General features: G+C 38.2%; 6 protein-coding genes across 9 annotated transcripts; 3 read left to right on the top strand and 3 right to left on the bottom strand.

The window, feature by feature from the left end:
- Positions 1-31000: 31000 nt before the first annotated feature.
- trim25 (tripartite motif containing 25) lies at positions 31001-57029 on the top strand. 3 transcript variants are annotated; one of them, XM_067374615.1, is made up of 11 exons: positions 31003-31727; positions 51961-52056; positions 52251-52484; positions 52742-52910; positions 53028-53054; positions 53210-53272; positions 53380-53445; positions 53602-53661; positions 53875-53973; positions 54947-55006; positions 55095-57029. In XM_067374615.1, exons 1-11 carry the CDS (start codon positions 31134-31136, stop codon positions 55625-55627), a joined length of 2001 nt encoding a protein of 666 aa, XP_067230716.1. In that variant the 5' UTR covers positions 31003-31133; the 3' UTR covers positions 55628-57029. The 3 variants fall into 3 exon arrangements, with proteins under 3 accessions (XP_067230718.1, XP_067230716.1, XP_067230717.1); XM_067374617.1 differs by lacking the exon at positions 53875-53973 and having other exon boundaries at positions 31001-31727; XM_067374616.1 differs by lacking the exon at positions 53028-53054.
- Positions 57030-57208: 179 nt separating this feature from the next.
- dgke (diacylglycerol kinase, epsilon) lies at positions 57209-71471 on the bottom strand. Of its 2 annotated transcripts, XM_067374620.1 has the most exons (11): positions 70618-71471; positions 69342-69498; positions 68241-68360; positions 66254-66397; positions 65853-66010; positions 65710-65758; positions 65346-65459; positions 62232-62303; positions 61213-61340; positions 60950-61061; positions 57213-59418 (listed from the first exon to the last, which is right to left on the bottom strand). In XM_067374620.1, exons 1-11 carry the CDS (start codon positions 71049-71051, stop codon positions 59203-59205), a joined length of 1704 nt encoding a protein of 567 aa, XP_067230721.1. In that variant the 5' UTR covers positions 71052-71471; the 3' UTR covers positions 57213-59202. The 2 variants fall into 2 exon arrangements, with proteins under 2 accessions (XP_067230722.1, XP_067230721.1); XM_067374621.1 differs by lacking the exon at positions 68241-68360 and having other exon boundaries at positions 57209-59418.
- A 1084-nt stretch (positions 71472-72555) lies between these two features.
- Positions 72556-74775, top strand: c21h17orf67 (chromosome 21 C17orf67 homolog). Its single transcript, XM_067372609.1, has 4 exons — positions 72556-72611; positions 72732-72778; positions 74124-74212; positions 74432-74775. The coding sequence occupies exons 1-4, from the start codon at positions 72556-72558 to the stop codon at positions 74546-74548; spliced, it is 309 nt and encodes a 102-aa protein (XP_067228710.1). The 3' UTR covers positions 74549-74775.
- A 173-nt stretch (positions 74776-74948) lies between these two features.
- LOC137010536 (uncharacterized) lies at positions 74949-84386 on the top strand. The gene is made up of 2 exons (XM_067372607.1): positions 74949-75828; positions 83756-84386. The coding sequence occupies exon 1, from the start codon at positions 74949-74951 to the stop codon at positions 75723-75725; it is 777 nt and encodes a 258-aa protein (XP_067228708.1). The 3' UTR covers positions 75726-75828; positions 83756-84386.
- A 301-nt stretch (positions 84387-84687) lies between these two features.
- cbx8b (chromobox homolog 8b) lies at positions 84688-87033 on the bottom strand. The gene is made up of 5 exons (XM_067374039.1): positions 86888-87033; positions 86738-86781; positions 86420-86485; positions 86254-86320; positions 84688-86031 (listed from the first exon to the last, which is right to left on the bottom strand). The coding sequence occupies exons 1-5, from the start codon at positions 86954-86956 to the stop codon at positions 85189-85191; spliced, it is 1089 nt and encodes a 362-aa protein (XP_067230140.1). The 5' UTR covers positions 86957-87033; the 3' UTR covers positions 84688-85188.
- A 4560-nt stretch (positions 87034-91593) lies between these two features.
- Positions 91594-95809, bottom strand: LOC137011297 (E3 SUMO-protein ligase CBX4-like). The gene is made up of 5 exons (XM_067374038.1): positions 95674-95809; positions 95427-95470; positions 94915-94980; positions 93715-93781; positions 91594-93613 (listed from the first exon to the last, which is right to left on the bottom strand). Exons 1-5 carry the CDS (start codon positions 95740-95742, stop codon positions 92246-92248), a joined length of 1614 nt encoding a protein of 537 aa, XP_067230139.1. The 5' UTR covers positions 95743-95809; the 3' UTR covers positions 91594-92245.
- Positions 95810-144179: the final 48370 nt, after the last annotated feature.

The following is a 144179-nucleotide window of genomic DNA, read 5'->3' as shown; positions in this document are numbered from 1 at the left end:
ATGCAATTAAAATGCCAAATTGTAGTATGTAGTGCATGCACACTGGAAATCATGCCGAAACAAAGTGCCCTGAAAGTACCTGAATGGTTCAGTCCAAAAGTTGGAACATTGGACATTTCTCGCAGTTTGCGGATCCTATCTTGGCTACGTTGTCATTTTCTTTGGTACCCTGTTACATACTTCCTATACACGCTAAGAAATATGAAATGATTATTGAGACTCACCTGTCCTTCCTCCAGGAGCTTTTCTTTTATAAAGAAAAAAAAGGAAGCAAAGAGGGATAATCCTTATGACATCCGTGTGGCATTCTGTTACATTGAGACTTAGCTCATTTCAGTTACTATCATGAAAATGTAAGCAAAATGTTTGCATTTCTTTTCTTCTCAGCAACAACATCCCAAAAGAATGCCGATCTTGACGCGGTGACCAGTAGAATGGAGGTGCTGGTGGCCAGCATTAAAAGAAGGTCCCAGCGCCTTTACAAAGACCCCGATGGCAGCAAAGGTCGGGCCCGGATTCGGCGCAAAATCAGAGAGGAGAAGGCCATTCTTAGCTCTGTTGTTGAAAAATACAACAGTATGGTTCCAGATACAGAAAGAATCGCCTTTGACATCATTCTCTCTGACGAGACAGTTTGGCCATGGCAACTTACACATTGTGGTATGTACACAAATCTGTTGACAATTTTGTTTTATTCACATAGTAGCACAAAACCAATTATGCCTTATCACAGATTATTTCAGAAATTCTTTGAAAAATACTTACAATTTACTTATTTTCCACAACTGTATCCCAAACGCTGTAGATTTGAAAACCAAGAGGAAGGCGTTTGATGTTGTGATGGCAATAAGGAGACTTGAGGAGGAGAAGAAGATTGTTCTTTCTGAGATGGCAAAGCATTAGAAATCTCTCCACTCGTGCAGACACACTCAAGAAGATGTCATGCCAGCTTTCCAGTGAGGCATTGAAAAGTACGTATTTAAGTAATGTGTTGTAATACTATACTGTACATTGTAATTTTTTTTTTTCTGATAATTTTTTGTTTTACTCCCATAAGGTGAGCTGTGGGCTCTAAACGAAGAAGGGATCAAGGGTTTCCTCAGCTTAACTTTGAGAAAAAAGCAAGAAGTCTCCAGAATGATGAAGCATGCAAGATACTGTTATGCTCAAGTTTTGACTGGAACAAGTATGGACTTCCAGAATGATTGGGATGGATACGACAGTGATTCTGAATTGTCAGACGACGTATGAGGATCTCTCAAAGTGAGAAATGAGCATTAACTCACTTTTGTTTTGATTCCTTATATTTGTCAGTGTTTCCTTTTTTAGTTTTTTAGGTTTTTTAACTTAATTTAAATTTGCAAGACCAGGCTTAAATGAACTGACAACATAAGTTATACGACTTACGGTTCTCAAGAACGTACACACACAATCTCAACTGGCTTATCACCCGTACAGCATCTTTTTCCTTTCTCCCTTTTTCTGCTGAGTGACGCGCATGCCCGCTTTCATACATTCATATATTTCTGATATACAAATCTTTGTAATGTAAACAGTTTAAAAATGTCATTACAAAGTGACAATTATATTTTGGATATAAATATAAATTTTCTTCAGTGTTCTGCTTTACTCCACCCCATTCTGTCAGGGAAATCTGTAGGGGGGGGCACGTTTGTAAAATGGAGCTTGCCCTCAATATGTTTTCTATGTGTAAATGAAGTTTACTGCTACACACTATATAAGTTTGTAACAAATAAAAAGGAACATTTAAGTGTATTGACTACAAAACGGCTTTCCCATGAGTTATAGCCATGTTTTCAACCATTGTCAGCATACCTGTCAATAAAAAAAGTAATAGTACTTAATAAATTATTAATACAATGATTTTACTGTCATAATCAGCCAGACAGTGTGTCACATACAGTAGGTTCTGACATTAGGCGTTTTTGGCTTGAAATGCTCCAGATCCAGGCCTATGTAACGTTAGATGAGCAACTTTTCTCGTAGTTTTCTCTTCCTTTTCCAATTGGCTGCTTTGTAGTGAGAAATGTGCATTTTATTTTTACAATACTAAAGATATAGATAATATACATTCATTGAACGAAGATTATCTTTCGTTGCTATGGCGGTTGCTATTGACGCAGCTGAAACCACGTAGCTTGCATTACGTACTTCCGCCCGGAAGTATTTTCTTCACTTTAATTATATTTATAACATTTCTCCACAGAAAAAAACAATATGATAAGTCAACAATACGATATGTTCATGTTAATGCTATCACATTTAATAATTTCTCCTTCGATTCTGAGAATTTTTTATTTATTTTTTTTTTTGTAGCTGAAGGTTATGTAAGTGCCTCGTGTTGTGGGCGGAGTTTGCGCGTTCTACTGTTTGGCTAAAATATCTGAAATAAACCAACATTTTAAATTTTTGTTAACACAGATTATCTAAATGCAGTGTAATTACTAGTTTGACTGCACTAGATATTTGATATATTCAGTAGATATATCTTTTTACAACCCTAGTTTACAACCCTAATTTGCAAACCGAAAGAACTACAACTGTAGTGCTCTTTGTATCAAGCTGCATGGTGTGGCTATTGGGAATTGTAGTTTTTATCAAATTTGTATTTTCCTTAGAATTTGAGGTTGTAAATAGTTAGTTAAAAGTATAGTGAGGGGTTTAGGAGTATGGTAAACACATCTATGTAATCAGATTTTAAATATGTAATTGTTAAGTGGGTTTAAATACATTTTAACCATATTTGACAGCGCCCCTAGTTGTTGCCTATACTGTATATACCTCAGAATGATAGCTGAGGTCAAGAGCTCTCTATACCAGTTTATCCCATATATGTAGCCCCTTTTGTTGCTGAATTATAAGCCTTCAAACATGCACCATGGTGAAGTTTCAAAGATCAGTATTTCAAAGTAGGAGCTATATAGAATTTTTATATTAACATATGTTACTCTCCAGGTCAAGACCTTTCCAAAAATGTATTTGGTTTAGCTGTACAACAAAATTTTAATTTTCTCATTTCATGGACATAAGGCTATCTCAGGTCTAGTTTCAGAGAGCACTTTGAGGTGTCAATATATAAAGTGAACATGTTTGTTTGTTTGTTTGTTTCTGAATGTGTAAACAGATTAATTAATGACCCCACAACATGAGGAATACCTTGTCCACACACACACACCCCACCAGGCTAGAAAAACATGTACACACACACACACACACACACACACACACACACACACACACACACACGTTTCTGTGAATTGTGGGGACTTTCCATAGGCATAATGCATTTTATACTGTACAAACCGTATTTTGTATCCCCCTACACTACCCCTAACCCTAAACCTAACCATCACAGGAAACTGTGCACACTTTTACTTTCTCACAAAAACATCATTTAGTATGTTTATTAATCCATTTACATTGTGGGGTCCACTGGCTGGTCCCCACAATGTAATATAAACAAGTACACACACACACACACACACACACACACACACACACACACACACACACACACACACACACACACACACACACACACACACACACACACACACACACATGTTTGTTTTTGTGAATTGTGGGGACTTTCCATAGACTTCAATGCATTTTACACTGAACAAACTGTACATTCTATCCCCCTACCCTGCCCCTACCCCTAAACCTAACCCTCACAGGAAACTGTGCAAACTTTTACTTTTTCACAAAAACTCATTCTATATGATTTATAAACCCATTTACATTGTGGGGACCGCTGGCTGGTCCCCACGATGTAGGTGAACTCAGGTTTATATTACATCATGGGGACATTTGGTCCCCACAATGTAATATAAACAAAAGCACACACACACACACGTGTATTTCTGTTTGGGACACACACATGGCTGATAAGCATAACTATTTATGTTAATGCTGCTATGATGGTACACATACTGTAGGCCCTGTTGCATCCTCTTTATTTATATCTCTGTTTAAAGATTTAGTTTGTATCTGTACAAAAAAGGGCAAATAGTTTTTCCATTAACATTTTCCTCCTTCCAACACCTGTCACTGTGAGAAACTACAAACCCCATTTCCAGAAAAGTTGGGATATTTGTGCACCAGTACCCCTGGCATGGGTGAGCTGCATGTGTGTGAAGGTGTTGACACAGAGGCATATATTAGGATTTTAGAGAGACATATATTGCCATCAAGGCAACGTCTCTTCTCAGGACATCCATGCTTATTTCAGCAGGACAATTCCAGGCCTTATTCTGCACAGGCTACAACAGCGTGGCTTCCCAAACGATTAGAAAGTGTTATAAAAAGGAAAGGTGATGTAACACAATGGTAAACATGCCTCTGTCCCAATTTTTGTTGAGCATGAAATTATAACTTTGTTTATATTTGCAAAATACAATTGTGCTGGTCATTAACTAATTGTTGAGTCATATGTCTTTGTGATTATGGCTTTTTAATTAATTTTAAATTAGTTAATAGTCATGTGCCTCAACAAGTAAAGTCATAACATGATGCTTTTGTAAATCGTTAGCTAATGATTAATTAAATCAGACAACTGGAAGTTGAAATGCATGGCTTTGATCTCTTTTGATCTCTTTAGCCAAGCATTCACATAACGCATCTCATACCAGATCAACTGCACATGACTATCTTTGATTAAAGTTAAGAACAGCAGCTACACTAATTGTTCTCCTTTTGCTTTTCTGTTTTACCTCGGGACACCCGCCCTGAGGTGACTAGAGAGTACATCCGCTTCAGTTTGTATCCAGCCTCTTAAGAAGACCTCAGATGACCATCACCTGTGAAGAGACGTTGCCAGCTCCTGCAAGGACTTCAGGAGACGCAATCATCTAGATCAACATTCACATTGCACAATATCTATATCCTGATTTATTGTTAATGTAATTCATTTTCCAGGAGCTCATTACTTCTACCTTCAGTTAAACTGCTAACAGTGATTGTAATTACCTAAAGTATATTATTTGCTAACTACATTCTTTAAATTGTAATGTTGACATCCATTTTCTGTAAAGCTGCTTTGAAATGATATGTATCGTGAAAAGCGCTATACAAATAAATTTGAATTGAATTGAATTGAATGGCTTTGACCCATTGTGATAATTAACACATTAATTTACATTATTAGTTAATATAATGTTATTTGGGAATTAACACAATGTCATATTTAATTAACAGCAATTCATATATTATTTAATCTATGAATCATATAGAATGTCCGTTAGTTGCTGATGCAGTGATCATTAATAAATGGTTTAGTTCTTGAGTCATACATTAACTCATGATTATCTGTGCATTAGGTATGCATGAATTAATGCATATTAGTGCACCCGTATTGTATTTGTAAGTGTTACCAGTTCATCTTTCCACTTGTCCAGATGGATATGGTCATTACCTTTACTTTGCATGGGCTTGGGTTGTTGCTAAAATGTATATTGCATAACTGATTACTAATATTGTCATGTTGTTTGTATTCAGTGCATTTCAAAGTAATCTGTATGTATGTATGTAATCTGTACAGTAATAAATGATTACTGTATGTAATCAGTATGTAAGTTTCGTACATCTTAATATGGGACCTGCTGTGACCTCTAATGTTCCAAAATGTTGGTAGTTCAGGTTGAATCTGAAAGTTCCCAGTTCTCTCTTATCCTAAGGGTTGATGAGCCAAAGTCAACTCAACAGTCAGATGACAAATCACATTTGTATTTCTGTTTACATATATACAGTTATCAGCAAGTATTTACAGTGACATTATCAGTTGCATACATAACCATGACTATCACAATTCCAGTAACATAAAAGAGAGTAGAATATGAGAGCATATGTAGCAATCGAACTAATTTACAAAATCAGTCAAGACTTTTGTCAAGACTTTAGAAACCTTTTCAAATCATCAAAGTACAAGTCAAAGCAAAAGTGATTACAACTGTGACCTGAGTCTGATTCGAGTCCCCAACTCTGCATCATCATCATCATCATCATCATAATCATCATAATCATCATAGCTGATGTCACGTAGCCAATCCAATTCTTCATCCATTTCCCCTTCCTCCTCTTCCACCAGCCTAGGAGTTGGTTCGAGAATGCCTCTGTATGTGCTACAGTCTGCTGTCTGAGTCTGAGGTCTTGCAGTCTTCTCTTATGTAGACTGATGAGGCCCTTGGACCCCTCCTCTGTTAATCCATTCGTATAGCCTATAAGTCCACACATGAAGAATAATGGAATTACCGTCACATTAAACATTTAATCAGAGAGAGCTTATTTATGTTAAGACGAATCTTCAATACAAAATCAAATTATCAAATCAAAATAATCTTTGAAGGCTATTTATTCTTAGTTTTTGAGCCAATACTGGCATGATTGCTTTTCACTTGAAAATAGTTTGACCTATGAATGTTAAAATGCATAAAGCAAGATAGTTTGACTTACTTGCTGTTTGTGTGCACACTGAAACGGTGGCCATCAGTGACTGAACCTTTTCTGCTGAGTCCTTAAGGTACTGACAGTGCTGCATCATCTCCTTCACAAGGATCTGTTTTTCTTCTGTCAGTCGTGAGACAAGCATTAGTTGGTCAAAGAGCTTCTTCTTGGTGATAATGTCGACACCATCTGAAGGAATGAAAACATTATACATTAATTAGCAAATTTGATGATGATAAATTTTAAATAAATACTAAAAGTTAAATCTTCATACAACACCTGTGTTCTGTTCCTGCCAAGGCCAGATCATGCTCTCTGCAGCTTTGTTGGAGAGTTTCTGCACAACTGAGATTTTGTCCACAAGACCACCATCAGGTTGTTGGTTGTATCTCTGGATCTCTTCTAGCAAGCGTTTCTTTTCTTGGGCAATCTTCTGACTAATCTTCTGACACCTTTTGTTGCGGTCTGTAATAAGAGCAAAAACAATGCTATTACAAAAGAGCTGCCATGGCATTTAATGAACAGAACCAATATATCTTCAATTTGCATTACTTACATTTACTAATACATACCATTCTGTCTGTAAAGGTAGTGTTTCTTCTGACAAATGCTCACAAAGAGTGCTTCGATGGAGATCTGCAAACCATTAGCATCAATCGGACTGGATGCTGCATTTCCTAGATTAAAGATAAGAAGAAAGAAAAATGTTTCAAACACACTCTCTACGAAAAGAGATGTCACAGGAGCATATAATTTGAGGAAAGGCTGTTGGCAGCAAACACTCTGCAAGAGCAAAAGACAATCAGGATGACATTAAAGAATGTTTGGATTGTGAGTAAGTACTTGGAAAACATAATGCATGATTTACTAATGTTGTCCGAAAAAATGCAAATCAATTGAAAAAGAGACACCAACCTTGTTCACAGACAATGTACTTGCCATCATGGAGTTTCACAAACTTGGTTGGAGGAATGTATTTATAAAAGCCATACATGCTGGTTTGCCTATACTGTGCAGAGTGTGGTCTTTATGTACCAACTGATCACACTCTGCACAAAACCACTCTGAGGGCAAACATTCCCCACAACGAATGATGGCTTCTCTCAGGTGACAGTGATTACATGTCATCTGGAAGATGTTCTCAGCTGACAGCAAGTTGTCTATGTTTTGTGGCCTCGCCTGTTGCCAACATTGTTGGACCTCTTTCTGTCTTTGACACCAACTGGACAATGGTGGCTGCTGAGCAAAATCCTGCCCATCAATGCTCTCTGAATCCCGAAGAAGATCCTCAAGCCTTTGCATATTACAATCTTCAAAGAGAGTAAGAGAAAAATACAAATATAACAGAAATCCAGAAATCCAACATTGCAATTCCACTACCACTGACTTCTTTTGTGGCATTTCCATTGCTTTTAATACAGGGACAGTCCAGGGATAGCAGAGAAGGCAGAGGGTGAAAGGATAGTTGGAAATGGGCAATCAAACCCATGACTCTTAAAGGAACATTCCACCGTTTTTAGAAATAGGGCTTATTCAACTTTTTCATACATTTAGATATGTGGGCAAATACATTTTTGTCTCAGTGCATGCATTGTTTTAGTTTGGCAGGGTCGGCGCTAGCTTAGCTTAGCATAATGAATGGAATCCTATGTTGCCAGCTAGCATGTCCCGAGTAAAAGTGATCCCAAAAAAAAAACAAAAAAAAAACAACACCTAATTACTTAATTACTGGCCTGCGTATTCACAATGAATACAAATAGCGATGCAGATTAAGACTAGGCGATTTCCTAGGCAGATATTAACTTGGAACTATATAATGAGGAAGCACTGAGGAAGCACAGGCGAAGCACTGCTACTTGGGCGCAGATATATCATGCAACAGATGAAATCCACAAATATCTCTGCGCCCAAGTAGCAGTGCTTCGCCTGTGCTTCCCCATAATATATATGGTTTAGCTGGTGGAATCAATTGTCTCTTAATGGTGTCAATTAATATAAATGAAAACATGTTCCACCTTCCTACATACTTTTGTGCATCATATTGCAATATATCATTTGTCGCGTTGAAGATTTCAGCTGATTTATTTGAACACACCTTTTTTTTTTACAAAAATCAATAATATAGAAAAAAACAGCATGACAGCATGTTAGGGTGGAAACCATTGAAAGTGTTTAACGTAACGTGGCTCCTCCTTCTCGTCTAAAATAGTCACATCCGCAACCAGGATGGCTGTGCCCGTAACGGGTAACTCGACAACTCATAGCAGGTATTCAACTCACCTGGTGGGAACTGGCAGGCTGGCTCCCATGTCTCCTCCCAGATTTTTCCACTGTATCAGTTAAAAAAAAAAAAAAAAAAAAAAAAAAAAAAATATATATATATATATATATATATATAGTTTCACAGCATAAATATTTTTTTAAAATTGTACGGTCTTGTATTTCATTGTTTTTATACAAACCTATACATATATAGTGCTTGATGCAATGTAACAGATAAACATCAGCCACTCTCATCGACAAAAGTCATAGAAAGTTAACTAGCCAATAGCCGATATCAGTCAACAAGGATGATCTTGGCCGATACTGATGTTCTGCCAATATATTGGTGAATGTCTGCTTCCTACATATAATCACATGGGCAATTATGCATGGTACTGAAAAGAGCAAGTGGCTAAATCCTGTAGGCAATATTTGACACTGCATTTAATCCATCCTATACCAACAGTGTAACCAACAGTGTAATTAATATACAGATGGGTCTCCAAAATTACAATATTGTGCAATATTTCAAGCAATTTTTGTTGTTTTAATCTTGATGATTACAGCTTACAGCTCATGAAAACCATAAATCATCAGCCCAAAATATTAGAATAAAGAGGAATACAGAAATGTTGACCTTTTGAAAATAAATTTACAAATCTGACTTATCAAAAATTGTTAATGCATACACTCTATACTTGGTCTGGTTACTTTTGCACAAATTACTGCATCAGTGTGGTGTGGTATGGAGGCCATCAGTGTATGGCATTGCTGAGGTGTTATGGAATCCCAGGCTGCTTTGATAGTGACCTTGAGGTTGTCTGTAATGTTGGGTTTGGTGTCTATCATTGTCCTCTCTATGGGGTTCAAGTGTGATGAGTTAAGCACAGCAATACCATGCTAAGCAAACCAGTTACTAGCAGTTTTGGCACTGTGGTAGGGGCAGAGGCCTGCTGGTAAAGGAAATCAGCATGTACATAAAGCTTGTCAGCAGATGGAACCATGCTCTAAAATCTCCACGTAGAAGGCTGCATTGACTCTGGACTTAAAACCTAGTGGACATCACAATTCTCTCACCTCTGTTTGTTGGTTGCAAAACTTTGAGACCCACCTGTACATTTAAATTTGTGTGTGCTACAATATACATTCCAACCTTACGTTCCAACCTTTATCCACCACCTATGAGATGGTTAAAAGTGGAAACAGAAAGGACATTTATGAAGGCAATATAAACCAATATAAAGCAGTACTTACCATGCAGAGCAAGGTAACCATTTCACCCTTACTTCTGCTTGCCCCTACAGAAAGACGCAAACATATAATCAGGTTTTGAATATCATCATTTTTGGGGCAAGGCCACTTGGCCTTCAGTTGAACTTAAATGGACTCAAATTACCACTTGCTTAAATGGTCAGTATTTTGTGATATGTGAAATGCCAGATGAGTCACAGACAATGGAGAGATGATCAGAGCCTAATGAAAAATATATTTCTTACCTCATTTATCCTTCTTCCTGTTATGGAGTCATATTTGAAAACTTTTTGCCTACTACATTTCCGGCAACCTTAAATGACAAAAAAAATAAATAAAATAAAATAAGGTAGAGAGAGACGGGGTATAAATCTAAAAGATAAAATGTCTCTTTTTCCTGGGCCTGAGGCTGGGACTCAGCCAGGGCCAAGAACTGATGTTGTGGCTCTGGCTGGGCCTGATGCTGTGGCTCTGGCTGGGCCTGATGCTGTGGCTCTGGCTGGGCCTGAGGCTGGGGCTCTGGCAATGTCGTCGTGGAGTTCCCTACAATATTGTATGTGTATGTTAATTTTCAATATTTCACCATCATAAAAAAAACCCAGTTTAAAACTGTCATGTCTTAAATTACACAAATCCTACCTTCTTTGATCAATACAAAATTGTAGGCCTTTCTCATGGTGGCCACAATTTTTAGGTTATCCTCAGTGGGTGGCAGATGAGTCACCACATCAGCCACCCACTTTCCAGAGGCCTTATCCTTCTTGCCAAAAAATAGAATTGGGACATAGCCCAATGCAATGTAATAAATAAACGCAGACAGCAAACATTAGTTATTCCCACTGCATTGTGTTCCATCCTATTGAAAAAAATTGCATTAAATATCCCAAGCTCGGAGCCCTCCCCCGGACAGCACACCAAATACGCATAATCTTTACTCTGTTTAATCAATGTGTTTAATCAAGTGTGTACTCTATACCAGTGGTTCTCAAAGTGGATTTGCTTTGAATGAGAAAGTTGTGCTTTATCGTTAAGAAATGCTTATCAATGACAATGTAATGATCTAGAATCTACATATAAAATCTTTATTATAAATGCACTAATAAATTAAAACATTAACATTTAACTTTTTTGTGATTATGACTAATCAAGTCAATCTGTTGTGAATCACTTGAATCACTTCACTCAGGTCATGATGAACCGTTCTCCCTGCTGCTTAGCTTGGCTTAAGATAGCTGATGAACGTGGATAAATGTTTGAGTCAGTCCAAATCATTAAGTGGTTCAAAATCCAAAGTTGACTAAAGACCAAGTTAGTACAAACCAGCTAGAAAACACGGAATAGTGAACCCGGACACAACTTCAGAGAATAGAAATGGCATCAAAGTATACAAATGGTAGCAAGCAAAAGCTTAATTGTTTTGATTATGAGGGGGTCCTTGGAAATTGTTCTACCACACAAAGGGTCCTTGGCACAAACAGTTTGAGAACCCCTGCTTTATACAACCAATATTCATGTAATGTTGTGCTGGATGCTGGTGGTCTAGTATTTAGCAATCTGGGTTTCTAAAGGGAACACTAAAAGTCCTGACACCCTTCAAAAATAATTATATTGATTGGACACACACAAAACAAAATATCATAACAAAAATACATTTTGACTGGACTCCCTCTTTATGGCCACCTATCCACCTGGTCCAAACACTCTCCTCCCCCCCTTGGTCGGTCTACCTGTCTCTGCCCACGGCAAATGTAGCTTGGGGGACAAACAGAAACACTAATTTGGGAATGCCACCAACGGACATAAAATAGCCAGCCGCTCTACAGAACCTGGTCTCGGTCTTATTCCAGTAGGTATGGTTGAATCCTTTCCACTTTTAACGCGACATTACTATCTCCCCTGTAGTAATTCAAATGCTTTTTTAAGTTGTTAGTTTGAAACAGGACACCTGGAATATGGCCTTGCTTTTAACAACATATATGTTGCACACAGCATGGCTTTCACGCATGTCCTGAGTTATTTTGCCACGTCGTCATGCACTTTCTCTAAAAATAATGCAGCGCAAGACACTATAAGTGTGAGATGCAAGTAGGAGCATGTTATCTACTTACATAATCATGCAAGACTGTCTTTAATAGTGACTATGGGTCTGAATTCTGTGATCTGCCTTTAGCAGAGACAGAGACTTCAGTAACACGCATACTGCAGTACCTGTGTGGTACTAAAGCAAGGTTATATTTACAATGTAGCCGGTTGTATATGTAAACAAATGTACATGAGCAACTGGTCAAAAAGAAAGTCAAGTCATCTTCATTTATATAGCGCTTTTAACAATGTAGATTGCTTCAAAGCGGCTTTACAGTGATTAACGGATAATTTAGGTAACAGAGATTGTTTTCGACTTCATAGCGGTTCTTGAATAAAGATATTTTGGCGGTTCTTGAATAAAGACCGATGGCGTTCACGTGTGCATTCTATTCCATGCATGTCAAGCAAATTACAAATTAATTAAAATAATATGTTACACCAATGCCATCTATGACTACCTCAAATTCATTCACTGACAGATTAAACTTATTTTTGTAAAATGATGCCCTTGCCCTATCACACAATATTAATGAAAGTGAAACAAATCATATTGCTTAATGAAATATGAGCATTTCTACTTACAGCAATATGGGCAGAGTCCACCACTCTTCCCGCATTTCTATTTTTTAGGACCCTTTCCCCCCACTTCCTGTCCAGGGTCATTTTTTTGGCAGCCACTTTGTTTTTTTGGGAGATGGGTGCGAAACAAGAACTGCAGGTTTTGCGGCTCACCTGTGTTGGTAAAAGTATACCAAAGTGAGACATCAGATCCACAGCCACAGATAAGAATTACAAATCAAGATACAGTTTAATTTGGCTGTATACAGGAAAGAGAGGAACACATGAAGCACAATGCAATTCAGAATATGCATCTCTAGACTGACACAGGATTATTATTATTATTATAATCATACAGTGAAAGTGGCAGATGTAGGAGACACCCAGGCTACTCTAATCAATGCTGCCTCTGGCGTTTGGTGCAAAACAAGCAATCAAAATTGGTTTTGTAACACAGTACAGATATCATACAGGGTCATTTAGTGTCCAATTGACCTAATAATGAGAAATGTAGAACATTAAAACCACATATTTGAATATTGGACATAATGCTCTATTCCACTTTCCCTCACCTGGTTAGGTGCTTGGCAGGAAGGGCAAGGCTTGAACTTCCTTTGAGACATTTTGAAATCTACACCACACACACACACACACATTTTCTACAGTGCACTTTAGACAGCGTCAACAAACACAACACAACTTATTGGCATAATCGATCATTTTTCATACATGTCAATGTTATATATTTTCTAATTTACCAATTTTGGAAGCTACTTATATATATGAATCAGTCAATATATGACAGCACTACTTATTACATTATACATATGAATTGTTTTATTTCATATTGAAAAATTGTGGTGCCACACTGTAGTAGTTATGAATTCATTTGTATTGTTAATTATGGATTTATTTTGGTTGTGTATTATATAATTTTGCGTGGATTTTTTACAATTGGGCTGTAAAACAAACCAATCTGGCAACACCGTTCTTCATTCTGAACATTTATAATGTTGGATAATAGTTGTGGGCTAATGTAATACTGAAAATCTTACATTCCCCAATAATTGTACCTTACATGATTATATGCGACAAAAATGAACTTGAATTCAATTAGCTAACTTTGCTAGCCCGCACATGTGGCGCAGAAAGCTATATTTTTATCAGAAATATCATCAGTCATCAGAAATGGCCACCTTACAAATCTAAAGTTTCTAAACACAACTTCTTGTCCTGATTCAACAGTTTTTGATGTGTAATCCATCTCTATTAATTAACGTTAACCCTTCCACTTACCGAGTGTAAAATCGCAACGGACCTTGGGATCGCCCATACGTTGACGTCAGCGTTATTAATTTAGAGGATTTAATAAAACAACAACAACAAAAAAAGATTAATTGAACTCAATCGTAGCATATTATATATATATTTATTAAAATCAACAAACCTCCGATAAAAACGTTATCCAGCATGCTATAATTAAAGCAGTGTCCTACCTATGACAAGAAAACTATTATGCTTACTTGCACGCGCCTTGAAGCTTTGTTAAACTCACCTTTTAATGCCATTTTACCTGCAGTTGAGCGTTGCTTTTGTCAAACTCACCTCTGAATGCCGTCTTACCTGCAGTTGATTGTTGTTAAACTCACCGCTGAATGCGGTTGTACACCGTGTGCGTTGTTAAACTCACCGCTGATTTACGCGCTAAACCTTTATGCAGAGGGCACTTTGATATCAGATTGCAAGGGTTTTTAAACATCAAAAACCAGTTGGAGGGCCAGATAAAAATGATCTGGGAGCCGCCATTTGTCTCGCCCTGGCATAAATCATTTTTTGTAGCCTATTCCTTTTTTATTTTTATTTATTGTAGTGTCGACCCATAAGGCAGACAACGGGTTGCGGTGTGCTGACCCAAGACGTCAAATTTCAACGCTGTTGAGTTCTATAGAAGTCTATCGGACAACCCTGCACGTCGAAAAATAACGCCAAAGGTATACCCAGTGCGTTAAAAAGTGACGCCAGGGTCTCTTGACCATGAGTCAGACATTTGAAAAGTGAAAAGAAAAAACACGAGTCAGATTTTCTTTTATGTACAGTTCCCTTTTCCATTCAGGTTGTTGTCGTTGAACGTTTCGAACTCAACGAACTAAGTTTTCGTTTACCCATAGCCGTTCACATCTACGGATGATGCCTCTATAACGTTACGGCTCGTGTTTTTGTTAAGAGTATTTCCTTAAAGCAACCAGTTGTCATACCTTGACGGTAGTATTTTCTTTTAGTATGTTCAGCTGAGCTACTGTTCTCAGGTTTATAGTACTCACTACTTATTGTGCTCTTTCTGCACTTACTGTAACATTTTTGTTTACTAACTTGTTCATTATTTCTATCTCTGTTCTCTCTCTAAATGCCACGGGTTTGAGAGATTCTGTGAAACGTAAAGCTCTTTTTCTTTTTGGGAAGAAATACAATACAGAATTCTGTTTCTTTCAAGAGTCTCACTCAACTATAAATGACTGAAACTTTTGGAAATCACAGTGGGGAGGTGATGCATGGTTTTCTCATGGATCTGAACGCTCTGCAGGTGTTTTAACGCTAAAGAATAAATTTTCAGGTGATGTTTTACATCACTGTTGTGACCCCTGCGGGCACTTTATCTTTTAGATTCTCCGGGTTAGTAATATTTTCATTATTTTGGTTAACATTTATGGTTACAATTCTTTAAATGAAAACAAAGCTTTGTATGAAACAGTGGAAAACAAAATAGTGTTTTGGCTAAACAAATATCCATCTACTGTGTTTTTGAGGAACCATATAATTTGCTATTAAAAACTTTTATGGAGAAATATGACCTAGTAGATATCTGGAGGCAAAAATATCCAGATAAAAAAAATCTATACTTGGTGTAATACTAATTTTTCCAGACAATCAAGAATAGATTTCTGGCTTATTTCTAAAAATGTTGATTTACATAATATTTCCGTTGACATATTTCCAACTCTTCTTACTGACCACAAAGCCATTTTTCTCAATATGCAGATATCCTCTAATTACAGTTCGGCAAAATCATCTTATTGGAAACTTAATAATTCTTTATTAAAAATAGAATCAGTAAAAATAGAAATTACTCGCCTCATTAAGTTTTTTTTTAAAAAAAAGGCTAATACAGAAATAAAATACTGCATTAATTGGGAACTTTTTAAATTTGAGGCTTCTAAATACTTAAGACATGTTGGTAGTCACCTTGCTAAAATTCATAAAGAACAGGAAGATAGAATTATAACTGAAATTACCTCACTCTTAAACAAAGGATCTAATAATCTCTCAGATATAGATCAAATAAATATGACAGATTTACAAAACCAATTAGACAATATCTATAGAAAAAAGGCTGAAGGAGCCTTTATAAGGTCTAGGAAAAGATGGTTGGAAGAAGGTGAACAGAATACCTCCTATTTTTTCAGACTAGAAAAAAAATCTACATTAAATACTATTCATCAATTACAAATTAATAATAACATATCAAAAGACCCTAAAGAGATTTCAGAGTATTGCTCCACCTTCTACCGTAACCTATGCATCACAATTTGACCCCAAAGCCTCTAATGACTTCTTAAATTCAGTAGGTGAAATTAAAAAAATAAATAATTTAGATAGGGATGTGTGACCAACCTATTAGTTTAGAAGAAATAATAAATTCAATTCATAACTTAAAAAATAATAAATCTCCCGGAACTGACGGTCTGACATCTGAGTTTTATAAATTATTTGCTGAGCAGCTAGCCCCTTTTCTTCTTTTAGTTTATTGTGAAAGTCTGTTCCAACCTCCCATCTATGACTCAAGGATTAATTACCCTTATCCCTAAGCCTAAAAAAGATTTGAATATTATATATAATTGGAGGCCAATTAGTCTTTTGAATAATGATTATAAATTAATTGCTTCTGTATTTGCTAAAAGAATTAAAAATGTCCTAGATTCTATTATAGATGAAACTCAGTCAGGATTCATGAAAAATAGACATCTCAAAGAACATTAGGTTAGTATTAGATATATTAGATTATATTTAATTAATGAAAATAGTTTTATTTTATTCTTGGATTTTCGTAAAGCTTTTGACACTGTGGAACATAGTTTTTTTTATTTTCTTCTCTAAAGGCTTTTGGATTTGGTGAATTTTTTTGTGCAGCAGTTGAAACTCTATAATAATGCAAATTGCTCAATTAAACTTAAACATGGAACTACTTCTAGATTTGAACTAAAAAGAGGTATTAGACAGGGTTGTCCCATATCTCCTTATCTATTCCTGCTTGTAACCCAGTTATTGTCAATCTATGTTAAAAAAAGTAATCTTAAGGGTATTTCAATTGCGGACAGAGAAATTATTATAAGTCAGTTAGCTGATGATACAACCCTTTTTCTAAGAAATAGTGTCCAAATTCCAATTGCAATTAATATTGTTAATAATTTTTCTAGAGCTTCTGGTCTCTATCTTAATATTAATAAATGTGAGCTAATGGCTATCAAAGATTGTGATTTAACCAATATTTATAACATTCCTGTAAAAAATAGTGTAACATACTTAGGAATCATTATTGTTAAAGACCAGTTGGAAAGATGCTCTCTGAATTTTAAACCCATAATTGATAAAACTAAAAGGAAACTCAACTCCTGGCTTCAAAGAGATCTGTCCCTAAAGGGGAGAGTTCTTCTTACAAAGGCTGAAGGAATATCCCGACTAACATATGCCTCTCTATCTCTGTATCTTGATAAACACACTAATACGAATATAGATAAAATGCTCTTTGATTTCCTTTGGAAAAATCGAACACACTATATTAAAAAAACTGTCATTATGAATACATATGAGAATGGTGGCCTTAATTTCTTAGATTTCACCACTATGAACCACACCTTCAAGATTAATTGGATTAAGCATCACCTAAAAAATCCCACTTCTGTCTGGAACTTTATTCCTCATTATGTTTTTTCAAATTTTGGTGGTCTAAATTTAATTTTGATGTGCAATTACAATATAGATAAAATCCCAGCAAAGTTATCTGCCTTTCATAAACAAATGCTCCTTTCTTGGTCATTAATTTATAAACATAATTTTTCTCCTCATCATTATTTAATTTGGAATAATAGAAATATTTTATACAAACACAAATCTCTTTTTTTTTCAGAATTGGTTTGACCATAATATTAAGTTAGTTAGTCAATTATATAACAAAGAAGGAATGCTCTTTTCTTATGATGAATTCCTTTCTTATTATAAAATACCAATTACTCCAAGAGAGTTTTCAATTGTTTTTGGTTCAATTCCCTCAGGTACTCTCATGCTTTTTAGAGGTATTGATAAAAACCTTGCCCCTGAATTAATGTCTTTTGATGTTACAAAATCATATGTTGGTAACATTTGTTTTTCGTTAAATTCCAAAAATAATAATAGAGCTATTCGTACTCTTTTCCAAAGAGAAATTGTTACTGTCCCTTATGTTATGTCTCATTGGATTTCTTTATTAAATGGGAAATTGATTTGCTGGAGGAAAGTGTGGTTATTACCACAGAAATATCATCTTAGAAATAAGATTAAAGAAGTTTCTTATAAGCTTATTCACAGATTTTATCCAGCCAATCATTATTTACAAAAATTTAAAAAAGGAATAAATGTAAATTGTATCTTTTGTAACAAACATGAGGAAACTGCCTTGCACTTATTTTGGCACTGTACATACTCGGTTACACTAAGTGTAAGGTGTAAGGTTCAAAGATTTATCAACGAAAATATTAAATGTTTAAAATCACTTTCACTCTTGTGGGAAAACGTACTCTTTGGCTTTACTGACTATTCTGATCAAGAAGAACAGTGCTTTTACCTAATAAATTTAATTATATTGTTAACCAAATTTCACATTCATAAGTGCAAATTTACCAATAAGAAACCAAACTTTATGATTTTATTGACTGAAATATCTATATATTGACAGTATCAGAGACTCTTTAAACAAGAAAGCTTTAAGAACTTTGAAAGCTTGTGAACTTTATAATACATTTATTTGATTTGTATTGTTTTGAACTTTTATATTTCCCCCTGGCACCCTGTTTTATTTGTTGTAATTTGTTATTTTCCTTTTTTTCTTTTCTTCCTTTTAATATTGCTTTATGACATACTGTATGTTATTGTTCTTTGAATAAAAAATAAATAAATAAATAAAAAATAGACAGTAAAAGAAATGTACACAGCGACCCCATTGGAACTCAATTGAGTCAAGTGAAGCCCATTTTTATCGATTTTTAGCACTTCCGTTTCTGACGCGCAGACTCACACTAAGCTTGATGACGTCCGCGACCTGTCTGACAGATGTAAATCTTCTAGTAGCTGTGCGTGCAAACTGCCATTGTTAATCTTGCAGAGACGGCGAGCTTGAGCGGGGAGTTCTTTGGCGTGAGTGAGCAGGAGTAAGTATTCTGATTAATTAGTTTGTATAGTATTTTAAAATGTAACGCCAGTACGCCATATTAAGATAATCCCCGATTGTCTGCGAGCTTCTCCTCCTGTCTGTACGGTAATTTCTGTACTGTGCGACAGTGAGTCGAGTGGTTATGACAAAATCGTTAGCTTATTTTTACAAAAACTGTTTCTACGGGGCCATTATGTAACATTGAAGGTAATGGAGCCCTTTATACATTGTCGTGTATCTTTGGAAATAAATAATGGACAAATGGAGTCTTTAAACGCCTCAGATGTAAAGTTATTCACTGTCAAAGTGACACCAAAATGAATGGGAGTCAATGGGGATGCTAACGCAAGTGAAGTTCTGCTACAAGATGGCAGCACGCGGCAGACTTCAACTTCCGGTCGACTTCCTTGGGCACTGCTATCAGCAGACGGACTGAATGAAATGCAAATTCACTCTCTGACAACAGGTGGCGCTTAAGGAACAGCAGTGATATAGCGTTTCCATGGTTACCACTATACACACACACACACACACACAGTAGCGCCGCGCTGGAGATGAGAGGAAAAAACATCAAAACTTTTCTGAAAACAGTTCCCTTCAGAGATACATTCATATCAACCCCAATTTAATATTTATATTGTTCTTCCTATATTTCGTGAACAGTGAGCTTGTGCATGGTGCAGTATTTTCTCTGCTGGTGCGTCTGTTCTCTTTGTGTCCGTTTTCAGCGTGTGTCTGTGTTAACGTCCTGTTGACAAGGCTTAGTAAATATTTCCTGAAATTTTGGGAAAATATTACAAAGCAGTTTGTTTGCAAGGCCGGAATAAAGATAGACCAAAATAAAACTAAAAAACCTTTGGATTTATGACCAGTGGACTACTACATATTTTTTATCATGAACTCGCGTACGCACCATAACCTAAACATTTTTAATGAATTATTAAGATTTAAAGTTTGTCTGTAAACTTTACCAAGAAATTGGCTTTATAAAACATTGTTTATCGCATGATTAAGTGGATGTTCATTACATGAGGATTTTGTGTTATTTTTTAAAGACCTAATAAATTAAATATTAGGCTAATGATAACCATACAAAGCTCAACGTACGAGTAAATAGGAAAATAAGGAGTAAATAAGGAAAATAACATTTTTAAAGACCAAGAACAGCTTAGGCCTACTTCAAGATGCTTTTTCAGATTAACGTTAGACGTTGAATTCTTTGAAGCCGATAGAAGTTTTGTTGCTGATGATGTTACTTTTTCATGTTTATAAGTAAAACTGACTTTGAATTTCCACTAGAGAAATGCATTATGCCCTGTATTCCGGTCCATTTTTTGCGTGCGATCTCACGTCTGATGACTCTGCAGCAGTGGCGTAGCAAGTCAGCCCCCGGCCCGTATGCAAAAAAATTTCACGGGCCCCCCTCGGTTTCGCGGTGGGTGGAGGCAGGGGCGATTTCTTCATTAGGGCGATGCACCACCAAAGTGAGAAAAGGACGCATTTTTCAATCACATTCAACCACAGAGTTATGCTAGCTGTCACTGCTAGGCTGTTTGTTCTGCCTGTGGATATAGTCCAATCAGCGTCGAGTCACGCTCTGTGGAGTACCGCCTCTTTTTGGGCATTTCAGTCTGGCGGAGATTTGCCCCGACTGCTCCCATAGACTTCCATTCAAATAACTTTTTTTTCGAACTGCAGGCACTGCAATCGCAATGCTATCTCTATGGGTTCCGGGAGGGCTCGCCTCGCACTAACGTGCTTTCGTCATCATACGTAGCTAACCTTAAATTGTGCAGCGATTGGTGGAAACAAACATACCTCTATTAATATATATATTTTTAAGCTGAAGTGACATTTAATAATTTCCTCAGTGCATAATTTACATTTCACAGACAAATTCTCCATCTGTAAAAGTTAGAAAGTCGAGAAAATATTTCCATTTTGCAGTCAGGCGTGGACGAGCCTTCAGCAAGCACGAGTTCAATCTGAGTAAAAATACATTTTGCTCAAAATATTTGTTGAAAATTTGTTTTTGTTGGCGAACATAGTTATGTCATATGTATCGAACCTACAACTAAGTGTATTTGTACGACAGCAGTGACTGTAAAGTGACTATTCTAGGGTAATCAAAATAATAATAGGCTAATTATTAGTCTGTTCTTTTGTTTTTATTTATTTTCATTTTTAGTTTAGTATTTAATTTCTGCTTCAAAAAACATTTTTTTTTTAGACTGTAAAGGTACAATTTTAGAATGTAGCCTAGGCCTAATGTGATTTGACCCCTTTTTTGCACATAATTTATAGCATATACTACACAGTTATATTCATGTTTGGTTTTATAGCCTTCAATATGAACATTGTTTCTAGGACAATATTGGTCAGGATCTTAAATACATTTTTTTTTATTAAATACAGATTTTTTTTTTAGATCTCAGCCCTATGACATGCTTTAAATACGGAATTTTCCATGTTTTAGATAGATACATAATTATATCACTTGTTAAATGGATATTTAAAACATTTCTAAATTGTTTTGTTTTTTGTTTTTTTTGCGCCCCCCCAAATATTTTTTTGCACCAGCCGCCACTGGGATGTGCGTCTTATGCGAATGAGTCCCAGGACTTTAACCCTTTAACGCGTACGATCACACCGGTGTGATCAGTCTTGGCTGGCGCCAGGAGCTTACAATCACACCGGTGTGATTAGAACGTTCAGTGCATTACGTGATCAACTGCCAAATTCAAATGTGCGTGCGCTCTTTAACTGGCGCTAAACCAGAGACGGACGCGCGCAGCGCTTTTCATATCACATAGGGTGAATTGCCCTAAAGTGGGACACTGCCTAATGTGGGACACCTAAGGTTTAGTGTTTGTAGGCCCCGCATAAATACATGAATGTCAGTGAAACTATGGGTTATCTGAAGCTGTGGTGCCATGTGATCAAAATCAAATAGCCTCTCAAATGTCTAGTCATATATGAGACTGTAGCAATCATCAAAAAGGAAGGACCTTGTGTGAAAGCCACCCAAAGGTCAATGACATAGAGTTTTGACAAACTTGACATTAAGGAGTATAAATTAATTTTAAACAAAAAAATCATGATATCTTTTGGCCCAATGTGCTTATGAAATGTATGTCCATCAAAAAATACTATAACAATGTATGTGTAATCTATATATTTTATATTTTTATCAAATTTCCTACTGTCCCACTTTAGGAAATATGGTTTCAAAAAGTGGGACAGTATGATTGCCTAATGTGGGACAGTACTTTAGTCAGTCAAAAATGTGTGGTGGGGCATGGTTTGTGGGACAAAAATGGTTATTTACAGTGTTTAAGTGTTGTTATGCAATAATAGAATGATTGTGTGTGTTTGTTGTTTAGTGAAATAGAAAACATTAGGCCAAATAAACATTTATGCAGTTCACAGCACTTTTATGAATTTTGACTCAATGTTAAATCCAGCCTAAAGTTTGTTCAAGGCTTTTTTTAATTTATTTTTTGCAGGTTGCAAGATTTTATATTTTGCCTTCAAATAAGCCTAGGCTATATGTTGAAGAGAACAGTGAAGAATTCTGACTGTGCATTTAATTATTTTCTATATATAACATAACATAGCCTATGAAAATAGTTGCCTAATGTCTTTACAATAAATGCATTAAAACTATCATATTGTATTATTTTTCTGATGATGTTCAATTATCAATCAATCCATCCATAACCAAGAAGAGAATTACTAACTTAAGAAGATTTTTACTATTCTGCATGAATCAAATGATTTTGGCCTTTTATAATAGACTTTGGCCTTTTCATAGACCTTTTATTATTATTATTGTCATCATTATTATTATCATTATTATCATTATTCTTATTTTCATCATCAGATTTTGGCCTTTTATCATAGAATTTTCAGTGTCCCACATTAGGGACACAACTGTCCCACATTAGGAAGCACCAGATTTTTTTTAGACGACTTGCACTAAGAACACTAATATGTCTATAATTTCTTTAATGAATGTGTTATCTCCATTTTCTCTTTTGATTTGATTAGGAGACATCCTGGGATTTTTAAAATGGTATTGTGTGTGAATGTAATGTTTTGGCTACAAATTGCAATATGTCACAGAAGTCTGAAATGCAAAAAATGTCCCACATTAGGGCAATTCGCCCTATATGTGTTTTCAACCAAATAATGTTCATTTCAGGTTTCAGACATTTAAATGCACATGAGTACTAACAAAACAATATATTTAGAGTTTGTAAAATACAAAATGATGTCTATAGGAGCGGAAATAATAACCCTTTCCATTATAACTTGACAACACGTTTAATTCATATCAGATATACATTTTGAAAGTAACTTAAAAGCTTACTCTATTCTTCCCCAGTTCACCGGCACACTTTCATGTATTTCGGGAGAAGTGGATAAATTCACGGTTTGTAAATCCAACAGATCCGATTCTCTGCGCGGTGCAAACTAACATGGCGGCGCCCATCGCTCATATGGCTCAACTAACGCTATCGTTATAAAGGTGTTTAAACAGCAAAACACATCCACTTTCACATATTTGGCAATCAGAATATTAGATATTTCATGCTATAGTTAACAAATTTGTGAATATTTCGGATAAAAAAGGAAAAATTAAATGAAAGCAGATCATCATTCATACAGTGCTGCGGTCTGTCACGTAACAAGCAATGACACGTCACCATGGAAACCATAAAGCGATACGTTCTAAATAACGGTCGCCTTTAAAGAACACTCCACTTTTTTTGAAAATAGGCTAATTTTCCAGCTCCCCTAGAGTTAAACAGTTGAGTTTTACCGTTTTCGAATCCATTCAGCCGATCTCCGGTTCTGGTGGTACCACTTTTAGCATAGCTTAGCATAGTTCATTGAATCTGATTAGACCGTTAGCATCGTGCTTAAAAATGACCAAAGAGTTTTGATATTTTTCCTATTTAAAACTTGACTCTTCTGTAGTTAAATCGTGTACTAAGACCGACGGAAAATAAAAAGTTGCGATTTTCTAGGCTGAGATGGCTAGGAACTATACTCTCATTCAGGCGTAATAATCAAGGAACTTTGCTGCCGTTCCATGGCTGCAGCAGTGCAATGATATTACGCAGCGCCCGTGAGCCCCTGCTTGCACAGGGAACGTGCCTTGCAACCATGGAGACGTATGTGAGAGACGCTGCATAATATCATTGCGCCTGCTGCAGCCATGGAACGGCAGCAAAGTTCCTTGATTATTACGCCTGAATGAAATTATAGTTCCTAGCTATATCAGCCTAAAAAAATCACAACTTTTCATTTTCTGTCGGTCTTAGTACACCATTTAACTACAGAAGAGTCAAGTTTTAATTAGGAAAAATATCAAAACTCTTTGGTCACTTTTAAGCGCGATGCTAACGGTCTAATCAGGTCTGCGGACGCCCGAAGTATACTTTGGGGTTAAGCCCGTAATAGCGGGCCCCCAATCCGCCCGGGCCCATATGCACGTGCATACCTTGCATGCCCAGACGCTTCGCCACTGCTCTGCTGGTTGCTAATTGTAACCAAGCGGGACTGAGGCAGAGATCCAAATGCAGCATATTTATTAAAGCAGAGTGGTCGTACAGGCAGGGTCAAAACAGGAACAAACAGGAACAGTAAGGAACAGGCAGAATCGTAGTCAGGGTACAGGCAGTAGATCGAGGCAGGCGGATATCATACACAGAACGCTATACCAGGCAAGGGTCAGGACAGGCAGCAACGGGTCAAGAAACAGGAACAGGCAGCAACGGTAACAGACAGGCAGACAGGAATATAAACGCTCGGAGATGATACACTGGGTAATCAAGACATTCGCGATCGGATGGTGTGAATGAGAGTCCTTTTATAGTCCAGGTAACAAGCTGCAGCTGGGTGTGGTGATTAGTGAGGAGTGTGTGTGCATGGCTGTATGTGGCGACAGGTGATTGGTGTGGAGTGAACATGTGACTGGCAGGGAGGATTGTGGGAAGTGTAGTCCAGGAACTGACAGGAGCAGACTGTGATCATGACATAATGCCCCCCTCCCGGAAGGCGCGTCCTGCCGACGTAAACGGAACAGCTAGGGAGGGGGGGGTGGGTGCATTGGGGACTGGTATGCAGATATGAACAGGGTCCCCAATGCAGGTTCCAGGAACTCGGCCACCATGGAGGGTCAGGTGCCACGGAGAGCCACGACAGGTGGTTCGGGCAGCCACGGCAGGTCAGGTGGTTCAGGCAGCCACGGCAGGTCAGGTGGTTCAGGCAGCCACGGCAGGTCAGGTGGTTCAGGCAGCCACGGCAGGTCAGGTGGTTCAGGCAGCCACGGCAGGTCAGGTGGTTCAGGCAGCCACGGCAGGTCAGGTGGTTCAGGCAGCCACGGCAGGTCAGGTGGTTCAGGCAGCCACGGCAGGTCAGGTGGTTCAGGCAGCCACGGCAGGTCAGGTGGTTCAGGCAGCCACGGCAGGTCAGGTGGTTCAGGCAGCCACGGCAGGTCAGGTGGTTCAGGCAGCCACGGCAGGTCAGGTGGTTCAGGCAGCCACGGCAGGTCAGGTGGTTCAGGCAGCCACGGCAGGTCAGGTGGTTCAGGCAGCCACGGCAGGTCAGGTGGTTCAGGCAGCCACGGCAGGTCAGGTGGTTCAGGCAGCCACGGCAGGTCAGGTGGTTCAGGCAGCCACGGCAGGTCAGGTGGTTCAGGCAGCCACGGCAGGTCAGGTGGTTCAGGCAGCCACGGCAGGTCAGGTGGTTCAGGCAGCCACGGCAGGTCAGGTGGTTCAGGCAGCCACGGCAGGTCAGGTGGTTCAGGCAACCACGGCAGGTCAGGTAGCTTGGGCAGCCACGGCAGGTCAGAGTTCATTAACGGCCAAAATAGTTCAAAGGCCGATGACGGCAGTGGCCGAGCAGGGTCTCCACCCACAAGCTTCCCACCCCTAGGTATACTGCCCCCCCAAAAAAGTTCTTGGGGAAATCCACAGAGGCCCTGGCGGGTTCATGGGCAAGGAGCTCGGGTGGCACTGGCAGGGTAAGGAGCTCGGGTGTTGCTGGCAGAGCAAGGAGTTCGGGTGGCGCCGGCAAGGCAAGAAGCACAGGTGGCGCCGGCAGGGCAAGGAGCACAGGTGGCGCCGGCAGGGCAAGGAGCACAGGTGGCGCCGGCAGGGCAAGGAGCACAGGTGGCGCCGGCAGGGCAAGGAGCACAGGTGGCGCCGGCAGGGCAAGGAGCACAGGTGGCGCCGGCAGGGCAAGGAGCACAGGTTGCGCCGGCAGGGCAAGGAGCACAGGTGGCGCCGGCAGGGGCGGAGCAGGAGAGACCTCTGGAGTGGTCTCCAGGCCCACAGCGGCCTCTTGAAGAGCGTCCGCATCTTGAGGAGAGGAGGATGCCTTTCTCCTCCTCCTCCTCTTCCTCCTTTTCTGAGGCGATGGTTCACTGGTTGGAGCAGGTTCTGGAGCGAACTCAGTGGCTGGAACTTCCCCTGCATCCTTACGCACCGCAGGGGTGGCCATCTTGCCCGTGGGCACTGGCAAAGCAGCCCTTTTGTCCTTCGCGTCCAGGGCGTCTGAGTGCATCGCAACCAGTGAACATGAGTCCATAGTAACCGGCGAACTTGAGAGCGTTGCAATAGACGAACTTGAGAGCGTTGAAACAGACGAAGTTGAGAGCGTTGAAACAGACGAAGTTGAGAGCGTAGCGGGCGCCGGGCTTGAGTGCGAAGCGGGCGCCGGGCTTGAGTGCAAAGCGGGCGCCGGGCTTGAGTGCGAAGCGGGCGCCGGGCTTCAGAGCGAAGCGGCCGGCTGACTTGAGTGCGAAGCGGTCGCCGGGCTTGAGAGTGAAGCGGCCGGCTGATTTGAGTGCGAAGCGGCCGGCTGACTTGAGTGCGAAGTGGCCAACGGGCTTGAGAGCGAAGCGGCCAGCTGACTTGAGTGTGAAGCGGCCGGCTGGCTTGAGAGTTTCGGAATGCCAACTGCTCGTGCTGTAGTCAGTGGAGGATCATTCGTGCTGGATCGCAATCCTCTCCGCTCTCGGGCAGGACCAGCGGAGACGTGACGTGACTCTGGGCGATCAGTGGAGACGTGACGTGACTCTGGGCGATCAGCGGAGACGTGACGTGACTCTGAGCGATCAGCGGAGACGTTGACTGGTGTTGCTGTTATGGGAGCCGCCATCTTGTGAGTGTCCTTTGGCACGGCAGCCATTACATGATTAAGCGAGGTGTCGCATTCCTCCGCGACACCCACAGTAAACAGAGAGCCAACAGTCAATAAAGCATAGTCTATGAAGCTGCTAAGTGACGAACGCGGTCCCTCTCGTCTTAATTTATTCTGGAGAGGCTGGTTGACGCCATCACAAAAAAAAGTCAATCAGTGCACAGTCCGGAAGATCAGAGAGGTAAGCAATGTCTAGATATTCCTGCACATATTCCTCTAACGAACGCGTGCCCTGCGTACTCCATAATAATAGTTGCATAATGTCCATACCGTGCAAATGCTCTCTGGGAAAGCTGCTGGATCGTGGTGGCGCGAAGTCTTCTGTAACGAAGCGGGACTGAGGCAGAGATCCAAATGCAGCATATTTATTAAAGTAGAGTGGTCGTACAGGCAGGGTCAAAACAGGAACAAACAGGAACAGTAAGGAACAGGCAGAATCGTAGTCAGGGTACAGGCAGTAGATCGAGGCAGGCGGATATCATACACAGAACGCTATACCAAGCAAGGGTCAGGACAGGCAGCAACGGGTCAAGAAACAGGAACAGGCAGCAACGGAAACAGGAACAGGCAGCAACGGTAACAGACAGGCAGACAGGAATATAAACGCTCGGAGATGATACACTGGGTAATCAAGACATTCGCGATCGGATGGTGTGAATGAGAGTCCTTTTATAGTCCAGGTAACAAGCTGCAGCTGGGTGTGGTGATTAGTGAGGAGTGTGTGTGCATGGCTGTATGTGGCGACAGGTGATTGGTGTGGAGTGAACATGTGACTGGCAGGGAGGATTGTGGGAAGTGTAGTCCGGGAACTGACAGGAGCAGACTGTGATCATGGCACGTTTTTTTGGTTTGTTTTGTTGTTGTTGTTTTTAAACAGACAGAGTCGGAGAATCATCAACAGTTGGCTCGTTGGTTAAAAATCCTCAAACAGCTTAAAAAAGTAGCATATTAAATTAAATAAATGACATTAAAATTCAAAGTAATCACTTTGGTAATCTAAAATACTTTTTGAAAGTAACTGTAATTTGATTACCATCTATTTAAGATGTAACTGTAACAAAATACAGTTACTCAAATTTTGTATTTTAAATACGTAACGTCGTTACTTGTATTTCGTTACTCCCCAGCCCTGCATAATCTAAATTAGCTGTTTCTCTAGTTTAATTTGATGCTTTGCATTCATGCTAACTTCAAACCCACATGCTATAACAGCTATGTTATGGCTTTTTGGGCTGGGAATAGTTGTAACAGTTCACTAAATATGTTACAACCATCTCCTTATGATGATTCCACTAAATCCAGTTATAAATCAGATAAATTTACAGTAATAAAAGTAATACAATAAAAAAAATTTGTCACTTTAAATTTTTCACTTTATTTAAAACTGATTATTCTTTGTTCTTCAATAACATTCTTGCATTGATTTAGATTGTGTGGATCTTATTTCAGCAAATTACCTCTCATTGTTACATCTATCCCTACCTAGTGTTACAACTCTCCCTAGTAGTGGGGTAGCTTCCCAGACAGCAACATAGTGTGGGCCAGATCTGGCCCACCTCTGGTATATGTGGATTACACACAGACAAGATGTTTGCCAGACATGGGCCGACACTATGTTGCTGTCAGGGTTGAAACAACGGAACTCTTTGTGTTTAAAATTAATTAACTCATATAATATGTGATTGTGTAGTACACGCCCAAGTATGTTATATTTGTAGTAGACAATGTGGTTACCATGTATCAAATTTTGAGAGATCAAGCAAATCAATCACTGAGTTACCAATGCTCAAAAAAAAAAAAAAGGTGTTACTTTTATCCCCGGTCTCCCCCTACTACATAAAACAAAAAAGGAAAATTGCCTAGGCCAGCATATTCGAAAATTTGACTCATCAGTATCCATGAAACAAACACGTTTTAGGCAACCAGATATAAATACATCTTAGCTACACAATTTCAGTTATTTTACAATTAATACAGACAAGTTACCATGATACAACCACCAGACGCTTTACTATAAAAACACTGCTTCACTAACACGTAACACACTTAATGCGACAGCCTGAGCTGCAACCAGTGACAAACAATAATGTTGGGGATAAACAGTTTAGGACCCTTGAAACCAGATATGTTGAATAAAGACCCGGAGTCAAAGTTAAAAAATAATAAATTGAAGAAAAATTTAATGAAGAATAGTTTGCAGTTTCATCAGCAGAAGCCAGCTTCAAGTCTCACAAGGAGTTCGTAGGCCGCTCTGCATACATTCACATTTCCATAAGAATTATACTCTAACAGAGTCCACTAACTACGTCATTACTTCAGGTTGGATGATTCTGATTGGCTAAGGAAAATAGACAAGATTAGAAATTTTCCACACGTGGACAGATAGTAAGAAGCATATCTCCCTTCGTCACGGTGATGACGAGGGGGACCCTAGATTTAGGTACCGGATGTCCTTTTGGGGTCATGATGTGGCGTCTGCTGGTCTCGAGCAGAATGCCAGTTGTCCAGTACAAAGGGACCTGCACAAAACACTTAGCGCACATACACAGATACACATGATTCACAGCTTCTTCAAGGCTGAAGTTGATCTGAGCTCTGCTCTGAGCAGGAAACTTTCCCCAAAACATACTGATAACATGTTCTTTTCTCTCAGTGAGATGTACAGAGGAAAATAGATCCTTTAACATACATTGAAGAAGTCATTCAAATAATTTAACAGAAATATAAATGTTGATTTATAACTTAAAAGATATATATTGAAGCGGCAGTGGATTCCAGAATCCACTCCTTCAATAACAATACAGTGAAATAATTAAGTAATTATGACCAATTATCTAGCCCTCTAAACATGGGGAAAAAAAGCCTACTAAGTAGAGCTGCTTTGTGGTGCAGGAATTTCTTGTGTCAAATGTGCCAATCAAGATATCAAGACTTTGTGAAACGGTCCTGTCCTTAACTAAAATGTTGCTAGTAGCCTAATATTAATGCTAGAAAGCATATACACTCTGCAATTGTGATTTTTAAAAAAAAAAAAGTCTATTCTATTTCATGATTAAAAATTCAATTTATAAGTGATATTGAAACATATTTATGTCCAAATGTGAGAAGATGATCGTTTTAAACACACTCTCTAAGTATAAATGGGTGGCCCTTTTGCAACCTGTTGATGGTTCTGGAAGAGTTTTTCTAGAAACTGTGCTAACCTGAGTGCAGGTGACTTATACATTAGATTTGTCTGTAGAAGGACAACAACAGTAAGAGATAGCATACTTCAGCCAGAGTTGGGCCATAATTCACTCAAATGATAGAATAATTCAAATAAATAGGTAGCCTACATGTAAATGTACTTTGTAAATTTGTAAAATCTGCTCTCGAGATCACAGATTCAGAAAAGTTGTCTTTTTTTCTGAATGCTATTTACTGAAGAGGACTTATTGGTGAAATTAAGAACCACAATAAACACCCTAACATAGACATTATAGTTTAAATAATATCTAAAACGATTCTACAAAAACCATAAAAAAACATCAATTTTACTAGCAAACAGTGTCCTCTTGTGTACATTTGAAGAACATGATAGGAATGTTTAAATTGTGCCTTCAAGCAAAATATAATAATAATAATAATAATAAAAACTTTTTGCACAAAGACAGCTTTAAAACATTTTTTTTTTTTTTTTTTTTTTTTTTTGTATTAGAACAATTTAATGTAGCAGTCTGGTAGCATAATAGGCTAGGCTTTGTTAAGCTAAGTTTCGTTTCTCCGCCTCCCGGTTTAGTTTCATTTTTGCTGAGGCGCAGTTGTGTGTAGTCAGTGATCGGTACTTCCTCGACGTCTCACAATGGCGGAAAATATGTCTTTACTGGGTCTCGAGGATGAGTTGACATGCAGTATCTGTTTATGTCTTTTTGAGAACCCGGTGAGTTTAATCTGTGGACACAGTTTCTGCGCCAGCTGTCTCGAAGCGACATGGAACGACAGGGTATCATCACTGTCCTGCCCTCAGTGCCGAATGGCTTTTAGCTGTAAACCCGAACTCAAGAAGAACACCGTCCTCAGCGCGGTGCTGGATGCCTATAGAATAAAAGCAGGTGTCCCTGAACCCGTTAAAGAACCATTTGAGGTGAAAAAGAAAGATCCAGATGCAATCAAATGTGACAGCTGCATGGAAGCCAAAGCGGTCAAAACTTGTCTGACATGTATGGCGTCTTATTGCGAGGATCATGTCAGGCCTCACCGGGAAAATGCAATTTTCCGGGCGCATCAGCTCTCTGACCCGCTGCCAGACCTGGTGGAGCGTCTCTGTTCCGATCATGGCAAACTGATGGAGTTCTACTGCATTCAGCACCAGAGCTGCATCTGCACCAACTGTCTGCAGTCCGTGCATAAAGGTTGCGAATTCATCACCGCAGATGAGCGGCGCTTTAAACAAAAGGTTGGGCCTATCTTTAAAACTATTTGGAAAGTAAACGGATGCGAAAAAATATTATAGCCTACATAGGCTGAACATGAAATGTGACTTTACAGCGTAATCTATTGTTGCAGACATCTCACCCTGCAAAAACGAATTTCCGGGATATGTCACAACATGTAGGCTATAGCCTATTCTAGTACGTTACCATACCCAGTGTTGGTTAAAGTTACTTTTAAAAGTAATGCAATATTGTGTTACTTACCGTAGTTACTTTTTTATGAAAAGTAATGCGTTACATTTGCGTTACTCTTTCTAACCTGGGCTGGGCTTGCTTGTTTGTTTTTTAATAACAACAAAAAAGTTATTTTTTGGCAAATGTTAAGACCCTTTCACACCAAAAGTTAAATGAATTAGCCTCACGCTGAAAGAAATGCATGTCTGTACAGTAGAGGGCGCAGCTCAAACAAACCTTTCAGCTGTGCTGCCATTCTGGAATAAACAATAGAATACATGAGGAGGAAGTTCACCTCTGTTATTTCTAAATCTAATCTTAAGTAAATTTTTGCTATGGTTGAATTGGATCATTGAAGGTCAGCAGCAAAGACATTGATAAAGTGAGGTTAAACGTATAAAGTATATTTGTATAACTTAATATAGTTAGGCTAATTATTACATGTTTATGTAAAATTCTGAGATTGAATTTCATTGTTTTTATTCTTTTTGAAGAATACTGAATGTTTTAGTGCAGGTGAGATGAGTAAATGCATTTAAATTCAAATTTAGTCTAGAACTACAATAACCATCAGGCAATGCCTGCGTCTCAATGTGCATACTATCTATCCATTCTAAATAGTATGTGACATTAGTAATATTCAACACATTGGGATGCAGGGTATGTTTTGGCACAATTCCAGTTTTTCCGGTGTGTGAGGAGGAAGGTGGGTCTACCTTCTTACAGCCAATCAAATGAGGTTCTCGCTGACTTTCGATTTATCTTATCTGATTGGTTTAATAAACACGCCAGACGCCAATACATTTATCTTCATTTAATTCAGCATCATTCTCTCTGCTGGAATAGTACTTCACACTCACACATACATAAAATAAAAAACAAATTAATGGTGCCCTAGAATAAAAAATGTAATTTACCTTGGCATAGTTGAATAACAAGAGTTCAGTACATGGAAAAGACATATGTTGAGTTTCAAACTCCATTGCTTCCTCCTTCTTATATAAATCTCATTTGTTTAAAAGACCTCGGGAAAACAGGCGAATCTCAACATAACACCGACTGTTACGTAATCATTAATATGTATGACCCCAATATTTGCATATGCCAGCCCATGTTCAAGGCATTAGACAAGCCAGTATTAATGTCTGGATTTGTGCACAGCTGAATCATCAGACTATAGGTAAGCAAGCAAGGACAATAGCGAAAAATGGCAGATGGAGCAATAATAACTGACTTGATCCATGATAACATGATATTTTTAGTGATATTTGTAAATTGTCTTTATAAATGTTTTGTTAGCATGTTGCTAATGTACTGTTAAATGTGGTTAAAGTTACCATTATTTCTTACTGTATTCGCGGAGACAAGAGGCGTCGCTATTTTCATTTTAAACACTTGCAGTCAGTTGCACGTGCATTATTAATATATGAATATTAACTCATTAATATTCATGTATGCTCCGCCTTGGAAACTGAAAATCTCGTAACACCGGTAAATTTAAAGGTGCTAAAGAGGATGTTTTGTTTCATACATTTTTGCAGTATTACTTGAAACTGTCTTTACTAACTGATAAAAGACTATTTATTAGGTGCACTGAAAGGAATATACATCATCTGTGCACAAGGTAGGGCCTTAAAAACATAAGCCAAACGTTTACGCGATTGGCCCTCTGGCTTGTCAATCACTGCCGTGACATTCCTTGTGAGAGACGTGTGCGCATTGGCCCCCTGGCTTGTCAATCACTGCCATGACGTTCCTTGTGAGAGACGAGCGAGGCTGCGCGCTCCAGTAACTTTACACACTCCACAGGTGGCGCATGCAATGTTTTTGTCTGGAGACAGGAGTAACAACTGCAGATTATGAGTTACCTGCAGTGAGTCCGACATAATGAATCCACTAACACAACACAGCGAATGCCGGTGGTAAACACTCGTGTTCCAATACGATTTTTTACGCGTTTTGGGAGGTGTTCCTTCAAGGAGGGGGGTTGTTCTTACACATGCGCGCATTTCAAAAACTCAGTAACAGTCTTTGGTTTCTCAGTCGACGAAAAGATCCTCTTTAGCACCTTTAATGGCCCAATGAAAAACAATGAAAACCAGGACATTTTCATCACTTTATAAAAAACAACCAGGACGGCCAGGACAGGACGTGAAAACAGGACATGTCCTAGGAAAACAGGATGTTTGGTCACCCTAATATAGCCTCAAACTCATTCAGAATCAAATGTAAACATCCAAATAAATACTATACTCACAGGAATCGATGCATGCATGCAGCATGAATGACGAACATCTTGTAAAGATCCATTTGAGGGTTATATTATCTGTGTGAACTTTTATTATGCACTGTATAACTGCACTTATAATTGAGAGCTCGGGAGGGCAGGGAGTGAGAGATTTAAAGGAGCCACGCAGCCTGAATCGGTGCATAGTTAATGATGCCCCAAAATAGGCAGTTAAAAAAATTAATAAAAAAAAATCTATGGGGTATTTTGAGCTGAAACTTCACAGACACATTCAGGGGACACCTTAGACTTATATTACATCTTTTGAAAAGACGTTCTACAGTACCTTTAATTAAATCATAATTAAAACTTAATTAATTAATGTTAATTTGACTGCTCAATACTATGGTATCAGAGCGCTATGCTTTGGCAATGTCAAGCCTTTTTACTATGCCAGTAATAAAACTACTTAAATTTGAATTTGTCAACTGCTGATTGATTTCTGATGCAGAATTTTTCAGATCATGCCTCTGTTCATGGCACAACACTCAATTACATATCAGTCAATATTGATTCTGATTATTTTCGTTGTAATTTATGGAAGACCAGGAGTGCCACTTAAAAATAAAAAGAAGAATCAATTAATTAATTTAATAATTCAAACATAAAAATGTATATAAATGCATAACTTCTTATATGGGTTATAAGTTAATAGGCATATTTAAAGTTGTTTATTTAATTCCTGTTTTTAAATGTAGTTTAATAAAACAATAAATTTTATAAATCTTTTTTGAATGTATAAATAAATAGACAAATTTGAAATGGGATATTTAATTTTTTAAAACGTAGATCAATAAAACAATAAAAAGTACATTAGTAAATCATTTTAAATGCGCATTTAAATCGCTTTTCTTTCTCACATTTACCAATTGCTTTTCTTTGTCGGTTTGCCAAATGCTTTTCTTTATCTATTTGTCAATCGAGTGGTAAAATGCCATTGGACAGTACACACGTGGGAGCAACCAATCAACTTTCCCCTCAATTTGAAGAGCCAATCCTCTCTCACTTGTAACACTCACTGTCATTGGACAGTTAGTATGGTGACCTGCCTCTGCTGAATTATTTTTATCCCGGGTGGGGATAAAAAAATATCCCCCCTGGGTGATGCTACTCCACAAACCACCAACAGAGCATATAAAATACCAAAAATAAAAATCTTTTTTTTAAAACATCGCCAAATAAAACGCTGTCTCTTTACCACCACAACAAACGGCACACTTTTCAGACGTGCATTCCGACTTCGCCTCTGCGCCAGGTGCAAGTCAAACAAGCGCGGAAAAGGTGCAGGTGACAACGAGTGAGCTTCAGTTGAACAACAGTGAACTGCGGTCAGATGATGTTAGTAAAACTCAGAAAAATGAACATGACTGTCCAATCAGCCATTATACTGTGCTTGTGGTGCACACTCAAGAATTGCATGAGCAAATGCGCCGGCGCGCGCTGCATAATTACTTTATTATAGCTATTAAAGCGCAAAAGAAACTACGAGCAATGGCCGTCGGTGTTCTGTTAAGTCATGAAATTATCAAACATGCGATTAAAGCTGCCTCAAAACTGTGCATGCATGTATTTGTTGACATGGTTTTAAAGCTATTGTTATCCGATTTGTTGGCCTTTAAATGTCTTAAAAATGCACATATGTACACCAGGGAAATCAAATTTTTCTCGGCAGAGCATGCCCCTGTACCCACTTGGGTTAAGTTGGTTTTATATTCGCACATTCGGACTTCTGATAAATTCAGACTTTCCAATAAATGTGCAATAAATTAATGTTTGCGAATTTTAAGCAGCGACATGATATTGACAACCAACGATTGTCAACTTACGACATTTTTCACAGTCGATCAAAATAGGCAAGTATGGTTTTAATGGCATATTTACTTGTGAATGTCCACTGAATGTCCAATGTAGTGTGATTAACAAGGCTATTGAATACGGATGTCCGAATGTGCGAATATAAAACCAACTTTACCCAAGTCCCGTACCCCCCTAGTAAACTACATTTTCTGACCTCTGTAATTATGAAACCCTGCGTACAGCACAGCTTATATACGTGTATAAGGAAATGGGACCAAACGCGATTGAATGTAAAGGGTTGTGTCTCGTTATTCTATTAATATCTACCGATTGATTTTGCATACAGCAAAATTGCATTTCATCAGAAATTAAGAATTATTAGTGTCATTGTAGTGCTGCAAATATCTAAGCTATATCTAATAGGCCTACTTCAAATCTCAAAGTTAAATCAGAATTTTTTGTAAAAATGTTTCTGTAACAGCTACCAAAAATAGGATATAGCTCTGCAGCCTCATGGCATGGCAAGTAACGCAGTAACCTCGGTTCCCTTTTGATACTTCACTCGTACTGTGTATGGGGAACGAATTCAACCACGCCGTGCCACGGCAGGGAACAACATAACTTGTTTTGGACACCGGGAGGGGACCAAGAAAACAAGTACGAAGGCAAAGCCGCCGTATCCCTTGTTACACTACAAAGGAAATGATTCCTGTAACGGCGTGAGGCGGAACTCGCAAGAGGCCGCCCAATCACACTGAAAGAACCCGAGCTTACAAGGTCGGGACATCAAGATAATAGAACCTGACAAAAGTGGATGGCGAAGACCAGCCGGCCGCCTCACAGATGTCTTTAATGGAAACTCCGTTGGACCAGGCCCATGAGGAAGCCATTCCCCTAGTGGAATGGGCTCTAACTCTTATGGGGCATTCAGCGCCCAGAGAGGAGTAACACAGGTTAATGGCGTCGACTATCCAACGTGAGAGATGCTGTTTTGAGACCGGAGACCCTTTGGTGCGGCCACCAAAAAAACAAGAGCTGATCCGACTGCCTGAAAGGCTGTGATCGCTCCACATAGGTCCTCAATGCCCTGACGGCAGAGTAACTCTAGCTCTCGTTCATCCGTAGAGGGAGGAAGAGCAGAAAGCGAGATGACCTTCGCTCTAAACGGGGTTGAGAGCACCTTGGGAATGTAGCCATGCCTGGGTTTCAGAACGACCTTAGGGTCATTAGGTCCGAATTCGAGGCATGCAGGGCTCACAGAGAGGGCCTGCAAATCGCCAACACGCTTGAGCGATGCTAGTGCAAGTAGCAGAGTGGTTTTCAGCTCAGGGGCCTGAGGTCAGCTGAACGCAGCGGCTCAAAGGGGTTACCTTTTAGGGCCCTGAGGACCAGAGAAAGGTCCCAAGCGGGAACGGTGAGGGGACGAGGTTGCCTAGAACCCCTTAAAAAACAGACCACAAGGCCGTTTCGACCCACTGATTGGCCAGCAATAGGAGCATGGAACGCTGCGATGACTGCTACGTAAACTTTAAGCGTTGAAGGAGTGCGCCCCATATCCAAAAGCTCTTGGCGGAAAGACAGTATGAAGGATACGTCACTCTCCACAGGGTCTATGTTGCGTGAGGAACACCAATCAACAAAAAACGATAATTTTTGGGCGTAGAGGCGTTTTGTGGACGGGGCTCTCGTCTGAGAAATGGTATTTAGAACGTCCCCGGGGAGGTTAGCCGGCTTCCATCAAGGGACCAGAGGTGCAGAGCCCAGAGCTCTGGCTGTGGGTGCCAGATCGTCCTGTTTGCCTGAGAGAGGAGATCCCGTCTCAGGGGAATCGGCCAAGGGGCTCACGTGGAGAGCTTGAACAGCTCAGAGGACCAAACTTGGCTCCTCCAGAGCGGGGCCACCAGAAGGACTCTGTGTTGGTCTTCTCTGATGCACCTAATGACCTGGGGGATCAGTGAGATCAGAGGAAAAGCATAAAGGAGCGTGCTGGGCCATGCGTGAGCCAGAGCATCGACTTCCTTCGAGAAAAATGTTTGGCAGTGACCGCTGTTATGCTCTTTTAGAGTGGCAATAAGCCGCGGAGAAGCCCTCAAGAAGGCGCGCCGGATGGCGGCAGGAGACACGCTAGGAAGCGGCCGAAAGTGGGAAGCGGGAGGCGACGACTCGAGGACGGCGTTCGGTGGGATTAAAATGTACAACATTTAAACATTGATTTATAAACTTCATTTGAATGCTGTCTGCAACATCGCGCGCAATACAATATAATATGCACTATGTTAATATAATAATTTCTTAATTCCGTTCTTTTTCTTAATTAATATTATTATGGTATTGTCCATTTGTGATAATTCCCGGTTGCGATGGTCACGCAGGTTGTTTACACAACTAACTCGTAGCCATATCGTTCCCTCAACATATGATCTTGAGGCCACGACTTTACATGGCGTGGCCACGACATAAGGATGTCGTTACCTCGACAAAACGATCTTGTGGCCGTTCCAACTAATTAATATCTTGTGGCCATGACACGATTATCACGTTCCCAAGAGTTTATATGTTGTGGCCACGACAAAACTAAATGAACCGAACATGTCCTCTCCCGGTCACCGTACTAACTGTCCAATGACAGGGAGTGTTACAAGTGAGAGAGGATTGGCTCTTCAAATTGATGCGAATGTTGATAGGTTGCTCCCACGTGCGTACTGTCCAATGGCATTTTACCAGTCGATTGACTAAAGGATAAAGAAAAACATTTGGCAAACCGACAAAGAAAAGCAATTGGTAAATAGAGAAAGAAAAGCATTTGCCAAATTCTTTTTAAAAAAGCGATTTAAATGCGCATTTAAAATTATTTACTAATGAACTTTTTATTGTTTTATTGATCTACATTTTAAAAAATGAATTAAATAACCCATTTCAAATTTGTCTATTTATACATTCAAAAAAGATTTTTAAAATGTATTGTTTTATTGTTTTATTAAACTACTTGTAAAAACAGGAATTAAATAAGCAACTTTAAATATGTCTATTAATTTGCCCATATAAAAACTGAATCATATATACATTTTTATGTTTGAATTATTAAATTAAATAATTGATTCTTCTTTTTATTTAAATATATATCAAAATGCAAGTAAATAATTATGTGGGAATCCAATGTTCCCAGCAACTAGGGAACACACAATCAAGTTTATATATTTGTATATAGGGCTATACAGCCATCTAATGGTTATGGTATTAGAGATGATAAATGGTGAAAAAGTTAGAGATAAATATTTAGTAAATAGTTTAATAATATTTTGTAAAATCCTCTTAAATTACAACATGTTAATTATTATTGTTAATTATGTTTATTATATTAAATATTGTTGGTTAAATTATTATTGAACCAGATTTGAGTAAAAAATAAATAAATGTGGAATCGCCCCTGATCTGTAGACAAGTGAAATCATGCATGTATTTTGCATATATTAGTGCAGATACTTGCTGAGGAGGAGGAGGATGTAGAAGGATATATACCCAGAAATTTTCTTTCTTAACACCAGTTCGAAACTCAGTTTGACAAGCGTCTGGTGTGTTTATTAAACCAATCAGATAAGAGTAAATTGAGAGTCAGCGAGAACCTCATTTGATTGGCTACCCACCTTCCTCCTCACAGTTGCAAAACTCAGTGAGTGAGAGAATCGTGCCAAAGCTGTAAGTGCAGCTAAAAGAAAGAATGTCATTTAGACATTTGCACCAGTATTTTGTTTTTTTTACTCATACAGATTGGGTCTACAGTCAATTTACTTACAATCCATTTTTCAGTTCTTTAAACCGATGTTTGCGCTTGCAAATCACTGTTCACAGGCTTGTAATGCTTTTGGCCATATTTCGAGTATGAGGTCTCTGCGGAACAAAAGTGTGCATTTGAATTTGTGGGTGTTATCAAACTGGTGGGTGTTTATAAATCATGCAATGAAAATGATCCCCTTCACCCTACTCCACCCCTAAACCCTACCCACACTCTGACGCGGGCAAATCTGTTTATGGCCTCGCCCACTGATCTGGTAACTCCTATTACTGTCCTGCAGAGACCTGTTCTTGCTTATTTCAGCAAAAAAACAAAGAAGAACACCGACAACAACAACAAAAAAAATCGTGCCAAAAGTGTAAGCATGGAAAAATGGAAGCCTGAGGAATACAGATCATATTTATATTATATTAGCATGAAGCTGCAGTTTCACAATACACAAACTACACTTACGAATAACAGTGAAATGCTGCAAATCATTTTTTTTCTTACTCCTGAAATGCGATTTACACCTTTACAAAACTTCTCTTGCATGCAAATTTAATTTACGCTTGCAATCTTATGTACACTTCCACAAATCTTACCCTGCGTATGCGAATATTTATGACATCATATTACCTTCATAACAAAGACAAAGATATCACTTTCCTCAGCGAGCATTCAAACTAATTTTAGAATGGATAAGGGAGAAAGCCTTTGTTTTTGTTTTTTTTGTTTTTTTATAACTTCTGTGGTCTTCAAGATATGGGAAGTACAATGTACAAAAAAGGGAAGTACAAAGTTGAAGTACAATGAAATTATCTAAAGAATTTCAGGATGTTTTCAATCATTTTAAATTATCAGAATGCATCTATAACAAAGGGTTCTAAAAATTTATAAAAAAGTGCTCCTGTGGCTCAATTTAACCCAGATTAGGGGTACGTTGCACCATCTGGATGTAAACTGACCATGCATCTAAATGAATCTGATTCACACCCATGTGAATTTTAAAAGCTAATTTAATAATCACATTTCCTTTTACAAATAGTTGTATTTCTTTTCTTAAAGCTAACTTAAACAACATAAAATCAACAAAATTAAGTTTAAATTTCAATATTTTTAATATTTTGCATTTCTGAAACAATATGTTGAACACCAAAGTTGTAACCTTCCAAAAACAGACAGTGAGTTTGTTGAATAAAATTAAGTAAAAACTAAATTAGAATTAATTAATTAATTAATTAATTAATTAATTAATTAATGTATGTCACTGAAACTAATAAACATATTAGTCAAAAGGTTCTTGGCATGGTAGCCTTTCTGCAGTGATGAACATTCCATTAGGTACTACAGGTGAAAAGATATATATGATAATAATCTGGTGAAATCGTCTTTTGGTTCTTATCAGAGAAGGATTTGGAGGACTTGTACACTTTCCCTATCAAATAAAAAAATGATAAACCAGTTGCATAATATTACATTGAAATTATACCAGTTTATACTTAAGAAATTTAATTTAACTTCAGTGCCTTATGGTGGGGTAAGTTAAAACGCTGGCTCAGTGTACCCGTCACAGACACGTCAGGCTCTACCGCTCACCAATCACAGCGCACCCAATCACCAGAATACTGATCACCGGCACCTGCACCTCATCAGCACCTCATCCCAGTCTGCATAAAGAGCACTCACACACACCACTCGATGTCCAGTCTTGTTTGCATTAACATTACCTGTATGCTTACCTTAAGGACTCCCCACGATCTACTTACCTGCTACCAAAAATCTCCTTGTGTGTTCTCTCCTCTCCGTGTGAGTGCTCCCTACCTAGCGTCTCCAGTATCTCCAGCGTCTTCAGTATCTCCAGCACTCCCAGCATCAAGGTTCCTGGTACCTGTTAACCACAAAGGACTCTGTTATCATCCATTCATCTCAAGACCACTCTACTGCACTGCTTACTCACCTGCACTTCTGCCACAGCTCATACTGGTTTCCAATAAAGTTCATCTAACTGTTCAAGTCCGTCTCTGTCCCTTCAGTATTGTAACAGACGACCGGACCATAACAGCGCGAGGCCAGTATGAGCTCCCCGGATCCCTTCCAGGAACTTGTCGACGTTTTCCGACGACCACTCACCACCAGCGCACCTCCACCACCACAAGCCAGCACTTCCGCAAACACCGTCCCCTCTTCCTCTCCGTCAGCACATGCCAGTCCCATGGCCAGACCAGCGCCCTACTCAGGATCGGCGGAGGACTGCAGCGGTTTTCCTCCTGCAGTGTGCACTGGTCCTGGAGATGCAGCCGCACCTCTATCGCAGCGATGTATCCAAGGTAGCGTTCATCATCTCCCAATTACAAGGCAAGGTGTTGCAGTGGGCTGAATCCATCTGGTCTCAAAAAGGTCCTGTCATTCAATCGTATGATTCCTTCGTGACCCACTTCCGGGAGGTGTTTGGTAAACCCTCCTACGACTCCTCTTTTGGTGAGAAATTGTGTAATCTCAAACAAGGTTCCATGACTATTAACGACTATGCCTCAGGTGCGGTTGCATCTCGCTGCATACGAGGATTCCATCGGCCTCGAGCGATTCATCAAGCTGTCCATCCGCTTTGCCTCTCGTATGCAGTCATGTATAGAAGAACACCAGGACCAGTCACATTTCCACCATCTCCTCCGCCGACCAGAACCCGTCAGCCCGTGTTGTCAACATTACTGCTGCCGGTATTTCCCTTCCAGTGGTTGCACTCCTCGATTCCGGGTCAGCCGGCAACTTCATCTCCGGCGCCCTCTGCAGGCAGCTCAAACTCAAGACATCACCCTCCGACTGTCTATCAGATCAACTCAATCACAGGAAAACCATTGAGCCGAAGATGTGTGCGCCGATGTGTGGGTCCCATTCAACTATGTGTCAGCATACTCCATCAAGAAAATATCCATCTGCTGGTTCTGGAGGAATCCACCTCTGACGTGGTTCTAGGGCGTCCCTGGTTGGAGCAGCACAACCCTTCCATCTCCTGGAGAACCGGCGAGATCCTAAAGTGGGGCGAAGCCTGTTTCTCAAGCTGTTTCTCTGACCTTCCAGTTCCTCGGGTATCATCCGCTCATGATCTAGCCATCTGTACCACCTCCATCGAGAGTCCAGTTGAAAAACGTTCCACAGAAATCCCAGAGTGCTACGCCCCCTTCAGCGAAATCGTCTGCCTGCAGAAAGCCTCCAAGCTGCCTCCACACCGGCCATGGGACTGTGCCATCAATATGCTTCCGGGTGAGCCAGTGCCAAGGGGTAAGATCTATCCCCTTTCCATCCCGGAGAAGAAGGCCATGGAGGAATACATCAAAGAGGCCCTTGCTCAAGGATACATCCGCCCGTCTACTTCCCCTGCTGCTTCGAGCTTCTTCTTTGTGGCAAAAAAGGACGGAGGCTTGAGGCCCTGCATTGACTACTGCTCCCTTAACAAGATAACCATCAAGTTCCGTTACCCCCTTCCTCTCGTCCCAGCGGCCCTGGAACATCTCCGTGGTGCCACTGTGTTCACGAAGCTGGACCTCCGCAGCACGTACAACCTCATCCGGATAAGCGAGGGGGACAAGTGGAAGACCGCCTTCATCACGCCCACCGGCCACTATGAATATCTTTTTATGCCGTATGGCCAGGTCAACGCCCCCTCCGTATTCCAGGATTTCATACATGAGGTGCTCTGGGAGTTCCTCCACAAGTTCGTGCTAGTTTATATCGATGACATCCTGATATACTCCCGGAGCCTGGCCGAACATCGCCACCACGTTGCAGAGGTCCTCCAATGACTTCGCCAGTTCCATCTCTTCCTCAAGGCCGAAAAGTGCTCCTTTCATCAACCTTCTGTTCACTTCCTCGGATACATCATAGATCACAGTGGCATCCGGATGGAAGAAGGCAAGGTAGACGGCATCAAGACCTGGCCAATCCCTACATCCATAAAAGAACTCCAACGTTTCCTCGGCTTTGCCAATTTCTATCGACGGTTCATCAAGAATTATAGCTCCATAGCCCATCCACTCACCAACCTGCTCCGTAACCAGCCCAAGTCTCTGTCCTGGACTCCAGCTGCCACCAATGCCTTCGAAAGCCTCAAAGAAGCCTTCACCACCACTACCCTCCTCGTCCACCCTAACCCGGACCTCCCTTTCGTCATGGAGGTGGACGCCTCCACCACAGGAGTGGGAGCCGTTTTGTCTCAGCAGCAGGGGACACCAAGTAGACTCCACCCATGCGCCTTCTTCTCCCGCAAGCTAAACCCGGCAGAGGTCAACTACGACATAGGAAACAGGGAACTCCTAGCCGTGAAGTTGGCTCTAGAAGAGTGGAGGCATTGGTTGGAGGGAGCCAAACATCAGTTCCTTGTGCTGACAGACCATAAGAATCTGGAATACTTACGGGCCGCCAAAAGATTAAACCCTAGACAAGCACGCTGGGCCTTATTCTTCTCCCGATTTGACTTCACCATTTCCTATCGTCCTGGATCAAAAAATGTCAAAGCAGACGCTCTCTCTCGATTTCACGCTCCTGAAGAAACCACCGCTGAACCTCAATCCATCCTCCCTAGTTCCATCATCGTGAGTCCCATCTCCTGGACAGAAGAGACCATTCCCTCCTCCAATGCCTCCACTAACCCTCCGCCGGGTTGCCCACCTGGCTTGCTATACATCACCCGAGCACGACGCACTCCACTTATCCACACAGCCCTCTCTTCGCTCGGCACTGGCCATCCGGGGGTCAGTGAGACCCTCTCATTGCTAAGGGAATGCTTCTGGCGGCCGAGTATGGCATCTGATGTCAGAAGGTACGTGCAGGGCTGCAGGGATTGAGCCATTTCCAAGAGCCCTCGCCATCTCCCATCCGGCAAGCTCCATCCTCTGGCCGTTCCTAACCGACCCTGGTCACACCTAGGAGTGGACTTTGTAATGGATCTACCCGCATCAGAAGACTGCACCTGCATTCTAGTAATCATCGACCGTTTCTCCAAGTCATATCGTCTAGTTCCACTTAGAGGGTTACCACCTACGAAGTACGGGACATCTTGGACTCCCGGCGCCGGGGTGGCCAGTTGGAATACTTGGTGGACTGGGAGGGATATGGCCCTGAAGAACGCTCTTGGGTCCCTCAGGAGCGGGCCGTGGAGGGGGGGGTACTGTCACAGACACGTCAGGCTCCACCGCTCACCAATCACAGCGCACCCAGTCACCAGAATACTGATCACCGGCACCTGCACCTCATCAGCACCTCATCACAATCTGCATAAAGAGCACTCACACACACCACTCGATGTCCGGTCTCGTTTGCATTAACATTACCTGTATGCTTACCTTAAGGACTCCCCACGATCTACTTACCTGCTTCCAAGAATCTCCTCGTGTGTTCTATCCATGTGAGTGCTCCCTACCTCCAGCATCTCCAGTATCTCCAGCGTCTTCAGTATCTCCAGCGTTCCCAGCATCAAGGTTCCCGGTACCTGTTAACCACAAAGGACTCTGTTATCATCCATTCATCTCAAGACACCACTCTACTGCACTGCTTACTCACCCGCACTTCTGCCACAGCTCATACTGGTTTCCAATAAAGTTCATCTAACTGTTCAAGTCCATCTCTGTCCCTTCAGTATTGTAACATTACCCCACAGCATTAGGATCCCTTTGCCACATAGCTGCCATTTTGGGAAAAAACAAGCTAACTTAAAAATGAAGGCTATTATTTAGCTAAATGATTTGCATGGTTTTATACGTTGCTTAATCACCAATATGCATCATAAATATTTTTAGACCTGGACAAATTTGCTTTGATGTAACAGCCATTACATCTGTTATGCTAAAGTTTTACTTTGACAAGCCAAAAACGTTCTCCTTTTCACAGTCTAATGGATGGTTTCAAAATATATGGTCACATGACAATAAAAGTGTACGTTTTATCCCACTCTCTCCTATAATATTATGGACATCGGCCTGAAGAATGAATGTTATATCAGATGCAGGTAATGCAAAAGTTTAGTCGATTCCTCTCTCATACCATAATACTCTATATAATAAGCTTCAATGAAGCGACTCGACTTCAATGAAGTGTTCTAAAGTGACATTTTAGAATTAGTAACGGAGGCTTGGTCACAACTGTTAAACTTGAGATTTGATTCTGTGGCATTCCATAGAAGGAAGTAGTTCTGCAAAAAAAAAGGGGTTTCTCATAATTTCATAATACTCTACATAATACAATGAGCTTCATTGAAGCAACTCAAATTCAATGAAGTGTTACTAGTTCTAACATGACATTTTAGAATTAGTAACGGAGGCTTGGTCAGGCTTGTTTCTTATTTACTCACTTGTACAAACTGTTGTGTTCGGCTGTAGCCGTAATCACAGCATGCTGATATACAGCCATATCTCACTAGACGTCCAGCGAGGAGGAGTGAATGTAATATGGACCTAATGGGTGGAGCTATAATATACAACCACACACTAAAGGTGCGTTCACGTGGCCTCGTAATTCCTGAAGTTACAAAATTCTATTCTTGTCAAAAGCGTTCACGTCCTCGTAGAGCTGGTAATTACAGCTTGTAAGCTAGGAGTTTTCTGAAAGCTCCCAGATGTACCACGTGGCCGCTGTACCACCTGACCACTGTAGATTGATTTATTAGGCGTTGATAGTGGTGCCATGGAAATGCATAATTCCCAGTCCAAGGATCAAAAGGACGTGAACAGCTCCGAATATAACGTCACGTGTTGTCATTTCAAGATTCCGGTAAATATGAGGTGACGTGAATGCAGCTTAACCCTATATCCAGAAATCTATCCCTCCACCCCATTAGGCATCCAGAGAGGTGGAGCTGGATGTCATTTGACTCTGCAGTGAGTACCACTTGGAAAATATGAACGCAAATGGTCACACAGAAGGCGCATTCGATTTTTGGGATATTGTATAATCTGCTGGCATCAGGGACCACTATCTATGTGGAAGACTCCTGGATTTTCCAGGGTGAGGTGGGATGTCTGCTTTTGTAAGCCTACTGAACAGTGACGCAGCATAAGCAGTACAATATAAATTCTGTAAAGTTATTTCTAAGTCATGTCACTAATTATGTACAGATGAGGACAAAATTGTTGGTACCCTTGATAAATATGATCAAAGATGACTATAAAATAAATCTGTATTGTTTATCCTTTTGATCTTTAATTCATAAAATTAGCAAAAAATCTAACCTTTCATTGAAGGAAAAGAATTGAAAGTGGGGGGAAAATCACATTATGAAATAAATGTTTTTCTCCAAAACATGTTGGCCACAATTATTGGCACCCTTTTATTCAATACTTTTTGCAACCTCTGTTTGCCAAGATAACAGCTTTGAGTCTTCACCTATAATGATTGATGAGTTTGGAGAACACCTGACAAGAGATCAGTGACCATTCCTTCATGCAGAATCTCTCCAGAGCCTTCAGATTCCCAGCTCCATGTTGGTGCTTCTTCTCTTCAGTTCACTCCACTAATTTTCTTAAGGGTTTTCTTATCTGATAGAATCAGATAAAAGAGGTATTTGATAGAATCCATCATACCATGTATCTGAACAAGATGTCCAGGACCTCCAGCAGAAAAATAGGCCCACAACATTGAAGATCCAGCAGTATATTTAACCATGGACATGGGGTACTTTTTATCCATGTGTGCACCTAACCCATCTGGTGGGTTTGCTGCCAAAAAGCTCTTTTTTTAGTTTCATCTGACCATAGAAGCCGGTCCTCTTTGAAGTTCCAGTCTTGTCTGACAACTGAATATGCTGAAGATTGTTTCTGCATGAGAGCAGAGGATTTCTCTTGAAACCCTAGCGAACAACTTGTGGGGATGTAGGTGCTGGTTGATAATTTTGTTTAGGCTTTCTGAGATTCAAGACTCAAAACTCTCTGCAATTCTCCAGCTGTGATCCTTGGAGAGTCTTTGGCCACTCAAACTCCTCACCGTGTGTCAGATAAAATAATTTGAAGATCAAATGGTTAGAGAAAATGTTTTAGGTTGAGTAATTCAGCGCAGAAAAGCAGGTACCTGGATGCCAAAAATGAGACAGACACATATTTTAACGATCTAAACGCAAAGTGTGAAGCGCACGGTGCAGGTGCACTCAGGGCGTGTCCAAATCCACTTTTGCTATTTTAACGACGGAAAAACGGTCCGTGCGCCGGGGCGCATTTTTGAAATGGGTTGTCCCTATTCTCTTAATGAGTAATGGGCGTAACGTTCAATAAACCAATCAGAGTGTCATCTCCCCTTCCCTTTAAGAGCGAGATGCAATCGCGCCATGGCGGATTGCTATTTACATGCCGGAATTTGTTGGCGGAAAAGCTGAACGCTTTTCAAGCGAAGAAACTGATCTGCTCGTGCGCAAAGTTAAAGCGCGCGAGCAGATCATCTACGGGACAAGCAGGATATAACATTATATATATTATATAATTATATATTATATAACATATAACATTATAAATTACACTGACTTATTAAACACACCGATTCAACTGAGGAGTTCAACGAGTGATGTTTTGCTGAAATTACCTGTTAAGTGGCCAGTCAATCTTTCAGTCGTCTGCGTTGGATGCAGGCTTTCAAATAGCTCCGCGCGATCAGTCAGTTAATATGTGTGTGTATTGGCAAGATTGTTCAATTAATTAGCCAGTTTCGTTCATCATTATAAGTAGTAATAGGCTGAATTGAAAATAGGTATCCTAATTCTAATACACACAATGACTATTCATCATTACATTTTTATATTTATGTAGCCTACACAATAATATTCTTTTACACTGTAATCCTTTTGTTTTTAATATTTGGCATATTTGTGTGATGCGTATCCCTGTGTGTAATAAGCAAAGTCAACGCGCCCAGAGGTGCAGTTTCTACCAACGCGCTCTAACAAAAAAATATTGCGCCACTGACTTTAGACTTTAGACCAGGTTTGAGTTGGTCTATGGCGCAGTCTATTTTCAGCTCCTTAAAATAGCAATGCGCCGGCAATGCGCCTGAACACACCTCTTTTTTGGACCAGCACGCCCATGGGCGCACAAACTGGCGCAAATGCATTTACTAATTTAAGGACGTGGCGCTGAACGGGAAAACGCGAACGGCGCCGGACGCAAACTAGCAAACACACTTGCGCTGCGCCTTACGTCGCATTGCGCCGGGTGTATTATAGGGCCCCATAGAGTGCATTTCAATCATTGGCACACACTTTATTGTCCAGAGTTGCATTATATAATTAGAATATAAGAAGTGAAACTAGCAGTTCAGTGACTGAAGTACATAAAAGGAATATAAGGTCACTCGTGAGGCCTGCATCTCTAACAGAGAAAGATCACATGATGAAAAGAGACGGCACAAGGTGTGTCTAGAGTCTCACACCGTGCATTAGGAACTTCTTAATTATTGCCAAGATTGTGGAAATGGGGATTTTCATTTATTAGCTATTTTCTTACAGCCACTTTCTATTTTGTGAAGCGCAACAATCTTTCGCTGCACATCAGAACTATATTCTTTGGTTTTACCCATTATAATGAATGATTAAGGGAATTTGGCCTTTGTGTTTCCTCATGTTTATACTCCTTTGGAACAGGAAGTCATGGCTGAACAATTTCATGTTCATAATCTCCCTGGTGTGCTAAAAAATATTTTAAATATGAATGTGGATATACTTCAGATATTTTACTCATAAAAATTCTAGGGGTGCCAATAATTGTGGCCAACATGTTTTGGAGAAAAACATTTATTTCATAATGGTATTCCCCCCACTTTCAATTAATTTCATTCAATGAAAGGTTATATTTTTATAATTTTATGAATTAACCCTCTACCGCACGCATTATGATAAATCTATAAAAAAAAAAAAATATTTGACTCTTTTTCTTTTCTTAGAATGGATTAACTTAAAGTGCTGTAAAAAAATTTTTTGGAAAAAAACATTATTTTAAGGTACTTTATGATACGTTGCCATATGGCAACAACGTACAATAAGTGTAAGTGTATATAGTTCATATTTTTCCTCAGAAATGTTGTTTGTATTGAATCAATTAGTGCTATTATAAGTTTTAGCAGTAATTATAAACAATACCTTATACTTATTTTCCAACATCTTGTGTTTTTCCATTGTCTTTTGCTGAATAATGCTTTATATTCTTTAAATTTCACCTTTTTTCTGTATGAAACTTCAAAAAGCATTTTTTTTTCCAAAGGTGAGACACATGTAGACATCACATTTGGTGCTCTTCACACTTACAATACACTTACAGCCACTTGCACCTGCCTTTTTGAGACACCATGATAGGTAAGTGGTAGGTCTGGGCCAGTATACATGGCAGATCTCTGATGTTAATTTAATCCATAATACAAATGCCATGGCTGTCGTTAACATACGACTAATCAACATTATATCACTAGCATTAATGTTTTTATTGTTATAGCTTAACAGACTGCAGCTGATCTTTGCTAGCTATCTAACCTATTATAATAATGCCATTCCATTATTGCGCAGTGTTGCATAAAAACATTTTTGAGTGGTGAATATGTCATCATACCTTACCTGAGATGATGTTAACATTTTTTTTTTTGTGAATGTGACATGGGCAGGTCCTTGTTTGTTACTGACATTTTAGTTTGCTTTCAGCAACTACCGACAAGAGATGGCAGTCTGTCAGATATCGCGTCACAGAAAAAAATTGCATGTCATGTGACTTAACCAAAGCACATCATTGGCTAAATTAAGGTCTTCTCTTACCAATAAAAAAAAAACTAGAATGTTCTCTTAAAGAGACGGTGGCAAGGAAATGAACATAAAGAGTATGTTGCCATATGGCAACACTATGCGGTAAAGGGTTAAAGATCAAAAGGATAAACAATGCAGATTTATTTTTACAGTCATTTTTGATCATATTTATCAAGGGTACCAACAATTTTGTCCACGTCTGTATGTCAATAATTACTTTTTTTTTAAAAATTCCATTCATTGCAGTGCAGACAGTTGACAGTTTTTTTTATCTTAGTAATACTGCAATAAATTGCCATTAAGCAAAATACAGAAGCAATTAAATATCTAGTCATAAATTCACAAATATTTCGTGATGTCAAGCTCAGGTGGTGTATTAACTTCTGCTTATTAATCAGTTCAAGAAAGCAATTAATGCCAAATTAATATAGTTTATTTGCACAAACAGCAGAAAGCCATTTTATCACAATATACAGTATGTAATTGGTGCACACTTTACTCCTGTATACAGTATATGCCGTTCATCTAGTCAGCAGCTTTTTGTCACAATGTAATTTTTCATTTAAAACATGGCTTCTCGGGGCTACTTCACTATCGTATTTCAAGAGCTGTAGCTCCAACCACACAAGTTTTCCATACATTGTTCATTGAAAATCTGGTTTCAGGAAATGGCAGTTGTAAGAAAAAATAATGAGGATGTTGAAGATCTTGATGAAGATGTTTATTGCAACGTAGCAGTGACAAAGTACATGTAGCACCTTGGGTTCATCGGAGTCGGAATGAACCCCAGACATCTTAAAACTTTTATCCTGTTATAGTTTACCACTCTTCAAGTAAATTAAGTTGCTCCTGTTGTAATAGCTCTGGTCTGTATGTTAATAAAGTTGAGACACCTCATTGTCTGAGATGGTTCTCAGTGTCCCACACCTATTCCCATTCTATATTTGATGACCATTTGCTCAGGATGTGATCACCCCAAATGGTGCAGAAACAATATACCTGTTGACTTTCTTGTTTTCTATGATAATTGAGGCATTTTGGGGATGAGCTTATTTTTACATATGGGTTGAGGCAGACAACAGTTTCTTACACAGTTCAGTGAACTATGGTTACAGCGAAAATTGCAATCATATTTAGCTAACAATGCTGTCCTGATTGGTTGGATTTTCTATATCCAAGAATAAAATGAGCAAACCTAATTTGTTGTTGCAAAAAGCTTTTTATTTCCTCTTTTTTTTCTCATTACAGCTCAAGCATAGTGTCCAATAATGTTTATTTAACATATAAAAAATGTGTAGGATTGTCTGATTGTGTCTGATTGTGTAGGATTGTCTGAATCATTCAGCAATGATGAAGGGATTCTCTAAAATAATATGTGTCCTGTTATTCTTGAAACTTTTTCAGACTGACCTGACTGACAAGCTCAACATCCTGGAAGTCAAAACTGACAAAAACCAGCAGGTTATCACACAAATGAAGGAGCAACAAATCAAATTAAAAGTTAGTATATGTTCATTTTTCTTTGGGTATCTTTAGCAGAATGATATGGATGTAAGACAATAGGATGCGAGATGTGCATGTCTCTTTACCCACCATCATGCATTACACTCCATCCTTGCATCTCAAACATCAGGAGCTCCATAAGATGGAGTTTATATTTTGGCCTTACATTTTCTTTGGTGTTGCTTTCCCAGGACTTAGCTGCTACCCGCAAACGTATTCTTGAGGCAGAATACAGGCAGATCAGAGAAGTGATCGACCGTGATGAGAAAGAGGCCATGATTGCTATTGATAAGGAACAGGAGAAAGGTCAGAGCAAACTGGTCTCCTTGATGAAGAAATTTAATGAGAACGTTGAGAAGATGAATAGGACCAAATCTGAGATCAACAGTCTGCTGGACCAATCTCAATCACTCGCATTCTTAAAGGTGATCCAGAGTATGATTTTGAATGAACACTTTTATGCTTTAGAACTTTTTGTACCTATATATAATCAAATCTTGTGGAGTGGTGGGTAGGGGGGAGAGTGTAAGAGCATGCTTGTCATTTCAAGACAATTCAACATGAGCTCTCATATTCGATCAGTTTTATACCCAACTTCAATGTTGTTTGATGCCTCTTGTATATTTTTGAAATCTTCTTCTTCTTTTTTATTCTTTTTATTCTTTCACATTCTCTGTCACAGGCCTCTGTGGATTTGCCCTCAGTGGTAAATTTTGAGCCCTATAATCCTCGTATGTCTGTGGAAAGTAAAGAGGTGATAGCTTACCATTCCTCTGCAGTTGCACTGAAGGAATGGATCACAAAATTAATGGAGCAGCCAGCAGAGAATAGAATCTTTGTACTTAAACCAGGTGTGTTAGTGCTGGAGCTTGTATAAAATGTGCAGCATGTTTTGCAGTAAGTTCAGTATACAGCAACACCATAGTCTTAGCGCATGCCATACATATGACATACATATGTTTTTACAGAGTTTGAAAAATCTGTTCTTGGTGCAGGTGAGATTGTCTTTTGAAATGATTGGTGTGGAAATCTGGGACATACTAATCATATAAAAGCATGTTTATACAAATGATTATGGATTGTATGTTGTTGAGGTTATCCTTAATAAAGCTGCTGGCAGAAGATGTGAACTAGTACTCTAATCCTCTAGGAAACCAATTCCCGGGAATCCCTTGTGAGACTCCTGCACTCCTTCCAAATCCAAGAGACATGTGTAAGTTGTAACTCATTTGCAAGTGAATAGGCTGTTGTTCCTGATTCAGTATAACCTAAATCCACCCATCTACTATTTTTTTTTATTATTCTTTCAATATATTTCAGCACGTATGAGGTCTCCCAGTCCAGCTCGCGCTCCCAAAACCAAGGCTCTAGGAGCTAAGCAGAAATGTAAGTCAAGTGTGTGTGTGTGTGTGTGTATATATATATATATATATATATATATATATATATATATATATATATATATATATATATATATATATATATATATATATATAAATTAATAAGAACATCTTTCTCTCATTGTCCTTTTTTTTCTAATAGACAAGAATGTTAATAAAGAGCTGAAAGATCCCAAAGACCGTAAAGACCAGAAATCAAACAGTAAGCTCTGACCATCCTCCATATGTTCATTATTTTATTCTATTTCTGTTTGTCTGATTAGCATTATATGTGTAGAACATATTCACACCTAGTGATTGGACTGGAAAAGGAGGGGCCTTATGGCTCACAGAAATATGGATCCACAAAAGGAATGTGGATCAAATTAATTTTTCTTAGAAATTATTCTAACATTACATGTATCTTCTTTGCCAGGATCCAGGAATCCCCCTAAAGGAATAAATCCTGGTTTCTCCAAAAGCATGGAAAACTTGCTTGACCTCAGACCTAAAACTGTAGACATACTTGACATATGTATGTGGAAAAATTTCTTGTTCATGCCCTCCTTAATTATATATATGAGCACAGATTTCTCACAAAAACAACAACAAACAAATTATATATATATATTTATTTTTATTTTTTATTTTTATTGGTCAGAAATCTGTGCTCATTGTAATTTCAGAATAGATTCTACTCTAGAAGCAACAAATCAATCAATCAATCAATCAATCAATCAAAATATATCAGACCATTGTTCAATTTATTTATTAATTTTAAACTAACCACTTTGAAATGATTGAATTTCCCAGGGGTTAATTTCCCATACAACAACACAAAGGTGCTGATATACTCACAGAAAAGTTCTTTTTCGTTCTTCGTTTAGGGGTAAAATGAAGTTTGAAATACCTTTGCAGCAATATACTGTTAGAGAAAATCCGAAGTCCACTCTGCTGAGAGCGACGGATAGATGAATATGTGAATAGGTTCTGCACACTTTTCTCTCAATAACAAAATAAACACAAAAGAAAACAGAAAACAGCAAGCATATTTTTAATAAAGCATAAGAAAAGCATCTGATCATAGCAACGTGGATATGTTTGCAATTAATGTCAAATTAATGTAGATAATTTGCACAAACAACAGAAAACCATTTATTTTTTATCATGTTATGCAGTAATTGGCGTACACTTTGTTCCTGTATATATGCAGTTAATTTAGTTAACAGCTTTTTTCACAATGTAATTTCACTGTAATAAACCTGGCTACTCAGGGTTACTTCACTATCACAGAGCTGTAGTTCCAACCACATGTTTGCGACTCTCTTTTCAAATGTCCGTTGAAAATCTGGTTTTAGGAAATGGCAAATCACCGAACTATGTTGGTAACAGCAAAAAATGCAATTGGGAAATGCACCCCTGATTGGTTAGATTTGTTATACTAATGCAAGAATAAAATTAGCAAATCTTTCATTCCCTTTGGAATCAATTCATCTCTCTCATTACAGCTCAGCCTCTTAGTTCACCAGTTGCGCAAAACTCTGCCAAAAGGAGTGACCTTCTTAAATGTGAGTTTAAGATATAGTTTAGATTTTATCCACTTGTCCATATTCATCTGCATTGACATTTATGTGCTTATGTGTTTCTCCTGTCTAGATGGCACTATCCTCAATTTTGATTTTAGAACAGCTCACAAGCGGATTTCCCTGACTGAAAACAACACCAAAGCGACAGTCTCAGATGACCCTTCTCACTATCCAGATACCCCCCTTCGCTTTTCTGTCTGTTCTCAGGTGCTCTGCACAAAGGGTTTCTCTCAAGGCCGTCATTACTGGGAGATCAAAATGAGCAGTAACAACTTCTGTGGATTGGGCCTTGCATACGGTAGAATCGACCGCAAGGGTCCCACTAGCCGCCTGGGGCGTAATGCAGATTCCTGGTGTGTGGAGTGGTTTAACGTGAAGCTTTCTGCATGGCACAACAGCATCGAGACGGTGTTAGAAAATCCCAACCCAAGCCGTGTGGGTGTCCTGCTGGACTGCGATCAAGGAAGTGCAACTTTCTATAATGTGCAGGACCGGGCCTACCCCTTCCACACCTTTGTCTTCCCTTTCACTGAGGCTGTTTATCCAGCTTTCTGGATCTTCTCAAATGGTTCTTCTATCTCTCTGTGCAAGCTCAATAACTGAAAGGGTATAAGGTGAACTGATAATAATTTTTATTAGTTGATGTTTTGTTCATCTTTGGGACACAAAGAATATATTTTTTATATTCTTTCATCATTTTGTCCATCTATTGAAAGTCCACACTACAGAATTTTTAAGCTTCAAGTTCATAAAGACATCCAGTGAAAATTGTTCTTGCATCACAATCCTCAAAGCAAGCACGTTTGAACTTCCAAGAGTACTAACGAGGTTTGTTTTTGTACAAGTAAGCACGGTTGAAATGCTGTTGACTGTATTTGATGTGCTTTATGTATGTGTGTTGATTAATGTTCATCTGTGAATAAAATCCTAAATTAAATCTGTTCAGCATATAAAGTGATCATGTCTCTTTAAAAGACTTGGATTAAACCGCTCATTTAATATGAATTAGATGTTTTGTACAATGTCTTTATTAAATGTTTGAAGCTGTTGTTGCTTTAACTTTCAATGGATGGACAAAAATTATGTGAATGTATTAAAAGTAAAAAAAAAAAAAATCTTAATTTCTGTTGAATAAAGGGAACTCACAAGGGTGACTGAATGATTACAATGTTCATTTATGGGGGATCCTTCCCTCTATTTTTTATTATTATTATTAATTTGGTGTTTTATTATATGGTTACAATATGGGTCTTGTAAATTGATGATTGATGGATGAATGGGTATCTAAAGGCTAATACAATCTGTCATTAATGCAAAATAAACCTCAACAGAGTGCCAACCATAATTACGTATTACAGAGCCATAATAGTCATACATCATTGATCCATAAAGGGGTAAATTCAGTATACATATGTGGTTTGTAATTGTGACATTTATTGTTGTGAGTGGTTTGAAGTGTTTAACTTATGATTACGATGATTACTCCTGACATTTGTTGGTTTTATCACATGGGCAAAGTCCATTTCCAGTGTGCTCCAGAGTTGTCTTGGTTCTAGACCAAAGTATTCTAGCTGGCTCCAGTCAAAACTGTTTTAAAGCATGTGCAATTCTGTCAATCTAACAATTGTTTCGAATAATCTATTTTGAAAGATTAATCATAGCAGTTGTCATATTTACCTGTGAACTAAATCTATAATGTGTATTCATCGTATCAGTTCAATGGGCATTAAAAAACATTTTTGCTTTTTTCATGGGAAAAATACACAAAGTAAAATATCAGCATGATGCTAATAAAGGCATGAACCCATGTCTCAGTTAATACATTTAATATTATCTAGATTCATTATTCTTTCTCTCATTATTGTATTTATCAAACTTGTGATATTAAGTTAAAATGGAATTTACTTAATTCTGCTTCTGAAATGATGATTGTTCATTTGTGCAGCTCACTTTGTTTTTAGTTTCCAAAGAATAAAATGTTTGATAATAATCAAATAAACCAAATATTTAAACAAAAATGTCTATGTTCTAATTAACTTTAAATAAATGACTTCACTGAATCATCACCAGCTTGTAATTTGATTCTCAACAAACATCCAAACACACCTAGCTACACGTTTCCAGGAGGCAGGAGCAGCTACAGTGACATTTACACTGTCAGATCAAAACTATGCTTTATTTGCATTTGAAAAATAAGCCATAAGCCATGGGCGTCAACCATGTCATGTTTCTAGCATACAGAAGTCAGTGCAAAATATCCCAACCTTCAATATTCAATACAGTGAATCCAACATTAACACTCCTAAATGATTAAAATGACAAATCAGCCATATTCCCACTGAGAATAATATTCTTGTTTAAAACCCCTTTGACACACTTAGAGCATGTGTAAACAGTCTAGTTTTAGTAACATTACAGGTGTCTTGAGGAAACAAAACAACAATTAGAAAGTGTAATTACAGTTCTAAAGAGGTTTTCATCACAACCAGAGCTTCAGTATTTGTACACATAAACAAAATGGGAAAAGTAGTTACAACATGTAATTTCAAAATAAATTTTCTTTGATATTAAATAAGAAATACACTTTACAATTTTTGATTTTATTCTTTCTCAAGGTTTTCAGACATTACTGAACCTGTTTTAATAAGACTAATACAGCAGTCTAAATTTCAATGCACAACTGATGAGCATAATTTAACAGGTAAAAATAATCTTTACTGCAGAAAAAGTATAATATTTTTGGTAACAATCTTGTAAACATTTCAAAATCTTCACAATTATCTATGAAAAATGTTTGCCATTTTCATTTTCATTACTATGAATATGAAATGAACTATGAAATGAAATGAAGTAAAATTATGAACCATTAAATACATTACATCAGCAAAGCCTCAGATTTTCAAGTTCACAGCAAGTTTTAATGGATAATCTGTGTAACTCCTGAATGCCGCTTAAGTGCTTTATCAAAATCATAGATATAGAGATATAACTTATTACATATTACCACTCCTCCAGCTATTTTTCTTTTACATACTGCCTTAAGTTTCTCAAGAACATCACTGATACGAGAGATCACTTGAGCGTGACTCATCACAAATGTTGTTTGTCACAACTGTCCAAATCATTGTTGAGTCATCAAATGGGGTTTGTTTTCATGCCTCAGTCAGCAAAAGATCAGGTGATGATCGGGTCATGAAGGGAGGATAAACTACAATTGTACTAAAACAAGATAAACTTGAAAGAGTGGAATAATAGAAAATAATCCTATTAGGATGGTCATATTCAATGGCAAAGTAAATCACTTTATATGCCACCATAAAGTGATTTTATTCAAGAAAGATGCATAAAAACTAAGATCTCTCTACAGAAAAGTGAGAGAAAAACATTTAATAAAACATAAAATATCTAATAATCAGATGCAAACAAAAACGTCACACTGAGGGCAAAAAGAAAATAAAGAATAGTTTCTTAATCCAGTGCTCTGAAACATTTTACTGCCATTTCATAAACAAAACCAATAATACAAATGGAATACTTGTAAAAATAATAAAATATCAATGGCACATCCATCCATGGTCTACTCTAGATTAACGAAGTGCAAATTTGTTTCACAAAAGTAGTAACAAAACAGAAGGACCCAAAGCAAAATTATTGCACAGCTTAATTTATACAACTCAAATGCAAGATTTCTGCAGCGAGTTTGTTTACTCACAGGCCTATGGCACTCACAATCAGTGCAAGACATTCATGTCTAAGCAGCTTTGGTTGTAACATTCTCCACTGGACTAAATTTTACGATTGCCTGAGCTCTGTTTACAGCTAAATATGATTTCATTTTGGACTGTTAATGGCTAAAAGCCTTAGCCACTTCTTTGAGCTTCCGGGTAACTCCCTGTGAGAAAAAAAAATACAAGCAAATCTACAACGCCTATGTTTCAACAGAGACAGACCTCTTGTGGACAGTTTAAGAACTATGGGAGCTGTGCTTAGAGGGGGCTGCCTAATGCTTGAGAGAGAAAGAGGCTTTAAAACGCTCAGAAATAACCACTGCTAGAGTAGCACATGCACATTATGTACATTTACGACTATGACATCAGACACTTATCACATCAGGGTTTCTTTCATTCATGCTGAGCTAATTTCTAGGGTGGAAATAGCACAGAGTAATTATATCCTTACTAAGACACGGTTTCCTGTGTGTTGCTAGCTGTGTCAATGTGATCGGCTGAGGGTTCTTCAGTCTCTGAGGTGCTGGAATCGTCATCATCTGTTTGTTCTGCATTGTGGTACAGCATGAGAGCCTGGGTCTTATGGGTAATGGTAATGGTGCATGGACCCTGCGCCCACGGCTCTCCATCCACCTGCATTGGCATCCGAGAACTCTTCAATACCAGCTACCACAAAGAGGCAAAGGATAACCATGATTTAATCTTTGTGATTTTTGTTGGACAGTATAGGTGTATATGACAGAATGAAAATTACAAACAATTCCTACTGGCGGCAGCAAATAGCTGTGAGGTTCAGGTAGTTACGTCTGTCTTGAGCATTTAAAAACATGCAGATTGTGCTGGAGGTTCTGCTTGATTGTAGGTTTTGCAGTTGTTACATACAGGGGTTGGACAATAAAACTGAAACACCTGGTTTTAGACCACAATACAGCATCAATTCATCTTGGGAATGACAGATACGACAAGTCCTTCACAGTGGCCAGAGGAATTTTGAACCATTCTTATTCACGGACAGTGGCCAGGTCACGTGATGCTGATGGAAAAAAATGTTTTCTGACTTGCTCCTCCAAAATACTCCAAAGTGGCTCAAAAATATTTAGATCTGGTGACTGTGCAGGCCATGGGAGGCCATTTGTTCATCAAACCATTCTGTCACAATTCTTGCTGTGTAATGGTGCTTTATGATGCTGAAAGACAGCATGGTCCACCAGAATGGTTCGCTAGTCCTTGTTAGTGACGCACCCATCAAGCACAGTAGGAAATGCCATATTACTGCAGCCCAAACCATCACTGGTCCACCCCCATACTTCACTCTGGGCACGCAACAGTCCGGGTGTTAAGCCTTTTTGGGGCTTCTCCACACAAGACAGTGAAGGTGGACACATCAGAGAACCATACATGTTTCACACTGTCCACAGCCCAAGATTTCCACAGTTGGCCCCAATGAAACCAACATTTGGCATTTGCACAGTTGACTTAAGATTCTGGCTATAGCCGCCCGACCCTGAATACTGACTCTATGAAGCTCCTGATGAACTTTTTGGTGGAAACAGAGGAGTAGAGGTGCGCATTCTATTCTGCATTGAGTTGGGAAGCTCTGGTTTTATGTTTCTTGCATACAATCCGGGTTAGTACTAGGATATCCCTTTCAGACAGCTTCCTCTTGCGTCGACAGTTACTCTTGTTGGATGTGGTTCGTCTTACATTGTAAGAACTGAACTCTGATGTGTCTCTTATTGCAATATTTTATGTACAGCTGTGCTATTGCTCTGCTAATTCAACCATCACACTCTGCTCTTACTGATGGAATGTAAAATCAGTCAAGATTGGCCACCAGACAGTGCATATATAGGTGTGAAACCTCCAACACTATCTTGGCCGGTGTTTCAGTTTCATTATCCAAACACTGTATGTGATCAATTTTGAAGTATGGATGCTTTCATTGTCAATAGACTGGCTGTGTTAACAAACATTTATTAAATTGACACCTTATGTTTGTTTTGGGCAAACAAAACTTGCATCTTTCCAACTGTAACTGTGTGTATATATGATGATTATATTTGAAAAAACACACTCGTTACAGACTCCCCAAAGCAGAGGCATTGGGTGGAGTTGTGCCCCTCCCTGTACACACACCATAACTCGCACTTAAGCAACATTAATGCTGTATGAGTAAAGAACATGTTTATGGTCTCACCCGTACTGTATGTGCCTGTCCCAGCCTCACAGGATTGGCCAGTTTCACCTGGATCTGTGCACAGTGGAATGAGCCATATACCCCCACCACCTCTAATAAGCCATCATCCACACTAAAGAAAGAAAATATTAAACCGGCAGTATTTTCAAATGTCATCCTACTGTGATTCAGATCTATAAAGTTTCATTTAATTTTAACTCATGTTCACAAAGTCAAACTATGAGTCTCTAAACTCTACAATACAGTGATACAGTGATTCTCACCGTGTTGGAGGATAGGGCTCATCTCCCATTCCCTCCCACAGTCTACAGCCACCTCCCCAGTAGCCGATATTACACACTATTATCCCCTCCAGATTGGGCAAAGTCACTTGCTCTCCATCCAGCTCCAGCTAAAGAGACACAGTTAAGCATTAACAAGCATTAGAACTGTAATTATGCACTGCAGTACTATATGTAAATATAAAAGGAAATTATAAACACAGTGATATCTATTAGAAACGCAATTTAGTTCAGTAAATGCAAGACTTCACCAATAATTTAGTTAAAGCCCTACATTTTTTTTCTTTTTCAATAATCTGTTTCACTTGGACGTACAACACAATATGGAGGAAAAGATCTCTCGCTTCTTCTATTTCATTGCTACTTTAAAAATGCACTCTAGTGGTTACAGCACATTAATGCAAAAGACCCACATTTTCTCAAAAACTGCATTTTGTTTTCATCTTCATAGTTGACAAACCACCTACCATGGATATTATTACAGATGAAACATGTAATTTTCTTGTGCAGAGCAGATGTGTCTACAAGTCGGCCATTCTTATATAAGAAGATTGTAAACACTGATACTTTTTCAAAATTGCTTAGTCCACTCATTTCAATTTCTGTCTAATGGCATTTAGGTTGGATCTAACCAACCATGTTTACAATTCCATTTGGTGCTGCTATGGCACAGAAATTAAGCTGCAGCTTTAAAGAAAAATCTGTTCACAAATAAGCACCAGGAATCAGTAACCAACATTAAAAATATAGAGCTTGTTAGAGATAGATCCTTAGTATTTGTAAAGAGTCTAAGTAATTATGTCAGTCTATTATCATGTTTCAATCAAGTTAATCATCATTACAGAATTATTTAACACACAACAGTAATGAAGCAGGAAATTAATGTCAAGGCTACAGACTTCCAGAGAAATGCTAATCATATGATGACGATAACAAAGGAAACCATCAGAGAACGCTTTGCCTTGAAAAACTTTTTTCAGTGAGCAAGTTAAAATGTTTACCTCAATCTTCTTATCCAGATCTTTACATTCTTGTACTAAACAATCTTTGGTACCATAGAGGAAATAGACTGCCTATGAGAAAAGACAATTGGCAGTACTATTAGTCATACATTTACAAAACAATGAAAAAAGGAGAACATAGCAGTGCATTAATACAGGATATATTGTGTAGTAGGCCTACTAAGACAGTTTAGTATAAACTACTATATATATTTTTTAGCCATCAAAACTGTACTTATTGTGTTCATGTTATATTGCAAAACACCTTTGCTGCTTTTGAGGTGAGCTATGGTTAATCTTAGGGACAGGTTTGGTGCTATGGTTTTGTTTAAAGGCTGGGGTAGGTTTTACATTCTAGTTATAGATGTAACTACAGAAATTATTACAGATGCAGATTTGTTTTTTGTTTTTTTACATACAAGTACAAATGTAAAAACGTATATGTACACAATAAGTGCATTGTATAAAAAAAATAATCTAAATGTTAGTACATAATTGTTAAAGACAGTTAATATAAATTGGGTCCATTTTTATAATTGTGGATGTAATGTATAATCAAACTACAGAATCATGACATTTTCTCAGTTCCCTTTTGAAGTGGAACTCTGAAGCGGTGTCTTGGTGTTGATGCTATGGGTAACGCCATTAGCGTGACCAGTGTCTGAGCATGTGTAAACACACATCAATAATTATTGGCAGATGGCAGTCTAGGATGTCACACATGGAACACCAGAGAGTATAAAAGGGTTATCAGCATTTTTTGTCTTCGAGAGCCGTTCGTTTGCAAGCGTGTAATGTAAATAACTGAGAGGAGCAAGACAGTGTGTTCCTCCGTGTAAGCATTATCCTACACCTGAGGACTTACATGAGGTCTGCATCATCTCACTCGGAGCGGAGCACATGTTCAGCTCTTGAGGGAGCTGGATGCACTCACTGTGACTTAAGTTTACATTAAGGAAGCTCTGGTCACGCTTATCTTTTTTTTGAGGGGAGAGTGACAAGTGCTTAGGGTCTTAGGGTCAATATAGGTAGATGGAGTTATTATGGGCAGTGTGCACAGTGTCCTGTTATTCCATTTACTTCTCTCACCAAGTAGTGGGTTTGGGTTTGAACTAGGGACATACACTCCCCTTTGAATGGGTGCTTTGTGGGCTTCTTAGCAAGATCCAAGTAAAAGATAATCACCTCCTTATTTGCCACTCTCCCCAATTAGTTATTGGGGTTTTAAGTAGACTTAAGCTCCCCTGCAACATCCTTGGGGTATAGAGTCTATAGAGTCTGGTTCACAAGAACCTCTTTGGGTACCACAATGTGTCTCATGGTCTCATTGCCTCCCTCCCTTTTTATTTGTTTGTGGTTGAGATACATGCTCCCCCTTGGATGGTGGCAAAACTAAGGTTTTAGCTATGGGCAGAGTACTTCTGACTTTTCATCTAAAGTCAGAAGTTTTAGGGGTTATTGCCTAAACACTTGTGGATAATGGCTTGGGAAGCAGAGCTACTGCACATCTCTTGCACAAGTCACATAGGATGTGCCCTTTGGTATTGACACATTCTTCTGACACCAGCTAGATCCTTTGAGTCACTTAAAGGGTTAGTTCACCCAAAAATGAAAATTATGTCATTAATTACTCACCCTCATGTCGTTCTAAACCTGTAAGACCTTCATTCATCTTCACAACACAAATTAAGATATTTTTGATAAAAATCCAATGGCTCAGTGAGGCCTCTATTGTCAGCAAGATAATCAACACTTGCAGATGCCCAGAAAGGTGCTAAAAACATATTTAAAACAGTTTATGTGAGTACAGTTGTTCAACCTTATTATTATAAAGCGAGAAGAATACTTTTTCCACACCAAAAACAACAACAAAATAACGACTTTTCAACAATATCTAGTGATGGCCGATTTTAAAACACTGCTTCGAAGCTTAAGAATCTTTTGTTTCGAATCAGTGGTATGGAGCACCAAAGTCACGTGATTTCAGTTAACGAGGCTTTGTTACATCATAAGTGTTTAGAAATTTCAATAGTTCACGTGACTTTGGCAGTTTGATACGCGATCCGAACCACTGATTTGAAACAAAAGATTTGTAAAGCTTCGAAGCAGTGTTTTGAAATCGCCCATCACTAGATATCGTTGAAAAGTCGTTATTTTGTTTTTTTGGTGCACAAAAAGTATTCTCGTTGCTTTATAATTTTAAGGTTGAACCACTGTACTCACTTTTCATTCATTCATTCACTCATTAACTGTTTTAAATATGTTTTTAGTACCTTTCTGGGCATTTGAAAGTGCTAATTATCTTGCTGGCAATTGAGGCCTCATTGAGCCACCAGATTTTATCAAAAATAAATATCTTAATTTGTGTTCTGAAGATGAACAAAGGTCTTACAGGTGTAGAACGACATGAGTGTGAGCAATAAATGACATAATTTTCATTTTTGGGTGAACTAACGCTTTAAATGCTATGCCCACTCTGTTTGTGCATACTCACAGCCTAGTGGGGCAGGCATTCTTTAGCATGGAGTAGTGGGTTTTGCATTCCCCATAGCGTCAACACCAAGACACTGTGTCAAAGTTCCACTTTGAAAGGGAATGTCTCAGGTTGCGAATGCATCCTGGTTCCCTGAGAAGGAAAATAAGATGTTGTGTGTTGTTGCCATGCTTCAAGGCATGCCTGAAAAAATCTCCTTCAGACAAAAGAGTTGATGACGTGTAAGCCAGGTGCCTTTTATACTTTTGGGTGCTCCGCGGGTTACATAGACTGCCATCTGCCAATGATTATTACCTTTGGTACACATGCTCAGACACCAGAAACACTGATGCCATTCCCCATAGCGTCAACACCAAGACACAGCATCTTGTTCCCCTTCTCATGGAACCCGGCTGCATTCACAATCTGAGATGTTATATAAAGTCTTTATAAGGAAGGAAATATTTTGAAACCTTAAGCAAAAGAAAAAGAAGAAAAAAAAGAAATTACCTGTGCTTACATATATAAATGTATTTACACTGAAATATGTAGTTTATCTCAATAAACACATGTAGAAACAATCTTATATGCTTTTTGGATTTAATTTAATTTTTAAATGAAAAGATGGTAATGCCTCAGACCTTATTGATGATTCGGCTGGAGAAAAAGGATGGTGTTTTCTCTCTGTGCGCATGGAAGTTCAGCGCCATGAGAGCATCAGGACCCACTGAGAAATAATTATTCATGGCCAACACCTGGTGAGAAAACAACCTTGAGCTAAAATAACAATCTCATTTCTTAACCGCTAAATGAATCAAAAGCGTTATTTAAACAATACTACTGATTTATTTAATACATAGATATTTAATGGGATTTTATGCTAATACATAATTTTTATGCCAGTTTAAATTTAAATTTATGCCAGTTTAACATACAAATAATTTCTTGCACACTGTGAAGTACTATAATTTTACTGCTGGTTGTTCAAATACCGTATGTACTGACCTTTGGCTTACGAAAATAGTTTCCTTTGGAGGCAACTTGAACTTTCCATCTGAAACATTCAAGGCAAGAATTCAAAATAAATTGAAGAATAACAAAAGCCAACCCTCATAATACAAGACTATACAGCACAGCCAGGGTCTCACCTGTCCATCTTGACTACTTCAGCATCTAGAACATTCCTGATCACCTCTTCTACTGAGATCTCTCCAGCATATCCTGCTCCCCATCCCAAAGAGTTTGATAAATCATTGCCTGTGCCCAACGGCAGGATGGTCACAAAAGGGATAAACTGATCTTGACCCTATATAGAATAAGAGGCCGACAAACATAGACAATATTTTAAAACACAAAAACAACAAATGACTTTTTTTTTTAAGAAATAACACCACAAATGTGAAAATAATAATTACACATCCTACTAACCAGGCCACATTCATATACAGTCTTTATATATTACAGGTGTTTGGTTTACATCCACAACTGATTTTAATCTAATGCATGACATGTTTGAGTCCACTCAATATTCAGCTTATACAGCTCTCACCTTCAGTTTCATTGTATCAATGGCATCCAGAACCCACCCCACTGTGCCGTCTCCCCCACACACCAAAACACGCACACTGCCTGGGGGCAGAAGAGTACACAGCTGCAGGGCTTTAGAAGGGGGCAGCTCAGAGAGATCAAACACCTGGAAGAAACAATTAAAAAAAAAAAAAACTATATCATCTTGTTAAACAATTGGATGTAACATGGGAATAATAGAAGGAAATGAATGTGAACTATCATAAAAAAAAAAAAAAAATTATATATATATATATATATATATATAATATATATATAATATATATATATATATATATATATATATATATATATATATATATATATATAATATATATATATATATATATATATATATATATATATATATATATATATATATATATATATATATTTTTTTTTTTTTTTTTTTTTTTTATTATATATACAGTACTGTGCAAAAGGTTTAGGCCACCATTAAATGTTTTAGTTGTTCAGTGGTCAGTATGAGAGAATTGTACTCAAAGCACCAAATTTTAACTGCTCTAATAAGATACGCAAATTTGTATTGTCCTATCAAGCAGACATGAACATGATGAATAGGACATGTGGCTTTGCATGGGTAAAAGATGTAGAGCTGTTATCACTTAGGGTGTACTCACTTTTCTTGCCAGCTATTTAGACAATAATGGCTACATGTTAAGTTATTTTCAGAGGACAGTAAATCTATACTGCTATACATGCAGCGCATTGACTACTCTAAAATATATACAAGTTTCATTTCTATAGTATTGTCCCTTGAGAAGATATACTAAATAGTTACTGAAATGTGAGGGGTGTACTCATTTTTGTGAGATACTGTGTGTATATATATATATATATCATCATCATCTACAGTGCATAATATCATCCAAAGATTCAGAGAATCTGGAACAATCTCCGTGCGTAAGGGTCAAGGCCAGAAAACCATACTGGATGCCCGTGATCTTCAGGCCCTTAGACAGCACTGCATCACATACAGGAATGCTACTGTAATGGAAATCACAACATGGGCTCAGGAATACTTCCAGAAAACATTGTTGGTAAACACAATCCACCGTGCCATTTGCCGTTGCCGGTTAAAACTCTATAGATCAAAAAAGAAGCCGTATCTAAACATGATCCAGAAGTGCAGCCATTTTCTCTGGGCCAAGGCTCATTTAAAATGGACTGTGGCAAAGTGGAAAACTGTTCTGTGGTTAGACGAATCAAAATTTGAAGTTCTTTTTGGAAAACTGGGACGCCATGTCATCCGGACTAAAGAAAAAGAAAAACCCAAGTTGTTTTAGCGCTCAGTTCAGAAGCCGGCATCTCTGATGGTATGGGGTTGCATGAGTGCGTGTGGCATGGGCAGCTTACACATCTGGAAAGGCACCATCAATGCTGAAAGGTATATCCAAGTTCTACAACAACATATGCTCCCATCCAGATGTCGTCTCTTTCAGGGAAGACCTTGCATTTTCCAACATGACAATGCCAGACCACATACTGTATCAATTACAACATAATGGCTGCGTATAAGGAGGATCCGGGTACTTAAATGGCCAGCCTGCAGTCCAGATCTTTCACCCATAGAAAACATTTGGCACATCATAAAGAGGAAGAATCAAAAGAAGACCTAAGTTGAGCAACTAGAAGCCTGTATTAGACAAGAATGGGACAACATTCCTATTCCTAAACCTGAGCAACTTGTCTCCTCAGTCCCCAGACGTTTTCAGACTGTTATAAACTGTTCCAACTTTTTTGAGATGTGATGATGCCATGAAATTTAAAATCAACTTATTTTTCCCTTAAAATTATTCATTTTCTCAGTTTAAACATTTGATATGTCATCTATGTTGTATTCTGAATAAAATATTGAAATTTGGATTTTTTTGGAATCGGGTTTGTACATGGAAACAGAGAAAGACTGGGGCTGAGTGTGTGAATGTGACCACAGAGATGACTGATACCTGTACAGGGTTCAGAAGGGTACGAAATTCTCCCAGTAGAACCTCCCCCATGTTGTTGCCACTTCTTGTGTTTGCCAAGACCAAAACCGGAGTCCAGCCACTCCCGCACAATGCAGCAAGCTACTTGCATACAAATAAACAATTAAACAGTCAATTGGGTTAATTCATTGGACTGCATGAACTCATCATTTAACCACTGACGTTGAGGACCTGAGGGACGATTTTTCTTTCTTTGGTTCTCTATTCCACATTTTTTCAAAAGACTCAGTTTGTAATTGAATCAAAAGTGTAGTTTTTCAAAAAGCTTATGCATATTTTATTTTACATATAATAAGCATTTCATAAAGAAATACCTTTCAAGACAAGTAAAAGCTTTTGTGGCCTTTTGCACTTAAAAGTACGCTGTACTGAATATAGGAAGGGAATGCAGGGTCTCGAGATCCATTTTTTCAAAAGTAGAACTTCATTTAACTTGATGCAGCGATTATACACAAGATGCTGAAAAAGCAACGAGACTGCGCAGTGGTCAAAGATGTCCATTTAAAACATTTTTACAAAGAAATCACAGAAATTTCATTCAATCAGGATTATTTAGGGTGTAAAAATGAGAGAAAATCCATGTTATGCAAATTAAAAATGTTCAAATCTTAAAAGGGATCATGAACTACATTTTTTATTATTTTATGAAATTCCCTGAGGTCTACTTATAATAAAACGTATAATCTTAAAGCTTTTTACATCAAGAGCAGTTATCATTTAGAATAAAATGGCCATTGTCTACCCTATTTCTGACCCTCTGGTTTTAACACTCAGTTTAAAGGGGTTAAAGGGGCACAAAAACCATAAGCAGAAAATTAGTCATTTTGGCAGCTTGTAAACTGTTTTTGGACTAACAAGGAAACTGAAGAGTTTCGAAACGTACAGTATTTTTTTAGAGCACAATGATGTCTTATATGTCAAAGGGTCAAAGGAAATTTGATGACCCCTTTAAATACACACTAAACAATAGATTGACAGACAAACCAGCCTCTGTGCACAGCTGAAGGAAAAAAAAAATGTCCCTTGTGTGACAGATATTAGTTGTTGTGAATTGATCCTCACCTTGCTGTACTCATCAGGGTGTCTTCGTCGGAGCTTGTTGACTTGATAGAGGTAATATGGAGGTATGATAACAGAGCGGAACTCTCCAAGATCACACAGATCATCACTCAGACTGGAAAGGCAGTCGTCATGCACTGTGGTCTGACACCATACACACCTATTCCCGAATAAAACCAGCAAATGTGAGTGAGGGCACTTGTAGCTTGTTATAAAACACTGAAATGTATACTTTAGTGACAGCAAAGCCTCTGTGGTAAACCTCATCGTAATATTTCTTATCTTCCACAAGATACAATCTTAATAAATCGTAAAATAATGGCACAAATGATTTCAAAGTGATTTCAAATTCGAAAAAGCTTATCTGACACCAGATTAGTGCTACCTTTGACACTGAGGATTAAAGTGAAAGAACCTGGTCCTGGATCTCACATAATAGTTGGATTACAGGAATTTCTGACTTTTTAATCAAATCACGCTTTGGAAAGAATAAACACATAGAGAAGGACAGGCTTCCAGTTTGCTCTGTAAAATAGTCATTAATGCATTTTCAGGTGCCGCATCCTCAACAGAAATGGATTTCAAAAGAAGCTTTAAAATCCTGTTCTAGGCTGTATGCTCTCTATTGCTATTGTTCTCCATGTTGTTGCCATCCTATCATTCTTTTTGCTGTAAGTTAAGCTGCAAAAACACTAGTATTTTCTTTAAGATTTTCTTGCAAATATTAACTTTGACTTTTGCAAATATTGATAAAACTATGGAAGGTGAGTGTTCTTGTCAAAAAAAGTTTTTTCTGTTTATGGTTAGAGAGGGAGTCAAGGTAGCTTTTGATTGATTTTTGTATTTTCTTTCTCAAGTTAAAAAGTTTAAAGCCCTATCCACCTTACTCTTAAGATTTTTACAAAACCGGTTTATTAATCTTTAAAAAGTACGTTGACAGTATGTAAAAGTGCCATGACAGAAAAAGGGAACACCTGCATCTTTCTTACTCCTTCACTTGTTCACTACTAGACTAAAGTTCATTTAAGACCTTTTTTGGTCTATGTTGATTAAAAAACATGAGCCAAACTTTGTTTTTACTAATTTATCTCACATAGGCTTTTCTCCTAAACATGGTTAGGCCTTCTTTTTTTTTCTTTTTCCAAAGTTGTGTTAGCATTTTAATATCTCCGACGTCACATAAGACCACTGTTTTAAATGTATTTACATGTATTTTATACCAATAGGATAATTTGTGCTTTTCTGTTATATGAGTTATACGCAGGATTATACTAAGTACCTATAGTCGCAGAGTTTAGGATGAGTCCCGCATTGCTGTTTGCACTCGGTACAGTAGCTGGCGAGGGGCACATTTCCTCTGACCCACTGGTGGCAGAACCTCCCATCTGTCTGACTCTGGGTCATGATCTCCTTACATAAGAGGATGCGATCTGCTCTATGTATGCACTGCTCATCAGCACATATGCCGCAGCAGTCACAGAACGCCCCCTGCAGGATGGGCTGAGAGCACACGCAGCAGTAGGTGGGCTTGTTGAAGAGGTCCGTGTAATGCCAGCCGTGTTTGCTCTTTCGGAAGAGATCTTTCAGCTGAACTTTGCGTTTGGGACGCTGGAAGCTGCACCACAATGTGATGAACACTGGGACCAGAACAGCAACCATGGTCCAGAGGAGCAAAGGCCACTCCTCCCGTAGCTCCTCAGTACTATCCTCCATAACCACAATTCTAATTTTACAGGACCTTCGTCATGCACAAGTCAGACCAGCTGAGATGGATCAGTAAATTCCAGCGATCGTCATCAGTCATTGTGCCGTAGCTATGAGATCCCACAACGATTTTCAATTTATAACCCCATCCGAGCAGCACATCATCACGTCGCCAGGCAATGCACCAAACTTGAGTCACAATGATGTTACAGACCAGCCATCGTAAACACCTCCTTGCCGTCAAACACTTGGTACAGCAAGACAAACTGTAAGCAGATCAATTACATCCACGTCCATACTACATAATGTTTTCAAGGGGGAGATCCCGTCGTCATCTTTCTTACCCACGCACTTCACTGAAACCATGGAACGAATACAAACAGCTTATAAAATCCTTACTAGATTCATCTAGTTTAATATACGGAAACGGAAATGATGACGTAGGTTTATGACGGAACATTTTCAGTGACCAATAGGAACACAATAACGTGTGACAAAAAATCGAACAGTCCGAAACTCTCTGCGTCCCAGGATCATGACAGTTAGTAAAAGAAAAATAATAAATGAGGTATAATAATGACATATCCTAGGTGAAAAATTTACGAATAAAAAAACGTTAGCCTACAATAAGAATTCTAAGAATAAGTGGAAAACCAGACATCTTTCTTTCTTTCTTTCTTTCTTTCTTTCTTTCTTTCTTTCTTTCTTTCTTTCTTTCTTTCTTTCTTTCTTTCTTTCTCGAATTAATGAACTAGATATAGGTCTACTGTAAACATGTTAGTAATTTTACCAGAAACAAAAAATAAATAAATAAATAACTTGCCTATTGTAATTATAATTATGCCTATATTTGATCTTTAGGGCAATTCACTGTAGAACTGTGTTTTTAAAATTAAACATTTTAGCACGCTATTATTTATTACACTTGAACTTTATGGTGGAAATATAAAGTATATTTAACAAGATAAACTTTTACAGCTAAATATTTCTAATTATGCTTCTTGGTAGTAGCCTAAATATGAGTCCCCTCATAGTTTACGTGGGAAAAAAACGTCTACAGAAGTCACTGACGCATTACATTTGATTATATTTTATTTAATTAGTCATGTATCTTATTATTTTGTTAATGTTATGTTTTATGTTGTTAGGTAGGATATTTTTTTATTTTTATTATTACATTATAGCCTGCTTGTTATTCTGAAGGTATTTTGTCTTTGTCAGGTGTTTTATTTGGGTATCTGTGCAGTCAATTCCTGTTTATAATAATAATAATAATAAAATCATTGAAATACACCTTTTTTGTTGAGTCTTTTACCACCTATATTAGTGCAAAGCAAATTGCTCGGGTAGGCTGATAGAAATACACCATAATGCCTGAAACATTGTCACCATAATTTTTCAATAAATTTCTGGCACCCACAAGACCACAATGTAGCAAGTTTTTGAAGGATATGTCTGAAGTAAGTTTAAGTGAGGGCGACATCTTGTGGAATATGTCTGTAACTTCATCCAGATGTGCAGGCAGGAGTCGTCTTTTTCTGTAGCCTATCCAGTGGCCTGTGAGCAGAGGTGCTGTGGGGGTAACTTCTAAATGACGTTGCCATGTAGTCTATTTCTCCCCCTCATAAGTTGGGTAAACACTCAAGTGCAGTTATTTCGAGCTGAGGACGGACAGAAGTAAAAATGAAGCTGTTTGCATGCCTTTTTTTGCGTGGTCTTATTGACCTTCTGCACTGGTATGTTTTTCCTGTGGAAATTATATAACATGGATTCTATTTGCATATCCCTTTGTTTTTATTTTGCTTTTCACTATGACTTGTGACGTTTATATGCAGGTCTACCTGAGTTTCATTTTCATGCAAAATAAGAACTTTGTTTTATAATATTTCGATATAATGGCATTTGAAAGTAGACTAAACTTTTTTTTTTTTTTTTTTTGTATTCCTGCAATTCTACGACTGAAATGCTTTAATATGGTGTTCTGTGAGATTATCTTCATTATACTTATGCTTATCTTAGGCTACGTTATTAGTTTGTCATTGTTTTCTCCACCGCATTTACTAAACGTTTCTAATGTTACATAGGTCTGTTGTAAAGAAAACTCAAAACGTTAAGCACAATTTGCATAGTTATTTTTTATTGTTCTCGTTTTTTATTTGTGGGCTAGGCCTATATTCATAGCCTATTGTTGATATAGGCTACATTCTCTGTAAAGCTGCTTTGAAACGATATGTATTGTGAAAAGCGCTATACAAATAAATGTGAAATAAATTGAAATTAATATTGTTGTAGCTGCTGAAATGTTACCTGAACACACTCATCTTACAAATTAGGTATGTAGGCCTAATATTTTTTTCCTGCACTCCCCAGCCCCCTAAGAATTAAAGAATCGTATCTTATACATGACAAAAACGTATAAAACTGATCTTAAATGCTGCTAGGCTGTTTATCTGCCACGTCGGTGTTTACCGTAACGGGCTCATTTTCATACCCCTCGCGGGTCAGAGCTCCAGGTCACGCGCGAGCTACCTCCCCGGGGAGACGCGATCATGAATGGGCACTTTGTGTTCTTCTATAGAGAAACAGCGCTGGGAAAGGGAGGGAGGGGTTGAAATGTGGAGGGAGGAGAGAAAGTAAGTGAAGTGTATGTGTGCGCGTGCGTGTCTGTGTGAAAGAGAGAGGAAAAAAAAGAAGGAGGGAGATGAAAAAAGAGGGAAAGAGAAAGGCCAAAATTCATACAAATTAGATCCCCCCAATGGACTCGAGGAAATCTCAAAGAAAAAAGGTTCAGAAGACAGAAAGGCCGCCTGAGAAAGAATGAAGAAAGGAAAAATTAGCATGTAGTAGAAAGAAAGAAAGAAAGAAAGAAAGAAAGAAAGCAAATGAAAGTCTTGATAATCTTATTTATTTGCATAAAAATATACATAATGGCTCAAATGTTGTGACCTTTTTACAACATATTTAGAATAAATTGTGAACCAGTTTCATTTTTTTAAATTTCGTCACATGAATAAATTGTGCTGTCATTACCATGAAATTACACGAAAAGGTGACCTTGATGCGTATGTGTCATTTTTCTAAATGCAAACCCCATCATTAAGGGGAGCTTTGCAAAGCAGCTACTCCGCACTAAGAGACAGAAGCCTGGACACCCTGATGAACCTTTGAGGGTGTGGACCCTACTCTCCACTTCTTTTATTCACATTTGTAATAACAAAGCGTATGCAAACATCATGCATGAGAGCCTGTAATTTTCTGTTTTTGTGAATATACATATGTGATCACATTTCTTTGTAGCATGGTTTCAAATAGAAAATTCTTAACAAATCAATAAGTGAACTGCTCCATGTCAATAGTTTCGAATTCAGAGTTCACCGTGTGTATTTCAGGAACACATGCTGCATATGCAGAGGCTGGAGCAGAGGGCTCGGGAGACCAATATGGAGCACTGGCTGAACCCTCACTGCTTCCCTCGTTGTGACCGCAACTACGGCTACCCTGTGTAACTGGTCTGCAGTGATCCATAGGTCTTATCATCTCAAGCTTTAGTATTTCACTGAAGACTGCAGTGTTTGAGCTTAGTAACATGGTGTCATATATGTAAATTGTGCCTTCACTCCTTTCTTTATAAATGGAAAGAGAATTAGTGAAGAAAACCATTAGGTTCGCAACTCAAATGTGTCCAGACAACAATTTGGGTCACGGTTTTTGTTGACATATGTAATTGTATGTGTTCTTTAATTGACTTGATCTGTTTTAATGAAGTGGGAGGAGTAATATACACAGGTGTGCAATCATTAATAAAAAGGCCGCTGCTCTCTTGTGCGAGTGTGCAGGCTAAACGCCAGATAATGTCTGAGTTGTAAGTTCCTTAGTCATGTTACCGGTTACTTAGCTCTAATTGAGATGGCAGCGCCAACAGGTTATGGGCCCAGTAAAGAGTTTGGGAACCGATGGAACCGTTTATGTTTCGACGGAGATGAAAAGAATTATGAACTGTGGGAAACAAAGTTTCTGGCACATTTGCGTCTTCTAGGTTTGAAATCCACCATATTGGGTGAAGCCTCTGCCGTGGACGATGAGGGTGCGGAGGAGGAAGACGACAGTAAAAATGAAGTGGCATATGCAGTTCTGATCCAATTATTAGATGATAAGAGTATGTCGCTTGTGATGAGAGAGGACAGCGTAATGAAAGTTAAAGGAAGGGACCATTGGAGTACGAGACTCACCTGTTACAACTGTGGCCAGAAAGGTCACAAAGCCGCGGAGTGCAAGGTGGTTGCTGGGGAGCGCGGGGAACGGAGACAATGGTGTAGTTTCTGTAAAAGCACCTCACATAAAGACGTGCACTGTCGTCGAAGAAAGCGGGATAAAGTGAAGCAAACGGTGGATGAAGAGGAGGATCACACATTTGCGTTTATGGTGGAGCAGGTGAATAAAGTTCCGATTGATGGAGTGGAAATGAAAGGCCTCATGGTGGATTCTGGAGCTACTAAACACATCGTTACGGACATTGAGAAATTCGTGGATTTCGACTTGAGTTTCAAGCCTCAGAGCCACATTTTGGAGCTGGCTGATGGAGAGCGGGCCAGTGGTATCGCGCTGAAGAAAGGTACCGCTAAATTGCGTTTGAGAAATAGCAATGGCCGCATTGTGGACATGATGTTGACGGAGGCACTTTAAGTGCCATCATTTTCTCAAGACCTCTTTTCCGTCAAAGCGGCAATTTCACACGGAGCGACAGTAATCTTCAAAGATGGACAGAATCGACTCATTCACAAAAATGGTACAACTTTTGATATTCATATGTATGACAGACTGTTTTATTTGAGTACTGTTGCTAATGAGATTGATGAGTGTAACGCCTGCTATGATATTCAGACGTGGCATGAAATGGTGCGGTAAAGTTGGTTTTATGTTGGACATTCGTTACACATTCGATCTTTTCTTCAGATTTAATTGATATATAATCGCATATAAAGACGTGAATGATGCTGTATCTCGTTCAGATCACATTATAAATCCTAGTATCAAAAGTTAATTATAATATTAATAGGTGATGTTATTGTTTTAAGAATCAGAAGTGAAAGTCCTCACAATGATCCCCACTTGGGCGCTTCAAGTTAGGGAGTGTCTCAAAAGTGCAAAATGTACAACAAAGTTGGTAAAATATGTGCATTATTCCATTAAACATTAAAACACGATCCTGTTTCATGAGTAGTTGATGCAAGTAAATAGATTAAGTATAGATTAACAAAATTTTTAGCTTTTATATTATTTATATATCTGTTATAAATATGTAAGTAAAGTGAATGTCATAATGAAATAAATATATTTACCTTTATGGTTGTTTTATCTAAAGAGCTGAAATCACATACAATCTATGTATATAAATACATGCAGCATATGATAAACAACTGAGATATGAAAAAAAAAAAATGTTTGTACATTTGTTGTACAATTGTTGTGACATTCTATATAACTTCCTGGTCATGTGACCCGATGATGTCACACCAGTTGTGATATGTTCACACACACCAGTCGCACATCATACACGTGTTGGATTTTAGAAATGTCATTTTGTCAATTTTTTATGAATTTTTGAAATACACAAATCTATATAACTTCCTGGTCATGTGACCTGATGATGTCACTCCAGTTGCAATATGTTCACACACACCAGTCGCACATCATACACGCATTGGATTTTAGAAATGTCATTTTGTCAATTTTTTATGAATTTTTGAATTACACAAATCTATATAACTTCCTGGTCATGTGACCTGATGATGTCACTCCAGTTGCAATATGTTCACACACACCTCTGGCACATCATACATGCGTTGGATTCTGGAAATGTCAATTTGTCAATTTATGAATTTTTGAAATACACAAATCTATATAACTTCCTGGTCATGTGACCTGAAAATTTGTCAAAACCACCCTAATATAGCCACACACATTTCTCACCAAATGTACATGCTCTTTTATTATTATTTTTACATTTGCATTTGTTAGTTTCACAAAAACATTTTAATTATTATTATCTGTATTAGGAATAATATGTGGCTAATATTAGATATAAATTGCGTTACCCTGTTTGAATATTGTTTACTGATTTTTAAAAGGCATTCAACACAACTGAAGGTGACTACATTTAAGAAACTTAATTTTGATTACATTTGATGACTATTATCAAATGTACTGACAACTTTATATAATAGCATCAACAGTTAGCTCATGACACATCCCTTTATTTAAGAAAACATACAGAAGTTAAACAATCAACAGTTTGAATTCTTTTTCATCTGTTTCTGGTCATTATTTAAATATTAACAAATGTGAACTAATGGTGTTAGGATCTTGTAATGTCACCATTATGTAGTATTACAGTGAAATAAGTAGTTACATATCTATACATAAAACCAAATGTTATATTTCAAAAACGCATCAGAGTTTTTACTAAAATGCAATTTTGATGTTAATAACATACCAATTACACTTGTAAACTTACATATAGGTTTTATTGTAATGTACAATAATAATTCCTTTGAATGGAAATGCATATTAATGCACAGTTTGGAATAATAAATAAATCAATGTTAGAAAAAAAAAACAATTTTAATGACAATTGGTTTGGGAATTTTGGTTGAGGAATTGATTAAAGATGATAGTATCTTTAGTTTTATAGAATTTAACAATATTTAGACAAGATTTAATTGTATGCAATTCCCGGGGATCTTTTGAGGGTTATTGGATTACAGACATTTGATGTGCTACTTTATTTCAGGCTGAATAGGTTATAGATCTAATAATTGCTTATTCTCCATTGTCCAAACAAACTATATTATTGCTGTTAATACATTGAACTTTCTGTTCAAGAAAACAGTTAGATTGGAGTACATTATAGATGACAAATAAATATTCTATTACAAACAAAGTAGAGGAGTTTTCATATAAGATAATTAACATTGAGTAGGCCTCTACTCAAGTGTTATTAAAATATTTTACAATTGATATAGATAACTGTCTATTTATATGTTATTTAATAATTATTATGGCTTTTTTTACTGTAGGCCTATAACCATACTCAAGTGGATCGAACAATATATATATATATATATATATAAATATGTAATATTTTTAAACAATTTAAAATTGACATTAACATATATTTGGAAACAATTTCTAAAAGTAAAACTTTAAAAGCAATGCAAACCATGCAACTGTTTAGGATAAACTTTTCTTTTAATGTTCAGTATGTTTTGGGGGGAAATAATCCATTGCCACTATTGTTTTGATGTTTTCTAACAAAGAAGAAAAAGGTCTACAACTAAACAAATAACATAAATAAATATATACATAAAATGACATTTCTAATCATATTCTGGTTGGGGTATTACAAATATTTAAATGTAGGCCTATATACATCAACCACGACAGCATCAAATCACTTGCAAATGTGAATGACTGTTAATTCAAAGTCTTTTTGACATAAAAATACCATATCTCAGCAAAAACAACATACATTTTATGGTAAAATATGCCAAATTGTAAACTGTACAAATTAATGTAAGATAATCCAAACAATATTTTTCCAATTTAAACAAAGAGAAATATTTGCAATTGTGAATTTGGAAAAGCATTTCCATAAAAGTGAAATGTAATTGCAGAACCAAAATTTGCAACAAGCAGTGCTGAAAGAATAAGGACTTGTTGTTATTACAAAATATATCTTGTTAATATAAATAAAATCTTTAGAAGCAGAGAAGTTGCTTATAGATTATTTAAAAATGTATTTGCAAAGCAACAGAAAACTGGTGAAAACATAAAACAGATGAAATTGGGAATTCCTGTGTGATAGCACTTTAGAGATCACATTTAGGGAACATACCGTGTAATCTCAGTGAGCTTTTACTGTTTGCATAAAGTGTCTTAATGATATTAGAAAATAAATTAACAAAGAAGACCGTGAAACCTCAAGCTATGTTCCACTGTATCAAATGCCTTGTCAAAGCCTAAAAAGAAAATGAAAGTCATTGGTGAGAAATATGCATAAATACAGTAGTCAGCCTTTGAAGTGGATAAAAAAAAAAATTAGGACAACTTTGATGAAATGTTTTGATCCACTTCAAATGTTGGCTACTGTATATTACAGGGGTTGTAACATCATCAGGTCACATAACAGAAATTGAAATAATGTTGAATATATGGAAAAAAAAATAAATACAGTCATACATTGTAAGCAAGCAAACTGTGTAAGCTAAGTGTGTGTAGTAAAAAAAGTGTGAACAAAGCCTACTGTATTTAAAGTTATGTGAAGTCATTGGGTCAGGAATGTAGATATACAGTACCGAAATATGTGTAATATATGTGTACGGTATATACACTACAACTATACATATATATATATATATATATATTGTTGATGCCATATTAGTAAATATATAACAGGTGGTGTGACATCAACGGGTCACATGACCAGGAAGTTATATAGATTTGTGTAATTCATAAAAAATTGACAAAATGACATTTCCAAAATCCAACATGTGTATGATGTGCGACTGGTGTGTGTGAACATATCACAACTGGTGTGACATCATCGGGTCACATGACCAGGAAGTTATATAGATTTGTGTATTTCCAAAATTCATAAAAAATGAACAAAATGACATTTCTAAAATCCAACGCGTGTATGATGTGCAACTGGTGTGTGTGAACATATTGCAACTGGTGTGACATCATCGGGTCACATGACCAGGAAGTTACCACAGTTATATAGATTTGTGTATTTCAAAAATTCATAAAAAATTTACAAAATGACATTTCTAAAATCCAACGCGTGCATGATGTGTGACAGGTGTGTGTGAACATATCGCAACTGGTGTGACATCATCGGGTCACATGACCAGGAAGTTATATAGATTTGTGTATTTCAAAAATTCATAAATTAACAAAATGACATTTCTAAAATCCAATGCGTGTATGATGTGCGACTGGTGTGTGTGAACATATAACAACTGGTGTGACATCATCGGGTCACATGACCAGGAAGTTATATAGATTTGTGTATTTCCAAAATTCATAAAAAATTGACAAAATGACATTTCCAAAATCCAAGTAGTTTATAATGTGTTGCAAGTGTTAGTGAATATATTACACTTGCCTTGACAACACCTGTTTCTATCAGGTAAAATAAAATAGTGGAGTACTATGTAATAACAATGTACCAGTTCATAGCAAATAACCCATTCACAGCTTAAAATGATGTGTTCCACTAAAATAAGGTTTCCCACTTAATTCCGTTCTTTACATTTTATTAATATGCTTTACATGGTGTCACATCTTGGAATGTGTGTGTGTACTTTTGAGACAGTCCCTTAATTTGCTTGGCGAATGTCTAACGAATGTCCAACATAAAACCAACTTTACCGCACCGCATGGAATACTGGGTCATTGTAATTATGATGATGTGTTAAAGTTGGAGAATGTTACAGATGGGATGAAAATTAGAGGTAAAATTGACAGATCCAATTTGAAATGTGAAGTGTGTGTAAAAGGCAAATTTGCTCAGAACAGAAATAGAGATCTAGATGAGAAAGCAAAAGAAGTATTTGCACTTGTTCATGCAGATCTGGCAGGTCCTATAGAACCAGCAGGGAAAGATGGGTTCAGATTTGCCTTAGCATTCACATATGACTATTCAGGAGCTGTGTTTACCTATTTTTTGAAGAACAAAAGTGACACTGCCAAGGCTACTGAGAAATTCATTGCTGATGTTGCACCATATGGTAAAATCAAATGTATTAGATCAGATAATGGAACGGAGTTTACATCTTCTGTATTTCAGTCATTGCTCAGCAAAAATGCTATTAGACATGAAACCTCAGCTCCCTATTCACCCCATCAAAATGGGACAGCTGAAAGAGCTTGGAGGACTTTGTTTGAAATGGCAAGATGTATGCTAATTGAGAGTAAATTACCAAAAGAATTGTGGACATATGCAGTACAGACCGCTGCTATAATTAGAAACCGATGTTATAATAGACGTCTGGGACAAACTCCATGCTATCTGATAACTGGAAAAAACCCTGATCTATCCAAAATGAGAATGTTTGGGTTAGAGTGTTATGCATACAAGTATGACAAGAAAAAGTTGGATGAGCGATGTGAAAGGGTATATTTGTTGGTTATGACAAAAATAACCCTTATCTTATCTTGTTTTCTATCCAGACACAGGGAGAGTGCTCAAGATTAGACTGGTGAAGTTTGTCACAAAGAGTACAAATGAGAGGGATACTCAGACAATGGAGGATGTGGATGAATATTTGGAATACAGGAGGGAGGTTGAAACCTTAGTACCAAAACTAGATCGGTCTAAAGTGATTCCACAAGAAATTAAAGTTGAGGGTGAAGTCAGTACAAAGGGTGAAAAAGAGAGTGATCTAGGTACTAGATATCCAAAAAGAGAAAGAAGACCCCCCCCCCAGTACTTTGCAGACTATGATTATGAGGTTAAAGATGATGTAGATCAGCCATTGACTATTGACTATTGCTATCGTGTTGCATGTGATGTTCCCCAGACATTGAAGGAAGCCTTAGGCTCTTTAAATTCAGAGCAGTGGGTTGAAGCTATGGAAGATGAGATGAACTCTCTGAAAGAGAATACTTTCACATTAACAACCCTACCAGAAGGTAAATGGGCAGTAGGGGGAAGATGGGTTTATGCTATAAAGGAAAATCCTGATGGGAGAGTATATAAAGCCAGGTATGTGGCAAAGGGTTATAGTCAAGTGGCAGGTATTGATTATAGCGAGACATTTTCACCAACTGCTGATGTAACTTCAGTACGTGTGTTAATGCAGCTTGCAGCACAACATGATTTGAAGTTACATCAGATGGATGTTAAAACTGCATATCTGCATGCTCCTATAGATTGTGAAATTTATATGAAGCAACCTGAAGGATTTGAAGTTGAGTCAAAAAGAGGAGAAGAATTGGTATGTAAGCTCAATAAATCACTGTATGGTCTGAAACAATCAGGACGAAATTGGAACAAGATGCTGCATGATTTCTTAATTGAAAATGATTTTGTTCAAAATTCAGCAGATTATTGTGTTTACAGTAAACAATGACAAAGAAAGAGTCATACTGATTATTTGGGTTGATGAGCTCATCATTGCAGCGAGTAATGATCAAATGTGAAGGAAATGTTGGGAATTAAATTTAAAGTTAAAGATCTGGGAAAACTTCGACATTTCTTAGGCATTGACTTTACGCAAGAACATGGTAAAGTAAAAATGAATCCGGAAAGATACATTTTAAAAATTTTGGAGAGATTTGATATGACTCACTGCAAACCAAGGTCAACCCCATGTGAAATCAAAGTAAAATTTGACAATGATGGTGAACCTGTTGACCTAAAGAGGTATCGAGAAGTGATTGGCAGTTTAATCTATATGATGACAAGTATTCGCTCAGATTTGAGCTTCACTGTTATTAAATTGTCACAATATCTAAGGGCACCAAAAGAACAACATTGGGTTGCTGCTAAACATGTGTTGAGGTATTTGAAAGGTACAGCAGACTTGGAATTATGTTATAAGAGAAGTGATGTAGATCTGAAACTTGTGGCTTATAGCGATGCAGACTGGGCAGCAGACTTGAATGACAGGCATAGTATTACTGGCTACTGTTTCAGTTTGTCCAAGAATGGGCCTGTTATTTCTTGGAAATCTAAGAAACGACAAACTGTTGCTTTATCCTCATGTGAAGCCGAATATATGGCTTTATCAGCTACTGCACAAGAAAGTTTGTATCTGACCAATCTAATCAATGGAATGGACAATGTACTTGAATATGCACCAGTGACTATTTTTGAGGACAATCAGGGTGCTATTGCACTTTCAAAGAATCCGGTGTGTCGACAAAGGTGTAAGCATATCGACATAAGGTATCATTTTGGTCGATCTGTACTGAATGACGGCAAAATAATTCTTCATTATTGTCGTACAGTTGATATGGTGGCAGACATTCTAACAAAATCTGTGTCTAAGGCTAGGATGGATAAATTAATGTGTTTTTTATTTGGAGTGTGAAGAATTAATTGTAATTTGGAAATGTATGTATGAGATGCACTGGTATATTCTGTCAATTTAAGAACAAATGGGGGTGTTGACATATGTAATTGTATGTGTTCTTTAATTGACTGTGATCTGTTTTAATGAAGTGGGAGGAGTAATATACACAGGTGTGCTCTCTTGTGCGAGTGTGCAGGCTAAACGCCAGATAATGTCTGAGTTGTAAGTTCCTTAGTCATGTTACCGGTTACCTAGCTCTAATTGAGATGGCAGCGCCAACAGTTTTACACACTTACAACATCTTTGTTTTTAAGCAATGGAGCTCAAACAACAAAAACAGAATACAATCTGTATTCATTTTAGGGTTACATTTGTTATGATTATTTATGTGTGATGGGTTGGCTATAGGAATAGTAGCCTAAGTATACTTACCATGGTTAAATCTACCATACGTTTCTTTCGAGTTTTGTTGCGCTGTTTTGCCATGATTTTAAAGAAGGCATACAATTAATTGTAAATGCGACCTCATTGATTTTATCAAGAAAAAGGTTTGACGTTTATTAAAATGATATTGTTAACTTAGTTGAGTGCAAAATCAATGCAAAGTGATTATTATTTTTTATTTTTTTTCAGGTTGAAGACAAGAATTCCGGTGACGACAGTGCTGATCAAGACAACAAAATGGATTGCAATAAAAAAGAAAGGACCCGGAAAAGCTGAAGCTGAGTCCAAGGACACAAAATCCACGAAGACCCCCACCTATCGATAGTATATGAGCATTTTTAGAAGTCTCATTTAGATGGAAAATCTTAGAATCGGTGTTTGTTTTTCTAACGAATTACAACATTGCATTTTGAATAAGAAGATCAATAATCAAAATAAATGCTTTGCTTTCAATTTTGTTTGTGACTGTGGTTTATCATCTTGCGTGTTTTGGGAGTATTTTCGTTGTATTATGATTGGAACGTAAACAACCGAGTAAAATCGAAACTAAAAAGGTAGTTTAGAAGATTGATGGAGAGTAAAGTTCATAAACATATAGCCAAGAGTTTGACCTTTACACTGCAATATCCGAAGGCCCAGCACTAGCTGATCGAAAGCACATTGTGTAAACCTAAAAGTTTAGACTTTTGTCACGTGCCACTCATAAAATCACAAAGGCCGAATTAGTAGCCTAAGTAAATAAAAGGCTTTGAAATAAAATCAGAATTGTATAACTAAATTATAGGTTTGGGGAATTTTAAAAATGTAGTCCCGTCTTGCATTTAATGCTACTCTGCGCAAATAAGCATTGATTTTATTTATATTTTTTTTGTTTTGTTTTTTTAGATGTAAAAAATATAAGCTAACCTATTTATATTATCCTATATTTGTAAAAGTATGATTCAATATGATTAGTTGAGTATGGACATTTGATGTGCGCCTTTTCATTCAACTTTTTATTCGCACTATTTACAAGTCTTTTACAAAATCGCCCAGCAAAATATGTAAATAAAAAAGTTCAATTTAATTAATTACTAAATATTTACGAATACGAATTTGAGCTGAAGTAAAAAGAAACATGTTCATTATTATTTTACTTTTGAGATGAAAATGATTTTTATTTTACACTTTTATGTGTAAATTATTAAGGTCGTTGTACCGTGAAAAAAGTTTAGTGACAATATAAACTTACAAAAAAAGTCAACGTATTACAAGAATTCAAAACGTAATGACATAACGCAATGAAATGACGATGTGCAAAATGTCAACTTTCAGGCAGTACATAATTGTTTGTGTTCTTAATATTCGTGTGGGAGACCTATGAGACTTTTATATATTTATTTATTTTAGACAATTTGTAATTAAAACAGCAATTGATCTGAGTACTCTTGTATGCATTTGAACGCAGTTCTAGCTTTGTTTAACATGTCTAGCATGCAGATCTCTTAAAGCAGCAATTTCACAATAAATACAATTGCAGTGGGACAGAAAACGGAATAAGAATTCTTTATACAATACACAATACAGAATATTTTTGATGATAAAAGACTTCTGAAGAAGAGCATACTGGCTGCAGTACAAAATCATCTTTTGTCTTTGAAGAATCCTTCATCTGTGCTACTCTCTTTGATCGTTACAGTCAGGAAGTTTGTCGTAACATCGGTAACTATAACTTTCTCCACATTGCTGAAAGTGGGTCTCCAAGCATCTCCCTCTTCCGGCTCTCCATATATTCGTGACACTGGGATTTTGGCGATAAGTGAAGGCTGTCTTCTGGTGGAATCACCATGTTCAAATGTTCTTCGTTTTGAATGGTGCTTCAGGTGTTTATGGTGAAAGAGGCTTGTTTGTGGATTAGTCCTGCAGCCCTGTAAGTCTGCATCCACTCTGCTGGAATGCAAATTCCACTCTGGAGAAATGTGCTGGGTACTCCTGCTTGGAATGACTCTGTTTTGTTTGTGTAAATAGGTAGCATTCATGTGCTTATGAGATATTTTAATTCTCCCACTCATTTCAGAGCATCTCTCTTCCTCTTCACCCAAACCTAACTTTGCCATTTTGGAAGGAATGCTTGCCATGGTCTCATCTGCTGCTCTTTTTGCATGCTCTGGACGTAAAGAGCTTGTATAGCTATCTGTGAACCGTAATTTGGGCTTCCGTCCTCTCTTCTTTGGGGCAAGGGTAAATGCATCAGTGCTGGGTCTTGCTGAGGGCGAAGAACGATGCTCCCTTGGTTCTGGAGGTGAAAGCCTTACACTCTCCCCTCGGTTGACTGTGCTGGGAGGGAAAATGGTGGGAACCACAGCACGCAGTCCCTCTCTCGCTCTAGGGGTTACCACAGGCTCTGGACTGGCATATGCAACATGAATGCCCCTGGATGATTCATTTCTAAATTCATAAGACTTTGCCTTTTCTTTAGCTTGGGCCTGCAAAAAAATATCGGATTTTGTTGCAGAATACAAAATTATGCCCTTATATAAAAAGAGTTATTTATTTATTTATACACACAAGGGGTTTAGTGCAAATCCAGTTACTTGAAAGTGAATATTATTACACAATTTATAGGCCTATAACTTCACAAAAAAAAAATAAATAAATAAATAAATAAATAAATAATAATAATAAATAAATAAATAAATGACATTAACCTTTAGAAGAAAAGTCTTCAGCTTAGGTCCTCTTTTCTTGGGTCCAAATATTTCTCTCTCACGCTCCCTAAATGAAAATACAAAATCGTGTGAAAATGTCTATTTTCGACCACCTAATACTTTTTTATTTTATTTTATTTTATTAATCTTTATTCATTTATTTTACCTCTCTTCAAAGGCAACGAAAAGGCGCGAGTCTAGGATATTTTCCTCTGGTTCCCAAGTACTGTACCTGTCAGAACAAAAAAGTTTCACGTGATGACTGTAAATCTCTAGCTGCATTTAAACCACTGCTTTATCGGCCAGCTAGCAGGGACAGCTAATGTTGCATGCCATCTGCCAAAACCAGTCTGCAGTAATAACCAGCATGTTAACCTGCCAGATGAAGCATGGCCTTTCCGATATTTAGCAGAGTTGACAGCCATCGCTGTCACTAAAGAACTAGGGCAAGTCACGATAGACAGGATGACAGGCTGTTACTCACTTGGCTGACCAGCCCTTCCATTTAACGAGATATTCCATTCGACCCTGTGCGTGCCATCAGACACACAAAAAAAGAATCCGTTAGCGCGAGCCGACGACATGACCACATATATGCAGAAACATGTCGAGATCACGCTCACACAACACATACCCGTCGTATCCGTCTCTTGATGATCGATTCGGCCGCGAACACCCTCTCCCCGACAGCCGATAGCTCCATGTTTACCTTCGTCTATACCGTTAGCTTGCTGTGAAGCTAGCTGTGAGCGCGAGTCCAGTCCGCCTGCTCTAGCTTCAGAATTCCATACAGCCCATAATACTCCCGTGCACAGCCAGACGTCATCACGTTCTTTAGCATGTTGCCTTGGCACCGCTTGTAGGTGGAAATTCTGAGGCCGTTGATTGGCTTAGCTGTTGCTAAGTGGCCGGGGCTTGCTTGCTAGTGACCTACCTGCATTCTCGCGTTCTTGACAAAAAATATGACAAGATCTCCTGGGATGAACATATCAGGTTAAAGTTTAACTGTCAAGATTAAAATACAGGAAAACATCATAAATTAAACGTAAGCAGATACAGGATAGGCTATGTAGGCTGTATGAACTCTAATTGTGTATTTTCTGAAACAAGCATAATTCATTAAGATTTTTCTTTAAATAGCTTAGCTATTATTAGGCTATATAAGTTAAGCTACACCTGTTATGACAGGAAAATGTATGGAATCTTGTTCTTATCAATACTCACAAATTCACAATGATGCTATAGCCATTTCAAAAAACAATTTTACGAATTCCGTTAAAATCTTAATGATAATTCAGCTAAAAACTCTTCATCCATGACAAACTTCGTGTCATTGATGGGTATGTATGAGTAGGTTATTGCTTTGAATGTGTGTCCTACGACAGAGTAATAACAAATTTGTACAAACGGAATGATTCTTTTCATGTCTTACACTAAGCTAGGCTACTAAACGATTTCTAGCCGGTAATTAAAAAGAACACGCTGTATCAGTCGCCTAAACGGTGATCTGAAGTAGGCTATTCGGTAACCTACTTTACTATTTGTTCTACTACTATATTAAGTCTGCTAAAAATAATATTTAGATTTTGTCTCCAACTGTATCGCTCTTTCGAAATAATAATAATAAATAATAATAGTAATTAATTGTTTGATGCTTTTGCGTAAGACTTAAGCCTATGTTTAGCAGAAAAATAATAAATTAAAAAATCTAATTGATCAAACAGCATCATTATAATATTATCCCAGATTTATAGGCCATTGTAGCCTATACTTTATTTTGTCTATAAAATGTATATAATTATATAAAAAAAAAAAAATTAATGATTGTAAAATAATGCATGCTAAAAGTTGCAATAGCCATATGACAACAACAGTAACTTCTGGTAAAGCAACTAAACGAAACATTTCATAATTAATATTTTGTTATGTCTTTATTAGCCAATAACGGTTATTAAATCCACTATAAAGTGGTTTCCCTTTCAACGATTACATAGACTAGGTCAGGCTTTACTGCATTACCAATGCTATTTTTTTTCTTTCTTTCTTTCTTTCTTTTCGTCTTTTTAGCTCAAACTATATCAGAACAACAGCAATAATGTTGCAATAAAATTTTATTTTTTTGTTTTTTATTTGAAGATTTTAAATTTAGAGAAAATTATGTATATAATATAATAGTATATGTTATATCAGTTATGTAGCTATATACTATATAGGCCTACATAAAAGAAATATAAAAATATATATTTTTTGTATTTGGATGTTATAGGCTAATTCAATTAAACAATCTCACATAATTATGTTGGTTTAACGAAAAAAGATGAATATGCCTAGATAAAAATATAATAAATGTTACCTATGAGCACTGAAATTACATACATTACTATCAGCTGTAGGCTAAGGAAAAACAGTCGTTATTTTATTGTAATTAACCAATCATCATGGCCATAAAAAAAAAAAAAAACTACCATGTTATCGAACCTTTACCAAAATGTTTACCGATCTGATGCTTAGTTCTGCACAAGCACTTGTCTTTGAAAGAGAGCATGTGTCTTAAAAAACGCATAGGTCATTGATAAATAGACTACTTTCCTGGGTAAATTACAGAGATTTTCAAATTGTAAGCAGAAGTTTAGACATAAATAAAATTTGGGCAAAATATTATAGGCCTATTTAAATTTTTCAAACTATGAACAATAGGATATTGATTGATAACTTGGTGGTCTGTAAAATTACAGGGGTTCATTCGGTGAGTGAAAATTATGTATCCGCTGCAGATAGTTTGAACAAGATAGACCTATTGACGACTGTAAAATAATTTTTTCTCAAAAATAAAATAAAGACTTAAGTTTTCAGTTTTTTAGTCTTTAAATAGCCTACATAAACAGGTAAACACCAGGCTTGTGGTTTATTCTTTGCGGAAGATGATCGGTGCTTTGACTACTGCAGTGGTTATGTCCGTATATGGGCTTTCGATCGAGCTGGAAGAATATTATTGGTTCGCTCGTTTCTGGGCAACCAGCATGAGAAATTGTGCAGTTTACAAAGGAAAAAGACAGTTTTAAGACAGTTTTTGATAAAGTAAAAAAAAACAAAACAAAACAAAAAAACAGTAATGTATAGCCTATGTCGATGTAAATTATTTTACCAAAAACATTGCATGGTTTTCTTATTCCCGCTGGATTATTTAGAACACTGTTCAAGACTATATTTAAAGGGACCATTATCATTGTCCAATTGTGGATTTTTAATCGAGCGCTTTTTGCTGCATATTAGTTTCGGCCTACCTGTCGCCCCTATATATAAATATATATAAATATAGCCTATATAATTATAAAATGGAGATTAACCTTGGTGAATTTCGGAAAAAGTGGTGCATTACGTTATTGTTTTGTTTAAAAAAAGACTATGTAGGCTACTACCAAATAAAATTAATCTAAACCTCGTCAGTACACGTGGGATAACCTTGTATTCGCTAATTATGTTTATCTTTGATTTTTAAGTTAAAAAATAAAAATAAAAATGCAGTCCAACTGCATATTCTGCTATTTATTTTAGTGAGATATGTTTACAGGCTTCCTAAAAGCGACTTGTAACTTAGAAGAGATTAAAAAATATTTTAAAAAACGTGATCTCATGCAGATTATGTTAGGTATTTTAAATGACCACAAGCAATTATGGTCCACAGCTTTTAGAACGCTTTTACTTTTCTTATTATCAAAAACGCTTTATATATATATATATATATATATATATATATATATATATATATATATATATATATATATATATATATATAAAATAGCCTAATGTTTAACTCAAATAATTTGTATTACTTTATTATTTCAAAAGAATTGGTTCAAAGCATCTTTTAAATAACCTTGCGAAATTAACATTCGACAGCTAAACGCGCTGCTGTAAAGCTGAGTTCATAAGCTGATCGCAAAAAAAGTGGATGGACCAATGGAAGCCATTTTATAACCGCAGCGAGAGCAGCTCTATCTTAGACGGTGCAGCGGAGGAAATGGTTGAATCCGTTTCATTGCTTTTCCGAAGCCCATCTTTGAGACAAATTTCACCATTAACCAAAACCTGCCTAGTTTTTGGAAGGACAAATAGACTACTAAGCAGTCTTGCCGCGAGAAAGAGAGACGTTTGCTGTCCGCCATGTTAGCGCTGAAAAAAAATGTCTAGTTTTATACATCAGGCTTATTCAAAGCTTTACAAGCTCCATGATAGTAGCATAAGCGAAAGCTACTAAGAAGCCTAATTAATTAATTTCCTATCCTTCTAGCCAACAGTGTCTTTTACCGATAAACCATTGACGATGCACATTCTTGGCGGTCTTATATGGACCGTCTTGCGCATAAAGTTGTCAATAGTCTGAAGGCTAGCCTATATATTATTCTATTTGGAGGACATCATATATATATATATATATATATATATATATATATATATATAGAGAGAGAGAGAGAGAGAGAGAGAGAGAGAGAGCATATATTACAGTAGGCTATACCTTGCTGAGTTCAGGGAATTATTTTAAGCAACAGAACAGCTATATAGCCTGTGTCCCATCCGATAGTAAGAGGTATTTTGCTGTTATTATTATTATTATTAGCATATTATTATTATTATGACAACCTGATGTTCTCACCATATAAGTAAAATGCTGTGTAATGGACTTACACAACTATCATTCACTTGTCTAAACACCCGTAAACCTTATCGAACAAAATGTAAATGCATTCGAAGGAGCGTTGAAAGTTTCCTTCTTGCTTTCCCTAGTCAGCTATTTAGTGCCTGATAACGGAATTTCTTTTTATGGGTGTTCAGAGGCAATATCCTGCATGAAAACAGATTTCAGTTTTCTTAGATATGTTTCTTGTAAGAAGTTGAAATATGACATCTCTTAAACCAAAGTTTCTTTCTTGACAGCACTTATGTTTTAAATTGGATGATTTACGTGATCTCGATAATGATTGTCCAGATGTATAAGCTTACAGTAGATACGCTTCACGCATAATTAAACACTCCAAAAGCTCTACTGGCCTTTTTTCTGGAGAGGTTTTACGTTATAGGCCTAGTCCAACGGCACTTCGAAAAGTGAGACAGCACTGCTGCCTGCACTCCAAAAGACGTGCTTAATTTTCAGCGGATGATATTGATGTTCTATTGTTCTGTGTGTGGAATTGCCATGTTTAGTTTTTTTTTTTTTTTTTTTTTTTTTTTTTTAATGGAAAATCAATAAAAATCGAATAAATGTGACACTCATATACACAAACCACATAAAATAATACAAAATAATAATAAACACAAGATACTATTAAAACAGGAGTTACTCCTAAACATGACAAAAGTCTAGGTTTCATTCACCTCCCTGCTCACCTGTGCTATTTAAGGGGTGTGCAAAGTTCAGTCTGATATTGATATCTTACGCATTTACATGATAGTAATGTTTTGCTATCTCTCACATGGTTTATCTGTTTGCTCGTCTCACATCAGAGTGCAATAGGAACTTCTCAATTCATCACACATCTGCTTGCAGTACAAAGACTGGGATCTTACTCAAAAACATAAAATAAAACTTTTAATATGCTTAGACAAACCTAAACAACACATTTCAAGTGACATTTTAAACAAGGACTATAAAATACAGATCAGTAGAAAAGTTTCTCAGTATTACATGTGTAGTAAGTGCTCCTTTTATTTAAGCCTTCTGAAATACAGCACTTCAAACAGCTTTGAGCTATATACAAGCTATTAACAGGAAAACCTGTTTAGTTTATTTTTTCTATCCCTAACATGGAATAGTTAAATGTGTGAATTCGAAAATTTATTTAGTTTATTCGAATGCAGTCTGAAACTATCAAAAATTTGCACTAGATTGTTTCAAAATATTCTGGCAAGTTTGAAGACTTGATGATTAGACATGCTTTACATTTGAAAAAAATTCACAGTAAATAGTCAGTAGTCTTTATAGACTTCATATCTGTCAAATATTCCTAAACTTAACATACTCCTTGAATGTCACTGTGAGACAGTTCGCTGTGACATCAGTGATTATTATATTCCCCAGAAACGGTGTAAAGCTTGGAACAGTTTTTTTCACTTCTGTCTCTTCTTGTTCTGGTGTGAACACTGCTTCTTTCCCAATTGCTGTAGAGTTTTCAATCTGAGAATGTGTAGAAAATGTTCTCTCTTCTCTCAACCTTACACAGCTGAGGTCTATGGGTTCATCTTGGTTGAAGTCCAGGATTTCAAAGTCATGTCCACCAGAGTGCTTATGGTCATTTAAGTTGCAAGAGTGAGACAAGTCAGTATTTGGAACACTTGTACTCTGAGAACTTAAAAACCTCTTAGCCTCCCCACTGCCACTGTCTGCCTCAGAGCGGCAACGCTTTTGAGGGAAGGTGGGGGGACCAAATTGGCTAGATTGGGTGCCTCTTTGATCATTCTTCTCAAAAGGCATTGGAGTCAAACTGGTTTTGGTTGTCAGTTTAAAGGGTTGTTCATCAAATGCAGGCTCTCCAGTGCTGCCGGGCTTCTTTGAGTTGTTTGGCTCAAACAGTACAGAGCATGCTTTTTTAGGATTGTCCCCTTTATGAAATGATAGTCCATTGGAAAGCCCCAAACAGGCAGACTCAGCTTTGCTGTCCTTTTTTATCACTTTCACAATACTTTGCTTCTTTGTGTACTTTATCTTCTCTGTGCTCTCAACTGTTCCACAGGACTTACAGTCCTGTGCTTGCCTTTTTTCCTTAGCATCAACCATTCCCTTCTTAATTTTAGCTGCCTGGGTGCCATTTTCCATGTACTTGCTCATGACAATGACAATGCGGCCGTTTTTATTCTTGTTCTTCACAATCTTCATTTTGCTACTTATTCCATTAGGCGGTGCTGTGTCCTCCTTTGCATTCACATTTAAGTCAGCTCTACCGTTTAGTTTAGAAAGCTTTTTCAACTCCATTGTAATATTCCTCACCTTACTGAGGCACCCAGAATCATTATCTTGAACCCATTTCTGCTGTAATGCTGGAGATAAATTCCATTCCTTGTCAGTTAACTCAGGAACTTTGCTCTCTCTGACCCTTTGATATAGGGAGTCATACATTTTAGGGTTTGGTTGATAGTGGTGGTGTTTCTTGCTGTTGAGCTGGTAGTAGTGCTTCTTTTTCCCATTTGTTTGTGCATCTCCCTGCTTGTCTTTTGGGTTGGGCTGGTGGAGATGGTGCTTCTTTCTGTTAAGCTGGTATTGCTGACTTTGGACCAGGTCTGGAGTTGCTTTGGGTTGGTTATCCTCATCCTGTGACACCTCCTGAAGGTCTGTAAGAACACTGGATCTTCGAGCAAATGATGGTACCTTGGAAATTAGACAAATTAACAATAAGCTTTGCAGTATAAACAAGCCTTATTTGTTTGCATGATTTGTTCGTGGCATGTTTGTAAGTAATGGTGAATTACCTGCAGGAGTAGATGTTTTGGTTTTGGCCCTCGTTTACGATAACCCATTAGCTGCTCTTGTCTTTCCCTGAATAAAAAAGACCTTTAGATATACAAAGTCTTAACAGAAACACATGGCACAAATATATTTAACTTTTGATTTATTCAGACCATATGTCCAATTATGAAGCAAGTCAATGACTGTTTTGTGTGTTCTTTAAAACATGCACTTTACATTGCCCACCAGTGGCATTACATAAAATTAGCTCACATAAAATAAATAATATTCTGTGTTGCTTTAGACAGCACACACACCTTGTTTAATAATTTAGTGGACAGTTCCAGTTAGAAAGAAAGGGAAAACAGAAAGAAAAACAGGAAGATGACCAAACTCATTTATAAATTGTTCTGTCCCATCAATATCGGCAATACTGCTTAAATGTTATTTGACAGGCTCTTCAAATGGGTTATTTGTTAGCTCAAACTATGTCTATGGGCTGTAGAGAAATGGGCCATCAGCTCTTTTCCCATCGACCATCTATAAAACAATATTGCAAAAACCTAATTAGACGATTTTATACTCAAGGGGCGCGTGCAATTACTCCAAACAGAATTCCTCGTCACGAGGGAGACCGCTAATGGTGCACACAGATGCCAGTCAAAGGGGATGAATACCCGACAAAAATGTGTGGGGAATTTCGAGGAGGCATGAATGCATGTGTAGCCACGAAAAAATTGCCCATCTGTAAAGCAAAATGCAGTCAATTAGTGTGTGTGTGTGCCTCGGCTTCATAGAAAAGACGCGGTAGGCATACCGCAGGTTTAGGGCATTTAGAGAGTACATCTAAACGCGAAAACTATCAGTCAAAATAGAAATGAATAATAGTACAATATTGAAACAGCGCTAAGTTTGTTGATGTTAAGGACTACAATGTGTCTCGAAGGATCACATTTTCTGGCCACGTCTATATGTAAACATCCTTTAATGGCTGTGTGCTGACCGTGATATTGGTGTACCGCGCAATTAAATTCAGTCATATATCATGGCGCGCCTGCGCACAAGTTCTCTCCCGCTCTTGTGTGCTCCCCCCATCTGTCACTGCGAGAGAAAGTGAAAAAGAATGAATACGAGCGCAGCGGTAGTGGAACCGTCTTCCCGCCTCCTCCCCTTTCGGCTGTATAAGGTCGGAGCGTCAAGCCAAGACTGCTTCTATGTCTCACCTGTTTTGGAAAGCGACGAGAAGTCTCGGGTCCAGAATATTTTCCTCTGGCTCCCACGTGTTATATCTGTAGAGAAAAGAAAGGAGGCGGAGAGCGAGGGACGAAGGAGAGAGCAGAGAAGCATGAATGTCACCAGCTCTCTCAACCTAACTATCTAACGTGGCTGTCATCTGAACGACTAACAGGAGGCACTAACGTCCTACTGATAGGATCTTAAAAAATGTTATGGAGTAAAGAATACTCATGCATGTACTGTTAACTGTTTGGTACTGTTAGTATCCTATAATATTGTTTTAAAATATACGTTTATGTAACAAAAACAGAACCGCGTTTTTAAAGCATTAATGTTTAATATGAAACATTATTTACCATAAAAGACAGAAGTTATGAAAATCGTGCATAAGTTAGCAAGCCACCCCCCCACCCCCCACCCCCCCTTCACACACACACACACACACACACACACATTGAAATGGCAAAGCAAGCAAGTGACATCTTGAGGGGAAACTTACTTGGGAGACCAGCCTCTCCACTTGACTAGGTACTCAAACCTTCCCTGCGAATATTATAATAACAAAGCCAATTACTATTGGAAATTATTGTAAATTGAAACAAATACAAACATTAATATTATTCTGAGTTTCAGAAACAAATCCATGCTCTTGTGTTCTCGATTTAAAAATGCAAACCATACTTAATACGTTAATACGCTTAGCCTACAACATGAACAATGTAAAGTGTTAAGAGAAAACCGCAAACCTTTCTAATGCGTTTCTTTTCGATGCTTTCCACCGCGAAGACGTGCTCACCCGCGGCGGGCAGCTCCATTTTCAGCGCGCGCTGTAATACTTCTCAGTGCGCGCGTGATCGCTCCTCAAGTGAGACTCAGTTTTAACTCAAATGAGCTGTACAACGTACTTCATGCAAATAGCAGTGGGCTTGACGTCACACACAGGAGGGGCGGTGTAGTAGAGGCTGCTCAGCCCTGTGCCGCGGGTTTACCGAGCAAATGAAGAGTCGTTATAGCAGCCCTTCAGGTCTGGGGCGAGAATTCTCCTTTCATGACGCAAAGTAGGGAACACCAGTGAAAATTAAACCATTTATTATTATTATTATTATTATTATTTTAATTTAAGATTGATCTTCAGTTGTCATTTAGCAGTTCAGGTGACAGGCTAAATCATTATCAGTATCAGCAATTGTTTTGTGATTTACCATCCATTTTATGTTTATATCAGTGCAGGGACAACTTTGAAGAAGATACTACTATAAAAGATTTTAAAAATCAATAGCTGCTCTACATGACAGGCCTACTAAAGTGAAGAGTTAAGCTAGCTATATGAATAAATGTTTGTTTATTTATGTTGAAAAAACACCGAGGTTACACTAAAACCTATAGGCTAGTACATTGACACATACAAATTAGATTATTAACTAACGACATTTTGAGACTTTAGATTTTGAACAGTGCTTTTTGTTTATTTTTCCCACCACTGAAACGATAGTACACGATGGATAGCCTACTAAATGATCAAACGGGCGGCTTTGGGATTCATTCTCAATCTTTTGGTGACCAAGACTTGGTGGATTAAAATTACAGATCTAAATTTCCTTTTGATATTAGATTTGGTGCATTTTATGTTTACAACGTGATATTCTGGTAGACATCGTGCACGCCTACTCGTCCTAAACAGTTTAATGTTCTTCTGAGATCTGTCTGCGTTTGGAAAAATTGCTTTAAGATACAAATTATTTCAGTGTTTGGAGACAAGTTGCCTACATTAGACTATGATTAACATGTAGTTGTCTCATTCAGCGCACGCGAGAGTTGCCTGCAAATGTACAATATGTAGGTCACTGTGGTTGGTCTTCAAAGCCTCTAGCACTCAACTAGCTGATAGGCATTTTCATCTGACATCTGCCTTCTGACGGCCAACGGCTGCTGTAAGACCTGTGAAAAAAAACTGCAGTGGCAAACGAACGTGTGAAAACCCTGGGCAATGCCTACTCATTCACTGCCTGTACCACAAAGGCTGTGCGTACAATCTTATGAGTGGGAAAGAAAACTCTCTCTCTCTCTCTCTCTCTCTCTCTCTCTCTCTCTCTCTCTCTCTCTCTCTATGTGCATCCATACTCAAAATATGCACTGATACACTTACACACATACACTCAATAATTGCAAAATCATACAAACATAATAATGTGTCTTGTGGCCACAAAACGAGAAAAATCTTCAAAAAAATTCAGCATGATAAGGGTTAACGGCAGGCGGCAATTCTCATCCTATTGCAGAGAGGCACGACTGCCTTTCCTTATAAGGCAATGACTGCTGAACAGCAGCGAAAATACTTGAAAATATTAAATGAAACATATTAGTAAGTAGTTTTCACTGACATTATGCAGTTGCATAAAAATTGACTTCTCAGATAGACGAAAAGTTTCTCTTATAATGAATCTTGTCCAGGAAGACGAATTGTCGCATTGCAAACAGAGTTTCTTCGCACAAACCCCACCTGTGTCATTTTACGGGAAATTCTGTTGTGTTAAATTAAGTTAACCCAATGCAATAGCTAATGTTAGCATTAGATTATCTTGAGTTAGGCTACTTGTTTCGTAAAAGAACAATATTTCAATAGTTTGAACCTGCTGATCTCTGCTGCTCATATTTCGTTTTGAGATGTTCCTGTTACTAATTTAAGTCATGTTAAATAAAGAGTCGGGTCAAGTCTTTCTCATACTCTGCCTTACTAACATATAAGATGGGCTGCACTTAAACTATGTGAATATTAAAATAAAATCCAAGTGTTGTAACATCACCGCAAAACAAGTGGCTTCAGATTGAATTTAAGAACAACTGACACATTCTCTCTCTTCAGAATTCCTACCGTACGCTATACAACAAAATACTGTTAAGAATATGAAAAACTTGCTACTTAAGAATCTGTTTAACTACAGAGAGGAGAAAGGATAATTAAACCCAAGAGAAGCACGTCTCTGATTATCAGCTGGCGCATGAAACGTTGAATGTGAAATATTTCGGTCTATTCTGTCAACGCACAGTTTAGCTATTTGTCTTTCACGCTTAAAATTACAACATTAAACATTGTTGAAAGACCTTGCAAAAAGAAGCAGTACTTCAGTTATTTGATCGCAGTGATGTTTTCAGGAATTCATTGTCACATAGATCTTACATCCATGACGAAGTTTCTGCTGCCTTCCAGTTTAACTAACAGCTAAAAAGGTTGTAAAGGTAAAGGTGTCACTAGGCACCTAGAGCGTGAGAGTTTTGAACTCGAGTTTGACAGGTTGTTCTGTGGTTTTGTGAAATGCATAACTGGACATCGCAGTCTTCGTCTTCAACTAATTTTTAAAGAAATTGCCGGTGTGTGGTTAATAAAGTGCTCAACATCGTATTTGAAACCCCATTTAAAATGTCCGTCGTATAGTCATGTTCTCTGGAATCCAGGGGTGCAATTTTGGTTGGTTGAAGCTGAGCTTCAGGTGCTCCCATCGTAGTTTCCATTTGATACTGGTGGTGGAACCAAGAGTTGATGCTCTTGCAGCTTCATGTAGGTAACATCAAAACATGCCACGAGTTTTTCTTTCTTTTTTTTTCTTTTTTTTTTTAACATACTGTACCGCTGAGCAAATATTCCAGACAGCACGAAAATATCCAACCTGGGGGACAAGTTTAGCAGTTTGTCCTGCATTTTCCTGTTCAGCTTTTCTTTCTTTCTTTCTTTCTTTCTTTCTTTCTTTCTTTCTTTCTTTCTTTCTTTCTTTCTTTCTTTCTTTCTTTCTTTCTTTCTTTCTTTCTTTCTAATCTGAACAGTCTGAACAATGCCTAATCTGATCAGGTGGTTTGGATTAAATCCACACCGTTTCAGTGTTACTGTTTCTCAAAATCCACTGGCCATTACAATTCTATGTGATGGGTGTCAGGTAATTTCTCTTCTTAGATGACCACAGTTGTCAGGGGGATTTCTCTACTGCTCAGCTTACCTCATTTTCAACACTGTTCATTATCATGCTTCAAATTAAAGAGAAAACAAAGATATGATTTTTGCAATTATTTACTCTTTATAAGAGCATACAGCACAATCAACAAAAATATATTTAAAAATAAATAAGAGCCTGTAATAAACAGTCTCCATCAGATTCATTCATTTCTCTGTGACTATGAAGTTCAGCATTGAGCAGATTGAGTCAGTGCATTGAACTTGAACAGATTCATCCAGTTTGGATGACTAATAATATCTTTCATAATTGCAAATGTGGACACATGGAATAATTCTAAGATTTTGTAGTGAATAAATACAGTATGGGAACATTGATGATATTTTTTGTAAATATATTCATGGCATATACATATATAATGACCATGCTAAACCATAAACCCATTGTGTATTCAGTGGCTATATTATTGTTGTTTGACATTTGTTTTAAAGATGGGTCCATGGTACTTTGGTTTAACAAAGTAACAGGTTGTAATACAAACACAAACAAAGCTGTGGGAAAATGACAATTGATAATATTTTGAGAATGAATTTGATATTATACCAACAGTCTTGTGTCTACCAATGATTAATTTGTGCATCAATGAACATTCATTTTACTACCTTCATAACTAATCCAACCAGTTTGTATAAACAACATTAAATGTCTGAAAATGCATACTTATCTGATCACACCTATCTATTAAAAAACTTAACATGAGTCATATTACCAATGAATTGAACCAATGAAAACTTGCTGTGCAGGATTTACATAAGTTTTAGAAGTGTCTGTGCCTTTTATATATAATAAATAGATTCAACAAATTTAATTTAATATCACAGGACAGGAAGACTGGAGCAAGAATATAGTACAGAGGGAATCTGGGAAGCATAATCCTAACCATCAGTTCATTTACATAATCTTTGTGCTGCAAATTTCACTCATAATTTTCATTCATTCATCCATCCTCAACAAATATTGGGCAGGGCTGTCACTGGGTTTCTGGGCTTCTGTACTGTGTGTATTGCTTTGAGGGCCCCTCAGCTAATATCAGTGTCCCTGCCCTTGGGAGGATCTTTGTGGTTCCCCATTGCTCTGGGCTAAGGAATCAGTCCCACCTTTTTCCCCTTTAGTGCTAACCCCTGGGTAACTATATGCAAATTATGTATTGGCCAGGGGTGTGCACCTTTTGAGTAGTAAGTTGATATCATATTTGCATGATTTTCCTATGAACGCTTGTATCCTCCTGAATGATGACTTTAACCACTGTCAAAAAAGTTTGTATAATGTCAATCAGCTCTTCATAAGTAATAATTTTTACAAGTTTTACAATGCTTGTTAGACATCCTTTTTCATTAGTTATCTTCTCTAAGGATCATGTGGATTGCATCAAGGACTCATCAAGAATGTGCTGGTAAAATGTCACACTCAGAAAAAAATGGTGCAAAAGCTGTCACTGTCACCCTTTCAAAAGGTACACTTTTGTACCTTATTTACCCCTTAGTACCTTAATGTATAGTGTATTATTACCTAAATAATATGTATTAGTAACCTTTGAAAGGATATCACCCCAGTGACAGCTTTTTGTACCACCTGTTTATTTGACGTTTTTGCTTATTACTGTAATAATATTGGAATATAATAAGATGCTTTGTATATACTGTATATATTTGACATTGGTAATATGATTTTATTCTGACTGTTCTATTTGTTCCATTTTTGTGGGATGGCTTGGGATTGGGATTGGGATCTAAAATAAAAGTAAAATAAAAATAAAAATAAAAGAAAAACTATAATGAAGTGTTTGTGCCACAACCTTAAAATGAAAAATCAATATACTTATATTGTATATAAACCGGCAAACATAAACACACACTCAGTGTCAACAGCTATAAGTGCCTTATTGCCATCTCTCATATGAGAGTGGGAAAACAGACTGTCGTCACAGTGATTCATACAAGCCCTCTGAGGCACTGGTTGGCTCCAGATTCCCCGAGAGTTCAGTACATAAATAGCAGGTAATGAACGTGATTATTGAGCACTGACGACCAACCGGAATGACTCACTGTGGAACACTATTATTCTATATGCACACATACAATCGCTTCCTGTCTAGCTCTCATGCTCTGTTTCTTTTGTGGCTCTGACGCACTAACTCTCTGGTGATAAAGGTTAATCTGTGGGCTTAATACACACTTAGAAAAAAGGTACAAAAGCTGTCACTGGGGCTGTACCATTTCAAAAGGTCCACTTTTGTTCTCCTAAAGGGTGCATATTCATATCTTAAAGGTACATACCTAAATGGTACATTACTTTTTGAAAGGGAAAAGCCTGAGTAACAGCTTTTTAGTGTAGTTAGTTTGTGTATAGCTGACTCACACCTATTAGCTTGGCATTTGTAGTACTGTTCCTTATATTTCTGAATATGGAAAGTGCAAATAACTGTAGTTAAAGCTGCAGGTAACTTTTTTAAAAATGTATTTTTTACATATTTGTTAAACCTGTCATTATGTCCTGACAGTAGAATATGAGACAGATAATCTGTGAAAAAATCAAGCTCCTCTGGCTCCTCCCAGTGGTCCTATTGCCATTTGTCAACCAATCAGAGCCAGGAGGAGTGTCTTAGCAGTGTCAATCAAGCTCGCGCGCGCGCGCTGATCACGCTCCTCTCATGCACAGCGCCAGCGCATACAGGCGTCAAATTCAAGATTACCGGTGTGCCGCAGCTTTGCTTATGCCGGACAAACAATCCAAACTGCCAATTCCTCGAGTGGCACTTGCTCATAAAATAAATGGCCCGTCCCATGCCTGATGTTTCCTCTTCTCCCCGCCCGTTGACTCCTCGAAGCCGCTGTGGGTGAATTCCTCGTCGGAGCCCATTGACTCGGTGTCAAAACTCTAGCCGCATAACATACAGATAATGTCACGCACTGTGCAAAGCAACTATTGAAACCTGCTAATTCACTGGCTTGTCATGTTGCTGAAATAATGTACTAGCAAACCTTATTTAGCATTACATATCGATAGAATAATTACTTGCATACTGTAACGTTAGTTACCGTTATATCTTACTAGCTATTTGTTACAGAAATAGTGCAACGTCATAGTTACATTACATGTATTACAAAATACGTAATGTTTTGAGGACCAAGTTTGTAGTCAAAGTATGGGCAGGCCATAGTCAGTGTAAATCATATTGTTGATGTTTCGTCTGTACCAGTGAATGTGCCATAACTGTTTATCCGCCTTACTAACCTGCGCGTTCACGGCAGGCTCCGTTGTGATGGGGGAGGAGCTGTGGAGGGAGGGCTGTAGCGCAGCATAGAGCAAGGGGGAGTGACCTGTGAGTTGTGCTTGTTCAAATTTTCAGGCTAAGTCAATGTTTTCTAAAAACTCCCTACAGCAGCTTTAACTATATTTAAATAATTAGAATTTTCAAATTAGAAGCCAGAACATTTACATATTCAATTCACATTGCTTTTGAAAGCAGCTTTATATTAAAAAATAAATAAATATGAATAATATTACAAATATAGACTGAGGTGGAAACCGAGAGAAATGTTTAGAGTGGCCTCGAGCATGGCAGTCAGACATCAGCAGGGGGTGATTAGCTTCAGACACTCTCACCCTCACATTTCCATATTAACACGGAGCAGCGTGATCAGCATCCGCCTCCATAACAAGCCTTTTATAATGACATACTCATTTCACAGGACTGCATCCTTCAGGCAGACCCTCTGTGTCCTTCTGGCAGACTCATGCTACTGAGATCAATCCAGTTGATAACTGCACAGCAGTAAAATATAATATAACAAATTGTGTATTATGTGCATATTTGAAAGCAATTATGTGAACCTCATGCCACATTCATTCTTACAGATTTTATGAAGCTATTTTATTGAGAGAAAAATAGATTGACAGATGCGGATGGTTGTGTGTGTTTTCTGGATCAGTGCACTGAAATGGCTGTGCTGAAGTCATTGTTATCACGACTGCTGGAGTGACTGGCTCTTTAAAACTCACTGCCTGCAGCCCCACGCAATGAGCCACCCCCACACACATGATGCACATACACATTTGAAGTCATGATACACACACACACACACACACACAACCACACACCCATTGAGTGTCACCACATCCCTGGAGCTGGGGGGGATGGGAGAAGGGATGGAGACAGAGCAAGCGAGGAGGGGTGGAGAGACGGACCGCCAGGCTCGTGAAGGAGAGTCGGTGAAATTCTGCAGGTTGCTGTGGAGAACAAGTCAATACTGTATTGAGCACTTTGCAGCCACAAGGAAAGAAAGTGAGCAAAATGAGCTCTGAAGCAAAATGTGTCCATCAGAGTCTGTGGGGTCATGCACATACCCATAACCTGCAGGTCCCCCTCAAACAAAAGACACAGAAGAACAGTGGGACAGTATACTCAATACACAATTCACAAATATTTCAGGCTGAGGAATATTGTACTTCTGGATTACCATCAAAGTGATTATACTTTATTATCATTTAAATGCACATGCAATCTGTTTCAACAAACACATCATGTGTACATCAGCATCAGGATGACATCCAGTGAACATTTTTTTTAGTGTGATAGAATTCTACATGAAATAAATACTGTGACAATCACTAAAGAAATTATATTTCATTGATTTGAAGTCCCCTCAGGCCTGACTCAGGCTTTTTCATTTTGTTTTTTAATATGTGGGTCAGTTTAGTCACATACACGCTGAAAAAAAAAATGCTAACCTAAAAATATAGTCTAAATTAACTGAAAATCAAGAATATTATTTAGCGTCACTGAATTAAGCTAAATACATTAGGTTAGACTAACAAAAATAAGTTTAAGGGTTAGATTACGTAGAAATAGCTCTTTGCATGTTACCACAGTTTACAGTGTATTTAAAGGACAGAACGTAAAGGCTTTCAAATTAAATATCAAGCACTGCAGGCTTTAAAATTAAATATCAAGCACTGCAGCGAATATTACTGTAAACCTTAGAACCTGCCATGTGACTTCTTGTCTTTGGAACATCTCCCACTGTAATCCTCTTCTTGCGTCAGTGCCCACCACCTCTATCATGCAAATCCTCATTTTCCTCTCATGCCTGTGGAACAAGGCCATTGATTGGAATACCTAACTTAGGTCTGGCCACTCTCTCTCATCTGCCCTCAAAGACTTCCTGTGGGGAGGCTAATTTGCCTGTTTGCATGTTAATGTAGTGGAGCAGGAGAGACAGAAAGAGGAACAGATTTACTTTCAGTCAAAACTCATCAGCAGCCTGCCACAAATGATGATCCATCAGCAAAGTCTTGACTGGAGATGAGCAATTTTCATATCAATTACATGCTGGATTATCATATTTCAGGAAAATGACTAAACGTGAAATGCACAGTGGTTGCTTTTGGGTACTTGCAAAACAAAACCTGGTTACAGAGTAATGCCTTGATTAATGAAAAAGATATTATTAACAAAACCAAATGATCAGAAACAAATGCTTCATGCTGTAAAATTAAAAATAACTGGATTTATTCAAGTCAAAAATCAGATTAAATATCAACTTGTGTGTATTAGGTTTCACCGACAGAACTAACCTTTGGTCAGGTCAGGTCAGGTCAGGTAACAACGACTGCACATTTTCACTTATTACAATGAATCCATCAGTTTATCATTCATAATAAATTCCAATTGTGTTTAACTGCACTGTGAGTTTTGAATGAAAATGATTATTTATGAATGAAATTACACATTCAAATTTTGCTGAATGGCTAAATGTTCCCTTTCCTGAGAGTTAAAATTCATTGAACCTTATTCCCAAGTTAAACAGGGAGCTGGTCCAACTTCAGTGATTTTGCCAAAAATGTGTTCAGCAAAATGGAGAGGTACACTTTATGTATTCCAAAGGGGATCAATACATCAGAATTTTCCCTGTGATGTTTACTGTAATTCAGAAAGAGAGAGAGAAGGAGCGGTGTGCGGTCCTTGACTATATGACCCTGCCCTCTCTCACACACTCAGTTGAGACTCTATAAATAACCCACCCCCCATCTCAAACAAAGACACGGACACTTGCTACCATCCAGATCACAGGACTCAAAAATCATTAAATCAGTCAATGACTCTAAAGTGTTCCGTGTTAACGGTGCAGAGCTGCTCCCCGTGTGACTGGTTCCAGAGGTGCGGACCAAAGACCTCCATCACAAAGATGGTTGTATTTAGTTATGTAATATAATTATATGCTCTGTGATTCTCTAAGAAAAACAAACAGATGCTATAGTTTACTTAACCCTTTCGCACGTAAGTTTCAAATATTCTGGCTGACCCCCAGCGTGAGTTTTTTAAGGCGACCGTTATTTAGAACGTATCGCTTTATGGTTTCCATGGTGACGCGTCATTGCTTGTTACGTGACACACTGCAGCACTGTATGAATGATGATCTGCTTTTATTTAATTTTTCCTTTTTTATTCAAAATATTCACAAATTTGTTAACTATAGCATGAAATATCTAATATTCCGATTGCCAAATATGTGCAAGTGGATGTGTTTTGCTGCTTAAACACCTTTATAACGATCGCGTTAGTTGAGCCATATGCGTGATGGGCGCCGCCATGTTAGTTTGCGCCGCACAGAGAATCGGATCTGTTGGATTTACAACCCGTGAATTCATCCACTTCTCCCGAAATACATGAAAGTGAGTCGGTGAACTGGGGAAGAATAGAGTAAGCTTTAAAGTTACTTTCACAATGTGTTTCTGATATGAATAAAACGTGTCGTCTAATTATAATGGAAAGGGTTGTTATTTCCGCTTCTATAGACATCATTGTGTATTTTACAAACTCTAAATATATTGTTTTGTTAGTACTCATGTCTATTTAAATTTCTGAAACCTAAAATAAACATCATTTGGTTGAAAACACTGCATGTGATATATTAAAAGCGCTGCGCGCGTCCGTCTCTGGTTTAGCGCCAGTTAAAGCGCGCACGCACATTTGAATTTGGCAGTTGATCGCGTGATGCGCTGAACATTCTAATCACACCGGTGTGATCGTACGCTCCTGGGGCCAGCCAAGACTGATCACACCGGTGTGATCGTACGCGTTAAAGGGTTAAAAAATGAAAATTATTATGTTCTATAGCTATTCTATCCAAATCTATATACCTATTATTTTTTTAAGAATTTTGAAGAATATTTTGTAGAGACATTTATAGGACTTAGTGACATAGTTTACATGAAAATATTATTTCAGACTTTCTTTAAATTTCACTTTTAATTCAGTGTGTAACTTGTCGTTTCTTGGTTATTATTTGTGAAATTTTCTAGCAATTTCTGAGTAAATCCTACACCATTTTTTTCAGTGCATAGAACATCAATCTTCAAAAAGCATAAAACAAGCACTATACAAGCAACACAAAAGTATGCAACTGTACTTGAACTACATTCAAAAGAGGGGTGTCACAAGGACAGGTATTAATGCCAACCAAGAAAAAAAGATGGGGTGTAGTCTGCAGAAAGTGCTTTTGCACTGTTTTGTGTAATTATGGTTACAAACTGTCTCTCTGCCTCCCCACACTTGTATCGGCCAAGGGAAAAAAGTTAAGATGGATTGGCTGATAGCATTATTATTATTATATATTATACAGATTACATATCACAATAATCACCACAATAATGATGTATGGAAAATCTGAGATTGTAACAGCCCTAATCCCAAGTCTTATACAACAACTTTGTGTGAAGAGCAGAACACAATTTAAACCATTATTTACTCTCAAATTAAACCATTCATGCAAATTATTATGCAGCAATTCAGCATAAACAGAAGAGATGTTGTTGCAAAAGGAAGGGAAAGTTATTTTGATGGAAGATTATGATGGCACATGAGTAAATAAATTATGTGCTTGGATAAATCATTTACAATAAATACTGCAATTTTCAGTAAAAAATAAGAATTGTCGATTTTGATGGTCTGTCCCACTATGAACAAATGATCAAAGAGATCAAACCAAATCATTGTGTATATATTATAATTCTTCTTTTGTATATTTCATGGAAAAATAATTGGTTAAAAAAAGGTCTACAATACTGAGAATAAATAATGACGGAATTTGTCAGTTTGGAGTGAACTATTCCTTTAAACAGGAACAGAGAGTGCCTGCAGAGGCCTGATTTGGCACAGACACTCACACAGCGCTCTCTCTCTCTCTCTCTCTCTCTCACACACACACACACAGACACACACACACACACACACACACACACACACACACAGCACACTAGGAACTGTCACATCAATCTGAGAGCTTATGAAAGACCACGGAAACTGTCAGACATCTCAGACATGTGTGTGTTTGGAGGGCATTACTGTCTAAGGGTGTGTCTTTGTTGTTATTTTCACAGTACATGCAATTCCATAGACACTTGACATATGAGCAAGAGGAAGTGTTTGACGCTGTCCAAGTTTGTGTGTGTTGTTGTATTTACATACGTTTTTTTTTTCTTTTTTCTCCATGAAGCCACTCAAAACTCTCATGACCGGTTCCTGCAGTTAGCTGTTCCAGAGAACTCATGCGCGTTGTGTGTGTTTGGAAAAGGGGGTGTGTTAGCTCAAGCGTATATTATGGATTTTGAAGAATTTCCCACTGCTGGTGGAGTTTGGATATGCCAGAGAGAGGGAGGGTGGGTGAAAAGAAGAAGAGGGCAGTATGTCAGGTTTACACAAGCCCACAAAAGGAAGGTAGAATTTGTGTTGTAGGTCTAGATGGTGAATGTGACGTGAAAAGTGATGTGCAGGACTGGGAGAGGATAGACCAAGACCAACCACTAGTTAACAACAGCATTAAAAGACACACAGAGAAAGCAACAGCCATACATTTCTGTAGCACTCACTTAAAGGGTTAGTTTACCCAAAAATGAAAATACTCACGCTCATGTCGTTCTATGCTCCTAAGACCTTCGTTCATCTTTGTAACACAAATTAAGATATTTTTGATGAAATCCGATGGCTTAAGCCGGGCACACATTTAACAACTAGCTAAAACATTCTAAGACTGAGCTCAACATACAGCGATTGTTTCCTGCGACTGAAGCATATTTATATGCTTACACATGGAATTTGAACACCAACTGTAATCGCAGACTGAACGCAACTGGCCCTGACTGGATGCGTTTGAGCGCGATCAGTCATAAGTATCAATTTACATTCATAAACGGCCTTACAATCGTTAAGTGTGTGCACGGCTTTAGCGAAGCCTGCATAGACAGCAGTGGTACTTCCTCTCTCAAGATCCATAAAGGTACTAAAAACATATTTAAATCAGTTTATGTGAGTACAGTGGTTCTACCTTAATAATATAAAGCAACGAAAATCATTTTTGTGCACCAAAAAAACAAAATTACAACTTTTTAACAATATCTAGTGATGGCTGATTTCAAAACTGCTTTGGAGCATTACAAATCTATTGTGTCGAATCAGAGATTCGGATCGCATATCAAGCCGCCAAACTGCTGAAATCACGTGACTTTGGCGCTCAGAACCACTGATTCGATTCATTAAGCTCCGAAGCTTCATGAAGCAGTGTTTTGAAATAAGCCATCAGTAGATATTGTTAAAAAGTCATTATTTAGTTTTTCTGGAGCACAAAAAATTATTCTTGTCACTTTATAATATTAAGGTAGAACCTTCTTCTTCTGCTGTTCTTAAAGCAGTTAAACTTACAGCTTTGCTTTTAGTAGAGATGCTGCTGCCTTAATCAGTCAATGGAAGTCTATGGGGTGGTTCCTAGGGTGCAAGCTTATATCACACAATTCTGACTTTATAACACACAATTGAGATTTTATATCACACAATTCCGACTATATAACTTGCACCTGCGAATATAAACTTGCAATTACAAAGGCCCAGTCCTGCAGATGTGCTTTATACAACATTAGGAAGATTAGACCCTTCCTATCAGACCATGCTACACAACTCCTAGTCCAAGCTCTTGTTCTCTCCAGACTGGACTATTGTAATGCTTTCTTAGCGGGCCTTCCGGCATGTACTATCAAGCCTCTGCAACTGATCCAGAATGCTGCGGCAAGAGTGGTCTTCAATGAGCCGAATGTAGCACACATCACAGCTCTCTTCATCAGTTTGCACTGGCTGCCGATAGCCGCTCGCATCAAATTCTAGGCACCAATGTTTGCCTACAAGACAACCACTGGCTCTGCACCAAATTATCTAAACTCGTTAGTTCAGACTTATGCGCCCTCCAGAAGCTTGCGCTCTGCAAGTGAACGATGCCTCGTGGTACCATGCCAAAGAGGCAAGAAATCACTGTCACGGACCTTTACCTGTTCCAAGCTGGTGGAATGACCTGCCTATCTGAATTCGAGCAGCTAAGTCTTTGGACATTTTTCAAAAAATGTCTAAAGACACATCTTTTTTGTCAGCACCTGACTAATTAAAACTAACACTTTCTTATTCTATTTGTCTTTTTCTGATTTAAAAAAAACACACACACACACACACAAAAAAAAACTGGTATGTGTACTGTGCTAGACTAACTTATTAGCACCTGTATACTGTTGCCCTCTTGTTGGTCTGATTGCTTCTACTGTTCTTCTCATTCGTCGCTTTTGTATAAAAGCATCTGCTAAATGATTAAATGTAAATGTAATATCAAAAGTCACAATTATCTTTTAAATTGTTTTATTCCATGGCAGAAACAAGCTTCCATACATAATCAACTGTGTTTATGTGAACTTGTGTTTTTGACATAACCTTTTGTGTATTTGACAGTTTAAGTGCAATAAAACATGAAAGAGAAAGTATTTTAATACTCATGGGATGCGCTGTTTAACAGCTAGCTTTCTGTGTGCTCAGAAAATTGTGTCAGAAGTTTAAACTAATATGGTTTTAAAACGCATGCAAATAATAAACTATCATGATAACAATGCAATTTCATGTGAGCGTGACCGCAATAGAGATGATTATCAAAACAAAACAGATGTTTTGTTAGTTGAGTGGCACGACCTGTAAAGGCACAGCTCTATTCTGGATAGGGAGTGGGGAGAAGCAGCTCATTTGCATTTAAAGATACATGCACAAAAACGTACTCGGTTACTAATGTAACCTCGGTTCCCTGAGATACGGAATGAGTACTGCGTATGGGGAAAGGTCTCCCTTTTTCCCCGCTGCTGAAGCCTTTTTCAATAACGCAGTGTAACTGCATCGTCATTGGTTCACTCATAGACAAGTTGTTGAACCAATGACGACGCGGCATAGCTGCGCGGCCTATGGCGGCAAAGCGTGCAAATATTCCCGCCGAAATGGGCGGGATTAGGGGCTATATAAGCAGGCGTTTCGCCATAGGATTTCAGTGTAATCGACTGAAGCGACCCTGAAGCCGCAGCCTCGTGGCACGGCAAATGACGCAGTACTCGTTCCGTATCTCAGGGAACCGAGGTTACGTTAGTAACCGAGTACGTTCCCTTTCGATACTTCACTCGTACTGCGTATGGGGAACGAATTCAACCACGCCGTGCCACGGCTGGGAACGATATAGCCTGTATTTGGACACATGGGAGGGGGTCCAAAAGACAAGCGAGAAGGCAAAGCCTTAACCGAACCCTAATTACACTTAAGGAAATAATTCCTAGGGTTGTGTGAGGTGGAACTCACCAGAGGCCGCTAAATCACACTGAAAGAACCAGAGCTTGCAAGGTCGGGACATCGAGATGATAGAATCTGACAAAAGTGGACGGCGAAGACCAGCCGGCCGCCTCACAGATGTCTTGAATGGAAACTCCGTTGGACCAAGCCCACGAGGAAGCCATTCCTCTAGTGGAGTGGGCCCTGACTCCTATGGGGCAGTCTGCACCCAGTGAGGAGTAGCACAGGTTAATAGCGTCCACTATCCAACGGGAAAGGCGCTGTTTTGAGACCGGAGACCACTTGGTGCGGCAACCAAAACAAACAAAGAGCTGATCCGACTGCCTGAAAGGCTGCGATCGCTCCACATAGTTCCTCAATGCCCTGACTGGGCAGAGTAGCTCCAGCTCTCGTTCATCCGCCGAGGGAGGAAGAGCAGGAAGCGAGATGACCTGAGCTCTAAACGGGGTTGAGAGCACCTTAGGAACGTAGCCATGCCTAGGTTTGAGAACGACCTTCAAGTCTCCAGGCCCAAATTCAAGCCATGCAGGGCTCACAGAGAGGGCCTAAACCCATTGGCTCGAAGGGGGTACCCTTTAAGGCCCTGAGGACCAGTGAGAGGTCCCAAGTGGGAATGGTGAGGGGGCGAGGAGGATTCAATCGCCTAGCACCCCTCAGGAAACGGATTACAAGGCTGTTACGTCCCACTGATTGGCCAGCAATGGGAGCATGGAAGGCCGCAATGGCTGCTACGTAAACCTTAAGAGTAGAAGGGGTGCGCCCCATTTCCAAGCGTTCTTGGAGGAAAGACAGTATGAAGGATACGTCACTCTCCACAGGGTCTATGTTGCGTGAGGAACACCAATCAACAAAGACAGCCCATTTCTGGTCATAGAGGCGTCTCGTGGACGGAGCCCTAGCCTGAGAAATGGTATGGAAATGGTATTTATGCTTCGCAGAGCGTGAGCGCTGGCAATGCTCCTTGGGCGGCGCCGCCTGTGTTGCGGGTGGGGCTGGCTTGTTCTGCTGAGCCGGCGCAGTCCTGGGGCGGCTGGACGCAGAAGCAGAGCTGGAGCGCTTCGGCAAGAAATGCCTCATAGCCTGAGACAATTTCTGCTCAGCAGTAAAGCGCTCGGTGAAGCCGTCCACTGCAGGCCCGAAGAGACCAGAGGGAGAGACCGGGGCGTCTAAAAAGGCCGTCTTGTCCAGGTCCTTGATCTCCGTTAAGTTGAGCCACAGGTGGCGCTCCAACACTACCAGGCTGGCCATGGAACGCCCGATGGCCTGGGCCGTGGCCTTCGTGGCTCGCAGGGCAAGGACGGTGGCGCTGCGAAGGTCCTTGAAAGCCGGCGCGTCAATTCCAGACTCGTCCAGCTAGCGGAGGAGTTTGGCCTGGAAGACTTGAAATATGGCCATTGTATGGAGCATGGAGGCAGCCTGGCCCGCCGAGGTGTAAGCCCGTCCAGCCAGAGTAGAGGTGGTCCGACAGGGCTTGGAAGGAAGGGCCCTCTTAGCCTTCCATCCCACAGCCACGGGAGGGCAGAGGTGAGCAGCCACCGCTTCGTCTAGGGGTGGCAGGTGCTCGTATCCCTTCTCTTCGGCACCGTCGATGGCGGTGAGGGCGGAGCGGTGCGTTGTGTGAAGGCGGGCGGAATACGGAGCGCGCCACGACTTCGTGAGCTCCTCGTGGACCTCTGGAAAAAAGGGCGCTGAGCGGAAGCCACAAGTGACATGCAGTCATCCTGCTCGTCGTCTGTTCCTCCGAATGAGATGAGGTCACTTGCTTCGGCAGAGGGGCGCTGCTCGGGGCGAGAGAACAGGACGGGAGAGGGTTCCCTCGGAGGAGAAGGCGTGGCACGCGGGGGCTGGGCCGGCGTGATCTCGCCTAACTCCGGGCGCTGAGTCGCTCTACCCCGCTGTCTCTTCCTGGCCGGTTCGCGGGAGGAAGGAGACGGGAGGGCGCGAGCGGCGAGATCGACCCGCGAGGCGACCCGCGAACGCAGGGAACTGAGACTCATGCACTCGCAGTGCGGGCATGAGTCTCCAGCAAGCGCACCGTCCGCATGGGGCTTGCCCAGGCAGGCGACGCACTCGGAGTGTCCGTCGCTATCGTGCAGGGGGGCCCTGCACGTAGCACATGAGTGACGGGGCATCGTGAGACGCCAGTGCCGTGAAAACGGCAGTTGGGTGGCTCTTTGTAGAGCGGCGAGGGCTGTGGAAGCTCTTTTAGAAGCGGTTAAAACCGCTGAAAATTGCTCTTTTAGAGCGGCGTTGAGCCGCGGGTGAAGCTCTCAGGCGGCGCGCCGGATGGCAGCAAGGGACGCACAGGAAGCGGCCTGGAGCGGGAAGCGGGAGGCGGCGACTCGACGACGGCGCTGTAGCTGCAGTCAGTGAGGGCGGCGGCGCTGTCCTCAACCCGCGAGTCCAGGCGAGTCCGCTGCGGGAGCCTCTTCAGACGGCGGCGAGAGGTCGTCGCTGAAGGAGAAAACACTGAAATCCTTTGGCGAAACGCCTGCTTATATAGCCCCTGACCCCGCCCATTGCGGCGGGAATATTTGCGCGCTTTGTCGCCATAGGCCGCGCAGTTATGCCGCGTTGTCATTGGTTCAACAACTTGTCTATGAGTGAACCAATGACGATGCAGTTACACTGCGTTATTGAAAAAGGCTTCAGCAGCGGGGAAAAAGGGAGACCTTTCCCCATACGCAGTAGGAGTGAAGTATCGAAAGGGAACAGCATGTTTTTGCTTCAACTCAGAAATAGGTATTTGCAACATATAATATCTAGTTCCACACGTAGGTTCGGGAGGAGCTTAAACATTTAGTCCTGTCAATCATCATTACGAGGGTATATAAGCAACACATCATCCTAGTGACAATTCTTCCAGCGTCCCTCCTCCTCCCCATCTCTTCCTCTATTTCTCTTAATCTCCCTCTGCGCAGTACTATTATAGGGGGGTTTAGCTCAGAGCTTGAGTTGAGCCTTGGGTTCAAGCCCCTTTCGAGAACAGCAAGCCAAGTTTGTTTACAATTAACCATTAAGACTGAATGAGTATGCGAGTTCGTGAAATGATAATAAATGATCTGTGGGGTATTTTGAGCAGAACCTACACAGACACATTCTGGGGACACCTGAGACTTATATTATATCTTGTAAAAAAGGGGATAATAGATCCCCTTTAAAATACATGTTATGACCACTGCATTTTTTGTATTCATTTGTCTATGTATTTGTCATTATAGGTAATATTTACATTGTAAAAGGAAACTATGACCCTGCACTCACTTAGCTAGCCTAATAAAAACAAATTTCCTCAGGATGTTTAATCATCTACACATCTTAGCAAGCTCTTGAACTTTGAATTAAAATAAAAATAAAAGATTAAATTAAAATTAGAATTAAATTAAATTAAATTAAAAGATATAAAAATGGCTGAGGATTCTAGAATTTTACAGTCTATTTTTTTTGTTTGAAAAAATAAAATCTATATAATAAAAAAAAAACATTGTATTGTATTTTTGTAGCACATTTTACAGAAAAATGTTCAGATGTATCAGATGTTTCAGATAGGTATTAATAATCATGGATTTTAAAACTACAAGTTTTTGACTTAATTTTTTTGACAATCTTGTTCAGGTGTGCGTGTGTGTGTGTGTGTGTGTGTGTGTGTGTGTGTGTGTGTGTGTGTGTGTGTGCGTGTGTGAGTTTGTTTGTTTGTGTGGAAAGGGTAACAAAAACTGTAGACTGGCTCTAGATAATCCAGTGCTCAACAGCTTCCATGACAGGAAAGATCTGATTCGCTCACGTGAGAATACACAGAGATAGAAAATACATAAAGGACTCCCAAAACCCTTATTTGCCACAGGAATCATTTTTTGTATTTTTGAGTTCCAGAGCTTCAATAACAAGCCTTTTCTCTGTCCTAAAACATCAGTTATTTTTAATATAACATATGATATTAAAAATCTAAATATAATTTAAAACTAATTTCAATTTAAACGTCTGACATTTACACTATATCAATGATGGGCAGGTGCTTATTTTTAAAGCTAATTTGCAATACATTAAAAATGCAGTTCATACATTACTTGAATACATGTCTACTAAAATGTTTATGTCTTTAATATGTTTATTGTCTTTTTATACATCTCAATGATAGCATAATGAAGAAAAAAGCCTCAGTACAAGAATGAAATTCTTGAAAAGAAAAGTAATTATATGTCATTATATGCTGTTTTTATAAAACAGGCGCACAATTCCAATTGAGGGAACCAGAGCTAAACTAACCACAGTCTGTGTTTATGAAATGTGACATAATTTTAGAATGAGTTGAGTTTCATCTTGTCTAGTTTCAATTTTGCTGTACTGAAGCCAAGACTGTGGAGGAACTTGTTTGCTGCTAAACTCTCCAGTTCTTGGATACAATTGTTTAAGTTAGTATCATGACATGATTGTGAGTAGGAGGCTGCTATGTCTTTTGATGACCTTTAATAAGCCTGTAGGTGTGAAGCCAAGGCAACGGGTGACTCATCCCAGCCTGAGTCACTCACACCTGGAGACTGGTTTTTGTGCTTCATACAACCTGTCAAACAATAAAAATTAATTGAGATGTAGCAGAAACTGTATGCTTACGTCTTCTCATAAAGTATGCACATATGGGAGTGTGCATGTTTATTTGTTGATATGTACCTGCTCCTTTATACTTATACTAAATAGATCATATCCCTTTGGCAAGTCATTCTGCCTGTGAAAAAGATCATAACAGAAAGAAAAAGGGAATGGCATAGTGTTGACATTCTGTTGAATCAAACTACAGAATGTTGCTACTTCTGTGATGTGCAAATTAGCTGCAGATACATAATGCTGCAGCTCAAAATGACCGATACACATTTTATTACATTTGCATAATAATATTTGCACAGTGTGTGTACTTAGTACTACATCGAAGATATGAAATGATCGGTTACACTTTATTTCAATGGTCCACTTTAGACAGTCTATATCTTTGAAACTACATGTCAACTAACTCCATTAGAGCATTAGTAGACTGTAGTAGACTGTTAGGTTAGGGTTAGGTTTTAGAGTTCAGGTTAGTAGTATAAGTTGACATAGTTGGAAAGGTACATATAGTCAGTAGAATGTTGCTTGGGGAGCATCAAAATACTAGTACTTTGATGAGAGTTAGTTGGCATGTAGTTGCAAAGAATATCTCAAGTGGACCAAATAATCTTATCTGACCTCTTACCCTTGTGGTCTAATGTGTGTAACTGCTGTAAAAAAAAAAAAAAAGCAAAAAAAAAGCAAAGAGAGGAATTAAATCCAGCATACTGTGCAGATAAAGATCAGTGTTGCTGTGAGCGTTGCACCCACAGATATTTTCAGCATGAGTATGTAGATATTGATGTGTGACCTCAAAATTCGAGGTAAATACACGCCACCACATTTTATCTGCAAAGTGTGAGAAACAGAATTTGGAAGCATTGAAACAAGTCATATAAATGAAGGATTAAATGAGTAGAGGAAAGGACAGGAGAGAGAAATGGCATATCTGGTGTTTTTCACAGCATGTTTTTCTAATAGAGGTATCTCTGTGAATAGCACACATGCTTTCAAACAACAGCACATGGTGACACACACACACACACACACACACACACACACACACACACACACACACACACACACACACACACACACACACACTTCCCTCCCCCTCTAGTTTCCACTCTTTTTTCTCCCTCTCTCTCCTCTCTAGGAGGTCATGGGTGCAGGTAATTAAAATTGAGAGGGAGAGGTTTTCCAGCTCTCTTTGCCAGCTGCTATGGGCCAGTATTATACAGACTGCTGCTGACCCAGCGCCCTGACAGAAACACAGAGACTATGAGAGAACACACACACAAACATTTTTGCCCAGAAGAGGACACAAACACATACACACACACACACACACACACACACACACACACACACACACACACACACACACACACACGTTTCCATGTTTTATGGGGACATTCCATAGACATAATAATACTGTACAAACATTCTATCCCTTAAACCTACCCATCACAGAAAACTTTCTGCATTTTTTCATTTTCAAAAAAACACAACTTAGTGTGATTTATAAGCTGTTTTCCTCATGGGGAACAAAAATGTCCTCACAAGGACAAGGTCCTTTTTTAGATAATGCCATCATTGTTGGGACATTTTGTCCCCATAACATTCGGTTAACAGGACAACACACACACACACACACACACACACACACACACAGACTATGGAACTGTGGTGCTTTCATATTATTATAGTGCTTACAAGACAGGACTGTACTGACATTTTTTAAATATTTCTGGGTAAGGTTTTTTTTTATAAGAAATTAAGAAATAAGATATAAATATAAGCTTATAAGCACTGGTGTTTTCTCAGTTTCTGTTTTTTTATTTTTATTTTTTGCATTTATTGTCTGTTTCTGTAGTGTACATAACGTTATTGTGTCTTAAAGTTATTACAGACATCATTGTGTAGAAATTGGCTACTGTATTTATGTTATATTTATGTTCCACCTCATGGTTGTGGTTTTCTGTAAATACTTTATGTCTGTTTATTTGTCCATCAGTCAATGATTAAAAGCAGAATTTGACACTGAAGGATTCACACACAGATGTACATGATTGCAATTTCAGACATATTTTCATATTAGTAAGGGGACACCTGATAGGGAATACCTGAACCACAGCACCCCACACACAAACTAATGTGCGTGCATGCACGCACGCACACACGCACATACACACTGTTAAAAATTGCTGTAGTTTTTACAGTAAATATTTACAGTAGACGACTGTTTTTTTAATTTTACAGCATAACTGTATTTTTGCCACGTGGGAGCATGCGAGCATGCATAATTGCTGTGAATTTTAGAGGTCCAATAAGATACTGTGTGTTTTTTTTTTTAAGGTAGATCACTGTTATTGAATGTTCCTATGACTTCTGCAGTAATGCTTTTTTAAGAAGAAGAAAAAAACAGTTGCAAAAGTTTTCGTCATCTTCAGTGGACATCTTGGGAGTTGGGACTTTCCATTGCTTGGTTTTTATGTTTATTTATATTTGTATAAATTAATGTAATTTAACTGTGCCTACCTTTAATTTAACTAAATATAAATTATAAAAGCAAACAACTTGATCCATATTCCATTCCAGTTGGTGGCGATAATGCACCAATAAGCTAGGTTGCCAACCGCCAATAAACACCAAAAAAGAAGTTGGGACTTTCCACGCGCTTTCGTCATCATCACCAGCGCTCAATTTTCGCGCTCACCTCGTGCTCTACGGTTACCGGAGGAGGAGGAGGACGATCTCTAATGAGAGCGAGTTCAGGTGTGTTTACATCTACAATATGGAATCCTTTTACATCCACGTTGCAAAATGTATAATCTAGATTATTTGTCCAATTTTATGATGAGTATGATGCTTGATGAGTCGTCACAGATTAACGATTAACGTTAGCTGTCTATATTTTCTTCACCATTAAAGTGTTGCCGGGCTGTCATTTTACTAAAACAATTTTGATAACTGCTCGGTATATAAAATCTTTTACATTGTTGATGGTAGTAGACATGTAAGCTTTGAAACGTTTGTGTAGGTTTTATGCAGTTAGTGTTTAACTTGACTAACGTTAGTTTGCAGTGCACATGCTTTATTGCTGTGCATTTATTAGCTTGTGAAGTCTATATTTTTTTAAAGTTGAAAATGTTTATCTGTCACTTTTGTAATAATGAGAGCAGTAACGTACAATCCTGAGTTTTGTGCCGCATGAGAAATTGCATAGAAATGTGCCTAAATCAGGTTTTAGATGTGCTGTACCTGATTGCCCACATATTTTCACTAAGTTTTCTTCATTGAAGTCCCACATATACAGAAATCACAGGGAACATCACCAGTCTGCTGCTAAAGAGCATCAGGCACAGATGTGTGATAAAACATTTAAATGCCATGTAGACTTTTGTGAAGTTCAATGTGGGACCCTAACACAGCTTTTGTCTCATTTAAAGAGCCATATTCAGTCAGGTCTGGAGATCCGGTGCCCATTTGGTTGCAACAGGACATTTAAGGTGAGATCTACATTTGCATCACATGTATCACGGGCACATAAAAACGGCAGTGATGTCTAGCTCTCATTGAAGTATATGCGTGAGACATCACTACCGTTGTCAGAGTGCGATCAGACCTCACTAAGTAATTGCTGAATGCAGCTGGACATAGTGGTGTATTAGAGGTAAAAAATTATATAAATACTGTTCGGTTTCTCACACAAACTGATCGTTTCGTGTCTTAGGACAACAATGTGCCGTCACAAGCCGCAGGGTTTAATTTGGATTTGTCTGAGCGTGTTTATTGACTCTTTTAAATTGTGTGACCATTTACTCCCATTATTTGACTGACAGATGGCAACGGTTGGAGTTAAAAATCATCATTCGTGTTCAACTGAAGAAACAAAGACACCTACATCTTGGATGCCCTGGGGGTAAGCAGATAAACATCAAATTTTCATTTTTGGGTGAACTATCCCTTTAACAAAATTCTTATTCGTAACATTAGTCTTCATTATAAGTCCCATAGTGTATAGTGTCTGTCTAAAAATTAAAAATTACATCATGATTTACTCACATCTTGCCTGTCATTCATTACCATAATAAAGCTGAGAAGAGCTAGGACTTTTTATTTTATTTTTTATTTTTTTATGTAACTCTGATTGTATTTGTCTGAAAGAAGAAAATAATTTACTCCTAGGATAGCGTGATGGTAATCATGGTAATTTTCACTTCATTTAATTCTTTTCAGACTATCCCTTTAACATGAGCTATACAACAATTATTAATCTATGCCCTGCCATATTCTTATTTTATTTTTTATAGGTGAATCCATGACCCCAAGCAAGTGGATGTTGTCCGTCGAGAGGGAAGTTGTCCTGGGCCCATTTTCAGAGGCATTTGTTGAGGGTCTGGCAGCATTGTTTGCGACCTATTACAATTTGAATCTTGCTTATCAGGATGATGCTGCATGCACGCTGGAATTTATTCAGAGGTATTTCAGAGCATAAAATCTTACTCAATATTTTTTGTTACTTTCACTTTTTTTTTTTTTTTTACTTTTAGGTTTTCAATTTAGGATAGTTTATCAGAATTAGATATTTTATGGAAAAGTTTTCAAATGAACAACAAAAAATTGCTAACCACATACTGAATAGAGAATTATTTTATTCACTGCATGTTACTAAAAATTGCAAGGTGCATCTGGATTAAAAACTAGACGAGCACAAGCAGATGCTTCAAGTTGCTTTTGAAGTAGTAGAATGCCAAGAGTATAGCAGTTAAGTATAGCACAACTGTAGCAAATAATCTATTATAAATATGCAAATAATTCAAATACTACAAACAATGCAAAAACCATATAAAAATAAAATAAATTATTATAATGACTAAAATAACAATGAAAGATAATTAAAAAGAATAACAATTCTATAATTTCCCATGTTGTCTCAACTTTTTTAGAGTGTGTTGCAGCCATCAATATCTAAACTTGTTTATTTATTAAATACAAACAAGTTGGTCAGTGAAAATTTTGGAAATATTTTCTATGTACTTTTTTTTTTTTCAGTTAAAGTTGAAAGAGTATTGACATCACAGATTCTTGATTTTATTGCATTTTACAAAATGTGGTTGCACTTCCAATACAGTACAACTACCTTATCTTAAATCTCTTGAGATCATTTAACAGCTGTATAATCACTGCAGTCTTCCTGTAGACCAGTGGTTCTCAACTCCAGTCCTCGGGACCCACTGCTCTGCACATTTTGTATGTCTCTCTTATCTGACACACTCAATTCAGTTCATGCAGTCTCTCCTAACGAGCTGATGATCTAAATCAGGTGTGTTAAATAAGGGATACATACAAAATGTGCAGAGCAGTGGGTCCCGAGGACTGGAGCTGAAAAACACTGCTGTAGACAATGCACTAGATGCAGTGGATTGCAGTGTGCAATGATTTACATGTTTTATAGCCAAATTTTTAGAAATGCGATTTTAAATCTGTATAATATAATCTGTACATTTTATTTATTGTAAACATTGAAGGCTAAATATTTTTACATTAATTTCTGATAAAATTAAATATGACCCGAACTCTTCATTGAAATTAAATGTAATTTGAATTGTCTGATTAATTTTGTATTTTATTTTTAAGTCTATAATGTTTTTGATAATTAGATGGTGTGTGTGTGTGTGTTTTTTTTTTTTTTTTTTTTTTCACAGAGGACTTGTGGGCATCAACCCGGAAACTGGATCAAAAGTTGCTGCTGGAAAGCGAGACAAGAAAATGCATGGAATGAACCCACATGTATGCACACTGTTACATAAACTAATGGACTTTAAATGGCTTGTCATTTTAAAGTATTCCAACAGAATTGATACCAGAGACTGACCCGATTTCCAAGTTCATATTCTTGCCTTTAAGGTAGGCACAGTTCAGACCATGTCTTTAGTTTATGACTTTAGAACACTTTAGGAATGTGTGCACTGCATAGTTAATATTTAAAGGGATAGTTCACCCAAAAATGAAAATTTGATGTTTATCTGCTTACCCCCAGGGCATCCAAGATGTAGGTGACTTTGTTTCTTCAGTTGAACGCAAATTATGATTTTTAACTGCAACCGCTGCCGTCTGTCAGTCAAATAATAGCAGTGATTGGGAACTTGAACAATAAGAGTCGAAAAAACTTCCGTAGACAAATCCAAATTAAACCCTGCGGCTCGTGACGACACATTGATGTCCTAAGACACGAAACGATCGGTTTGTGCGAGAAACCGAACAGTATTTATATATTTTTTTACCTCTAATACACCACTATGTCCAACTTCGTTCAGCTTCCGGCTAGTGAGGTCTGATCGCGCTCTGACAACGGAAGTGATGTCTCACACTCATTGAAGTATATGGGCGAGACATCACTTCCGTCAACACAATGCGTTTTTTGACCTCACTAACAGGAAGCTGAACGAAGTTGGACATAGTGGTGTATTAGAGGTAAAAATTATATTAATAATGTTCGGTTTCTCGCACAAACTGATCGTTTCGTGTCTTAGGACATCAATGTGTCGTCACGAGCCGGAGGGTTTAATTTGGATTTGTCTAAGCAAGTTTTATTAGTTATAGTTGAAGTTCCCATCTACTGCTATTATTTGACTGACAGACGGCAGCGGTTGCAGTTAAAAATCATAATTTGCGTTCAACTGAAGAAACAAAGTCACTTACATCTTGGATGCACTGGGGGTAAGCGGATAAACATCAAATTTTCATTTTTGGGTGAACTATCCCTTTAAGTGCTGCTGTTCTCAGAGTTTTTTTCCAAGGCTAAAGCCTTACATGTAATGTGCAATCTCCTTTTTTTTTTTTCTTCTTCTTTTTTTTTTTTTTTTTCCCTTTGTTTCTCCAGATACATTTTTTGGAATCTGGTTGTGTTAAATAGCCATTACAATAAATTTGTTATGTTACTGAACCTGTTATTGTGAGTTTTTTTTTTTGACAAAAATGCTTTAACTTACATTCATCAAAAATGCTTTAACTTGCATTCATAATTATTTCAACTTTAATTTTAGTTACAGCTGTAAGAAATGTACAGCGTATATCCAGTGTGCTGTTTTTTTTTACAGTACAAATTTAGTTAATGATTTACAGTACTCTTGGAAATTTTACAGTATTGCTGGCAACCAAAATTGCCAGTAAGTTACTGTAAATTTTACAGTACATTTGTAGTTAATGATTTACAGTACTCTTGTAAATTTTACAGTCTTACTGGCAACCAAAGTTGCCAGTAAGTTACTGTAAATTTTACAGTCAATTTTTTACAGTGCACACAAACATAAAAATACACACATGTGCATCTGAAAAAGAAACAGGATACACCAAAAACCTGCTCTTCAACATGCAGCTTGATTATTATCTTTAAAAACATTCTTTTTGTGCATGTCACATGCAAACATGATCTGTTTGGCGCTTAATCACTAAGGATAGTGATTAAGAGAATGAATTACATCTCACATTCAGAAAACTACCAGGTTCTAAACCTCTTAAATATTCTTGGTCCTAACCCCACACAGTCTGACTGCTCTCAGATTGTATTATCATTAAGCGTGGAGATTTATGTAATATAAGAACAGAGATGACAAATGTTGAATTACAGCAGTTTTTTCCTTCCAGCTTGAGAAGAGAGTGTGTTTTCCATCTCTGTAGAGAACAGAGCTTGGCTTTCACATGCTTATGACATTTTTATCTCTCTGCCCTAATTGAAGGCCGTGGCAACGCGGATATGCAGCTAATGACATACGTACACACACACTTACACAGGTTGATAGGGCGGCAGGCTCACACTCCTGACAATGGGATCATTTAACTTACACTTGCACCCTCTTTAAACACAATCACATTCATGTGCATAATATGCACATAAAAAAAAAAAAAAACAGATTTCCTCATAAGGATGAATCATGCACTCACAGCACTTTATGATCCTATATCCAATTTCATAATTTTCCTCATACACACACATGCTCACTCATATGAAACTGAGTGTGTATATGTATACAGGCTCCATTATAATGACAATGATTCAGTTGCTTCTGGTAAACTCATTGCAGTGACAAAGAATTATTGTCACCTGACATACAGAGCACGTCCACGCCTGAACACACACACACACTTAGCCTCTGTCTTGCTCTCTCTCACTCTCTCTCTCTGGTTGTAGTATTTTATTTGACAGTTTGGTTAGAGCTGCCTGATTTCGATTTATGACCATATTACTGTCATTACCCAAACACGTGTCACGTGTGGAATTACAAATTTAAGAATCTGTTTAAAATCTGCAGATCCTACATCCTGACCATTTGGCAGGACAAGCTCAAGATACAGCAGTGCTTTTGTCTCTATGATAATGTAAAGGTATAGGTGATACTGCCAGACTGATTGGATTAGCACCTATGCATTTGAATGACACAGTTATGCTGATTAGACCATGGCTGGGAAATGTAAGCAATGATCTGATTCCTGTACTGCATTTGCATCCTTTGTTTAGATTGTCCACACCTCTACTCTATGTATCCCTCCCCCTTGAATGTATATGAACTACCAAGTCACTGCTTTAGTTAGATTTTGGATGACCACAGCGACGCACAGCGTGTTTCTCAATAAAGAGTAACTTCTGCTTCAAGAGATCCCAAAGTCTCCTGGTCTATGCTTCTGAGATTTCCAACACACGCCACAACTTTACAATGCTGCATGTAACAAGGTCATATAAAGATGATTATAACACATTATATCTCCACCAAACACATGCTTTCTTTTTAAACACACATACACAGAGCACGTTGTGTGTTCACACAATATTAAAAGATGCTCTCTGTCCAAATAAACCAAGCTACATGTGTGAAAATGTGAAAAAAAAGGCAACAGCAGAGTAGGAGAGAAAAAAAAATATGTGGAATGCTAAAAGAAGAAAGACAAAACCAGAGACAAAGAGAAAGAATAGGAGAGAAAAATTACAAAGAAGAAACAACCATTTCATTTTTCTCTCCACAATTGCATCAGAGTCTGTGTTTTCATGTTCCAGTATAATGTCATTGCTCAGTTTTAATGGATTGGGAGAGGATGGCTTGGGTTCTGATCGAAACAAACCCTCCATTTTATCATTCCACAGCAAAACATGCAAACGTGAGACTCACTGAAAAGCAGAGTCAACAGAAAAAAAAAAAAAAAAATGCAGTAAAGCACAAACAATAATCCCTTTCATTCTTATCAAGAGATTCTGAGATTACCGTAACAGTGCATTCAAGGTCCTGTTGACTGCAGAGTAAGGAATTTGCTTTGGGGAGTGTTCAAACGTGCTTTATTTCAGAACAAACAATGAACAAACATGCACATAAAACAATTCAAATGTATTCAATAAATTGCAGCTTCTATACAGAAAAAGACACATTTTAAACACAGAATAGATTTTTTTAAAGCACTGCATGTATTTTACAGTAACAAAGACAAATCAAGAGTAACAAGACTATAGTTTTGGTCTTTACTCTTCACAGAACAGATAATTTTTCTTTACAGTACAAATAAAGACTTATCCATGGAGTGGATTATGGTTGCTGTAATTAGATCACTTAGCAGCCTGTGTTTGGAATGTTGATTAAGCATTTGCTATGATCAAAAGATTAACATTCAAAACACAGTCATTCATAAACATGAAGCATTCAAGCAAAATCTGTGCATGTGTTAAAATGTCTTTGGTGTAAAACATTGATCTAAATTTGTAAACAGCAAAAAACGTTTCTGAGTCTGTTTGAAATCAAATAATGCTTATGTAATAGTGGAAATCTGCCTCTCTGTTATGTGTTACAATATTTGCACTCATCTAAACACAAAAAAAAAAAAAAAAAAAAAAAAAAAAAAACTCCAGAATCATTCAGGGTCAACACACATTATAAATGTGCATGGACATTTACCTATGAGAACAGACTGACACAGAGGTGCCCTGGACCATTTAGATCAGAAAACAAAGGCAAATGTGGCACTGAAGGTCAGATGAAGAAAACACATGATCTCTCGCATTCAGGATCCAAGCACACGTGAGCACGCATATCTGGAAACATTTAATTCCTGCTGTCAATGTGACAGGGTTAACGAGAGCTAATGGGTGTCTGGGGACATTTGGTCGAGAGAGAGAGAGAGAGAGAGAGAGGGGGGGGGGGTTAAAAACAGAGGTGTGGAGAGACACATATAGCAGGAGGTTGGGGGAGACAGAGTGAGGGGACAGGAGGAGGGATAGATGGAGGGTAGCCGGGTAAGATGATGGGAGGAGCGAGTGAGAAGATGAGGTTCATTATATCTCCACTAAAGGTGTAGAGATATAAAAACAGAACCGCGTATGCCAATGTAACTGGTAACTGTGTGAAACCTTCATATTGACCTGTTCTGGTTTAAAAGTATAATTCACCCAAAAAATGAAAATTAAGTCATCTTTAATTGACAGGAGAAAGATATGCATCCTCACATGTGCCTGGGCCCTGAACACAAGGAATCAGATTTTTCTCATTACATTTGCCTTTGTTTTCTGATCCTAAGTGGTCCAGACAGGGCACCTCCATGTTCATGCTAATAATTTTTTCATGCAATTATTCATACACTGTACACTGAATTTTTTTCTGTAGAATTTACTTTAAAACCAATTTCACAAATAATTAATAGCATTTAAAACATTAAATTAAACTTGAAATTTTGAAGTAGACAGACTGAAATAACATTTATTTTTAATACATATTCCAATAGTTTTTCTTTTACTTTGATTTTTTATAGCGTAATGGCACGGTATAAAACAACCAGTACATTCTTCAAAATTGATTCTTCTGTGTTCCATGAAAAAAAGAAAGAATGTCAACTGGGTTTAGAATGGCATGAGGGTAAGTAAGTGATTTTTTTGGCAAAATGACAATATATATACACTGTCAGAAAAAAAGGTACAGTGCTGTCACTGGGGCGGTACCCTAAGGTACAACAGTAAAAAGGTACTAATATGTACCTTTAAGGTACTAATATGCACCATTTAGGGGTAAGTAAGGTACAAAAATGTATAATATACATTTTTGTACCTTACTTACCCCTAAATGGTGCATATTAGTACCTTAAAGGTACATATTAGTACCTTTTTACTATATATATATATATATATATATATATATATATATATATATATATATATATATATATATATATATATATATATATATATAACTTAGTTTTATTATTAAGTTTTTTTTACACACATTAAATATGTGTAATTTACTGTTCTGACTGTTTGTGAAGTGAAGTCAATTTTCATTTGCTCATTATAAAGAAGTCATCAATTGAGCATAGATTACAACAGAGGAATGTGTATCTTAGACTGAATGTTCTTTGGTTTTTGACTGCCACAGATCAATGGTTAAAGCATCAATGTTTTCCTATTTTAAATAGAAATATAATTTCTAAAACTAAATATGCAGCAGAAATGTGATATTTAATACTTTTTGCCACTATTTCCAAATGCTTAATGGTGCATTCTGATCCTGGAAGTTTGTATTCATATTGTAATTACAAGATGCATTCAAATCACTTTGGTATAGGAGCAAGATGGAGATGTACATTTTCTACATAAACTTGAACAAGATTTTTTCTTCAATCTACAAAACACATCAGGTGTGTTTTGATATCGTTGATACAGTTTTGTACGGCAACTTGGTTTTATTGTAAATTAATTTTTTTTTTTTTTTTTTACAAATTTACCATTAATACATTTATTCCATCCAACTTCCCACTCATAATTACAACTTTGTGGTGACATTATGTGTGTTAAACTCATAAATACAATCTTTCTCATATATTTTGACAACTATGATTGTGTGGAGCAACTCTGGAGGAACCAGTGGGACCATGGCCTCGTTCCTGTTACGAACACAGTTTAACAAACAATGTCTAGATATCAAGTTGTTGAACACGTTGTGAATTGTCCATACATCAGTTTTGACCTTTCAGCTTGATAGCTAGATGTGATACGATAAGGTAACCTGTCTCTGTAGAACTACACGGCTCATTGCAAAGATGATGATAAGACCTGTATAAGCTTGTTCTGTTAATGGTTGTATTTATTTTTTATTGTAACTTGAATAGCTTGAATGTCACCACACATGTAGAGAAGCTCACTTAAGCAAACATATACAGAATGCACACACATACACACATCCTTGCTTATGTTTAATGTATTTAATAGAAACCATATTGTATTTTACATGGTCATAAAAACAGATATTTTGTTGGTGAAAAGAAAGAGAGAGAGATGGATTGAGTTAAGAGGAGGAGGGGCTGAGAAGACAAAAGAGAAATGCAGAGGGACCAGGAAAGGAAGAGAAAAACGAGAGATGGTACACAGAGAAGCAGAAGATGGAGGGAGAGGAGAGGGAGAGCTGATGGTGATGGATGAGTAAATTGTAGCCGTATGATGGGTGGGTGTGTTGGGTGTTGGGTATAGGTGGAGAGAGAAAGGGAGTGAGTGAGCGATTCAGCGTTCCAGAGCATTCGTGACAATGAGAGTTAAGCCCCATTAGAGACTCAGTCTGCTCTCTGCACACTAACATGGCTGCTGATTACTCCAAATTTCCCTCGGCTCCATACCAATAAATGCCATTAACACACCTACAGAAAGAAAGTGAGAGGGAGGGAGAGTGGGAGTATATGTCTAAATAAGATGTGTGAAGAGTCCACATAAGAGTGATGGTACACTTTAGACATGTCAACTAACTCTCATTAGAGTATTAGTAGACTGTCTTAGTATCTTAGTATCTGCAAACACTTTATTTTGACACGCCCCCCCTGCTGAAAAAAATGCCATGCTGGTCCAGGCTGGTTTATGCTGGTTAGTGCTGGTCTATCTGGTGAACAAGCATATTCATGCTGTTCAAAACAGAGCTGGGTTCACTAGCATGGTCTTGCGGGATAGGCCAGCTGTCTGTATGCAAGCAGTGTTTTAGGGATAAGCATTGTTTTTGCTTGCATATTTCTTTATTTAAAGGTGCCCTAGAATTTAAAATTGAATTTACCTTGGCATAGTTGAATAGTAAGATTTCTGTACATGGAAATGACATACAGTGAGTCAAACACCATTGTTTCCTCCATGTGTAAATCTTGTGCGTGAAAAAAAAATACACCACGGAAAAACAGGCGAATCTCAATACTGACTGTGATGCAACAGTCAGGATCCTTATTATTTAGGCCCCCAACTTTTGCATATGCCAGCCCATGTTCTAAGCATTAGACAAGGCAGTATTAACGTCTGGAGCTGCACAGCCGAATCATCAGAAGTTATGCAGGAATTGTGAAGCAAGCAAGGACAATAGTGAAATTGGCAGATGGATCCATAATAACTGTTCATGATCCATTTTATCATGATATATATGTATGGATATTTGTAAATTGTCTTTCTAAATGTTTCTAAATGTACTGTTAAATGTGGTTAAAGTTACCATTGTTTCTTACTGTATTCACGGAGAACAGAGCCATGTTGTTATTTTCATTTTTTTAAACGCTTGCAGTCTGTATAATTCATAAATGCATCTTCATTCCTTACAAATCTCTCCAACAGTGCTTTAGCCCCGTAGCATTATCAAACTCATTCAGAATCAAATGTAAACATTCGCAAAATAAATACCATACTTACGTAATCTGATATGCTGCATCATGAACAGTTTGTAATGGTCCATTTTGAGAGTTATATTTGCTGCTTGAACTTATTGTATTGTCAATGCAGCGTCTAATGGAGTTGTGAGCTTGGAAATCAGAGCATTTTTAATTACACCCCAAAATAGGCAGTTAAAACATGGTATAATAAAAAATCTATGGGGTATTTTGAGCTGAAACTTCACAGACACATTCTGGGGACAACTTAGACTTATATTACTTCTTGTGAAATATAGATTCTAGGGCACCTTTAACACATTAATGATGTAAAGAAAAAACAATATAAGGTTAAAAATATGATTTATTGAATTTGATTATAACTTTGTAATTCCTTTTCCTCCATCTGATAAAAGTAGAACTGAAAATTATAATTGATTTAGTTCTGTTTACATTAGTCGATTTCAAATTGGTAAAACATTTAAAAGCATCAAAGGAATTGTTCCTGTTTCAAAAGATCTGTACACAAATCGGTTAAAAAGAGCTTGCTTTGCAAAACAAAAATATTTAGAGATATGAAAAACAAGAAAAATGCCTAATAAAACCATAATCATAAGCAGTTTGTTCAATAACAGGGATTATGAGAAGAGCTCTTTCAAAGGAACAGTTAATAACAACTTGATAATGAAAGTTCAAAACTGAAAGTTTTAAAGACTTTCATACTCATTTTGGAACTAGCGTGTCAAAATCCAGTTGTCAGTCACTGATTTCAAAACATGCACATAGCAAAATGTATGTCATTGCAGTCAGGAGCATGTAATATTGTTGACAATAGTGATAGCATGCACTTTCAGCAGTTGCTGAAAGAGAATTAATTCAAAGTCAAGTGCCCAACTAAAGGGGTTCAACAACCTCTGTATATGTACCATATGAAAAAAAAGAAAGCCAAACTGGTTTGTAATAAGTGAATATGGTAATGCTGTTTTTTGTAAGTTGATTAATCATCCTGTGATGAGGTATTGATTTTATTTGCAGTTGATTTCATCTAAGGCTGTAAGTCAGTTGTTGTTGTTGTATTGTCTGGTCATCTCTTCTCTTTTTTCTGTTCTTGTTGTTCCTCTTATCTTCAGTGATTCTGCTTGTTAACCGCAGGTGTCATCATTAATGCTCAATCATCACTTGTAGAGTGAATGTCCTTTATTTCACTAACTGCAACATTGCTTCAATGTTACTTTTACTCTCTATAGAGTCCTATCAGACTCCTAGAGCTAACCTTACTGTAAACATGTAACCAGCAACATGCATTTTTCTTAATTAAACAGTCTATTAAAATTAAATTGGAAAATTTTCTTGGCCTTTATTTAACTACGAACACTTTGTGGTTTTTGTGGACAAAAACTTTCTCTACTAACCCGAACCCTAACCTAACAGTCTACTAACAACCTGCTACAGTCTACTAATATGCTAATGAGAGTTATTTGACATGTAGTTGAAAAGTTATAGTAAGTAGAATGTCTAATGTGGACCATTGAAATAAAGTGTAATCTGGTGTTCTAAGCGAAAGTATGGGAGAAGCCAACACAGTACAATCTATAACTATTTTACAATTTGGTGACTTGATGGCAAATCCGTAGGCTATATCACATTTGTATATTTTTGTACAATCTGCTTAAGCTGCACTGACAGTTAGGGTTAGGGGTGGATCTGCTTACTTTTTTTTCATAAAATAGTACAATTTCATATTACTCAAATTAATACGCAATAGCCACCTCATAAAATAGTTATGTTTCCTAATGAGATTGGACAAGAATGATCATCTAATGTCAGTCACAAAAAAAGGGTTAATCAATAATTTCGCTTACCACACTCCTCTGACAATTCATCTGGCATCCCACAGCTATCAAATCTCAACCTCTATTTCTATTCACTTTTTTATGTATTTCACGAGTTCGTTTCCTCATAAAATCTTTAAGCTAATAAGGTTAAGCGTATTTGGCTTGCTGTCCGCTGTGGAGGGGCTCGAGGAAGCAGTTTCAACTCGAGCTTGGATATACCCCCCAGGGACTACTATTGCATGGAAGAGGAGTACAATAGATGAGATGCCTAATTTATGTGGTGGAGTTGGGGAGGTGGAGGCATATCGAAACAACTGATGCCAGAGCAGGGTGAATAGCTTCTTATATGCTCTGGATGTATTTGAAAGATTAGGGTTCCCTCCTCTTGAGATTATGTTTGAGTTTCACTAATTGAAAGATTAGATGGGTTCACTCCTCCCGAAATTATGAACTTCACTAAATAAAAGCTGCATTTGGCTTGTGTATTTTTACATTACCTAAAGTAATTTTCCAAGACATTTTGTTAAAAAAAAGTTCACTCGACAGAATCATGGCATAATATTGGTGCAAAAATACATTTGATCTTGTCCCTCTTTTTTTTTTATTAACAAAAACAAAATCTGTTACAGTGAGGCTCTTACAAGGTAAGCAATATACACTGATGTTGTGCTATAATACTACCAAAAAATAAACATCCTAACCTTATCTTTATAATTAAATCTCAGATGACCAGAGAGTAATTCACCTTTTATAAATTGTTAAAATAATACTGTGTCCGGAGACTGCAGTATACACCATGACCTTTTAAAAGCTTAGCTTAAATGTGCGATATGAATAAACAGTGCTCATAAATGGCAGTTGAGATAGTATTCTCAATGGAAATGAGTTAGAGGCTTGGGCCCGGAAACAGTATCGCTTACGTTACAACTTAACAAGAGATTTGACATTAGACATATGCTTGCACACACATGCAACAAAATGTTACCATGAGTGAAAAAAAAAATCACTTTCTAACATTTACTGTGTAAAGCTATATACAGTTTTTTTTGACATGACAAGGTCTTGCCTAAAGCCCTAAAATGACCACAAAATTTACAAGAATGACCTTGCAGCTCAAATAATGGCCCAGAGCAACCATAAAAACATGAAAAGGTCATATAGGTCTACACACGCATTGTGGATAAAACACCACAGCAGGGGTCACAGACACACATACACACACCTCACTGTCTGTTAAGATCTCATTAGCAAGATGTGTTGATACCTTTTGTCTCTTCACAAAACCTCAGCAAATAGATTCATTAGGATTGAATCGTGATGAGGTTTAATGACACAGATAATCAATACTGTCACTGTGACCTTTCTCACCACAGTACATTTATTCTGATTTATTTAGTCCATTTTAGACCATCAAAGGAACTTAAAGAACATGCAACTGATAAACAGATACTTCAGTTAAAAATATTTCACACTCTAGCTATTTAAGATATTAAGATTTTTAAAATAAAAAGATACTTGTAAAATTAGTGAATGAAAGAAAAGAATGAGTGAATTATTAATTTATATGTTTGAAAGAGTGAAAGAAGTCAGGTTAACATCACAATGTGACAACATAATTTGATACTATCTAAAAATAACAATTCACGAGTTCACACTTACAAATAATCAGATGTATGCGTAGTAGTATGCGTATTTGGCATGCTGTCCGAGAGGGCTCTGAGCTCGGTATTTTGGCCCGAACCCAGATTACTCCCCTCATATGGTTAGTATTCTGGAAAGTAACCAGTGCAGGTGTGAGGAGATGGGGTGGTGGAGGGATGCTGTCAAACTGTTGAGGAATATGGGTGAGTCGACCGTGTCTTATATACAGTATATGCTTTCACTCGTGCTGATTGGGTAGATATGTTGATTACTGATTGCTGACAGCTGGCCGAGATGACGTGATGATTAGTCAGATCATTTGAACGTTGCTCCTCCCTAATTTTGTTAATAAAACATCATTTCACGAGTTCACACTTACAAATAATCAGATGTATGCGTAGTAGTATGCGTATTTGGCGTGCTGTCCGAGGAGAGGGCTCCGAGCTCAGTATTTTGGCCCGGACCCAGATTACTCCCCCCAAAAATTGCAAACCAATGCAGGACAGCAGCCGGAACATTACTGATGACCCCCAAAAATTGCCTTGCTTAGGCTGAATGTGCTGCTAGGAGGGTAAGTAAAGGACCGGTAGAGTTATCATCATATGGATGAAGACATTGGACAGCGCTGAGCTCCTGCGGGAGCCGAGGTGACATCATTGCTGCGGCAGTGGAGGAATTAGCAAGAAGAACTGAGCTCCTGCGGGAGCTGAGGTGACATCACTGCTGCGGCAGTGGAGAAATTGGCTTGAAGAACTGAGCTCCTGCGGGAGCCGAGGCGACATTACTGCTGCGGCAGTGGAGAAAATAGCCAGAAGAACTGAGCTCCTGCGGGAGCCGAGGGAACATCACTGCTGCGGCAGTGGAGGAATTTAGCCAGAACTGAGCTCCTGAGGAAGCTGACATCACTGCTGTGGCAGTGGAGAAATTGGCCTGAAGAACTGAGCTCCTGTGGGAGCCGAGGTGACATCACTGCTGTGGCAGTGGAGAAATCGGCTTGAAGAACTGAGCTCCTGCGGGAGCCGAGGTGACATCATTGCTGCGGCAGTGGAGAAATCGGCTTGAAAAACTGAGCTCCTGCGGGAGCTGAGGCGACATCACTGCAGCGGCAGTGGAGAAATCGGCTTGAAGAAATGAGCTCCTGCGGGAGCCGAGGCGACATCACTGCTGCGGCAGTGGAGAAATCGGCTTGAAGAAATGAGCTCCTGCGGGAGCCGAGGCGACATCACTGCTGCGGCAGTGGAGAAATCGGCTTGAAGAAATGAGCTCCTGCGGGAGCCGAGGCGACATCACTGCTGCGGCAGTGGAGAAATCGGCTTGAAGAAATGCTATTTCTTATGCAGAATGGATTGTAGGGTTCTAGGGGAGACAGCTTGAAGAATGTAGTTGAGAGAAGTGTCAAGGATAGTTTTAAGTAGGTGGTTTATGGAAATATCAGCTCTGAATAATAAGGTACAGGGGTTGGGAATGGGTCCACATTCCAGGCAATTCTTGCCAACACCTTGAATTTCTAAGAGGATCTGATGTTGTTGGCAACGGGGTCCCTTTAAATCGCGCGGTCTCCACCCCCTCCCGAGCTCTCGACTCTATCACAGCATAAACAAAGTTTACACAGCAAATATAACCCTCAAAATGGATCTTTACAAAGTGTTCGTCATGCATACTGAATGCATGCGTCGGATTGTGTGAGTATTGTATTTATCTGGGTGTTTATATTTGATATTGAATGAGTTTGAGGCTATGCTCTGTGGCTAACTGGCTAACACTACACTGTTGGAGAGATTTATAAAGAATGAAGTTGTGTTTATGCATTATACAGACTGCAAGTGTTTAATAATGAAAATAACGACGACTCTTGTCTCCGTGAATACAGTAAGAAACGATGGTAACTTTAACCACATTGAACAGTACATAGCAACATGCTAATGAAACATTTAGAAAGACAGTTTACAAATATCACTAAAAATATCATGTTATCATGGATCATGTCAGTTATTATTGCTCCATCTGCCATTTTTCGCTGTTTTCCTTGCTTGCTTACCTAGTCTGATTATTCAGCAGTGCACATCCAGACGTTCTGCCCTTGTGTAATACCTCAATCATGGGCTGGCATTATGAAAATATTAATGTTAATTAGAACGGCAAACTTTACAGACAGTTTAAAACGTGAATTCCCCCGATCAGCATTGATACAGATGTCATAATGTGGAAATTAAAGGATTAGTTCACTTTTAAATAAACTTTTGCTGATAATTTACTCACCCCCATGTCATCCAAGATGTCCATGTCTTTCTTTCTTCAGTCGAAAAGAAATTAAGGTTTTTGATGTAAACATTCTAGGATTTTTTTCCATATCACTCATTTCAATGGGCACCAAACGGTTGAAGGTCCAAATGGCAGCTTCAGTGCAGCTTCAAAGGGCATAACGACACCAGACGATGAATAAGGGTCTTATCTAGCGAAACGATCGGTCATTTTTAAAAAAAATAAAAAAAGTTTAAGTTTTATAAGCACAAATGCTGGCTTTGCTCTTTTCTCCGATGCGCGTTCGTGACGTCACCTAATACGCAATTACGTTGAAAAGGTCACGGTTGACATAGGCGTAGCAACCACAGTTTCATTTGCTCAGGATTGTGTATAGGAAATCTATGAAAAGTCACAAATTTCTGTCCTGACAATTTTTTTTTTTTTTAGGCTTTCTAATATTATAACACCCAGGATAGTTTAAAATATTCTTACTGACCGCCAGAGTGAGTTTTTTTTTTTTTTAAGGCGACCCTTAAAGGCAGGGTAGGTAAGAAATTTTGTTCCAAATTTGTTTAAACTTTCTATATATATCAATACATAATTAAAATGTAAGTACTCTGATAAAAAGAGTATAAAAATCGAGTGACTCTAGACCGTTTAATCTGCATTAAACACAGCTCATTATTTCCATTCGGGACGAAACAAAGGATTGGCTTAAGCGACTGTCACTCTCTCGCAACCATGGCAACCACCCTTTTGCCACACATGACCTGCCCACTTGCGCGCGCACGTTTGATTTGGGGAATTCAAGAGGCACGCGATCCTAGGAATACCAAAACAATGGCAGAGAAACAGCAAGCAAAATTCACAGTACCGGCCTATGCAGTTAGTGAAGGCAAACCAGGCAAAAAAAGGAAGACAGTAACAGTACAAGAAAAGGCAATGAACAAAAAGTCTTTGGATAAACAAAGAAATAAAACGCGAGTTAATATCGGCGTGGCTTTCCAGCGATGGCGAGAACTGAGGGAACTCAAGGGGCTGAAAAGTGACTCCTTGATGGCTTTATTTCTGCTGGACAGGTAAATCTTTCTTTTTGTATTTTGATCATACATATTTTTTTGTTTATTTTTCATGAAGCATGTGTCATTAGCACACATAGCTGCGTAATACAGCTAACATAACATTACTCAGCGAGCCGTTGTAGAGACTATAAATAATCTATAGGCCTGGCTCAAGATGATAGCTATAGTGTTGAATTGTGCATAATTTTGCTTTAGATAACTAAATACATGTTTAACAGATAGTAGGCCTAACGTTACTCCGCATCTAGGAACTTTTCTTAGAACTATATTTACCCTGTCTAACTCTTTTACCATGTTCACCTGTAAGTTTACCTGCACGTTTTTTTCGCCTTTGTTTTGTTTTTATATTCTCTACCTATGTTTACTGATGTCTTTATCTTGTATCTGTGTGTGTCGTACACACTTTGTTGTATGTGTGTGTTATTATTTTGTCTGCAATGCAGTTGTGAGTTGATATTTGAGTGTATGTTACTCTGTTTATCTGTAGAACAACGTATATGTTATGAATCTTACACGAAATTCATCTTCATCAAAGTGTAAATGATGGTAATGGAAAAACGTGTATCATGCAACCTGTTTTTAGCTTTGCCTTATAGATAACTAGCTCGTTAGCGAATTAAAAAATATATATTTAAAACTTTACCAATATCAATATGCTAGCTTGATAGTGAGTACTAAAATACATCTTGTTTGTTTATCTTCATAATTATAAAGTTATTTTTATTACATGTGATTCTGACATGATCACTACATGCACTGTGCTCCTTCCTCTCCGCTCGTCTCAGGTAAATAATGCGTCTTCCAGCTCAGTGGTCGGAGTCGCGCGTTCATGCATTTTGGGGGCGTGGCTTTGGAAGGAGCCCAGAAGGGAGGGGGTGGAGTGAATGGAAATAATGAGCTGTCTTTAAAACAGTCGTGAGAGGTCTACAGACTCTCGATTTTTATACTTTCTTTTTCAGAGTACTTACATTTTAATTATGTATTGATATATATATATATAAAGTTTAAACAAATTTTGAAAAAAAAGTTTTTTATACATTTTTTACCTACCCTGCCTTTAAGGTGCGTTCATGCGGCCTCGTAATTCCTGTAGTTACGAGATTCTAGCTTGTAAAAAGCGTTCACGTCCTTGTAGAGATCGTAATTACAGCTTGTAAGCTGGGAGTTTTCTGAAAGCTCCCACATGTACCACGTGGCCGCTGTACCACCTGACCGCTGTAGATTCATTTAGGCCTTGATAGTGGTGGCATGGAAACGCTTAATAGACCTTTTTCACAAGAATCGGAAATCACGTGACGCAGGGTAAAGTTAGTTCCGCTATGCGTCTACGGCTATTACATTGATATGCTCTTTTCTCAAATATTGCTTCTTACCTTTTCTGTTTTGTCTGTTTTCCAAATAGCTTTTGTATAATCTAAAAATAAATTATTTTCTACTTGTTTGTAGCTTAATCAGCCACTCAGACCGTTGATCGAATTTACCGGAAGATGGATTTATATCACCAGCTGTCATACAGCAAAGGCTACGCAGCTACGCATTCAGCAATTTCCCAGATCGTATTACGTACTACGAACATTAATATAATTTAGTAATTAAAAAAATTAACTCCCAATATATACTTTAATGTGGGATATAAAGTCGTGAGATACATAATATTGTCGTGAGTTTAATAGCGTTTTAAAAAAGATATAGCATGTCTCATATGGCATCACATCCCACATTCAAGCATATGTTATAATTAATCCTGATCGATTAAAATGATTAAACTAAGACATAATTTCCAAAACCACACTGTACACAACTATCAGTCTTTGCATGTTGCAAGAGCACAACAATGCTGCGCATAATACACACTTTAAGATGATGATGACAGGAAAATGAGTGAGAGATGACTGAAGTGTTTATATCCAGAAATATCATGGAGCGAGCAGTCCTGCTTCACGAATCAGAGGATCAGGCTTGTGTGATAAGGGATCTACCAGTCGATCATTTCCCCAGCACGTCGCTAAAAACACTCTATACATCTCATTATGTGCATACTATCCACCCTAAATAGTACTGAATATTAATAATGTCACATAGTATGCACGTTTAGACACAGACACTGTCTTTACAGCACATGGAGCGCGATAATGCACAGCCGCGCCAAACATACACGAAGAATATAACCAGTTTAACCGCCATCACTTCAAATTATTTATTAAATTTAGCTCTTAATGCGAGCTCTGTAGTCTCACCAATAATTCACCAAGGCCGTTCAAACATTTTCAAGACATTTAATTCGTAAAACGACTTTGATTCCCGAACTGGTTCTGATCGAGGCTATCTATCACTGTAACCGGAAAATCTTTTACACTGCGTGGCTCATTCCGGAAGCCAAAAACCCGGAAGTGTGAAAAAGGTCTATTCCCAGTCAAAGGACGTGAACAGCTCCGAATATAACGTCACGTGTTGTCATTTCAAGGTACCGGTAAATACGAAGTGACGTGAACGCAGCTTTATTTTAGAACGTTTGCCTTTATTGTTTCCATGGCGACGCGTGCGTGTCACGAGCGCTGAACGTAGCCACAATAACACTGTATGAGAGATGGATCACTATTATTTTGTTTTTCCTTTTTTATTTAAAATATTCGCAAACTTGCTTACATGTCTTCAACTATATGATATTCCGATTCTCAAATATGTGTGAATGAGTGTGTTTTCTCGTTTAAAAACCTTTATAAATGACCTTTATCTTGATCTATAATGCGAGATGGGCGCCGCCATCTTAGTTTGCACTGCAGTTCACAGAGTTCTGTCAGTCTGATTTACAGCAGGCGAATACTTCAGTTTCTCCTGAAATATATGCAAGTAAGTGGCTGGTGAACTGGAAGAATAAGAGAGTAAACTTTATAGTTACTTCCATTATGTGTGTCTCATATGAATAAATGTCGGCAAATTATATTTGAATTCACTTTGATGCCTCCACTGACGTCTGACATCAGTGTGTATTTTATAAACTCCAAATGTATTGTTTAATGGTGCTTATGCGTATTTAAATGTCTGAAACCTTAAAAGAAACATTATGTGGCTGAAAACACTAGCTGTAATGACAAGAGAGCGCGCGTCCGTCTCGCAGCCAGAGCGCGAAAGCACAGTTTGAATCTGGCAGTTATGTGACGTCGCTGAACATTCTAAATCCCATATGTGGAACTGTACGCCCAGGGAGCAGGGGCACAGAAATAAACATCCCATATGTGGGAACGTACCGTTCAAAGGGTTAAACAATAAACTGACACAAAGACATTTGAATATGTGTATACATCCTCCTTCCAATAGACTGTAAAAAAAATATGGACGTAGTGTCCGTGACGTCACCCATAAAGTTCTGAACAGCAATTTTGACGTGTAAATAAGGCCGCGGCCATCTTAGCTGCACGGGACCGCACATCACTCACGGATAACTGAAAATGGGCAAAGAGGCGGGATGTACTTGGAGCCCATGCGACTTGTTGCTGAAACCACGCCCGCCTAGCCTATCTATCTTAGATATATCTAAAATATTAATGATAACAATACCATTAGAAAGTACTTAAGTTTTACTGCCTGAAAATTTGAACAAGCACAACTCACAGGTCACTCCCCCTTGCTCTCTGCTGCGCTACAGCCCTCCCTCCACAGCTCCTCCCCCATCACAACGGAGCCTGCCGTGAACGTGCAGGGCTGCGTTTCCCAAAAGCAATGGAGCTACGATCAACTTAGGCTTACGATGCTTTTGGGAAACGCTACCCAGGGGTGCGTTTCCCAAAGCGAACTATGGTCGCAAGTTCCGTCGTTACCAATAGAGTTCAATGGGACTTACGACCATGGTTCACCAACGATGCTTTCGGGAAACTCACCCCAGGCTAGTAAGCAAGCACCCAGCTAACACACGATGTAACAGTTACGTAATGTATTCGTACTTTTTGGTAATGTCATGACTTACTAACTGACAACGTAACTACGACGTCGCATGCCATGTAATTTCATTACCTTCAGATTACCATCTCACAACGTCGTCAGTACGTTCTCCTAACGTTATAAGATTACCAAGAACGTTCCAGATACGTCCTCTATTCGTAATATATTGGTAATTCCATGACTTACTAGTAACGTAACTACAACGTTGTATGCCCGTAATAATATTACCATCACATTACCATATCACAACGTCGTCAGTACGTTCTCCTAACGTTACAAGATTACCAAGGACGTTCCAGATACGTCCTCTATTCGTAATATAATGGTCATTCCATGACTTACTGGCAACGTAACAGCAACGTCATGTGCTCGTAATTTCATTACCATCATTTACACATTCTTTATGTTATTATTACCAGAATTTGCAATATAAAACGTGTAATTAAATGTCAGACACAAGACTGAAATGTCCCCTTAAGAAAAAAAATGTTTCTTTTCACCAAATCAGAGTATGGATGACTGCTTTTTATATATAGTGACGTGACATACAGCGCGCGCCTCCACAAATGGAGTGCGCGCGTGCCCACAGTATGTTGATAAGAGTGTAAAGTTAATTTTTCTGAGAGAAGAATTTATTTTTCTGAGGTGACAACGAATAAATGGCTTTTATAAAAATGTATAAAGTTAACTTTGGAAAGACGCAAAACCTTTTTTTATTGTTATGTTTACATTAGTGCAGGTGGCCGTTAGAGTTGCCATGGCAACCGGGAAAACATTCAAGCTGCTGGAGAGGACAGCGTCGACGTTTCTCCGTGTTTCTCGTCAGTTTTATAGCAATAAAGTTCAACAACTGCGTCAGATTGGTTAAGTAACATTACCCACAGTCTACTTTAAGTACTTTTGTTACTATTTTTACCTCTGTGATTTCCTTGATCGTCTGAAATATATGTTAGCAAAATGTTACGTTAGCATAGCATATGTTTTTAATGATACTGAGAGCAAAACGTCTTGAATGCTTTTATTTTATGTTTCGCTGTAGGCTATATGTTTTTATTTATAGTTTGAGTGTATTTTATTATTTTTATTTGGAGTTTTGTTTATGTTCTGTGTGTTTTTCAAAATAAATGAATTGAATTAATTTCGAGTCTGCATTCATCGTTCACAGCTGTTGGAATAGCCTTTACATTAGTTTGGGCAAATGAGGACATAAATTAGGTTAAACTACTGCATGTCCGCCCAGAAAAATAAATAAATAAGAATTACCAACTGATGACCAACACACAACTATTGATACACAACGTTGCCACGACGTCGCAGTTACTAACTGGCAACGTCACAAAGTTACGTTGTGGCGACGTATAGGCACCTTTCACTTTTCCGGTTGCCACGAAAGTTTGGTCACCAAATTACGTTGCAGTTACGTAACAGTCACGTATTTTGGTTAGCTGGGCAGGGCCACCGATGACGGCGGATATAGCACATTCACTGATACGAACAAAACATCGACAATATGATTGACTATGGCCTTCCCATACTTTGACTACAAACTTGGTCCTCAAAACATGACTTATTTTGCAATACATGTAATGTAACTATATGACATAGGCCTATGCACTATTTCTATAAGTAAATAGCTAGTAAGATAATATAACGGTAACTAACGTTACAGTATAATGCAAGTAATTATTCTATTGATATGTAATGCTAAATAAGGTTTGCTAGTACATTATTTCAGCAACATGACAAGCCAGTGAATTATAGGTTTCAATAGTTGCTTTGCACAGTACGTGACATTTTATCTGTATGTTATGCGGCTAGAGTTTTGACACTAGGCGTTTCTCAAAACCAAGTTCACTAAGTTCGGACTCGCGTCCTTGGTAGTTAGGACTTGGCAAGTTCGACTGCGGAGAACGAACTCCCGTGGACGGGAGGACAAAAGTCCGGTGAATCTGCAAATGGAACAGCTTGAACAACTTGATAACGTCACTCAGCTCGCTCTGGCTTCTCCGGTTATCTCTGTATGTATATTTTAGCCAATAATAAAACAAAATTTGTTATTAAACCACTCTGCCTCTTTGTTTTATTTAAAGAAACTAACAAAAACATTAATAGCCTCAGGAAATGAGTGATTAATTATCTGCAATGTCTGCTTATATTTATAACAAAACGAATATTAAACCCTGCCTCTTTTCCTTTACATTTCAAAAATATTAAATAATAGCCCGATCACACAAAAATGCATATCAATAGTACAAGTTTGTAATCTCGTAGAATATATACGCCAAAATGAGTTTTTCGCGTGCATATGATACGCACTTTATGGGGTATTATACGTACAAAACTGGATTGTTTGTCCGCCATAAGCAAAGCTGCGGCACACCGGTAATCTTGAATTTGAACACATGTACGCGCTGTGCACTGTGGCTTGCATGACAGAGGAGTGTGATCAGCGTGCACACGAGCTTGATTGACACTGCTAAGACACTCCTCCTGACTCTGATTGGTTGGTTCTTACCGGGAGCGGTGTATTTCTGCAAATGGCAATAGGACCACTGGGAGGAGCCAGAGGAGCTTGAATTTTTCACAGATTATCTGTCTCATATTCTACTGCCAGGACATAATGACAGGTTTAAGAAATATGTAAAAAATACATTTTTACAAAAGTTACCTACTGCAGCTTTAATGAAAAAGAGATCGCAAGATGAATCCAATCCGTTGCACTTGGGTAAAATGTCCATTTCAAAACATAAAAAAACTACTTTTTGTTCATGAAAGCGTTAAATCCATGAAATCTTTATATATTATCCATCGTTTGCATTACATATCTAAGGAATGATTTGCTCTCCATCATCGTTCAAGAAAGGATGCAATCTGAGCATCGTTTATAATGTAAAACTCTATACGTACAGTACCAGATATCTGTATAACTCTCAAATGTTCTCTCAAACTAATGAGCACATGTCCAAAGTATAATTTTTCAAAATAGTGCAGCAGTTTTAGTTATAATATCCAAGCAGTGCTGTTGGAGTTGTATATCCTCCTGGTATTGTCATTGTAGTAAGTCTCAGGAACAAAACTTTTAGCCAATGCCACGACGATCCAACAACGTGTGTTCCGCATGCGAGCACGTACACAGACTGACATCTGTCTCAAGTATGCAGCAAGCCATATATTGTATAAAATAATCCAGAAAAAAGGCACAAATACGGCTGAGATGCCAAATTCAGCGGCTGGAATTAGCTGAGGTAACATGACGACTCACAGACAGCAGCGCCAATCCACCTGTCACCTAAGTGACCACGCCCTTAATTATGCAGAACTTTAAGGCTTAATAAAATTGAAACGGATGAGTTATAAAAAAATTCACCCCCCTCAGAGTTGTCATGAAAGACAAAATTAGCAGTACAGACCAAAACACAATTTGAACCAGAGTGTAAACTGTAATCTTGGCTGTTTTAACATGATGGTCAATGAGATTTTGCTCCCTTTTGCAGCCTGTCTCTAGCGGCCAGTCGATGAATCGCAGTTTAAGTTACTTCCGGCTTCACGAGAAACTGGGGGAGGTTGCCGCTTGCTCCTTCCGCACATTTTTAATGTAAACACTGACTCGATACTTCCGCCTACGTCAACCGTGACCTTTTCAACGTAATTGCGTATTACGTGATGTCACGAACGCGCATTTAAATGGCCGATCGTTTCGCTAGATAAGACCCTTATTCATCGTCTGGTGTCGTTTAAAGCCCTTTGAAGCTGCACTGAAACTGCCATTTGGACCTTCAACCGTTTGGTGCCCATTGAAATGAATGATATGGAGAAAAATCCTAGAATGTTTACATCAAAAACCTTCATTTCTTTTCGACTGAAGAAAGATAGACAAGGACATCTTGGATGACATAGGTGAGTAAATTATAAGCAAAAGTTTATTTAAAAGTGGAGTAATCCTTTAATTCAGGGAGGAAAACGAGAAGGATTTTAACTGTGCTTTTACGGGGTTGAGCCGATGGGGAGGAAAGTCCGAGCTGGCTGGGATTGAATCTGTGCTGCGCTGCGCTGCGGCGTGGCTCTGGCTTGCTAAAGGCCTGCTGCGGTAGCCTGATGCTGGAACAAGGCCCGTTCCTTCGCGGGAAGAGGCGGCATTGTCCGAGACTCGAGCTTGGTGCTTGACTGCCTTGTTGTCCATTTCTTTATGGCGGGAATGATAGAATGGGCAGGACTAGGAAATACACTGAAGGAGATCGCGGATGTTTTGACCGCAGTGACGAGAGTTGGCCTCGGCGTCTTGGTATGCAGGGACCCGTTTGTTTGGGCTGACGCCCTCCCCGAGATGAATCGGCGGCGGTGTAATTGCCCCTAGTAAGGCCAGAGGATTGTGGCAAAGATTCCTAGAAGACGAAAGATTCTTCATCGGACACAAAGAGATTAATTTCGCACATGGTGGGAACTTAGGGCGGGTCAGATGCTGTCAAACTGTCGAGGAATATGGGTGAGTCGACCGTGTCTTATATATATGCTTTCACTCGTGCTGATTGGGTAGATATGTTGATTATTGATTACTACAGATTATTTGAACGTTGCTCCTCCTGAATTTTGTTAATAAAACATCATTAAAAATTCAAAAGGCAATGATGTAGTTACTCATTTGTGACA

The sequence above is a fragment of the Chanodichthys erythropterus genome, chromosome 21, assembly GCF_024489055.1.
Source record: "Chanodichthys erythropterus isolate Z2021 chromosome 21, ASM2448905v1, whole genome shotgun sequence".
NCBI classification, from domain to species: domain Eukaryota; kingdom Metazoa; phylum Chordata; class Actinopteri; order Cypriniformes; family Xenocyprididae; genus Chanodichthys; species Chanodichthys erythropterus.
The sequence above is the reverse complement of the archived record's forward strand: the minus strand, read 5'-3'. Positions and strand labels throughout refer to the sequence as shown.

Bases quoted from the DNA above. Each gene is read 5' to 3' on its own strand.
- cbx8b (XM_067374039.1), bottom strand. From the start codon at position 86,956: ATGGAGCTATCGGCTGTCGGGGAGAGGGTGTTCGCGGCCGAATCGATC. The intron at 86,486-86,737 runs GTGAGTAACAGC...TTGTTCTGACAG, and splicing joins TGGAAGGGCTGGTCAGCCAA to GTACAGTACTTGGGAACCAG. The intron at 86,321-86,419 runs GTAAAATAAATG...ATTTTCATTTAG, and splicing joins TTCGTTGCCTTTGAAGAGAG to GGAGCGTGAGAGAGAAATAT.
- LOC137010536 (XM_067372607.1), top strand. From the start codon at position 74,949: ATGGCAGCGCCAACAGGTTATGGGCCCAGTAAAGAGTTTGGGAACCGA.
- LOC137011297 (XM_067374038.1), bottom strand. From the start codon at position 95,742: ATGGAGCTGCCCGCCGCGGGTGAGCACGTCTTCGCGGTGGAAAGCATC. The intron at 95,471-95,673 runs GTTTGCGGTTTT...TAATATTCGCAG, and splicing joins AAAAGAAACGCATTAGAAAG to GGAAGGTTTGAGTACCTAGT. The intron at 94,981-95,426 runs GTAAGTTTCCCC...TTTTCTCTACAG, and splicing joins TGGAGAGGCTGGTCTCCCAA to ATATAACACGTGGGAGCCAG.
- c21h17orf67 (XM_067372609.1), top strand. From the start codon at position 72,556: ATGTGCAGGCAGGAGTCGTCTTTTTCTGTAGCCTATCCAGTGGCCTGT. The intron at 72,612-72,731 runs GTGCTGTGGGGG...GTAAAAATGAAG, and splicing joins CCAGTGGCCTGTGAGCAGAG to CTGTTTGCATGCCTTTTTTT. The intron at 74,213-74,431 runs GTGTGGACCCTA...TGTGTATTTCAG, and splicing joins ACCCTGATGAACCTTTGAGG to GAACACATGCTGCATATGCA.
- trim25 (XM_067374615.1), top strand. From the start codon at position 31,134: ATGGCGGAAAATATGTCTTTACTGGGTCTCGAGGATGAGTTGACATGC. The intron at 52,057-52,250 runs GTTAGTATATGT...TTGCTTTCCCAG, and splicing joins AGCAACAAATCAAATTAAAA to GACTTAGCTGCTACCCGCAA. The intron at 53,662-53,874 runs GTAAGCTCTGAC...CTTCTTTGCCAG, and splicing joins TAAAGACCAGAAATCAAACA to GATCCAGGAATCCCCCTAAA.
- dgke (XM_067374620.1), bottom strand. From the start codon at position 71,051: ATGGAGGATAGTACTGAGGAGCTACGGGAGGAGTGGCCTTTGCTCCTC. The intron at 68,361-69,341 runs GTGAGGATCAAT...GTATGCAAGTAG, and splicing joins ACCCTGATGAGTACAGCAAG to CTTGCTGCATTGTGCGGGAG. The intron at 62,304-65,345 runs GTCTGAGGCATT...CTTTTCTCATAG, and splicing joins CCAGCCGAATCATCAATAAG to GCAGTCTATTTCCTCTATGG.